We start from the raw sequence: 144179 nt of genomic DNA, 5'->3' as shown, positions 1-144179 counted from the left end.
TCTGTGTGGGCATTATACTGTATGGGGCATATGTGTGGGCATTACAGTGTATGGGGCAGCTATGGGGGCATTATACTGTGTGGGGGCAGCTATTTTGCACTATACTGTGTGGGAGGCACTATGGGGTATTATACTATGTGGCGGCAGCTATAGGGGCATTATACTGTCTGTGGGGTTTTATGTGGGCATTATACTGCAGGGAGGCACTATGGGAGCATGATACTGTGTGGACTTACACAGATGTGCATGGGCGGGATTGGGTGGGTTTAGAGGCGTGGCTTCAAAGGAAAAATATTTGCTATGCGTGCCGCATCGGTAGTCCCTCTTTACAATACTTGATAGTTGGGAGCTATGAGTGACACGTCAGATTTGAAAAACGGGGCTGCATCCTGAAGGCCACAATAGATTCGTTCCTGAAGGGGTTAAGCACCAAACTGCTTTAAAGAGGCTCTGTCACCACATTATAAGTGCCCTATCTTGTACATAATGTGATCGGCACTGTAATGTAGATTACAGCAGTGTTTTTTATTTAGAAAACCGATATTTTTTGACGGAGTTATGACCTATATTAGCTTTATGCTAATGAGTTTCTTAATGACCAACTGGGCGTGTTTTACTTTTTGACCAAGTGGGCATTGTGGAGAGAAGTGTATGACGCTGACCAATCAGCGTCATACACTTCTCCCCATTCATTTACACAGCACATAGTGATCTTGCTAGAACACTATGAGTAGCCACAAACACACACACTAACGTTGCTGAAGTGTCCTGACAGTGAATAGACCTCACCTCCAGCCAGGACGGGATGTCTATTCGGAATCCTGACACTTCGGTAACTTTGGTGTGAGATTTACAGCAAGGCAAGTGTAATCTTGCGAGATTACGCTGTAAACTGTCATTTAAAACGAGATTACGCTTGCCTTGCTGTAAATCTCACACAAACGTTAGCGAAGTGTCAGGTTTCTGAATAGACATGACGTCCTGGCTGGTAGTGATCTCTATTCACTGTCAGGACACTTGAGTAACGTTAATGTGTGTGTATGTGGCAGCACATAGTGATCTAGTAAGATCACTATGTGCAGTGTAAATGAATGGAGAGAAGTGTATGATGCTGATTGGTCACTGATTGGTCAGCATCATACACTTCTCTCCACAACGCCCACTTGGTCAAAAAGTAAAACACGCCCAGTTCTCCATTAAGAAACTCATTAGCATAAAGCTAATATAGGTCATAACGCCGTCAAAAATTATAGTTTTTCTAAATAAAAAACACTTCTGTAATGTACATTACTGCGCCGATCACATTATGTACAAGATAGGGCACTTATAATGTGGTGATAGATCCTCTTTAAGCTGCTCTCAATTTGAAAACCACGTCGACCCTTTTTAGATTGGCCAGGATTTTTGGGTGAAAAACCCTATTGATATCCAAAACGCTGAATGTTTAGGCCCTGTTCACACGGAGTTTTTTGACACGTTTTTTGACGCGGAAAACGCGTCGGAAAACGCGCCAAAAACGACCCAAAATGACTCCCATTGATTTCAATGGGAGACGGAGGCGTTTTTTTACCGCGAGTAAAAAAAACGCCTCGCGGCAAAAAGAAGGGACATGACCCTTCTTGATGCGGTTTCCGCGTCCAAAACCGCATTGAAAGCAATGGGGACACGTCAAAAAACACCTCGAACTAGTGAGGTGTTTTCTGACGAGTATATTGCCGAGAGTTTTGGAGGAGTTTCTTGCAGTCTCCTGCTGCTAGTCCAGCCCAGAAAGGGGCTGTCATTTCCTGTCTGCTCGTGGAGGCTGAAAAACATCGTGGACAGAACTCAGGGATACAGAAAACCGAAGTCCTGCATCCAAATACAAGTAAGTGCACTTGCTCCTATGTTCCATACATGCTATACATGTATGGAGCTGTGCATTTTTTTTTTTAGAATTTTTTTTTAAATTTTTTTTTCTGATTTTTTTTTTAGATTTTGTTTTTCAATTTTTTTATTTTTAATTTTTTAATTTTGTTATGCAGTTGTTCATGTATGTCATCTCTTTTTTATTTTTATTTAACATTTCAGGAACAGAAATGACGACAGCAGAGGTGTACCACCGAATGGACATTGATGTTGGGAAATTGATTCAAGAAGTAAGTATACTTTTTTTTTTTTAATGTGGGCCTGTTCACATCAGCGTGGTTTCCGCTGAGGGGTTCCGTCGGTGCTTTCAGTCAGGGGAACCCCTCAACGGAAAGGCAAGTGTGAAGTGGTGACAGATCCGTTGCTAATTGTTTCTGTTTGTCCCCGTTGTGCAAAGGGTTCTGTCGTTTCGACTGAACCAATACCGCAGTGTAGGGAATCCCATTAGCAACGGATCCATCAGCATTGAAGTCAATGATGATGCAAACAGAAAACAATGTTTTTTTTAATGTGGGCCTGTTCACATCAGCGTGGTTTCTGCTCAGGGGTTCCGTCGGTGCTTTCAGTCAGGGGAACCCCTCAACGGAAAGGCAAGTGTGAAGTAAGTTCCGTTTGCATCACCATTCATTTCAATGGTGACAGATCCGTTGACAGAAGGCTGTCAGGCTGGGTTCACACGACCATGTTACGTCTGTAATGTACGGAACGTATTTCAGCCGGAAGACCCGGACCGAAGACAGTGCAGGGAGCCGGGCTCCTAGCATCATAGTGATGTACGACGCTAGGAGTCCCTGCCTCGCTGCAGGACAACTGTCCCGTACTGTAATCATGATTACAGTACGGGACAGTAGTTCCACGCAGAGGCAGGGACTCCTAGTGTCGTACATCACTATGATGCTAGGAGCCCGGCTCCCTGCACTGTCTTCGGTCCGGGTCTTCCGGCCGAAATACGTTCCGTACATTATGGACGTAACATGGTTGTGTGAACCCAGCCTCATGCGTGTGAAAACCTCGGCAAAAACAGCCTGAAAAACCGCCTGGAAAACCGCCTCAAAAACCACGTCAAAAACCACGTCAAAAACCACATCAAACATGAAAACCTCCAGGGTCAGTTTTTACAGGAGGAATTTTCCTCCTGCAAAAAACTCCGTGTGAACAGGGCCTTAGAGGGATATATTACTATATAAAACTGGGACAGAGTTCTAGGAAGAAATCATACACAGCAGCACATCCCTATGACAAAGACACTATACAGGAATAACAGATGCAAGACATAGTAATGAGGGTTACATCAAATATACCCAGGACATCACTGACACAAGATTCAAAGCAAGGACTAGATAAAGAAGCGAGATAGAATCCCATTCATATTGGCCCAGGCTCAATAGATGTCAATGTCCCAGTGATCAAACAAGGCTTCATATACTGTAGTCCGCGGAGTTGGAAATCTAAACAGCCAGCATGTTATGTCAAGAGGGAAAGACATCAATAAACAGGAAAGGGAAAGGAACATGATTACACAGAAGAAAAGGATAGTCTCTAGTGGCTACAATATCGAGCCCTGTTCTTTCAAGGACCAGAAAAGTTTTAAAAAAAGTTGTTTAAAGAGGATCTGTCACTAGTTTAGTATTGCCCAATCTCCTAGCTAATCTAATAGGCGCTGTCACACTGATAATGCTAGTGAAAATTGCGTCCCAAAACGTTTGTTATTTCAAAAGTTATGTAAATATGTAAATGAGCCTTTATTAGACAACTGGGAGGTAACACCAGCGATTCTCCTGAGGTGGAGCTACGTCACAGCCTCTGACGCTGTCCTATCAGCATAAAGCTGCTTCACACAGTGTGACAGACTGAGGCTGGAAGGAAGGGGGATCACTTCAAACAGCCATATCTCAGGCTGTGGATCACCTAGAACAGTGGTGTCATATGAAAGAGGAGATTCTAATCTTTTATATGGCACCAGGATCACAGTTCTAACAACCGGAGATGTGAACAGTTGAAAACACAGTCGGGAATGGAAGCTGTACACTATATGATCACGCTGTGTTGCTGGGCAGGGAAGGGGGAGAAGCTGTATGACGCTGACTGGACAGCGTCATGCAGAAAACATTACACCGTCAAAACTACGGAACCCTTGCACAACGGAGGCAAACGGAAACCATTGGCACTGGATCCACCACCATTGAAATAAATGGTGAAGGAAACGGAAACCTCTGATTTGGGTTTGTGTCAGTCAGGGCTCCGTTCCGAAGGAAAGCTCCGTCGGAACGGAGCCCTGATGCAGATGTGAACGAAGCCTAAATTAGTATTATTAGAAAAATGCTCATAACTTTCCAAATAATAAACGTTTTTGAAAAAACAACATCACACTGTAATCAGCATCATAGCGCCTATTAGATTAGTTAGGAGATAGGGAATTAATAAACTAGTGACAGATCCTCTTTAAAGAGGCTCTGTCACCGGATTATAAGTGCCCTATCTCCTACATAATGTGATTGGCGCTGTAATGTAGATAACAACAGTGGTTTTTATTTTGAAAAAAGATCATTTTTGACCAAGTTATAAACAATTTTAGATTTATGCTAATTAGTTTCTTAATAGACAACTGGGCGTTTTTTACTTTTTACCAACTGGGCGTTGTGAAGAGAAGTGTATGACGCTGACCAATCAGTGACCAATCAGCGTCATACACTTCTCATTGTTCCAGCCCAGCTTCTTTCACTGCACAATCACGCTGTAACAATCACCCTGTAACAATGGGCTGGAACAATGAGAAGTGTATGACGCTGATTGGTCACTGATTGGTCAGCGTCATACACTTCTCTTCACAACGGACAGGCAGTAATACACTGCAATACAAAAGTATTGCAGTGTATTATAAATGCGATCGCAGAATCGCATATTATAGTCCCCTAGTGGGACTAGTAAAAAAGTGAAAAAAAAGTTTAATAAAGTTAATTTTAAAAAAAATGTGTAAAAAAATTAAAAACCCAGCTTTTCCCCTTACAAAATGCTTTACTATTAAAAAAACTAAATAAAGTAAAAAAGTTACACATATTTGGTATCGCCGCGTCCGTAACGACCCCGACTATAAATCTATTACATTATTTAACCCGCACGGTGAACGCCGTAAAAAATGTAATAAAAAACTATGGAAAAATTGCTGTTTTCTGTGAATACTGACTTTAAAAAAATTTGATAAAAAGTGATCAAAAAGTCGCATCTACTCCAAAATGGTACCAATAAAAACTACAAGTCTTCCCGCAAAAAAAAGCCCTCATACAACCGCATCGGCGAAAAAATAAAAACGTTACGGCTCTTTAAATATGGAGACACAAAAACAAATAATTTTGAAAAAAAAGCGTTTTTACTGTGTAAAAGTAGTAAAACATACAAAAACTATACAAATTTGGTATCGTTGCAATCATAACAACCCGCTGAATAAAGTTATTGTGTTATTTATATCACACGGTAAACGGCGTAGATTTAAGACGCGAAAAAGAGTGGCGAAATTTCATGTTTTTTTCTATTTCCCCCCAAATAAAAGTTAATGAAAGTTAATCAAAAAATAATATGTCCCCCAAAATGGTGCTATTAAAAAATACAACTTGTCCCACAAAAAACAAGACCTTATACAGCTATGTCGACTCAAAAATAAAAAGGTTATAGCTCTTGGAATGCGACGATGGAAAAACTTAAAAAATGGCTTGGTCATTAAGGTTTAAAATAGGCTGGTCATTAAGGGGTTAACATATGCACAACCTTATATTTGTTCAGAGAGACTCATTCACCAAGAGTCTAGAATGTGCCCTTAATGTAGTGTGGGTGTGCACAACCTTTTCTGGTCTGAGTGCCACATTGTCAGATTTTACCATCTCCAATACTTCAATGGGTATTCTCATCTGAGACATTAATAGCATATCGACAGTATATGACATACATTTCTGATAGATGGGGATCCACTTTTGGAAATCCCACCTAAAAGGAGAATGGGGGGTCCCCTGCTCATAACTCTCATATACTACAATGGAGATAACTGCCTTGTGTCCTCTCTTACGTTGCAGAATTACAGTGAATCCGCAGCAATTTACAGTACAATACATGTGGATGGGGTTCTTATCAAAACCTCATCTACACGTAACGGAAAAATTCTGCACGGAAATGTAAAAATTCATAGTATGTTGATCATGTTGTGGAAAGACTGCAGATTTTTACTTAAGATTTCCTTTTCAATGCATAGGGTGGAATTCACGGCAAAACCCGCAGCACATGACAGTGCATGACACAGGAATTCAAAGAACAGAGGAAAGTCAGTGGAATTCCGCCACATCTGAACGTGCCCTAAGTTTTTCCTGGGTTGCTCCTTTAAAGAGGCTCTGTCACCAGATTATAAGTGCCCTATCTCCTACATAATCTGATCGGCGCTGTAATGTAGATAACAACAGTGGTTTTTATTTTGAAAAACTATCATTTTTGAGCAAGTCATGAGCAATTTTAGATTTATGCTAATTTGTTTCTTAATGCTTAAAGGACGGGTGTCGCAAATTTTTTTTTTTATATAATATTGCTTTTAGTATGTTATTAAAATACATTTTATTTATTTGTGTGTTTTGTGTTTTACTTTTTTCTTTTTTCTAACTTTTACTTCACTATGGGGGCTGCCATTTTGTTTTTCATATCTGTATGTGTCGATTAACGACACATACAGAGATGGAATACGGCAGCTACAATGCATAGGAGTCAATGAACGGGAGCCGTTCCATTGATTCTGCTCTCTGGCTCTGTACTGCGCAGACGCAGGTCAGAGTCACACAGCAGAGCAGCTGTTTGCAGGGAGAGAGCAGGCGCCATCATGAAGACCAGCTGCACTTGCAGGTAAGATGTGTGTCTCTGTCTGTCCCACTCTCTCTCACAGACCGCCGCTCTCGTGACCCCCGACGGCCCACCCCACGCCCCCCCCCCTACGCCTCCCCCCCGCTGTTAGTGTGGTACCCAGCTTTCCCAGACCCCTGAACGATAAATCTCTCTTGTTGTGCTGAGACTGAGAGGTTCATTAGTCACATTCCCAAACAGTCTCAGCACAACTATAAAGATTTACCGTTCAGGGGTCTGGGAAAGCTGAGTGACCACCATTACCCCTCCTACTGGAGTGTGAGATTCATTAGTCACATCCCCAAACACACTCCAGTAGGAGGGGTAATGGTGGTCACCCAGCTTTCCCAGACCCCTGAACGATAAATCTCTCTAGTTGTACTGAGACTGAGAGGTTCATTAGTCACATCCCCAAACAGTCTCAGCACAACTAGAGAGATTTACCGTTCAGGGGTCTGGAAAAGCTGGGTGACCACCATTACCCCTTCTACTGGAGTGTGAGAGGTTCATTAGTCACATCCCCAAACACTCCAGTAGGAGGGGTAATGGTGGTCACCCAGCTTTCCCAGAAGCAGATATAACCAGGAAAGGGCTGGATGGACGGGCTGAGGGTGCACAGCGTTTTTGGTGATCCCCCTCTGTCATGTGATTGGACCTAGGTTACCGATTCTGATGCAGACGGGGTTCATGTGACTATAAATCTGTCCATAACAAGAGACAGTGCACTCAGGACAAGCCCTGCCCTCATGCCGTAGGTTGTGTGGTTCTGTCTGCAGTGATGGTGGTGGGTGGCTCTGACACCCGCCTCCCCCGTCGGGTCATCTCAGGTCAGAAGAGGTGTCCGGATTAGAGACACTGCGCCGCACTTGTCCTCAGGTTGTGTCTGGTATTGCAGTTCACCTCCATTGAAGTGAATAGGACAGAGCTGTAATACCACACACGACCTGAGGACAGGTGCGGCGCCATGTTTTCCTGGACGACCCCTTTAAGACTTTTCCCGTGTGTGTGTGTGTGTGGCAGAGCGGAGTGTGCACGGGCGCCGCTGATACTTCATAGCCGCTTATCAGCTGTTTTGAAGAATCAGCGGCGAGCACCCCCCCCCCACACACACACACACACACAAATCCCCCCAAACACGCAAAATCAAGTGTAATCAAGCGTTTTTTTAATGTGTTTTTTTGCATATAAAATGTGCAAAAAAACAAAACGTGTCAAATACACTGCGTGTGAACCGGTCAACTGAAAAGTCATTCACTTCACTTTCATCATTCTAAGGGCTCATTTTCACGCGCGTCGCAGGGACCTATATTAGTCTATGGGGCCATGCAGACAGGTGCGTGATATTATGTCCGCTGCGTAAAGGTCACTACATGTCCGTTCTTGTCCGTTCTTTGAGCGTTTTTCGCGCATCACGCACCCATTGAAGTCAATGGGTGCGTGAAAACCACGCATGTCACACAGAAGCACTTCCGTGGGACGCGTGTGATTCGCGCAACAGCAGTGAAAAGGATAAATGAAAACAGAAAAGCACCACGTGCTTTTCTGTTTACAAACATCCAAACGGAGTGTCATAATGATGGCGGCTGCGCGAAAAACACGCAGCCTCGCATCATATGGTGATGACACGGAGCTGTTAAGTGCCTTTTGCGCACGCAAAACACAGCGTTTTTTGCGCGCGCAAAACGCACATGCTCGTGTAAACCCGGCCTAAGGCTGGATTCACACGAGCGTGTGCTTTTTGTGCACGCAAAAAACGCAATGTTTTGCGTGCCCAATACATTAGTATTGCAGTGTATTGTACCAGTGATCCAATGATCGCTGGCTCAAGTCTCCTAAGGGGATTGATTAATAAAATGTGTAGAAGAATTATAGTTATTAGTAGTGAGAATTTTTTTTTTTTAAAGTTAAAAAAAAACACCTTTTCGCATTTTTCTTCTAAAGTAATGTAAAAGAATGAACAAAATTGGTATCGCTACGTCTGTAAAAGTCCGAACTATTACAATATACCATTATTTAATTTGCACAGTGCACACCTTAAAAAAAAATAATAATTGAAACCTCCAAAATCGCTGTTTTTTTTTTGTCACCTTCGCTCTAAAAAAAAAATGTAATACAACTTTTGAATCACTTTTTATGTACCAAAAAATGGTACCAATAAAAACTGCAGCTCCTCCCGCAAGAAATAAGCCCTCACACCACTCTATTGATGGAAAAATAAAAAAGTTATGGCTCTTGGAAAGCGGGGAGTGAAAATCTAAAATATGAAAGCAAAAAATGGATCAGTCCTGAAAGGGTTAATTCATTTCTAATGAAAAAACGTATGACCACATGTGGGGTATTTCCGTACTCGGGAGAAATTGCTTTATAAAAAATGGTTGTTTTTTTCCTCCTTTATCCCTTGTGAAAATGAGAAAATTTAACATTTTAGTGGAAAAAATGTTGATATTAATTTTCACGCCCTAATTCTAATAAACTCTGCAAAAGACCCTTGGGGTGTAAATGCTCACTATACCCCTAGAAAAATTCCTTGAAGGTTTTTCCAAAATGGGGTCACTTTTTGTGGGTTTCCACTGTTTTGGTCCCTCCAGTGCATTGCAAATGCGACATGGCACCGAAAACCATTCCAGCAAAATCATAAATCCAAATGGCGCTCCTTCCCTTCTGAGCCCTGCTGTGGGTCCAAACAGCAGTTTATTACCACATATGGGGTATTGTCGTAATCGGGAGACATTGCTTTACAAATGTTGGGGTGCATTTTCTTCGTTATTCCTTGTAAATAATAAAAATTTCAATGTTGTTTCAGAAAAAAAGTACATTTTAATTTTTACAGACTAATTCCAATATATTTAGCGAAAAACCTGTGTGGTCAAAATGCTAACTATACCCCTAGATAAATACCTTAAGGGGTCTAGTTTTCGAAATGGGGTCGTTTATGGGGAGTGTCTATCGTTCTGGCAGCTCAAAGCTTCTCCAAATGTACAGTGGGGCCTAAAACATTTTCAAGCAAAATATCCTGAAAGCCTCCGGGTGCTCCCTTCATTTGGGGCCCTGCCGTGTGTCCAAACAACGCATTAGGGCCACAATGTGGGTATTTTTGAAAACAGGAGAAAGAGGGTGATAGATTTTGGGGTGTGTTTCTTCATTTTCATGTTCGCTTTACAAAGAAATCGGTCTTCAAACTAATACTTTTATGAAAAAAGTGATTTATTATTTTTTTTTAACCTGATATGCATTAAATTTAGCAAAGAACTGTGGGGTCAAAATACTTACTATACCCCTAGATAAATACCTTAAGGGGTCTAGTTTTCGAAATGGGGTCGTTTATGGGGAGTTTCTATCGTTCTGGCAGCTCAAAGCCTCTCCAAATGTACAGTGGGGCCTAAAACATTTTCAAGCAAAATATGAGTCCTGAAAGCCTCCGGGTGCTCCCTTCCTTTTTGGCCCTGCCGTGTGTCCAGGCAGCGCATTAGGGCCACAATGTGGGTATTTTTGAAAACAGGAGAAACAGGGTGATAGATTTTGTGGTGTGTTTCTTCATTCTCATGTTCGCTTTACAAAGAAATCGGTCTTCAAACTGATACATTTATGAAAAATGTGAAAAAAAATTTTTTTCACCTGTTATGCATTAAATTTAGCAAAAAACTGTGGGGTAAAAATACTTACTATACCCCTAAATAAATACCTTATGTGGTCTAGTTTTCTAATGGGGTAGTTTATGGGGAGTTTCTATCGTTCTGGCAGCTCAAAACCTCTCCAAATGTACAGTGGGGCCTAAAACATTTTCAAGCAAAATATGAGTCCTGAAAGCCTCCGGGTGCTCCCTTCCTTTTGGGCCCTGCCGTGTGACCAGGCAGCGCATTAGGGCCACAATGTGGGTATTTTTGAAAACAGGAGAAACAGGGTGATAGATTTTGTGGTGTGTTTCTTCATTCTCATGGTTGCTTTACAAAGAAATTGGTCTTCAAACTGATACTTTTATGAAAAAAAGTGACTTTTTTTTTTTTCACCTGCTATGTATTAAATTTAGCAAAAAAACTGTGGGGTCAAAATACTTACTTTACCCCTAGGTAAATACCTTAAGGGGTCTAGTTTTCTAAATGGGGTCATTTGTGGGGGTTTTCATCACTCTGAGACCTATGAGCCCCTGAAAACCTGGCTTGGTGCAGGAAAACAAAATGTACTTCAAAATTTATAAAATTAATATTCAATTTGTAAGTCTTCTAAATTGCTGAAAATGTATTTTATTTTTTCAAAAGTGCTGCCAAAATAGAGTAAAGAGATAGAAATATATATTTAATTAAAAAAATTGTACAGTATGTATGTACATATGTCACATATTGCAGTTAAAAATAGGGAAAAGTTGTAATTTGTACAAAATTTCTTCCATTTTTCTATTTTCTTATTAATTTTCGCAAATTGTATCAGTCTACTTTTGCCACTAAAATAAAGTACAACATGTGATGAAAAAACAATGTCAGAATTAATTGGATATTCAAAACTTTCACAGAGTTATTCTCTGATAAAGTCAGACATACCAGATTTGACAAATCTGGCTGGGTCATTAAGGTACAAACATGCCCGGTCATTAAGGGGTTAAAGGCTGTATAAGGGGCAGACATGGACTTACAAGGTATCTACCTATATGTGGCATTGTTCGAGACAGTTTTGTTCCTTCTGAGGGAGAGATATTTGCATACTTTTTTCACAGGGAGCATTGCTCCAAAAACTCCCTAACAGCTGGACCTCTGCATGGAGAATTAGTACCTTTTTAGAAGCTGTTGATTTTCAACAGGTGCAGCAGACAGTGGTGAATGTCCATGTTGATGAGGAAACCAGAGTAGTCTCCCACTATACTGCACAAGTGCTAGGGTCACACTTTGTATAAAACCGGACGGATTTTGGCCCTTAGAAAAAGTTCCAGTAGTGGGCCGTAGGCACCCCAGTCCAACACTGCGTGTTGTCTTGATGTACCATTAGCACCAAATGGATATTACTTGCCATTACTTTTTCCTTATTTTCTTAAATCATTTATGAATCAGTCACGTGATATAGTTGGGTTTGCAGTGGTCCGGGCCGCTTTATTGATTTCCCGCAATGCGCCGTACAGCGGGAAGGGAGTTAACGCACAGCTCTGTACATGTTATCACAGTGCCATCACCAGTGGGAGCCGGATGTAATATACAGTCAGGTTGCTGATTCAACTAACGACCACGTCATCTAACGAGTTTAGAAAAAGGGAAGGGGATTGTGGTGTGCTGATGGGTTGCCAAGGCAGCAGGGGGCCTACCAAAGGCCCCTGTATTTGAGCCAATTAGGCCCTTCCAGAGACAGGTCCTAGTAGGCTGCCTGTCATTAAAAAACTGACAGTGTAGTAGTGCAGTGTATTATGTGAGCAATCAAAGGATCGCATCTTTAAAAAGTAAAATTAAGTATTTAGAAATATAAAAATAAAAGTAAAAAAACACGAAAATCACCTATTTGACACAGAAAAAATGAGAAAATGAGAAAAAAACATAAGAAAAACTATAAAAATTATTATGTCGTCCATAACAACCCATACTCTAAAATTATGACCTAAAAAAAAAGACAAACTGCCAGAATTGTTGTTTTTGATAATCCCACCTCCTAAAACATGAATGAAAGTGCTAAAAACAAAGTCGTATGTACCCCAAAATAGTACCAATGATAACAGGTTGTCGTGCAAAAAACAACATCTCCTTCGACGAACAAAAGCAAAACTGTTATGGGTCTTTAAATGTGGCGACACAAAAACATTTTTCTTTTTTGAAAAGTGTTTTTAATGTGCAAAAGTAGTAAAACATAAAAAATAAAATAAAACCCAAAAAACTATGGTGAAATTGAAGTCCTCCCTCAAAAAAAAGTGTACAAGGTAAAACAATTAATTATATGTACCCCAAAATGGTGCCAATGGTGCTAGCCCCCTTTTATATCCAACCCACCACCATCAATGGTAAATACAGTCTGGCCTAGGTGGAAACTATAATGTGTGAGTATATTTGTTCACTGGGCAAACTTATGTGTTTATAACGGCTTTAGCTGGGAAAGCAGTTCCACCATATTTAGATCACACAAAGATTTAAAAAATTAGTCATGTACTGCCTAAAATTGGTGCGTCAAGAGTGTATGCCAGGATCCAATTATAACGACCCAGACACAACACAGGGGCAAAGTATTGGGGTATTTAGTAGTAAGTGGTGACATGATGGACCATAATGAGAACCCCAATTTAATACAAAATAAATTGAAGAATGGACTACTGCCATCTCCCCTAATAGTGGCACCAGTAACAATAGTAACATATAGTAACAACCAGTAACATGTTATAGTATGTTGCCATGCAACAAAGCAAGATCATAACTTGATTGCCACTCTCTCTGGGTTCAACTGTTAAATAAAGCAACCTTATCACTTGATATATGGCACATCATAGTCATATGTAATAGGGAGAGAGAGGATGGCATGTCAAAGTACAGCAATCATTATAGGAAGAGAGATTAGGGGACCCTGACATATCCATTTCAAGTTTTGTCTCTCTTCCTATGGTTATTGTTTATAGTATGCTACTGCTCATAAATGCATGCACACGACCGTGCAGTATTTACGGTCAGTAAATACTGCACGGATGGACCACGGAGTGTCATCTGCATTTGTGGACCTTGCTCACAGTAATAAGTATAGGAGCACGGTCTGTAAAAGTGAAAAATAGGACATGTCCTATTTTTTGCAGCTCATTTCTACGGCCTGGACACACACCTGTAAATATACGGGAAGGTGTCCGTGGTCTATAGAAATGAATGTCAGTATTTTATCCGCAATTACGGGTCCGTAATAGTTGATAAAAACTATGGTCGCGTGCATGAGGCCTTATTGTGCAACATACAGCTGGGGTCATAAACCACATATGGCTCTCGAGAAAATGTAGTTATCCGTTCATAGATTCCTTAGATTTATAAACTAAATGTTTTCTGAGGGAAATAAAATGTTAACTTCGTTAAAGTGTAAGTAAACTTTCAACAAACTTCTGACATGTCATAGTGACATGTCAGAAGTTTTGATCGGTGGGTGACCGAGCACAGAGACCCCCACCAATCGCTAAAATGACAGAAAAGCTCGGGGAGCGCTGAGCCGCTTGGCTTTTTTCGTAAAGTTGATGTAATGGTTTACGGGCCCATAGACTTTCTATTGAGTCCGTACACCATTACATCGGCTTTCCAGAAAATGCCGATCAGAAACCAAGCGGATCAGCGCACACCCGAACGCTTCCACCGCTTTGTTTTAGCGGTCAGTGGGGGTCTCAGATCCCCACCGATCAAAACTTCTGACATGTCATACTGACATGTCAGAAGTTTGTTAAAAGTTTAGTTAACCTTTAATACTACAGTGGTTAGCATAGCATAAGACATCAATGAAAAATTGAGGAAAATTTATCTAATTTGCTTTTAGCTTTCGGAAAAGTCTCTGGAGATGCATGTTGTTAAGGATTATTTAGAATTTAGGCTGATTGCTAGTGTAGCAGAGAGTCAAATCCTTTGAGAAATGAAGCCACAGAAATATTTTACTTTCTTGTCCATGAATAATTAAAAGCTAATAACAAAATCCTGGGAGAAGCTTCATTAATAAAATGCCTAGTTTGAGAGCAGTGGCATGACTAGAGTCCTATGGGCCTCCAGGACAAAACTTGCACCTGGGCCAACAACCATCCCCCCACTTCCCCCCTCACCGCTCCCCACGATTGTTGCTAATATGTGCAGGTCCCAGTTGCATTTCGAGTCTCAAAGACAACGTAGTGTCTGTGGAACACCACCATACTGTTACTGAATAATTCAGCCACACCATGACCAGATCACATATTACCACATATGTCAGCGCTGTAAGCACGGCTATTCGTTTATGATTGACATCCATCTTTCCAGTTGACGTCAGCGCTAGCGGCTCTGAAAGCCCACACTTGCATGGGAATGGGGGATGTCAATCACAGAAAAATAGGTCATAGATGCCAACATTTGATTTTTTTTTTCAGGAACACTTAGAGTATGAGGTTTGTGGGGTTGGGGTTTATATGTTGGGTGTGGCTAATGGGGCGTGGCTTTCTTACCAGAATTTCAGAATGCAAATAAATGAACAAAAATTTCTGTACTCGTTTGGCTGACAACTATTAGGGTGGCCAGTATCTTTCTGATTATCTGGTTGTATACAGGCAAGTGATGTCTCACTTTATCACCAGGGCTAGGCGATATGAGCTGACCACTACTGGTAGCGTAAAAAGGAGCATAGTTAGTGCCACACGCAGTGACCCTTGTAGATGGTGCCTCATACGTCTCCTGTAGATAGTGTCACACACTGCTCCCTGTAGATAGTGCCACACAACCCCTTATTAGATAGTTCCACAGTGCCCTCTGTAGATAATGCCACATTGCCTTTCTGTAGATAATGCTACATTGCCCTCTGTAGATAATGCCACAGTGGCCTCTGTATATAATGCCACAGTGACCTCTGTAGATAGTACCACACACACCCCCTTGTAGATTGTACCACACACCTCCTTGTAGATAGTGGCACACACACACAGGCACTGCAGATAGCTCCACACACACACCCCTCCCTGTAGATCGCGTTATTGGGGCTCCACCCGGAGCGTACTCCCCAGCCAGAGGTTCGGCAACACTCTGGCCAAGGATTCCGCTCTGGAGCCCCTGATGTCACTGTCCATATATGAATTCCTGGACAGTAATTTGCACTGTCTCTGTAAATTCAGGAAAACCCTGTCCCACCCCCCCCCCCCCTGCAAACCACGCACTGTCCAAGCTAAAGTCTCCCTAAAAAATGTTTCCAAATGTTGCCAACTATGCAAAGGAAAACTGTAGGAGTTGTCAATAGCAACTAACCACATTGCAGAAAAATTAAGAGATGTGACCAAGCTGGTTACTATGGGTAGACCCTTCACTATGCCTTTGCACTTTTTCATTTGCATAAAAGACAGGCAGAACCAATTTTTTGCCCCTGAGAGGCACATTTGACTGCAATAGGGTTTTGTTTTGTTTTGCTTTCCTCTATATTAAATAGACGAAGGGATTCTATAGATTTTATTCTCTGGTTATTATATTTTTTACTTGTACTAGCATTCACATTTTGCTCTATCATTCATTGAAGCATTGCTCCATGCCATGTTTTTTTATATATATAAATTTGTCTATCTTTTGTAGACATGATTATGTAAAGGAATTCCCATCTGAAGAAGTGACGTCAGATCACTTTTGTTTTCCCTGCAGGAATGCCACTTTACAGGGAAAACTTTGAAGGCCCCTTATGACTGGTGAGGGTCCCTAGTGATATGCCATCACTTTATGAGGTGGGAAAGCCCCATAAAATATTTTGTTCCAGGTTACATTTATGCAAATAGCAGTGCATAATAGGTTAGAACATTATATAAATAAAGGATAATTGTAATGAAAATTACTATAAAGAGAAGATTCTAATCTATATTTTAAAAGGCTCTATTTGAAAGATAAAGCAATCTATTGCGCTGGATTGCTGATAAACTCTGTGCTAAATTGTGGTCTGTGTTTGCATAGATCCCTATGCATATGCCCCATGTGTATAGGTGAGCAAATGTAAACAAATTGCCAAAACCCTTCAACCAAAAACCCTGATCAATACTTGAGGACAAAATATTACGTAATATTAGCAATTTCAGCGATAGAGCCAGATTCATTTGTAGGAGATCTACAAAACAAATCTGCAACAAATTTGCCACATCTGAAAGAAGCCCTAGGATGAGGCATAAAAAAATGATAATGAAGAAAATTAATTGAGTAAAAGACAAATAAAGGCAATTTTGTGCACTTGAGTGTAAGAAGGAGATAACTGCACAGGAGCAGTTGCAGTGGAAGGGGACCAAGGTAATTAAAGGGAATCTGATGCCCCAAAATTGCTGACAGTGCCGTATAGGGCAGGGGGAGGGTAATGTAACGTTACCTTTTGTCTCGATTGTAAGTTGCATGACTGAGAAGATGTTTGATACCCCGGCATGGTGGTCACAAGTGCCACTCTCTGCTCTGGGGGACGGCTATAGCGGCCAATCAGGAGGCCGCTGGAGCCATCACTCAGAGCAAAGGGGGAAGGGCTGGCAACATGCAGTGAGGAGAGCAAAGAAGCACTTGCAAATCAAGTGCCCGCCTCAGTGGCACTTACGACCACAGCGTTGGGAGAGCTAAACATTGATTATTATTTTTGTCATGCAACTTGAATGGTCGAGACAAAAGGCATAGTTAAAAATGCCCTCCCCCTCCCCTATGTCGCGCTGTCAGCAGTTTTGAGGTCCCAAAAATATTTACAGATTCCCTTCATGGAATGGGTGGATTGCAGTACAAAGGATCATTTTCAAACTTAGGGTAATTCTGTTTGGAAAAAAAACGGCTTAGAGGCGATCTACTGAAATTACTGTAATGACGGGGTAGGGAGACAGACAGGTGAGCCCTAATCTACCCGCCACTCAGTCCCTGCCTACTTGCACGGCCCGTCCTAGGCGATGGCGTACAACTGGGCGACGGTCCCTACGCTCAATAAGTGCACAACAGACCAACAGACAAGGGTACACAGAAGCTAAGGGAAATGGGGCAACACCGTGAGCAACAAGAGTAGTGAACGAGCCGAGTCAAACCAGGAGTGTACGAGGTACCAAACGCAGAGCAGGAGAGTAGTCAGTAAAGCCAGGGTCAATTTGAAGCAGAGGACAATAGTACAAGCAGCAGCAGCAGAGCCAGGAAACAGACAGAATCACAGGCAAAGGAGGAGCAGGAAATGCGGGTATAAATAGACAGAGGGTGGGAGCTAGCTCTGTCTGGCCAGGCTGTGATAGGTTCTCTCACTCCTCAGCCTCCCAGCCTGAGTGGTAGCAGATCGAGACACTCTAAGGGTATGTGCACACGATAAGTGGCTTTTACGTCTGAAAAGACAGACTGTTTTCAGGAGAAAACAGCTGCGTCGTTTCAGACCAAAAAGCTCCTCCTCGCATTATGCGAGGCGTCTTTGACGCTCGTAAATCTTGAGCTGCTCTTCATTGACTTCAATGAAGAACGGCTCAAATTACGTTGCAAAGAAGTGTCCTGCATTTCTTTGCCAAGGCAGTCAATCTACGCGTCGTCGTTTGACAGCTGTCAAACGACGACGCGTAAATAACAGGTCGTCTGCACAGTACGTCGGCAAACCCATTCAAATGAATGGGCAGATGTTTGCCGACGTATTGTAGCCCTATTTTCAGACGTAAAATGAGGCATAATATGCCTCGTTTACGTCTGAAAATAGGTCGTGTGAACCCAGCCTAAGGCAGGGCACTTCTTTGCCACGTAATTTGAGCCGTTCTTCATTGAACTCAATGAAGAGCAGCTCAAGATATATGAGCATCACAGACGCCTCATATATTACGAGGAGGAGCATTTACGGCTGAAACCACAGAGCTGTTTTCTTCTGAAAACAGGCTGTCATTTCAGCCGTAAATGACAGCTAGCGTGTGAACATACCCTAACAGATCTAGGCACAGATGCAGGCTGATTAACCACGGGCGTTGACAAAGAAGCTGTGTCAGGCAAATCCATTACAATTACATTGTACAAATATATGAATGGACACTACACAAAGCTGTCTAATGATGTTTTTACACCTAGGCCTATAACCCTGACAAGTGTAGAGGAAAGACTCTGGATCAACACGATAGGATAACAGGTTGGAATTGATGGACTTGTGTCTTCTTTCAACCTTATCAACTACAGTAGGTACGGATGTATGATTCACAGCAGGGGCTAGCTACAAATCCATAATGCATAACTGTCAACAGACTTGGGCCTGTTTTATAATGAATGTATGGTAGTAGTATTATTATATAGGAACTTTGTTTATTTATAGCAGTAATTTGTGCATTGGGATGGAATTATTCGGGCACCGTGGTGATGTTATCTGTAGACAATACAGGGCATTATTTGCGGACTATATAGTGGTATTATTTTGACATGGTGATATTGTTTGAGTATTGAATGGTGGTATTGTTTTGCCACTGTATAGCAGTATTATTTGGACACTGCATGGTACTATTATTTTTTGCATTGTATGGTTCTGCTGGTGTTTATAATCTTTCAAGATTAATGTAGCGTTGTAGTTATTATCTATTATCTTATCACTCTTTTTTCTGAGCTATTCTTCCATTCCTTGCTTTCAAAAAGAATAAATGAAAAAGAAAAAGACACGGCGCCACCTTGTGCAGATCAATTGGTAAAGGTGAGACAGTGCGGCAGGAAAATTGCTCACCTGGAGACAAAGTTTTTAAGGCATGTAAGTATAAGCCACAGTGCTGCTGCCAGATCCGAGTCGGTGACCAGAAGGGACCGCTTGGGTATAGATAGTTGCAGGAGAAAAATGTGGATCATTCCAGGGGCGCTGCTGTGTGGTGGGAATAATGGGAGCGATATCCAGAGGTATTGGTAGGTTTCAATTTATTTGAACAGGTAGGCTACGCGTTTCAACGACGGACAGTCGTCTTCATCAGGCCATGTGTGAGGTTACATACAAAATGGCTTATATAGCATTTAGGCATGTGTCAAAAAACCGCCAAATCTGTAAAAGGTCAAGGTGCGATCGTGACGTCACACCCGGTTTTTTTAAAAAAACATAGCATAAAGTAACAGATACATTTAAAATTGGCAAACAGTCTAAAAAGTTAAATTTAAAATAGCAATTCGAACAGACGAACGGGCGAGAGTGAGAGACAGCAAAATACATACATAAATACATTGTTGGGTAAACTCAAAATCATATGTCATTAATAAACGAGTATAGAAACTTACAGTAGACGGTTAACATGGTGTGGTAGGATAAATGAGGTATGTGAATAAAATGGTGAGAATTGATTTGAAACTTTCTCAACACTAGTCAGTAGTGAATTCAGGTCGCTAGAGAATCCCTATCCCTATCGAGACAATCTAACCCCACACGAAAGGAGGGCTATTAAATCTTTACAAAACAATAGTAATATAGTCATTCGTCCTGCCGACAAAGGGGGAGGCATAGTGATCCAAAATAGAGACGACTATCTCGGAGAAACTATAAGGATTTTAAACGACAAGACCTTTTACTGTAAACTAACTTCGAACCCCCTTCCTACTTACACACTCAAGTACACTTCCCTGATAGAGAAAGCGTTCCAGGAGGACTTACTCACGAAGAAAGAAAAACGGTTTTTACATGTACCATTTCCAAGTATACCGTTCATTTATCATCTCCCTAAAATCCATAAAACACTCACGAACCCCCCTGGACGTCCAATCATTTCAGGTATCGGCTCACTAACCAGCAATCTTTCCCATTTCATAGATTTACACCTTCAACCCTTTGTGCTCACATTACCATCTTATCTCAAAGACTCTACTCAATTAATTAAAGACCTATTTAATCTCCAAACCGATACATCCGTTATACACTTTCTCACAGCAGACGTAACCGCTTTATACAGTAACATCCCACATACAAAAGGCATGCAGGTAACTAAACTCTTTCTATCATCTAATACCTCCATCCCAAACAATCAAGCCTCTTTTCTGACTGACTGCATTGATTTCATTCTTCATCACAACGCATTTACATTCGATCACAGTTTTTATAACCAAACCAGAGGCTGTGCAATGGGCACCAGATTCGCACCATCCTATGCGAATCTATACATGGGGGCTTTTGAAAAGGAATATATTCTCGGGGATCATGCCTTCAAAAAGAATATTCTTTTATACAGGCGTTATATAGATGACCTGTTTTTCGTTTGGTCAGGTTCAGAAATTGAAGCCTCCAATTTCATCAACTATCTAAACATCAATAGCTTCGACATTTCGTTTACACACACTTTCTCCGAAAACTCAATTAATTATCTGGATCTTACTATCAACTATGATACCACTACCGAGCTGTTCGTCACAAAAACTCATTTTAAATCTGTAGATGTAAACAGCTACATTGACTTCAAAAGTGCCCATTACCGCCCCTGGCTGACAAATGTACCCTTCGGTCAGTTTAGAAGAATACGAAAAAATTGTAGCACCAACGGAAACTTCAAATCGGAATGTAACACTTTAGAGAAAAGATTTAAAGACAAAAACTTCCCCCTCAAATTAATCAAAGAGGCAAGACGAAAAGCCTCATCGTTATTCCCACCACACAGCAGCGCCCCTGGAATGATCCACATTTTTCTCCTGCAACTTGCTTTCAAAAAGGGCAAGATGAACCCGCAATGGTTTAGGCACTAATAATTTAGGTATTATAATAGACTTAAACAAGCAAATAAAGTTATGTTCCTTATTCACTTTAGCCTAGTAGACATTGTGACCACCAAGGACTGTGATTTGCAGTTTATTATTAGGGGCCTTCAGCTATTATTGCCGGTTAGGACTCTGCATTGAAACATCAAGTATGAAATAAAAGTGGAAGTGTCTGAGTCAGAGTTGTGTAGGCGGCCGTGCATAGTTTACTGTATGCCCTTCACGCTGAACTATCCATAGGTGAGGAAAACAAGTTTAATTGGCTGTAGGTTGCCAGCAGGCTAAGACTAGTCAAAGATGCAATGCATCAGGGAATACATACAAGTGCCAATCTGTATGACAGTTTTCCTTCCACACATCCCAAACCTTTTATGTGTCCATTTTCTCGCTTCCACATCTTTTCTTTAACAATACTTTTAAATTGTGCCCCTAAAGAGGAAACGCCAAGTATCTCCTGTGACATCCGTGCTCTGTGCTAACGCGGGATGACACCATTTCATGAATACAGATTACATTTAGGGTATGTTCACACGCTAGCTGTCATTTACGGCTGAAATGACAGCCTGTTTTCAGAAGAAAACAGCTGCGTCGTTTCAGCCGTAAATGCTCCTCCTCGTAATATACGAGGCGTCTGTGACGCTCGTATATCTTGAGCTGCTCTTCATTGAGTTCAATGAAGAACGGCTCAAATTACGTGGCAAAGAAGTGCCCTGCACTTCTTTGCCGAGGCAGTCAATTTACGCGTCGTCGTTTGACAGCTGTCAAACGACGACGCGTAAATTACAGGTCATCTGCACAATACGTCGGCAAACCCATTCAAATGAATGGGCAGATGTTTGCCGACGTATTGTAGCCCTATTTTCAGGCGTAAAACGAGGCATAATACGCCTCGTTTACGCCTGAAAATAGGTCGTGTGAACCCAGCCTCATATTTGTTCCAGAGAATTCAACCACATTCTCATGTACATTGGATAAAGTGAAATAACTATTCTGTGTATGCAGTTCGCATACTGAAACACAATGAGGTAAATTTACTACTGTGTCTGCGTATAGAATGTGTGAAAAAATAAGTACGATTTTGGAGCATTTAATTTTAGACTCAATTTAAGAACAGATGTTTGCACATCGAAAAGGGGGGGTGGCCTTTTAGGGGAAGTATTCGAGAGATCATCAGCTCAACCAGGTCAGTTTTCACGAGCAGGAAAGGACAACTCCCCAATCACGGGTGGTGCACGCAGCAGAGACAATCCCCGGTCCAAGGGAAACAAATGTATACAAATTGAGGGGAAGGGGCGTGACTCAAAATGCGCCAAAGTGCCCTAACCAAAAACTAAACTAACCAAGAGTTGGTATAAGGAAAAGTGTCTAGCAAGATGTGCCAAATTTATCATACAGTGTGCCCCACTGTGATAAATTTTCTGCATCTTCTGACTGTCTGGTCTAAGTTTAAGGTGTTTAAATCTTAGTAAACAGTTTAGTAAATTTCTCTTAATGTTTGATTGGACAAATGTTTCCTTCCGCAACAAAGTGTCAACTTTGTTTTGCATGTGAGTGACTGAATTGTATATCTTAATACCAGTATTGCTGTTGGAAGTCATCTTATTCAACAGTTCACATCTTAATTTTACCCACATTTTGATACCTGTGCTAACATGTACATAAGGGTATATCTCTCACATGTCATTTTGGAGGGACAATTCCTACATTTAACTCCCTCTTCCCCCTGAAATGCGCTAAATTTGGAAATGATCAATATCATTAAACCAATATATTTCATGTCTACTTCTCAAGAAAGTCTGGTTCCTAACTACAGGGCCGCCATCAGGGGGGTATTAGGGGTACTGGTGTGAGGGGCCCGGCCAAACCTAATTGAAAGGGGGGCCCGGCAACTGCCGCGACTTGCCATTGGTAGAAAAAAACAGGCAATGGGGCCCGTTTTTTTCACCACAGAATGTCGTGAGCTGCGGGCCCCCCTCTCGTCATGGGGGCCTTCGAACCGCACACCCGCGCGACCGATCACGCGCACAAGGAAACTCCCGCACGTGCGCACACGCGAGCGTCCGCGAGCACGCACCCACGAAAGCCCACACTCGAGACCGCCCACGCGCGCACCCGCGGAAGCAAGCGCACCCGCGATCGCCAGCACGCGCACCCAAGAACGAAGCGCAGCCGCGGACACACACATGGACACAACTTACCTGGAGCCTGGCTGGAGGTGAAGGACTGGACGTCTGGACCGAAGACAACGCCTGAAGAGGACTGTAGTGGGAGCAGCTCTTCAGACACAGTGAGTAAAGTGTCTGAAAGTGCTGTTTATGTATGGCCCTGTTCACACAGAGTATTTTGCAGGCAGAAAAAAATCTGCAGTGCCCAGCACCAAAAAACGTCCAAAACCGCCTCCCATTGATTTAATCTGAAATCAATGGGAGCCAGTCGCGGAAAAAAGAAAAAGCAGCACGTCCTTTCTTGCCGCGGTTCTGCCTCTGACCTCCCATCTAAATCAATGGGAGGCAGAAAATGCATTTTTCGCAGCGTTTTTTGTCTGCTGTCCTCAATCGCCGCGGGCAAAAAACGCGGCAAGATAGTGTGGGCAGGTCAAAATCTGCCTCAAAATTCGGTGCGCGGTTCCAGGCGGTCGCCGGTGCGCGAATGCGCGGGAGTTTGCGGGTGCGCGCGATCGGTCGCACTTGCGGCGGTGTTTGACGCCCCCCATGACGACCCCCATGCTACCCAGGGCCGCCATCAGGGGGGGTATTAGGGGTACTGATGTGAGAGGCCCGGCCAAACCTAATTGAAAGGGGGGCCAGCAGCTCATGACATTCTTTTGGTGAAAAAAACGGGCCCCATTGCAGGGGCCTGTTTTTTTTCTACCAAAGGCAAGTCGCGGCAGTTTGCCGGGCCCCCCTTTCAATTAGGTTTGGCCGGGCCTCTCACATCAGTACCCCTAATACCCCCCCTGATGGCGGCCCTGGGTACCATGATATAGTGCTGGACGGAGTACCGTTAACAGGCGGTGCCACGGTAGGGGGGCCCAGAAAATTTAGCTGTAGGGGGCCCTGAAATTCCTGATGGCGGCCCTGCCTAACTACACTACCGTTCAAAAGTTTGGGGTCACCCAGACAATTTTGTGTATTCCATGAAAACTCACACTTATATTTATCAAATGAGTTGCAAAATGACTAGAAAATATAGTCAAGACATTGACAAGGTTAGAAATAATGATTTTTATTTGAAATAATAATTTTCTCCTTCAAACTTTGCTTTCGTCAAAGAATGCTCCATTTGTAGCAATTACAGCATTGCAGGCCTTTGGCATTCTAGCTGTTAATTTGCTGAGGTAATCGGGAGAAATTTCACCCCATGCTTCAAGAAGCCCCTCCCACAAGTTGGATTGGCTTGATGGGCACTTCTTGCGTACCATACGGTCAAGCTGCTCCCACAACAGCTCTATGGGGTTGAGATCTGGTGACTCCGCTGGCCAATCCATTACAGATAGAATACCAGCTGCGTGCTTCTTTCCTAAATAGTTCTTGCATAATTTGGAGGTGTGCTTTGGGTCATTGTCCTGTTGTAGGATGAAATTGTTTCCAATCAAGCGCTGTCCACAGGGTATGGCATGGCGTTGCAAAATGGAGTGATAGCCTTCCTTATTCAAAATCCCTTTTACCTTGTACAAATCTACCACTTTACCAGCACCAAAGCAACCCCAGACCATCACATTACCTCCACCATGCTTGACAGATGGCATCAGGCACTCTTCCAGCATCTTTTCAGTTGTTCTGCGTCTCACAAATGTTCTTCTGTGTGATCCAAACATCTCAAACTTCGATTCGTCTGTCCATAACACTTTTTTCCAATCTTCCTCTGTCCAATGTCTGTGTGCTTTTGCCCATATTAATCTTTTCCTTTTATTAGCCAGTCTCAGATATGGCTTTTTCTTTGCCACTCTGCCCTGAAGGCCAGCATCCCGGAGTCGCCTCTTCACTGTAGACGTTGACACTGGCGTTTTGCGGGTACTATTTAATGAAGCTGCCAGTTGAGGACCTGTGAGGCGTCTATTTCTCAAACTAGAGACTCTAATGTACTTGTCTTGTTGCTCAGCAGTGCAGTGGGGCCTCCCACTTCTCTTTCTACTCTGGTTAGAGCCTGTGTGTGCTGTCCTCTGAAGGGAGTAGTACACACCGTTGTAGGAAATCTTCCGTTTCTTGGCAATTTCTCGCATGGAATAGCCTTCATTTCTAAGAACAAGAATAGACTGTCGAGTTTCACATGAAAGCTCTCTTTTTCTAGCCATTTTGAGAGTTTAATCGAACCCACAAATGTAATGCTCCAGATTCTCAACTAGCTCAAAGGAAGGTCAGTTCTATAGCTCCTCTAAACGGCAAGACTGTTTACAGCGGTGCTAACATAATTGCACAAGGGTTTTCAAGTGTTTTCTAATTATCCATTAGCCTTCTAACACAGTTAGCAAACACAATGTACAATTAGAACACTGGAGTGATGGTTGCTGGAAATGGGCCTCTATACACCTATGTAGATATTGCATTAAAAACCAGATGTTTGCAGCTAGAATAGTAATTTAGCACATTAACAATGTATAGAGTGTATTTCTGATTAATTTAATGTTATCTTCATTGAAAAAAAATTGTGCTTTTCTTTCAAAAATAAGGACATTTCTAAGTGACTCTAAACTTTAAAATGGTAGTGTATGTATTAGCATTCAACCTGTATGGTATTTCATTATTTATTAGCATGTGTAAATAAAAGACTGCAGAAGAATATGAACCTGAATAGAAAGTAGTTCTTTCATACAATGATATAAAAATGGGGAAATCTAGTCCAAATGACCTTGTGGCATATCATAAAGTCATGTGAGAAGATCACATTGATCCACCACTGATTTCCAGAAAGAAAGGGCTCTATGTAGAGCGCTTACATGCTTTATCACTTCTAAATGGATTTCTGTTACTAGAAATGTGGCACAACATTCTAAGCAAAGGAGCATTAAAATTATCGGCAGCTGGCTTAGAATGTGCCAGGTTATCAGTAACAGAAATGCCTGAGCAGTTCCATAGGGCCCTTACTCTGAAAATTAGCGGTGGCATGAGAACCCAGACTTTGGGCCAGGACAAGCTTTCTTGGTGTCCTAGGCAGGGGATTCAGAATGTGCTCCACCACCCTTAATTCATAAAGTTTAGCATAAAGGCTGTTGCATAATTCATTTAATTGCTCACTGTCACCCCCCCCCTCCAAACCAGTTCTTAGTGTTTTTCTTTATGCCCATTTTTCTTTACCTCCACCTCCATTTTTTCCACACATGTGCAATTCTCAGGGCCAGTTTGCTTAACTGCATACTTATATTACGAACCACCTGCATCTTTAGCTCCTCTCCCTTCTGCAACCCTCACCTTTTTTTTTTAATCCATAAATTGTGCTACCCCTCAATGGCACCCCAGTTCATCAAAGTAATCTTCTTGTATGTATGCATGATAAATCAGATACTGTCATGGTCTGTGGGTATGTGGACCCACTAGGGCGCACCGCCATAACGGAGAGGCAGCTGGCCAAACAACAGAGCACCCAATCAATACAAAGTCCAGCACAAGGATACCTGAATGGTCCAGACAGTGGCAGATGCTTTAGCTTGGATGGAGGTGGGTTCAGCAGGTTGCGCCAGACGTGGCAGATGACAGCAGGTTGCGCCAGACGTGGTGGATGACAGGAGCAGCAGGACACGACTCCAATCACTAACAGGCTCAGGAACAATAACACAGCACGGGATACAGGATACAGGTAGCAGGACAAAGGACCAATGGGAACAGTGTAAACACTAAGGGACCATTTGCAAAGACTAACATGGGAATTACTAACAACGCCGAGGCAAGGAGTGAAGGGGTAGGGCCCTTCTTTTAGTCCAGGGTGATCTGGGAGTAATTAGTCAATTCTTAACATGTGTGCACGCTAGCCCTTTAAGGCCAGGGATGAGCTCGTGCACGCACCCTAGTGGTCACTGCAGGGCAGGATGGCCGCATGTGCTGGCATCCTCGGGGAGGAAGATGTCGGCAGGATGAAAGGGGTTTGTGACCGCAGCCCTTACAGATTTTCCTCTTAAGGATCACAAGCTGGTAGTGGAGTGGTAAGAAGCAAAACCATGTCAAAACTGTGTGTGTGTGTCTGTGTTTACAGCCAGCACTCTAGTTGTATGTCACAATAGTGTGTATGTTTGTATTTATAGGATAATAATGTCAAAGAAGTATGCGTATTTATATACTTTTCTCTTTTATAATAATATGCCAATAGTATCTGTATATTTCTACACTATTTTTTGATGCATTTATACCATAACAATGGTAAATGCCTATTTATAAATTGAGGTCTATTGTAATGTTGTCACAATAATATGTGTGCATATTTCTAGGTTATGTTATACTTTGGAAATGTCACGGCAGTGGCTGGCAAGGTTGTGAAAAGACTATATTCCTCTTCAGTTTCCCAGCTTTACATAGAGATGGGATCTAAGTGTCATTCAAAGTACTTTAAAGAGGCTCTGTCACCACATTATAAGTGCCCTATCTCCTACATAAGGAGATTGGCGCCATAATGTAGGTGACAGCAGTGCTTTTTATTTATAAAAACGATCTGTTTTCACCACTTTATTAGCGATTTTAGACCAAGTGGGCGTTGTACAGAGGAGTGTATGACGCTGACCAATCAGCCTCATGCACTTCTCTCCATTCATTTACACAGCGCATAGGGATCTTTTTAGATCGCTATGTGCTGTCTTATACTAACACATTATCGATACTGAAGTGTTTAGACAGTGAATAGACATTCCACGGGATGTCTATTCATAATCTCTCCACTTCGTTACTCTGTCTGTGGTAGTTACAGCAGAGGAAGTGTAATCTCGTTGTAACCTGTCATCTACAGCGTAATCTCGCGAGATTATGCTGCCTCTGCTGTAACTACCACAGAAACAGTAACGAAGTGCAGGGATTGTGAATAGACATCCCGTGGAATGTCTATTCACTGTCTAAACACTTCAGTATTGATAATGTGTTAAAGAGGCTCTGTCACCAGATTATCAAATCCCTATCTCCTATTGCATGTGATCGGCGCTGCTATGTAGATAACAGTAACCATTTGTTTTTTTTTAAAACGATAATTTTTGGCTAAGTTACGAGCAATTTTATATTTATGCAAATTAGCCTTTCTAATGGACAACTGGGCATGTTTTCTCTTATTTCCAACTGGGCGTGTATTGTGTTTTTAGCAACTGGGTGTGTTTACTTCTTTCACTGCACAATCACACTGTGATGTGGATCATGCTGGGCTGGAACAATGAGAAGTGTAGGACACTGATTAGTCACTGATTGGTCAGCGTCATACACTCCTCTGTACAACACCCAGTTGGTAAAAAGTAAAAACACGCTCAGTTGTCCATTGAGAAACTCATTACCATAAATCTAAACTAGCTCATAACTTGCTCAAAAATGATCGTTTTTCAAAATAAAAACCACTGCTGTTATCTACATTACAGCGGCAATAAGATTATGTAGGAGATAGGGCACTTATAATCTGGTGACAGAGCCTCTTTAAGACAGCACATAGCGATTTAAAAGGATCCCTATGTGCTGACTAAATGAATGGAGAGGAGTGCATGACGCTGATTGGTCATCGTCATACACTCCTCTGTACAACGCCCACTTGGTCTAAACTAAAAACACGCCCACTTGGGCATTAAGCAATTTATTAGCATAAATCTAAAATCGCTAATAAAGTGGTGAAAACAGATCCTTTTTTTAAATAAAAAGCATTACTGTCACCTACATTATAGCGCCCATCTCGTTATATAGGAGATAGGGCACTTATAATGTGGTGACAGAGCCTCTTTAATTAAACTCCTGTTTTTCTTCCTGTTATTTCAAATTTATATTCTGGGACTTGGAGCCTTTGCATCGTTCTGGGTGGGATGAAGCCTCCATTCTTAATCTAGTATTGAGATGATGTCAAAATGTTAGAGTTTTATGCATATTTATAGACTACAATTAATTGTGATGATGTCACAATAGTAGGTGTTTTTTCACCACCTGAATTGTATTGTGATTATGTCACATTAGTGTTAGTGTATGTATAAGCCGTGCTCTATTGTGGTTATGTCAATATAGTGAGTGTATGTGCAAGGCTGAGCTCTATTGTGATGAATTCCAGTGGTGGAAATAGAGGCAGACCTGGGGGTCCCACTGCTCTACCTTCAGAGCGATATCTCTTTCCCTGATTAATATTCCTTGCCTTGATCGCCTAATTAGTTTCACCCTTTTGGCTTCCTATTTAAACCTGGACCTTGCACTTCCACCTATACAGACTATTCTGTCAAGGTCTCTAGCAGATTCGGACTCCGATGGCTGAAACAATCAGGCAGCAGGGTGATAATAGCAAGAGTAGTCAAGTTACAGTCAAGGTTTGGTACACAGATAAGGGGCAACAGTTTGGAGTGTGAGGCAGACATCATTAGGAAACAATATAAGTTTGGTACACATATAAAGAAAACATTTGTAGCATGGGGATAAAAAAACGAAAAACATGCCGCCACATGGTGCAGGTCACCAAGGAAAATGATGCAGTGTGAATGGGTGAGGTGGAGTGCACTCACCTAGTAGAGTTGTGCAACTTCAGGCACAACACTGATGCAAGCAGAGGATAGAAATGTGATGAAGTTGCAGCTTGGTCCAATCCGGTCCACATTCAATGTAACCGCCATAATTGCATAATAACAAATGTTTGAAAAATAAAAAAGCTGAACCATAAACAGAGCTGCTAACATCAAAAATGAGACCAAGGTAATATTAAAGATTATAACAGCTTTATTACAGGCTAAATATGGCTACGCGTTTCAACACTGTACCAGTGTCTTCCTCAGGCCGTTAGACATTAGACGGTGTCTATGCTTGAAAAAGGTCCCAAGGTGGGACGGAAACGTTGCACTTGCCATGTTGGCACAATTAACCACTTTTTTCACCTTGATTACCGGAGTGCTGCTGGATTTACTTCTGGGATATCTACATGGTCTTTGGATCAGGACTATCAGCTGGCACCCTTTTATTGCTGAACTACTTTTGCTTGGAATCCGAGTGCTGCTGTCTCTCTCTGCTGGTATATATATATATATATATATATATGAAAAAAACCCTGACATTTTGCAGTTTTGACTTTGCTGAGAAGTGATTTCTAAAGAACAGGAGATGTCAGTTGATTGTGTGAGTCTCAGTGGCCAGTCGACAGGAGGGGAGCTATGAACATCACCTATTGTCAATGGTGGATCCTTTGTTATCTGCCTTGAGATTTAAAGGGCAACTATACTTTCAAAAAACATCCTTCATGTCATAGTGACATTGGTGGGGGTCCGAGCACTGAGACTCCCACCAATCGCTAAAACTAAGCGGCGGGAACGCTAGGATGAGCGCTGACCCGGGTTCGCCTCTGATCGGCTTTTCTTGGAAAGCCGAGCAGTTGGTGTACAGGCTCATAGACTTTCTATTGAACCCGTACACCAATTGCGTGGCTGGGGGTCTTTGAATGGTGGGGGTCTCAGTGCTCGGACCCCCACCGATCAAAAAAAAATAAAAAAATAGAACATAGAAACAGTTTAGAAAAAAAGAACCACTATCTGGTTTTAATTAGTAAAAAAATATATTGGTGATACATTCTGTTTATCGGTTGTGCTCTATTGTGATGATGTCACAATAGCGTAGGTGTGCAATTATCGGCTGAAGTCTATTGTTATGATATCACTCTAGCGCAATAAAATATCTGCATATTTGGAGGCTTTATTTTTATAAAGATGTCACAATAGAGTGTGTATTTATAAGCTGGGGCCTGCTGTGATGTTGTCATAATGAATGTGTATTTGTAGGTTGGGCTTTATTCTAATGATGTCCACATAGTGTGTGTGTGTGTGTGTGTGTGTGTGTGTGTGTGTGTGTGTGTGTGTGTGTGTGTTTATATTATATGTTTTAATGTAATGATATCACAATAGTGTGTGTATTTATTAGCTGTGGTCTATGGGGAAACTGTCACAATTGTGTGCTTGTATGTATTTAAAGCTGGTAATAGACTTGCTATTTACTTGTTTGTATGGAAATGATTTTACTTGTAATTTTTCTCCATTTTTAGGACATATGTTAGGCCTCATGCACACGACCGTAGCCATGTGCGCGGCCGTGATTTTCTGGTCGGCCGGCCACGGAGTGACAGCCGCGAGCCGTCCGCAAATTGAACATGGCCGCGGCCATTATTTTCAATGAGCCCAGACCGCAGAACACGGCCGTAATAAGACGTGCCCGTTCTCTCTGCGGTGCAGGCTTCTGGGCCATGCATGGACCGTGAAAACCACGGTCGTGTGCATGGCCCCATAGGAATGAATGGGGCCGCAATTCTCTCGTGGATTTTCGGGGGGAATTGCGGCCGCAAAAGCACGTTTGTGTGCATGAGGCCTTATTTACAGGCACTTTAAAATATGACTTACATAGGAAAGGGGTGGACATAGACTGAAACTGAGGGCCCCTGTACAAAATCAGTATGTAGGCCCCTACTGACAACGTATTTCTCTTGGAGCTAATCCAGGGAGTGATGTCTAAGGGATTCCCAGGTTTTCAGCCTTTAGCCTCCATACAGAGATTTGGACTTCACTGCTGAGAACCCCAGGTTGCTACCCTCGGAATAGTATCCGATAGAAATGGCTGACATGTGCAGAGATGGAGATTCCGATTTGTGGTAACTTGGCAGAAGATGGTAATTGTGGACTGGCAGGTAAAGGTCTGGGAATGCGGAGTACGGTCACCAGGGTTAGGCTGGTAGAAGGTCAGGGCAGTCCGAGAACGGTCGCAACTGTAGACTGGCAGAAAGTCAGGGCAGATGGCAGATAAAACGTAGTCAGGTCAATATTAGGAAATACAATACAGAAGTACTCCAATGCACAACACAAGGAACAAACAAACCAAATTGCTATGGCAAAGAGTGAAGGGGTAGGGTACCTAAAGTAGCCTGGGACAGTTGGTTGATAGAGGTGGAGCAAGGTTTAACCATTGCTGAGATGAAGCAATTAGGGTCTGCTCAAAAACCAATTGATTTAAGAGAAGCATAACTTTCAGGATCAAATGATGATTTGTGAGTGACATAAGTGGCGCACACTACTTCCCAAGCGACACGGCACAACCGTCGCAAGGAAGCGGCCTGTTAGTTTTAATTTTCCTTGCAGCGATGGATAATATTCCTGGTAGTTTAGGGTAGTTAAGAGGGTAATGGTAACATTACTTGTGCTCTATCTGACTGCAATATGAAAGGGGTTGTCTTAATGCAAAAAACCCTTTAAGGGTAACATCTCTGGCATTTTTGGCAGTGAAGGGGTTAAAAATACCACCATTGGTGAGCTCGGGCAGTGAAGGAGAAAATGGTAGCATCCTTGATGAGCTAAAACAGTGAAGGAGATGGTAACATCCTTGCTGGGCTAGGGCAGTGAAGAGGTTAATGCCAACATCTTTGGTAGGCTAGTGCAAAGTAGGGGTTATTGATAACATCACTTGTGGCTAGAGTAGTGAAGGGGTTAACTCCTTGTGCAGAGGTTAAATCCCTGTACTGAAGGTTGCAGGACCTCCATCTGTGCATGTAGACTGCTCAGTCACACAGATACCTCATCATCAGCCAATCACAAAGCAGCTCATCAATCATAGAGTCTCTGTTATTGGCTGACTGGGATGACAGTCTCTGTGTAATCTAGGAGAGACAAATAGAAAGTGGGAGAACCTTCTATCACTCTACCCGCGCTCTACATTCTGCCATCGACCTCAGATTAACATCCTCCATAATCCGAACCTCCCACTCCCGTCTCCAAGATTTTTCTCGTGCTGCACCAGTCCTCTGGAATGTGCTACCCCAGACAATCAGATTAATTCCCAATATCCACAGTTTTAAACGTGCCCTGAAAACACATCTTTTTAGACAGGCCTATAACTTTCCCTAATCTGACTCCTTTCCTTGGCCCTCCTTTTACATTAGTCATCAGAATTAGACCCCCTCATTTAGCAGTATCCCCCCGCACTCCTTGCACCCCAATGCACTTCATGTCTGTCATACACGGAGACTGGCTGGTGACCGGCTCATGCAGCTTTATGTGTACTACCCCATATGTATAAAAGATGGCTGGACCATTGTACTTAAAGGGATCCTGTCATCAACATCTTACCTGTCAAACTCGCCTGACCCCTCAATGGCCGCAGCTGTCCAGAGTGCGTTCCTGTTCTCTTCTTTCCTGAAGTCCTCCTCTGTCAGTAAATGTAGTCGTTTAAACTCTTCCCGCCTTTTATGGTAATTATTTTTCCCTCTGGGACGCAGCTTCTTAACCCCGCCCTCCGCCGGCACCTGTCCGGCCCTGACTGGCTAAGGAGCTGTCAATCAAAAAGAAGGAGGTGGAGTCCACTCTGAGATGCTGGAGGAATGAAAATCTTACTCTTTTCAGATGAAGATTTGACTCTTTTCTTCTCATTTGCATACGGCACGGGACCGCTGAAAAACGGAATACTAAAGGTACAGAGCTTACTTAGAACATATTTATAGCTTAGATGACAATGATTTTTCACCCACTTTCACCAGGTATTGCTGGCTTTATAGCTAAAATGCTGGTGACAGGTTCCCTTTAAGCACTTTTGCATTTTGTGGTCTCCCTTATTTCCTCATAGATTGTAAGCTCTTGCGAGCAGGGTCCTCACTCCTCCTGTTTAAACCGTAAATTAGTCTTGTCACTATGTAACGTCTGATGTTGTACAATGTACCCTCTAAATTGTAAAGTGCTCCAGAATATGTAGCCGCTATATAAATAAAGATTATTATTATTATTATTATTATTATTATTATTAATAATAAGCGTTGTTTTTTTCCCCCACTACTGAATCTGACAATGGCATCAGCCAAAAGTACACTCATTACTAATCGGTCATCCATTTATTGATCACTTGAAATGTCAAGTCTATAACCAGCTTAAAGGCTGCGCTTTTTTGTGACGATCTCGCATTTGTTTGTTGTGCTTTACACAGCTATTGAAAAGCATCATACTGATATATATATATACTGTATGTATGACCACCATGACTCGAGAGCTGAGAAGATGCTCCTCATTTTGTAAAAAATGACCAGTATAGAATAATATTGATTGACATTTCATAAGAATTTGTTTTATATTTTATACTCCTGGTCAAGCCCTTAAAATATATCTAACTTGATTAACCCTTTCAACATTTAACACTGCATTTATATTATAACTTGAGTTATTTTTAATAAGCATTCTTTTAAGTTGAACTGTGCTTTAATATGTACGTAAAATGTGCCCCTCATTCTGAATTATTTTCCCAACGATAAACCCTATTTAGAAGTTATTGACCTGAAAAATAAACTAGCTTGTCCCATACAAACTTTGAAACTGCATTACGATCCTGTTCTCACCATGTCTGAATAGGTCAGTATCTAATCCAGTGGCTGCAAATGAGGACTTTTCATGTGCCAAAAAGGTGACTTCACAACATCTCAATAGGGACCAAAGCTGGGAGAGAATGAGGAATAATGGTGTCAATTGGGAAACACTGAACTGTGCAATGTTCTATGAACTTGGGTCTAAAGGAGAACTCCTGATATTATGGCTGTCTCTTTACATTGTACTGAGCGCCTAACCTCTAAAGGGCATGTTTTGTTGCTTTTCAATTCCAAGCATCTAATCCAAACCCAATGAGAGTAAACTGATTTTCATTTTCAGCCGAGAAAATCCTGACATATTCTCCTTGTTGTCAAGGCTACTTGCAAGCAATGCATTTCAAAGCAACTAATACATTTTAATGTCGAATTTTCTATTTTAGGTGCCTCGTCATCTGCAAACTCCTACTCGCACAATTTTAGAGGTCACAACCGAACTGCTCAGAAATTGATGGAGGCAACCTAACCTTTGTTAGAATCAATGAATAACATGAATTCCAAGGAACAGAACTACAAACTATAGTGGGATGGAGGGGAGAAATTAAATTAGGGTTTCTACCATATTTTTAATTATGCGTTCAATACTGAAATTCAATTAAATCGTCAAAAGGGTCATAGGGTTCAACAGTATCAGCTGAATTTTGTGAAATGATTCCAAAAATTTACTAGCTGCCAACCTAAGTTCCACATACACCGGTCATATCAATAGCAGTGATGGTACATAATGTGGGAGCATATCCATTAGGCTGGGTTCACATTAGGTATTTTTTGGTTGTTTTAATTTTTTTTTATTTTTTTTTACTGCAGAGACCAGATGTAGTTGAACATGTTTTTTTACCATTGACGTTTTTGGTGTAGCCATAGAATATCTCATAATTGTCAGATAGGTGGGGCTCCAACCTATTGGGGAGAAAATGGGTCCTGTGACCCAGATGTGTCAAGCAGAATGTCTGAGAACGGGAAGAGAAAAAGTTTATTGATTATGCTTTGGGAACTATAAAGTAACCACTGACACTGACCTCATTTTGCACAATGGGTGGTGGACCCAGAGGTCCTACTGATACTCCATAGTTATAAATGGTCAGAATACCCAATTTAATGGAGATTTAAGCTTTGCTATTTTATCATTTAGGTGTGACATTTTTGGGGGTATTTAGTGACTTTTTCTCCGTTGACTTTACATGTGGTTATTCGGGTAATGGCTTTCTGTAGAAACTGTAATTTAATTCAATTAACGGAACCTCTAAATCTCAACAAACACAGAATGTTACCAGTCCCCAATTGCAGCATTGTCCTCGATGATATCATGTGTGGGAACAAGGTCAAAGGGAAATCTTATGCTGAGCTTTTCTAAACGAAGCAATCTATTAACCACTTAATGACAAGGCCTAAAAAGGCTTTAATGACCGGCTAAATGTTTTAATTTTTGCCTCTCTGCATAACTTTATTTGTTCATTGATGTGGCTGTACGAGGTCTTGTTTTATGCAGAAGAAATTTTTATTTTTTATCTGCGCAGTTTGGGCGTACAAATAAATTATGGTGTAACTTATGTCATTTTTTTGGAGGGTAGATGCATATATAAAAAAAGTGATTTTCTGCATATTTTTTGTTTCTTTTCTATAGCGTTCACATTTCACGTTAAATAACCTTTTAAACTAAATCTTAAGATACCCAATATATGTAGGTTTTTTGTTTCTATATAATGTATGGGCAATAAAATATAATTTATTCTAAATAATGACTTTTCTTAATGGATAGCTCTATTATTTAGTTTTTGTTTTTTTGTTACATCTTTTTTTAAGGGGTTGTCCAGCTGTAAGAAATTGATGGGCTATCTTCAGGATAGCCTATCCATATCTGATCGATGGGGGACCGACTCCTGGCACCACCGCCGATCAGCTGTTTTGAAGGGCCAGCCTGATGATAGGCCATTTATTTCTTATGACTGAACAACCCTTTTAATCCCATGAAGGAATAACTTTTTTGCAACTTATTTCATACTTATAATGTATTAGAATACTCCTGTATGCTAATACATTACACTGTGTCACTATGACCCAGGCTGCTGTTAGGGCACAATATGTGTTGCCCTAACAGCAGGCTTACAGACCAGACAGCTCTAGAGTCCTTTCTAGGTCTCCACGGCTGACTGCAGAGGGTACCCCTAGTCTCTGATCAAGCCTCCAGGAAACCCAGTGATCAAACTCTTGGGGCCGCAGCTATCAAGCGGTTACACTTTGATCCCAGCCATATTCATCAGTCTGCTCTATGTACAGAAACTGTTAGTAACAGCTCCTGCTTATGGCATGCGTGCTCACCGGAGTGTTCATAAGTCTTTTCTACAGCTATGCCAAAAGACGTCGCTGTAAATTCGGTACCTGCACCACCTGCCGACAGAAGAAAGTGGGCGGTCTGGAAGGGTTTATCTATACTATAAAGCGCTGAATTTGCTTGGAAATTTGCTACAGACTAGAGACTGAACCCTTTAAAGTAGTTTTCAAAACACATATAAAAGATTATTCTCATCACAGACAATGCTGACATATTGCCAGGATATGCCATGTCTTCCTGATCATTGGGGTCCAACCTATGGGACCCCAACAGATCCTGAGAATTGAGGTACCACAGTGCTGGTTTACAACTGTCCCCCTATCACTCATTTTCTCTGATCGGCAGCGCTCCCAGTTACCTGCTATTTAGGGAACTGCAGCACATCTCCAATATTAGGATTAGTCGTTCCTGGCAGTAGGACCTCCACTGATCAGAAAGTGATGGCATATTCTCAGAATAACCCTTCAATCCTTAATTCAATGTTCAGATTGCATGTTTTACAGAGAGTCAACTACGACAGTAGGGAACTCCTGCCCTGGTCCAAACAAAACTTGACCTTCCCCCAATGACTAACATCTGTCGACAGTCTTTAAGGTATCAGTCAGTTTTGACTGGTTCTCTGTCACTATTTGTGGGTATGTGGACCCACTGGGCCGTACCGCCGTAGTGGTATAGCAGCTGGCAAACAGGGTACAAAGTCAATGTCTATAGTTCGGATAAAGGTACCTGTGGCAATACAGACAGTAGCGATGGTTTAGGCTCGGATGGAACTCTGGCAAGAGGCAGACAACAGGTGCGGTGAAACACAGCGGCTGTAGCAGGCGACACAACACTACTCCAACTCTGTACAGCACAGGAACACAGAAGCACAGGATACAGGTAACAGGAAAGGGAACACTGGGAACTGGAGAACACTCAAGGGACCATTTGCAGAGACAGACACGGGTAGGTACAAACAACGCTCAGGCAATGAAGGAAGGGGCAGGGCCCTTCTTCTAGTCCAGGGTGATCTGGGAGCAATCAGCTCAATCTCACACATGGCTCTTTAAGGCAGGACTGAGCTCGGGTGCGCACACCCTAGTGGTCACTGCGGGACAGGACAGCCGCATGTGCTGGCATGAGAAGATTCCGTGGTCAGCGACCGCGGACGTTATATTCTCTTTTCAAATATTAATTTTCGTTATTTGAAGAATTGATACTGTTTGGTGTTAAGGTGCCATTAAATTGACCAAAAATGTAAGTGAATACATTTACAATGTCATTCATTTTCAATGCTTATATAACTGTTCTTTTCATTGACCTTTAGGGTATGTTCACACGCACTAATTACGGACGTACTTCGGGCGTTTTTGGCCCGAATTACGTCCGAAAAATGCGCCTCGATAGCGTTGACAAACATCTGCCCATTGAAAGCAATGGGCTGACGTTTGTCTGTTCACACGAGGCGTATATTTACGCGCCGCTGTCAAATGACGGCGCGTAAATAGACGCCCGCGTCAAAGAAGTGACCTGTCACTTCTTTGGGCGTAATTGGAGCCGTTATTCATTGACTCCAATGAAAATCAGCGCCAATTACGTCCGTAATGGACGCGGCATTCAAGCGCCTGCACATGCCGTTACGGCTGAAATTACGGGGATGTTTCCTCCTGAAAACATCCCCGTAATTTCAGCCGTTACGGACGCTGCCGTGTGAACATACCCTTACAATCATCAAAAAATATTCCTTTTGAATCAATTACAACTTTGGAGACATTCTAACCATTCTAGCTGTCAGTTTTTGAAGATATTCAGGGCCAGGTAGGGTAGTGTGGCTGTACTATAATTTGTGAAACTAAAATAACAATATTAATAAAAACACCCAACAATAAAAACAAGGCACTGCAGATATTAAATATATTTATTGTGAGTAATATTTCATTTCAATAAAATAGATTTTACATGTATTGTATAAAAGAATTAGCATTTTCAATAATTTACTATTATTTACATAAGAATGTGCTTGCCTTAGGTACACAGAGCTGAGAAAAATGTGTTTGCTTTATTTGTAATCCAGCAAATACATCTAAATCTATAACCGGTAACTCCATGCCAGCAAAGCCCTATACCAGGGGTCAGCAAACTTCGGCACTCCAGCTGTTGTGAAACTACAACTCCCAGCATGCACAGACAGCTAAAGGCTGTATTATTCCAGCCAGTCTGTCATGGTATGCTGGGAATTGTAGTTTCACAACAGCTGGAGTGCCAAAGGTTTCTGACCTCTTCCCTATACCAAACTATGAATTAAAACGTTGCACACGGACTTTCACTGGAATGTAGATGCTGTAAGTGATGCTTGTTCCCACCTCACATACATTTGCCATATTTTCAACATACTGATGTCCATAGTATCAGAATATACAGAATTAACACACAGAATCCATTTGCTTGGTCTTCACATCCCCCCAGTACACATACAAGCATGTCCCCAACAATCTAGCACATTTAGAACTTTCGAGGAACATTTTACCATATTGCTCTTCTTATGTAGCCATAAAAGTGTAATAATTGTGCTTTTGAGGCCTCAGTTATGTTCAGTGGCTGTAATATAAATGAAACAATATAAATGAATTTTGCTGGTGTCCAGATCCTTGATGTTCTTGTAAGGACTTGAAGAAAAACAAGCACTATACTTGGAAATACCTATGTTCATGCGGCATCAGGCTAGGCGAGTGTTATTATGTGGCTATTAACAACAATCAACTTTTTTTCTGCATCCTGTTCACATTAAGGCATGTTGTAAATCTGCTGTAGTTCCATTTGCTGAGATCTGTGTGCTAGTTGCTAAGAGAATTGCATTTTTAGAGTTTGTGAAAGGCCACAGGGATAGCAGCACTCAAGAGATATCACCTTCACGGTTAAGAAATCCTTGCAGCTTCTTGATAGCTTCAGTCTAAAATGTCTGTTTCAAATGGAACCAGATGGTAGTAGGACAAATTTGTAACATAAGCTATTGGATCATCAGTATCCTCAACCTCTGGGGGAAAATCTGTCCCATTTCCATATCTATAAGAAAGGAGAAGTGGAGAAGAAAATCAGATTGGAACAACAGCAGAAAATCACAATCAAAGACACAGGATCAATTATAGAGGGCGCTTGAGAGTTATGGCTTCCAAACCAGGATTTTCTGGGTACATTGCGATACTTTAGGGTGCTTTTACATGCCCAGATTTTCTCCCAGTAACAGCACGTTGATTGGTGCCCATTTACTCTATTTAAACAGAGCATTGATGGGAATGTATAAGGAAGAACAATAGTTAAAGAGGCTCTGTCACCACATTATAAGTGGTCTGTATTGTACATGATGTGATCGGCGCTGTAATGTAGATTACAGAAGTGTTTTTTTATTTAGAAAAACGATCATTTTTGACGGAGCTATGACCTATATTAGCTTTATGCTAATGAGTTTCTCAATGGGCAACTGGGCGTATTTTACTATATGACCAAGTGGGCATTGTACTGAGGAGTGTATGACGACGACCAATCAGTGGCCAATCAGCGTCATACACTTGCCTCCATTCATTTACACTGCATCGCTATGTGCAGCCACATAAACACACTATAACGTTACTGAAGTATCCTGACAATGAATATACATTAACTCCAGCCAGGACGTGATGTGTATTCAGAATCCTGACCACTTCTGTAGCGTCTCTGTGATTTACAGCACAGCAGGCGTAGTCTCGCGAGATTACGCTGTAAGCTGTCATTCACAGCGAGATCTCGCTGTGCTGTAAATCACAGAGACGCTACAGAAGTGGTCAGGATTCTGAATACACATCACGTCTTGGCTGGAGGTAATGTATATTCATTGCCATGACACTGCAGTAACGTTATAGTGTGTTTATGTGACTGCAATTAACTATATTGCTATGTGCTGTGTAAATGAATGGAGAGAAGTGTATGACGCTGATTGGCCACTGATTCGTCAGCGTCATACACTCCTCTGTACAACGCCCACTTGGTCATATAGTAAAACACGCCCAGTTGTCCATTGAGAAAGTCATTAGCATAAAGCTAATATAGGTCATAACTTCGTCAAAAATGATCGTTTTTCGAAATAAAAAACACTGTTGTTATCTACATTACAGCGCCGATCACATTATGTACAAGAAAGGGCACTTATAATGTGGTGACAGAGCCTCTTTAATATGATCGTTCGCTCTCATTTTGAATCTTGTCAGCAGTCCTTCACCGGTTTACACAGGCTGTAAAAATAAATATCCAATTAGACGACAAACAAGTGTTTGCTTGTTGTATCGCTGCCCTGTTTGCAATGGGCAATGATCGTTCGCCCGATCATTGGCCAATGCAAAAGATATTCAAAGTTACATTTCAAAGAGGTTTATTAATCCTTACACCCAACAAAGAAAAATATATATATACACCGTGTTTCAAATTATTATGCACATTGGATTTAAGTGTCATAAACATTTAATTATTAGTTTTTCAATTAAACTCATGGATGGTATTGTGTCTTAGGGCTCTTTGGATCATTGTAATCAATCTCAGACACCTGTGATAATTAGTTTGCCAGGTGTGCCCAATCAAAGGAAAACTACTTACGAAGGACGTTCCACATTATTAAGCAGGCCACAGGTTTCAAGCAATATGGGAAATAAAAAGGATCTCTCTGCTGCCGAAAAGCGTGAAATAGTGCAATACCTTGGACAAGGTATGAAAACATTGGATATTTCAAGAAAACGTAAGCGTGATCATCGTACTGTGAAAAGATTTGTGGCTGATTTAGAGCACAGACGGGTTCGTTCAGATAAAGGCATAATGAGGAAGGTTTCTGCCAGACAAATTAATAGGATTAGGAGAGCAGCTGCTAAAATGCCATTGCAAAGCAGCAAAAAGGTATTTGAAGCCGCTGGTGCCTCTGGAGTCCCGCGAACCTCAAGGTGTAGGATCCTCCAGAGGTTTGCAAGTGTGCATAAAGCTATTATTCGGCCACCCCTAAACAATGCTCACAAGCAGAAACGGTTGCAGTGGGCTCAGAAATACATGAAGACTAATTTTCAAACCGTCTTGTTTACTGATGAGTGCCGTGCAACCCTGGATGGTCCAGATGGATGGAGTAGTGGATGGTTGGTGAATGGCCACCATGTCCCAACAAGGCTGCGACATCAGCAAGGAGGTGGCGGAGTCATGTTTTGGGCTGGAATCATGGGGAGAGAGCTGGTAGGCCCCTTTAGGGTCCTTGACGGTGTGAAAATGACCTCTGCAAAGTACGTAGAGGTTATAACTGAACACTTTCTTCTGTGGTACAAAAAGAAGAACCGTGCCTTCCGTAGCAAAATTATCTTCATGCATGACAATGCACCATCTCATGCTGCAAAGAATACCTCTGTGTCATTGGCTGCTATGGGCATAAAAGGAGAGAAACTCATGGTGTGGCCCCCATGTTCCCCTGACCTCAACCATATTGAGAACCTTTGGAGCATCCTCAAGCAAAATATCTATGAGGGTGGGAGGCAGTTCACATCAAAACAGAAGCTCTGGGAGGCTATTCTGACATCCTGCAAAGATATTCAAGCAGAAACTGTCCAAATACTCACAAATTCAATGGCTGCAAGAATTGTGAAGGTGATATCAAAGAAGGGGTCCTATGTTAACATGTAACTTGGCCTGTTAAGTTTTTTTTTTATTGAAAAAGTTTTTGATTTCTGTAAATATGACCTCCTGATGCTGCAAATTCAACAAATTACCATTTTAGTTCTCTTTACAACCTTTAAAATGTTTTGATCTCTGTTGTGCATAATAATTTGAAACAGTGCATTTTGAGTTTTTTACTTCTAAAAAAAAATCTGTTATCATTAGGAGATTTGTTCAATAAAATTTGCATTATACTCCAACGGTTGATGGCTTGAAGATTATACTGACTGTCATTTGCCTCGACTATTTAGGAAAATCAGCGAAAAAAACCATTTGCATAATAATTTGGAATGCGGTGTATTTCCTGCAGTACAGAGGGGGCTATTATGGAAACACTGCCATCTGTAATGGTAGTCATTCTGATAACATTATATTATGGAATTGCTAGTGATGCCATTCCTTCATATAATCATTACACTGTCTCCAAATTAGAACCCCACTGTAAGTATAGCTTTGCTCCTATTATGCCTGTTAAAAATGTTCTGTACATGTTTGTGTAGGTAACAGTATTACTGAATAACCACGTTTTTTGCTGATTGTATCTTATATTCAGATTTTTGGGAAGATGTTTTTCACAAAAAATGAGTATATCCCATAACTGTAGACAGTGAATTTATTAAAGCGGTTGTTTCCATGAGACAACCCTTTTGGGGCACAAAAAAATCATAGAGACACCCTCTTCTAGTCAGTGACGTTCCTATATGAAAGAGCGGCTCTCACTCTGGTGGACTTGGCCCAGCCATCAATTACAATGTCGATCATGTATTTTAATCACTGGTATTAATACTACAGGGGAAATGTATGGCCATCCATAGCTTCCGAAGGCTATTCAGCCATTCGCCAAGGGAAACCTGAACTGAAGGGTTCAGCTGATCTTTGGCTTAATTTCATTCTAAAAATGTCTTTAAAACACAAAAGATCACTTTCTATCACTAACCGTAAAATAGTTACTCTGACAAGATGACTGCTTCTCCATTAATACCTATCTGTTAAAGCCGAAGAAACATAGCATCAGTGCTGAATGTTTTTTTCATATTCAAAGTTTTTTATTGGTTTTAATACAAACAGGTACAAACACAATTAGGGAAAATGTGTCCCCACAAATAAAGAGAACATGACAGATGAGGGCACAGCCCAAACATGAGGGTGAACATCACATCCTATAGAAAGTACCATAGGGGTCTAAGGGAGCATATGAGAAAGGAGCATTGCTTAAGAGAGAAAATAAAAATACCACAGTTCAGCTTCCCATGCGTCCTAAAATGCAATGGCAATAGTGGGCAAGCGCAATCACAGGAAGCCGATGACCACTTAAGACAGACACAAGAAGGGAAGGAGAAGGAGAAAAAAAATGGGAAACAAACAAGAATAAAGAAGAGACAATGGAGGGGGGGGGGGGGGGTTCATGGTGAACCTGGACTCCGATCCAGATTATCATGAGTAATTAAGAAGCAGCTATGCACCTTGCAGAAACATGAGTGGAGTAAGTAAACCACCCCAAATATGTATGTAGTCCCCGCCCCAAGGAAGTCCCATGGGAGAGGATATGCAGTGTATCTCAAGTCACCGCATTCCGGTAGGTGGAGGAAGAAAGGAACATAAGCCATGGAGATCAAGTGTCCTTGTATCTGGTAGAAGCAGCAGCAGAATGAGCCAGAAGGTGCTCCATTCGCTGCAATAAGGCAACCTCCTGGAACCACTCATCCAGCAGTGGAGGGAGCGCCGTTCGCCACCTACGGGGAATAACTGATTTGGCCGCTTGGAGGAGGTGTCTAAGTAGAGAGCGTTTGTAAATGGGTAATGGCATAGGGAACATGAATAGAAGGGCCGCCTCGGGGGAGCTAGGGACCGAGACCCCAGTGACATCTAATATAATTTGGAGACCCGCCTCCCAGAAAGTCCGTAAGGAGGGACAACTCCACCAAATATGAGACATGCTTCTCCCCGTTGCCCCACAACGCCAGCACGTGTTGGGCATAGACGGGTATCATATTATGCAGGACAGCGGGAACACGATACCACCTAGAAATAATTTTATAGCTAGTTTCCTAAGCTCGTATGGCTATCGAAGCTTTCTGGGAGAGGGAAAAACATTGTCTCCATTGCGCATCGGAGAATGTTGCGTTCAATTCTGTCTCCCACGCCCTGCAGAAGGATGGGAGATGAGGGGATCGCTGGGAGAGGAGTATTTTATAGAGCATGGAAATGGCGTGCGCAGGGGTCTGGGTGGTGACACATAAGCGCTCGAAGTCAGTAAGCGGCCGGTGAAGGTGAGCCTGTCACTTAACAACACTATAGAAATGTTTTAACTGAGCATATTCGAATATGTGACGTGGTGAAGGCGTATCAGCTGGGCAGATAGTGGCTAAGGGGAGTAGAGAGGAATCAGAGAGGACCTTAGTGATATTGGATTTGCGGGAGACCTACCCAGGAAGGAAAGACGCGCCTCCCCAGCAGGAAAGGCAGGGTTGTCAGTAACAGGGGTCAGTGGACCCAGTGGGTCAGCTAGTGAGCCCCCCACCCCAGAGCCAAGAGGGTATGGAGAACCACAAAGGAGGCGGGAGTCTGTCTATTCCCAGGCCAGGTCCATGGCAGGGTAGATAGGGTGCGAGTGCAGAGCTGTTGGGCCAGACGAACCCAAAGTTTAGAGTCATGATTATGAAAGATTTCGAGGACATGAGCATGAGTCGACGCCAGATAATAAAGCCGACAGTCCGGCAAACCAACCCCACCTGTGTCCCTGGAGCGAGTAAGAATTGTCCTACTCAGATGGGGACAACCCGTTGGCCATATGAAGCCAATAAGAGGATGGGATGGAGATAGGGATCGTCTGCAGGAGGTATAGCAACCTGGGGAGGAGTCACATTTTAATAATGTTAATACGGCCAAACCAGGAGAATTTCCTTTTATGCCAAGAGGCAAGATCTGTGCGAAATTAGGCTAGTAAAGGGGCGAAGTTATTGGCAAACAGTTGTGAGAGATCAGAGTTTATATGTGCACCCAAATATGTTATACCCTTAGCAGGCCAGGAGAAAGAGAAATTACTTTTGAGGAGTGACAGTGTCGCGGATGGGAGGGAGACATTCAAAGCCTCAGACTTGGAGAAGTTAATCTAAAAATTGGACCATGTTCCAAAACGGGACAGCTCGGACATCAACAAAGGCAGAGATATATGGGGGTTCGTGAGATAAACCAATAGGACATCAGCAAATGCCGAGCACTTATACTTTTTCCCGCCTATGAAAATACACTCAATATCCGTGCTGTTCTGAATGGAGGCCATAAGATACTCCATAACGAGGACGTACAACAGAGGGGATAAAGGGCAGCCCTGCCTGGTTCCATTATGAATAGCAAATGGCGAAGAGAGGGAGCCGTTTATTTTTAATTGGGCAGATGGGGAATGATAAAGGGCCATGACTTTACTCACAAAGGAAGGTCCGAGTCCTATATGTTGAAGAGTTTGGTGAAGGGCGGGGCAGGATATCCTGTCAAACGCCTTTTCGGCATCCAGAGACAGAATTATGAGGGGGATGTGGTGAGTCTGGGCATGATGGATAATATTAAAGGTTTTAAGGGTATTATCACGTGCCTCCTGACCAGGTACGAATCCCACCTGATCTGGATGTACTAGGTTAGGGAGATGTTTATTCAATCTGTTCGCTAACAATTTGGCATACATTTTTAGGTCAACGTTGAGCAAGGAGATGGGCGATATCTGGAGCAAAGCTGGGGGTCTTTGCCTGCCTTAGGGATAACCGTGACATGAGCCAAGGTGGAGCAGGTGGGAAACAAGACTTCAGGGGAGACAGAATTAAAGGCTTGGAGCAGAAGTGGCGCCAAACAGTCAAGCAATGTGTTCTAAAACTTGGCATTGTACCCATCCGGTCCGGGACTCTTTCCCCCCGGGGGGGCCTTGATTACTGCAAGGATCTCCGGCAAGGTAAAATCAGCTTCCATCTCCTCAGCCATCTCACTAGACAAGGGCGTGAAAGGCGAGGGGAGAGAGGCCCGATCCGGGGAGGAAGAGGCATTAGTGGGCCTAAGGTTATAAAGGCCAGAATAAAATTGGTGAAAGCAGTCCGCAATCTCTGGAGTCGTATGGACCACGTGGCCAGAGAAAGCTTTAATACTTGGTATATGGGATTGGGCCAACTGAGCCTTTAATGCTCTGGCTAACATGCGTCCGTTTTTGTTACCAAATTCATAAAACTTGCTCCGACAAACTTGGAGGGCACGCTGTTGAGCCAAGTCTAACAGACGTCGGGCCTCTTGTCGGGCACTCTGTAACTCCCGTAAGAGCGGAAGAGAAAGCGCACGCTTATGAGCCAGCTCCAGGGAGCTAATTTTTTGGAGTGCAAGTTTCAGGGAATGGGCCCTTTCTCTTATAAGGCACGCTCCATGTTTTATGAAGAACAGTGCTGAATGTTTGATCATGAATAGTAGTATCTATTATCTGAATCAGCAAAAACCATTACAAACAGTTTGCTTTCAACCTTCTCGAACATTATATGTTTTTGTTTTCTCAAATTGTGTAGACCATTGGAATTGAGATTTGGGCTCGAAATTGTAAAAAAGGATATGCGAGAGCTAGTAGGGTTCATAGACGGGCGACTAGATTCCTAGATGGGATGGGAGGTCTCTCTTACCATGAGAGTCAAGAAAAATTTAGATCTTATAAACATGTATAAATATATGTGTGGTCAATACAAAGAACTAGCACATAATCTGTTCTTTCCTAGGACTTCATGAAGGACTGGGGCAAATTAATTTTTTGTGGAAGAAATGGGTTTCAGACATGAATATAGGAAAGGGTTCTTTATAGTTAGAGTAGTTAAAATATGGAATGCCATGGCCCAAGAGGTAGTAATGGCAGATACTATGTCAGCATTTAAAAAAAAAGGCTAGATGTTTATTTACTGACAAATGGCATTGAGGGCTATAACTAATCTAGCAATGAATGACGTGTAATTGAATGAGAAAGGTTGAACTTGATGGACCGGTGTCTTTTTTTTCAACCTATGTTACTATGTAACTATTCTTGAATATGGCATTGAACCCAGCTCTTTAGAAAGGGGATTTATTTAAATTCACTAAAACGTTCCCGGGTTATTTACTATATATGTAGCTATCAAACAAATAAGTCGCTGATAGTAAGCTAGAATTGTTAAGGTGATACATGTATGGCATCAGGAATTGAAATTAATTCTTTAAAGGGGTATTACCTTGCACAAGGTGTTTTTTTTTCTTTTTAAACTCCAATCTGTTTTCCAGTGCATCTTAAAGCAATCTTGCTCTATAACACACCACCTTGAGTCAAATTGACTTTTTTCAAAGCCGTCACGGTCCTGCTCTGTTCCCTACACAGCCAATACTGAGGGGCATGTCCATCTTGGGCTGTGTGACCTGTCGAAAGGATCATTCGACTACAACAATTTAGCCGCTCTGCTGATCTGTAGATGCGTGTTCAGGTCAGGCTCAGCTCTTTGATTGGTTCATCGTAGAGCAACCTGCCGAACACATCGAAACCAATTGCAGCCAGTCAAAATAGAAAGTACATCTTTTCCTTACAGTCTGCAAACATCAGACCATGTTAATAGGTCTCAGATGCTACAATCCTCATGTCTGCAGGATGAGTGGCGCTTCTCAGGGCGTGAGACATTGCGCCTTCTTAGATATCAGCACAAAGTTTTTAAGGGCCGCTCTCAAACGTACTGCGCATGCTCGTAACTAAGGGACACAAATTAAACCGGCCAGGGGGCACTGCCAAGGTAGAATATTCTTTGCTATATTGACACAAAAGTTAAAAATAATAATATATTAGAAAGTTTGCTAACTTTTTAAGAAGAATTAATGTTACCAGAATTGCCCTTTAAATATAAATACAGTAAATTGGAAAAGTGGAAGCTGTATGATGTGAGGATAACACTCGTGCTATACACACTATATATGAATTTCCCTTCCACTTTACCCGCATAACATTATATTTACATATTTTCATCACAAGTCTCCTTTTGCATAAATTCATCTTGAAAATAAAAATAGCTGTGATCAGTCCTTCGCACTAACTTGGAAATACACAGATGTTTGTAAAAGGAAAGTCCTATTTTCTTCATTAAATTGCAACATGGAATAAATATAGAACTACTGTATGTGTTGCAGAGAATCCATGTGGGCTGTGTTAAAAATATAAGATGTCTATCATTGAGGTTGTCATGAGAACAATCTGAAGAAGAATCAGTATGACCTACTTGTCAGCCTGGAATTTAGATATGATTATTTATAACAGATCTATAAATAATACTTTGGAGCTAGATTCTTATCTAAACTCTGTTTCCCTTGAAGAGGTAAATCAGGTGTCAATGTCATGTAGAGGTATTGTTTATAAGAACTGTATCTCTATATGCAATGTGCGGTCTGTCAATTCTTGAAACCATCATGTAACGCTTTACCCTCAGCACCCGTATTTTTTTTTTTTATTGAAATCATTTTACATGAAAACGCTGCCTCTGTATTTTATTCTAATTCATAAAAAGTACTAAAAATGCTTGGTTCTGAAACCACAGCACTGACCTCTATGAAGCTGAATTTAAGAATAGCTGTGGCTATCCTGTCCCTTCTGACCATAGGATGACAACCTATGGTCTCTAAATTAGACAGACAAACTTATTTAGTCTATAGTTGGCGTAGGTACGCGGCTGCAGGAAAATGTAAATACTGTATAGAAGTTGTGTAAGTTACAAAGTGTCATTATTTGCAATCTACTGGGCTACATTTTATAAAAACACTACCGCTAAAACAAAGCTGAAGAAGCACTCGTGTGAGCGCTCAGCCGCTTAGTTTCTGTTCGGCTTTTTCTGGAAAGCCGATGTATCGGAGTACAGGCCCACAGACTTTCTATTGAGCCCGTACCCCGATACATTGATTTTCGGAAAAAGCCGAACAGGAACGAAGCAGCTGAGCGCTCACACGAGAACTTCAGCTGCTTCATTCTAGCGATTGGTGGGGGGGGTCTCAGTGCTCGGACCCCCACCAGTCAAAACTTCTGACATGTCAGAAGTTTGTCAAAAGTTTAGTTACACTTTAAAGGAGTTGTCGCCTGAGCACAATCCCTATCCACATGCCCTACTAAGGCATATAAACCTCAAAGGGGGGGGGGGGTCCCCGCTCAGCACCCCCCTATATAAGACAGAGCAAAGGTTACTGGTTTTATGCAAATGTATAAATGAAACGTTATACAACTTTCTCATATAATTTGTGTTTCAATTCCTCCTCATTTTCAAGCTATTGAAGATATTCACAGGCTGCAAACCTATACAGACCTAGTACTGCTCTCAGCTCAAAAACGTGAATGCAATTGTATCTGTATCCAGTCTAGGCAATGCTCTCTAAACTAAATACATACTACACACAAATTTCTGAAAGTTTGTTACCATGTATCAGTCTGGAATCCATGCTGTTAATGCCTCCAATTTTTTACCGAATAGTGGATGCTCAAATGCATGTCAGATTATGGCGGTATTCTCCCATAGGACAATCGTTTATAGGGTAGAATACAGCTCTTATGGGTCCGTAATAAGGAGCTATATGCCACTGTATAGGGCCTATATAGCATTGTTATGTGCATCTAACACCTAAAAGTAAAACTGATTGTAGGGGACCTCCTAAGGAAAATGTGTCATACCGTGACACTGCAGCTTCTATTCTTGTCATACGACCATATCTGATGCTTGTCCAATGTGATGCATTTATTAGTCCCTAAACGGCAAATTCCTTTCTTCTCTTGAACAATAATAGAATAAATCTATCTAAATTCCTAAAACCTACTCTATAAGTATTTGAGGGCAGCACAATAACCATTTCTCTGCAATCTGTTGAAAACCAGTTTGACATTTACTGCTGAAGCTTACTAAGATATTTCTAAGCACGTCCGCAGATGAAGAGCTTGGGATCAAAGAAAAAATCGGAACAAAGCTGAGGTTGCCTGGTGCAGATAAGATTCGATTCTAATATTCCACCATGTCAAATTGTGAAGATCTCCTCTTCGGCACTTCCGAAAGCTTTTTATGGATTTATTTCATTATGCTGAATTATATTTGCCCTTTAATAGGTCTGCTGTCCGTTATTCTGAATTTGCCCTTTATTTCTATACTACCGTACCTATTGGAAGTTTTGTGCTATATAAACATACAAGGCATAGAGTAGGTCCTAAAATGAATATTTGCCCAGAGGTAATATTTTGGGGGCCATTTGTCCTCTTTTTATGCCTAATAGACTAATATTTCAGCTGTACATAACTCTATTTGTGCTGTATTTTCCCTTGTTTCTGGATGTAAAGAGCAATGCTTCATGATAAAGGGGTTGTAATGCCTAGGAAACATCAATAGTGCATTTTTTGTAACACCTCTTTATTCCTTTTCTGTTGCGAATAAATGACTCATTCAACACTATATATGAGACACTCTCCTGTTTTCTGCCAACAACTGCTCACACTTCTGCACTAGCTTCTGAGTGAGCAGCAATGTGAATACAACTACGAAGAGACATATGACAATTCACTTTATGGGCTGAGTAAGTCATTATGTCATTCAGGATAACCCCTGTCTAATAAGCTCTATTGGGCCATATAGATGTTATACAGTCTAGAGATCAACACTGCAGGATAATAGGGCGAGCCACAAAGTGCCAATGGTCAGCAATGGACAAAATACTGGAGAACTTATGAGACATTTCGACCTTTTGCAAACCATTTTTTTTTTTGTAAGGATAGGAACTTCTACACACTGGCGTAGCTATAGGGGTCGCAGTGGTCGCAATTGCGACCGGGCCCCGAAGCCAGGGGGGCCCACGGCCCCCCACACCACATCAATAAAAAGTTACTATAGTAACTCGGGCCGCGGGCCCCTGTTACTATAGTAACATACTTTACTTACCTTCCTGGTTCCGGATCGCAGCGGAGGTCCTGACGTCAAGCGCTGTGCGCAGCGCATGACGTCACCACGCTATGCGCCGCGCACAGCATCGAGACGACAGAACTCCCGCCGCGGCCGAAGAGGAAGTTAAGGTTAGCCATGACTGGCGGGGTCCGACTCCCGGGACCCGCCAATCAGCTGTTTTGAAGGGGCCGCAGCACTCGTACGAGAGCTGCTCCCCTTCATTCCTGTCACTTCATTCCGGTCACACTGTGAATCCGTGTCGGCGATTCACAGTGTGAGCGAGTAGTGAAATTAAGGGGAAGCAGCTCTCGTACGAGTGCTGCGGCCCCTTCAAAACAGCTGATTTGCGGGTCCCGGGAGACACATCAGCTATTGATGGCCTATCCTGAGGATAGGCCATCAATGTTCAGGGACTGCACAACCCCTAAGCCTACGATGTAGCAGGCTTAGGGGGCCCATGAGACCGGATCACAGATTGTGTGATCCTGTCTGCTGGGCCCTGAATCTAAGCCAATCACATGGTAGGCTTAGATACATGGCCCATGCGTGATCCTGTCTCCTGGGCCCTGTATCTAAGCCAATCACATGGTAGGCTTAGATACATGGCCCATGCGTGATCCTGTCTGCTGGGCCCTGTATCTAAGCCAATCACATGGTAGGCTTAGATACATGGCCCATGCGTGATCCTGTCTGCTGGGCCCTGTATCTAAGCCAATCACATGGTAGGCTTAGATACATGGCCCATGTGTGATCCTGTCTGATGGGCCCTGTATATAAGCCAATCACATGGTAGGCTTAGATACATGGCCCATGTGTGATCCTGTCTGCTGGGCCCTGTATCTAAGCCTACCACACTGTAGGTTTAGATACAGGGCCCCAGCACACAGTAATCTTATACTGTATAAGATTACTGTCTGCTGGACCCTGTATCTAAGCCTACGTTGTGGTAGGCTTAGATACAGGGTCCCACAGACAGTATCACACATGGGCCCTGTATCTAAGCCTAACAAATGTGTTACTAATCATTTTTTGTGTGTTTTCTTACAGGTTCGGTCGTTGGACTACGTCGGATTCCAGGACTACTTCGGACGACGGCTTTTTTTAAATTAATAAAATGGTTAATGAGGGCTGTGTGGGTTTTTTTTTATTTCAATAAAATATTTTTTCTATGTCTTTGTGTTTTTTTTTAAACTATATTACTACCGCCTTAGTAATGGCCGCCGGCTGATTGACAGCGTCCATTGCTAAGGCGGGGCTTAGTGTTAGCCGGTGCAGAGGCGAACACTAACCCCCTTTATTACCCCAGTACCCACCGCCACCAGGGGTGCTGGGAAGAGCTGGGTACGATCCAGTACCTGACCATCTGTAGTGATGGTTGGGCACTAGGGCGGCCGCAGGCTGGTATTATCAGGAGGGGAAAGGCCAAAAACAGTGGCCCTTCCTACCCTGGTAATGCTAGGCTGCTGCTGTTGCTTTATTGTATCTGGCTGGTTATGAAAAATGGGGGGGACCCCACGTCATTTAAAAAAAAATAATAATAATTGGAAAGAACGATGTGGGGTCCCCCCCATTTTTCATAACCAGCCAGATACAATAAAGCAGGAGCAGCCTAGCATCACCAGGGTAGGAAGGGCCACTGTTTTTGGCCTTTCCCCTCCTGATAATACATACCAGCCTGCCACCACCCCAGTGGCCGACCGTCACTACAGATGGTCAGGTACTGGATCGTACCCAGCTCTTCCCAGTACTCCTTGTGGCGGTGGGTACCGGGGTAATAATGGGGGTTAGTGTTAGCCTCTGCACCGGCTAACATTAAGCCTCGCCTTAGTAATGGAGGTTGTCAATCAGCTAGCGGCCATTACTAAGGCGGTGATAATAAAGTTTAAAAAGATACAAGCACATAGAAAAAATGTTTTATTGAAATAAAAAAACACAACCCTCATTAACCATTTTATTGAGAATAAAAAAAACGCTGTCATTGAAGTCCTCGTATCCGAAGTCCAACAACCGAACCTGTAAAAAAACACAAACACACAAAAATAATCAGTAACACATAAAGAAGCAAAATGATTATTCTTACCTATCCTGGGTCCAGCGCTGGAGACGCAATGTCAGCGAGCTGGGCCCTGTATCTAATCCAATCATGTGTGATACTGTCTGCTGGGCCACTGTATCTAATCCTATCATGTGTGATACTGTCTGCTGAGCCCTGTATCTAATCCAATCATGTGTGATACTGTCTGATGAGCTGTGTATCTAATCCAATCATGTGTGATACTGTCTGCTGGGCCACTGTATCTAATCGTATCTTGTGTGATACTGTCTACTGGGCCCTATATCTAATCCGATCATGTGTGATACTGTCTGCTGAGCCACTGTATCTAATCGTATCTTGTGTGATACTGTCTGCTGGGCCCTATATCTAATCCGATCATGTGTGATACTGCCTTCTGAGCCACTGTATCTAATCCTATCATGTGTGGTACTGTCTGCTGAGCCACTGTATCTAATCCTATCATGTGTGATACTGTCTGCTGAGCCGCTGTATCTAATCCTATCATGTGTGATACTGTCTGCTGAGTCATTGTATCTAATCCTATCATGTGTGGTACTGTCTGCTGAGCCACTGTATCTAATCCTATTATGTGTGATACTGTCTGCTGGGCCACTGTATCTAATCCTATCATGTGTGATACTGTCTGCTGAGCCACTGTATCTAATACTATCATGTGTGATACTGTCTGCTGAGCCACTGTATCTAATCCTATCATGTGTGATACTGTCTGCTCAGCAACTGTATCTAATCCTATCATGTGTGATACTGTCTGCTGATCCGCTGTATCTAATCCTATCATGTGTGATACTGTCTGCTGAGCCACTGTATCTAATCCTATCCATAGTTTATAGGGTCGTAGTGCTATAGATATGCTATGCTGTTTCCTATACACACATTTTTTTGGGGCGGACACATATGTATTGGGGCTATTTCCCTGACATTTTAAGCCCTGAGGGTATGTTCACACGGCAGCGTCCGTTACGGCTGTAATTATGATGCTGTTTACAGGAGAAAACAGCACCGTAATTTCAGCCGTAATGGCATGTGCAGGCGTCTTTCGCTGCGTCCATTACGGACGTAATTGGAGCTGTTTTTCTATGGAGTCCATGGAAAACGGCTCCATTTACATCTGAAGAAGTGACAGGCACTTCTTTGACGCGGGCATCTTTTTTACGCGCCGCCTTTTGACAGCGGCGCGTAAAAAAAATTTACCGTCGGCACAGAACATTGTAAGACCCATTCAAATGAATGGGCAGATGTTTGCCAACGCTTTTGAGCCGCATTGTCGGACGTAATTCAATGCTAAAACGCCCGAATTACGTCCGTAAATAGGGTGTGTGAACCCAGCCTTAGTGACGCCCCCGGCTGCTAGTGCTGCATTGTTGGGTCACTTAGGAGACCCAGCGATGCAGCTGAAGGCTGCGGACCGTCAGCCATGAGAAGTTTGCGCGGGGGGGGGGGGGGGGGCCAGTAAGAATTTTTGCATCGGGGCCCATGAGCCTTTAGCTACGCCCCTGCTTCTACACATGAAGCTAGCACATGAAATCATGCAGTTTCAGAATGAGAACATGCAAGGCAAGCAGGATAAACAAGAGGAACAGGGAAGTTTGTAAATCATGAGATATCTGTGTGCTGAGAGAGGTTTCAGGGAGACATTGTGTAGCACACAGTTCGCTGTTTGTGATTTACAAAAATAATTCAAAAGCAAAATACAAATTTCCCCATCTGGTATAGCAGTTTGTCACTCGGAATACTGGTGGGGGGCCGACTGCCTGGACACCTGCGGTCCATCTTTGGAGTAAGCACAGATGTAGCAGCTGCTAAGCGGCCGATCACCGAGCCGGCATGCGGTTTCAATACAGATTGGTAAGGTGCACCAATTTGCTGTCAAGCTGCATGTCAACTCAGTGCTTTGCCGCACTGCATCTGCGCCCGGGTCGCCCAGCAGTCACTACATGTGTCCGTACCCCTGAAGACTTTCTCTGCAGTGATGCTCTTCGCCACCTTCTGAGCAGGGAACTGCAGTACAGTTTCAAGAAGCACACCCACAAAATGTTTAATCTCTGGCCCGTTGGAAAGGCACAAAATAAAAGTTGTAAGATTTATTTGGTCATATTAAAACAAAGAAGTTAAAACCAAAAATCCTGAGACCACGCTTACGCGTTTCAGACCAGTAAGGTCCTTAATCATACCTTCACCACAATTTACATAATGTGCCTCTCTAATGGGCCAGAGAATAAAACATTTGTGGGAGTGCTTCTTTAAGTGACTTGAATGGAGCTATGTTGCAGTTCTCCGTTTATTCTAATATCATAATATGAATATCCTCTTAACAATTCCATGAAATATCAACTACAATTACAACATCACAGCTGCAAAATAAGTGGGAAAAAAAATGTGTTGTTTTATGGAATCATGACTCTCATGACATTTCAATCCGATGTTATAGAGATGGAACAAAAAACATAGTTTCAGAAAAAAATTCCCTCAAGTATTCAAGTGCCAAAATATGTAATGGGGCAGTGTATTGCAGACCTATTAGCACCCACTGTAGCTACGTGATCAAATGTTTTCATTTTGCACTTTAGACAAGTAAACACATTCTTTCCAGATCCACCCCTGATTTTTTTTTTCTCTGCACCGGTAACACAACTCAAGTTCAGAAATGCCCAGTATGATGTCAAGGAGTCAAATAACATTCAGAGAATATCCTGAGTGTATCAAGGGGCTGACCTGTTGTTGATCCAGCGCCACTGGCACAGGGTATTGCCATGCCTCTTGCTGTGAGTGGCACATCACCCTGCTCCGTAGTATCATTACCTAGCACAGTGCTGAGAGTAATTACACCAATCAGTTGTACATTGTAATCAGCCAGCCAGCAGGTGTGAGGAATAATATTAATGTAGTTATGTTCTATTTCACAGCTTGGAATGATGAGAGATCTTATGAAGAGTGGTACCAGACACAAATCACTTACAGCGAGTGTGTCTAGCTTCTATGATAATCTTTCCCTGTCTGCCACATAACGTTACTCATCTAATGTTGGGTTCATACCAGATAGTCTTGGCTAGGAATCCGATACCTGACCTCCGTCATTTCGTCCTTTAAAGTACAACACATACAGCTATTGACTGTGCATGCAATACTGAACTTTATATATGGACATATCATGGACTGAGTGTGTTAAATCAGATTAGATACAAATTAACCACATGATGTAGACTGTAAATACAGATACTTATCCCAAGAGTATGGGTAGGTGTCTACACGATGATACAATAATGATGATGGTTTTCCCGGTGGATCCTGGAGTAAAATGATCTTATTATGAAACATACGGGCGATAGCTACCTATGACATATGTATAAGATGGTCATTACCAGACATTTTCTTTCCATGACGAATAAAATTAGGGAAAAAAATTGATTGGTAATGACCTTGTTCCCTTTAAGGCCTAATTCACACATTGCAGATTTGGTCAGTATTTTGCATCAGTGTTTGAAGCCGAAATCAGTAGTGGATGCAAAAAAGAAAAGAAGTATAAACTTTTCTATTATATTTCCCCAGTGTTTAGGATTTACTGGTGGTTTTGGCTTCAAAGTACTAATGCAAAATACAGACCAAATCTGCAATGTGTGAATGAAGCAGTAGTCAGTGCTGCAGATACATGGACAGCTTAAACAGCCCTTAAATGCAAGGACCTTACACACAGCATAATTAGGGAAAGCTAGAAACTATTTAATATACTTTAAGGTCACCTTCACACTCACATTTTGTCAGCATTTTAAAACACATTTATTTCAAGCATTTTTAATGCTTTTTGTATATACGTTTTTGGTGACCTTTTCATTTTGTGAGGCTTTGTACATGTGTCTTTTCTGGCGTTTTTGAAAAACTATAGAGAAAGCCAGAAAAACACCATACCTACAGGAAGGGCCTGTTCACATCAGCGCTTGTCTTCCATTTGGGCTTTTCATTCATCTGTTCCATCAGAGGAAAAGAAAGACAAACGGAAAGTATATTTTCCGTTTGCAATACCATTGATTTCAATGGTATTTTTTGGTTTCAGTTTGCGTCTGTTCCGCTAGTTTCCATTTGTTTCACAGAAACAATAGCGCAGCATACTACGCTATTGTTTCAGTAAAAAAAAGGAAACGGACGCAAACTGAAACCAAAAAATACCATTGAAATCAATGGTATTGCAAACGGAAAAGATACTTTCCGTTTGACTTTCTGTTCATCTGACGGAACAGATGGATAGAAAGCCCAAATGGAAGGCAAGCGCTGATGTGAACAGGCCCGAGGGCCCGAAGATGATTTCTGAATAAAATGCTACTGACCCTAAAGACGCAACAAAAATGTCACAAACTAAAACATAGTGTATGCAGGCTTTCTTATATTTTACTATGGACTTTAAAGTAACATCTGGCTGCAGTATTTTTGGGCAATAAAAAAAAAAAAAAAACCTGCAAAAAGACTACCGAAAATGAGAATAAACACTATGTGTAAATTCAGGTAATGAATAGACACTCTTCCTATGATGTGAAATGAGTGGGACTGCCAAGGTAAGGTCACTGCTTAGAACTTGAACTTATGATCTAGTAAAAGATACCATGGCCAGAAGACAAAGATAAAAATAAGTTTTACCGCTATAAACAGTATACAGCATACTCACAAATGATCTGTTGAGTCTACATCCAAGTCGGGATCTTTGACATGTGGAAGACTGTGGTCGATGACTATTGTCTCTGTGTTTGCTAAACAAAACCCATTGGAACGCATGATTTCTGAAACAAAATTAAAAAAAAAAAAATTTGGTATAACTTAAAGGGTTATACCATGAATCATTTTTATACCAAAAGTCCTGAAATTCTGTTAATAGCTATTTCAATGTAATTTGAAGTGTTTCTAGCATAAAATATATATATTTTTTTATATTATTCCATGTGTCATACTTGGTGCTGCTGGTAAAGGGACTCTGAACAGAATAAGTCTCCTTTCCCCTCTGGCAACTCACATTACAGTCCCTTCTTACTTCTCCCTATAGAAGGCATCTTCTCAGCTATACTGCCATGCTACTGCAGAGGCTCTGCTCCTTCCCTGACAAGCAGGGCAGAAAGCTATTTCTATTGGCTGCTCTGCAGTGAACAGAGGATCACTATGCAAAGACCTGGCTGGGGGGAGGGTGACTGAGCATAAGTATATAGGATGAAGACTAATCGCAGCACCGGAGAATAAAAGTGAAGTGCAATATAATGGGTGCAAGCCTCAAAGGAACCTGATCTAGAGTCCCATGAATGGAAATGAATGAATTGGAACATAAGTGTATCGCTGACTGCCAGCCCTCCATGCACATTAGTATACACTTTGAACACCAGGTGACGCCATACTATGTAAGCAAATGCCTTAAAATTTCACTGGATCATTTTTTAACAGCATCTAAATGGCAAACAATACTAAGTCAACAGAAATTTGCAGCAATACGTAGGAACATTTTTACCACCTAATATTATTAGAGGGTGCTATAGTTCATCCACCTGCAGACTGTATACTGGTCTCATCCACAAGACATCAAATTATACCCAGAGACAGATTACTGTAGACTTGGAAGCCAGTAAGACCACTGCATCAGCCAGATAGATTTTTTTTTTAGTAGCATTTTTAGTAGCCAGGCATTAATAACCTTCATAGATATCAATAGCTAACTACCTAAAAAGTTAGCCCCCATTAGCAAATTTCTAGGTGCATTGGCTACATGGCTTCTAGGATATGGCCAGCCGTGAACTAAATATGAATTAATAAAAATAAAAAATTATATATATATATATATATATATATATATATATATATATATATATATATATATCTAATACATACTTTTGAATGCTGGAGAACTTCCCCTTAAAGTATCGTAAAAAAATCAGACGTTCTTTTTCTAGTTGGATTCTTATTTATAACAAACACAAGGAAGCCTTTTTCCGGTTACCTCTGTGTTGGAAAATAGGAGTCATTTTAAAGTACTCAGACACAAAGCAATTTCTACATAAGTATATCTACAAGATTGCTAGATCGTCAGAATAAATTAAATAGCTATGCCGTAAGAGCTCAGGCAGGTTTATTAAAAGATTGCAAATATGCATCCGTTCCAAAATCAAGCAGATCACATGAGGGAAAATTCTGTTTTATAATAAAAAAAGAATGAAAGCAAACTCCACGTCAATTTAGGGGACAAAAGTGCTAAATAAACCCTAAGGGTATGTTCACACGGCAGCATCCGTTACGGTTGAAATTACGGTGCTGTTTTCAAAAGAAAACAGCACCGTAATTTCAACCGTAATGGCATGTGCAAGCGTCTTTTGCTGCGTCCATTACGGACGTAATTGGAGCTGGTTTTCCATGGAGTCCATGTAAAACGGCTCCAATTACGTCTGAAGAAGCGACAGGCACTTCTTTGACGCGGGCGTCTTTTTTACGCGCTGCCTTTTAACAGCGGCGCGTAAAAAAAAATGACCGTTGGAACAGATCATCATAAGACCCATTCAAATGAATGGGCAGATGTTTGCCAACGCTTTTGAGCCGCATTTTCGGACGTAATTCGGGGCTAAAACGCCCGAATTACGTCCGTAAATAGTGTATGTGAACCCAGCCTAAGAATTTAAAGGGGAAAAAAGACCATGGGCACTCCTTCCCAATTTCATATGTATATGTCCTGTGTACACTGTACTGTACATTAAACTCATCTGGTTTATAGCAAATGTCATATCAGGATGGAAAGAGTAGTAATGACACCTAGCTATGTTTCGGACTAGAAGACGCAGTTTTTAGCAAGAATAAATCTTGCTAAAAAATCCCTGCGTCTTATAGTCGGCAGTCAAGGGACCCAGCAGCGCCGGGGCCCCTGACCGCTCTTTACTTAACCCCTTCCCGACCCGTGATGTGCCGGCACATCATGGAGCGGGGATGAGATGATGTATGGAGCGGGATCACGCGCTGAGCCCGCTCCATACGCTGCAGATGTCAGCTGTGTTTTACAGCTGACATGCTGCTCTAACGGCCAGGAACAGCAATTGTGCGGTTCCTGCCAATTTAACTAGTTAAATGCCGCGGTCAATAGCGACCATGGCATTTATAGTGGTTTTCCCATGAAGGATATTTATGACATATCCACAGGATATGTCATAAATGTCAGATGCGGGTCCCACCTCTGGGACCCGCACCTATCTCTAGAACGGGGCCCCCTAAACCCTGTTCTAGCTTTCTGTGCTCTCCCGGCCACTTGGTTACATGTGGAGTTACTGGAACAGCGATTTCCAAAATAAAGGTGTCACAGTGCTGTATAGAGCCCACAAACATTTTTGTAACTGCTAACAGAACTCAGTTACTAGAAATCTGACCCAACATTCTAAGTAAAATCCCCATTGATTGGTCTGGTACTTTGTTTAGAATGTTGTGTCAGATATTTCCAGTAATGGAAATGCCTGAGCTGTGCCAAGGGGTTTTGGGAACTTGGAAGTGGTCTGAGCTAATAGACATCATCAATCTTCTGCCTTTGTCTATGAAATGTTAGAATATAACTTTTGGTCAGATTTTAACTGTGGTGAATTTTTGGTAAAAATTTGCATGGAATTCAGGGCATGCTGTGCATGATGACTTTTTCTGCGACCTCTGGTCTTTATGTGAAATAAGTGGAGGATATTTAAAATACAACCCTCCACAGTTTCTGTCACTCTTTTCTCTGTATACCATTCCCTATACTGTATGTCAAGTAGAATCTGCAACTGCTGGCATCTGGTATATTAACAAGGAAAAAAACTACAGTTTAGTAAGCACAATCTTTGGACAATGTTGGGCAATAAAAAAAAAAATTCCATCTTAAAAAAAAAAAAAGTCAGCAGCAACTGTCATGTTGTTAAAATTCTACTTAATAATTTGTTAGTTGTATATATTACTACCCTTGAAAGTGTGACAACATTGACGTCATTGCAGGATCCTTAGGAGCAACGTTTTAAGACACTTGAATATTAATCTGCCTAGTTATGCAGCTTTAAGGAAGCTAAAGAGCCTTTTCACATCAGTGTTCGGGTTCCGTTCATCGATTCTGTTCAACCTTTCTATCAGAGGAACCGATGACCGGAAACTATCGCTTCCACTTGCATTGATTTCAATAATAATGCTTCCGTTTCAGTGTGTTTCCGTTACGTAAAGTTTCCACATAAATAATAGCGTAGTCAACTATGCTATTGTTTCCGTGAAAAAACCTGTAACTTTACAGAACGAAATCAAACTGGAACGGAAAACCATTGAAAAGATTGATTACTTACCAGTAATCGGTTTTTCATGAACCTATGACAGCACCCCTAGAGGGACATCCCATTCGCTGGACAGGAAGCCTGATTATAGAAAAAAGGACACACCTATCCACACACCCAGTCTTAGGCCCTATGCACACGACCGTAAAAATCGTCTGTAATTGCGGACCATAATTATGGTCCACAATTACGGACCTATTCACTTCTATTGTCCACGGACAACTTTCCGTTTATTTACGGGAAAGTGTCCGGGCCGTAGAAAGATGGGACATGTCCTATCTTTCGCTTTTTATGGACCGTGCTCCCATACTTTGTATGGGCCAAAAATGTGGGTGGCTGTTTGCGGCCATCGGCGGCCGGCCGTGCTCGTAATCACGGGTCGTGATTGCGAGCACAGCCATGTGAATGGCGTCTAAAGGAAGAACTCAGGATAAGAATTAGTTTATATATATCAAAATGTATTTATTTATTTTTGCGCCATCTAAGTGAAACTACCTCACACTGTCAACATATACAGTATTTACAAAAAATAAAATAAAAAAAAAGATCCATCTGGATCTCAATCTCTGGACGATCCCTCCAATTATGGAAAATATATATACACAAAAAAGGGGGCGTGCTGTCATAGGTTTATGAAAAACCGATTAACGGTAAGTAATCAATCTTTTACCTCACCTATGACCGCACCCCTGGAGATGTACAGTAGAAGTCAAATAATTTTAGGGTGGGACTACAAATTGTAGGACTTTCCTACCAAAGGCTAGATCAGAGACTGTATGCAGCTGTAAGCAATAACGCTTAAAGAGGCTCTGTCACCAGATTTTGCAACCCCTATCTATTATTGCAGCAGATCGGCGCTGCAATGTAGATAAGAGTAACGTTTTTTTTTTTAATGATACTTCTCTTCACAACGCCCAGCTAGTAAAAGAAGTAAAAACGCCCAGATGTACGCACATAATACACGCCCAGTTGTACTTTTACTTTAAACACGCCCAGTTGTACTTTAGAAAGCCTCATTTGCATAAATATAAAAATGGTCATAACTTGGCCAAAAATGCTCGTTTTTTAAAAAAAAAAAACGTTACTCTTATCTACATTGCAGCGCCGATCTGCTGCAATAGGAGATAGGGGTTGCAAAATCTGGTGACAGAGCCTCTTTAAGGAAGGTGTGAGGGGAACTCCATGTAGCAGCCTTGCATATCTGATCTAGGGATGCCTCTACCTCTCTCAGCCCACGTGAAATGAGGTCTGGAGGCTGGATGTTTTGATTAACATAAGATAAATGTATGACTTGTCCATTAATCCATCTAGCTATTGTAGGTCTACTGGCTGCCGAACCCTTGTTAGGACCCTGGAATTGAATAAACAGATTTTCAGAAGATCTCCAATCTTTGGTGGCCCCTAGGTATTGAACCAGGCATCTTCTTACATCCAGGCAGTTAAACTGTCACTTCTTAGGGGAGTTACAGAAGGAAGGGAGAATAATCTATTAATCTTGATTGAATGGAGAGACTACTCTGGGAAGGAAAACTGGTAAAGTTTTCATGATAACTCTATCTTCTAATAGCAGATAAATGGAGGAAAGTCAGAGAGGGCCTGTATCTCACTCTACGGGCCGTATTAATAGCTAATAGAAACTTCATCTTGAGTGCCAGCATCTTAATATTTATGGTATTTTGGGGTTCAAAAGGCGAAGTTGTCATAGGAGTGAGAACAGTGTTTAAATCCCACGGAGGGACTGAAGACCTGATCTGGAGTTTGAGCCTATAGGAGGATGCCAGGAATCTCCTGACCCAGGGGTGTTTAGAAAACCTAAAGTAAAAAAAGTACTCAGGGCAGAGATCTGAACCTTTGAGGTGTTTGGCTTGAGGTTTTTATTCAGTCCTGTCTGGAGAAAATCTAAAATTGAAGGGATATCTGATTTAACTAGAGGATCTATCTCAATACCCATATATTTAATCAATGTTCTCCAGACTCTTAAATATATATCTTAGGTAACCTGTTTCCTGCTGGCTAGAAGAGTAAAAATGACTGACTCGGAGAACCCTCTTTGCCTAAGAATTACCCTTTCAGTTTCCAGACTGTCAGATGGAGTTTTGATATTTCTGGGTGCATTACTGGGCTTGGGGATTGTGAAATGCCAAAGGGGACAACTCTATACTGGAGGTGGAATAGGGAGTTATTAAGGGTCACTGTGACCCATAGATATTTTTGGTGAGACTTGCATAATGGGACGTGATAATATGCATCTTCCAGATCTAATGCCATCACACAGTCCTTGAAGAGAAGATTTATAGTCGAGGGAATACTCTCCATGCTATTTTTTTTGTAGACGAAGAATGTATTAAATTTTTTAGATTTATGATAACCCTGTATTTCCCTTCAGGTTAACGTTCTAAAAAGAGAATAGAAGCCTTTCCCTATCTCTAGACTTGGAACTGGAATCAGAACCCCCCTTTTTATAAGGGAAAACATTTCTGACTCTAAGGCTACCTGCTTTTCTGGGGGAAGGTACTTGAATTCTAGAACATAATCCCCAGGATCCACTGATTCGCAGAGATCTCTTCCCAATTTTGGTAAAACAGGGATAGACAACACCCCCACCACGCTTCTTCTGGTGTCACTTATTGGTGATATTTATTTTTATGAGTCATTCTGAGGCCTGAATAGGAAGCCTTTGTTCTTCCTAGGAATCTTTGAGGCCTTGAAATCCTGTCCCCTTGGATTAGGTTTTTTATTGAACCTTCTAGGACGAAATGATTTGGTTTGTTTCCCTTGAGTAGGGAACCCCTTTTTTCTATCAGAGGCATTTCCTAATAAATTGTCTAGCGGGGTTCTTGCCACACAAGTAGCTGCACTACCTGGCTTAAAAGCACCTGTAGATGCTTCCTAAGTTATTTTTAGATAGTAATCTGCCTTCCTATCTATGGGGTCAGAAAGGGAACCTAGATGCCCAAAAGGTAAAACCTTCTTCCTTGAACTTTTTCCAACTGGAGCGTCAAGTTTAGGGGTACTACTCCAAACTATACAGACCTCCTCCTGAAAAGGATATTTCCTCTTTAGAAACTTGGGGATACAATTCTTTCTATCAGGGGTTCTTCCACTCCCTTTAAATGAGACTTGCTACAGTTTTATGAATAGGAAAAGTTCTTTGCTTTCTAAGTCCTAAACCCTCAAACATTGTGTCAAGGACTGTACAGGGTTCCTTGGGGTCATCAATATTCATTGCTGCTCTTACAGTTTTAAGGAGCTGATCCGCATCCTCAGCTAAAAACAGATTTTGACCCCCCCCCCCTCCCATCCTCATCGGTGGCATCATCTGAAGAGCTCAGCTCTCCTACTTCTTCTAACTGAAAACTATCTTCGCCAGAAGAATCGGATAAATTCCTCCGACCGGAAGAGGTAGAAGGTAGATCTTTATTTTTCCTTAGGGACTTTAGGGAATTCCTAACTTTGTCCCTTACGATATCTTTTATGCTAGATGCCAGGCTTGTAGATACTTCAGTAATAATTTTATCTAAACAATTATGACATAGTCTTTTATCGTAGGAAGATGATAATTTCTTGTTTCCACCAGTACATTCTTTATTGCGGGTTTTATCCAATTTCTTCCTGGGGTCCCCTCTGGCCTAAACATAGCATACAAGAAAAGGAATAATATTAGCCAAAAGGTTCCTTGTCTTGCCATATGTAAGACCTGCTGCAATCTTTAAGAACCGGACTGGAAGATCTTGTGGCAACCGAGAGGTCAGTGCGTCCTGCACCTTCTCCTGGTGTTTCCATCATGGAAGGAAGTGGCGGACAAAGTAGCTCCATGTTTTTTAGGCCTAAATAGGCCTTGGATTGGCTGGGGAGGGCCTCTGGCTCGGACGCTGCAAGCCCCTCCTGCCCGCTAGGGCCACCGGAACCACCAATTCCTGGGATGTAGGGCACGTCACCCTGCCAAAAGTGACGCGCCACAGCAAAGTCATCACAGAGTGAGCCTGAAGCTGCCGAACGCCGAGTCATGCGTTCCAGCTCAGACAAAAAGATAATGAGGACCCCGGGTAGTTGGCGGGCGCAATATACAACTAACAACAGAATGCCTACAGGCAAGAATACCCAATTTCCCAACTACCCTAAAAGATAAAGTAAATTCTTTATTGTGCTACGTATAGCAAAACAGACAGACCACATGTAAGTGTATTAAAATTGTCACTGCTGAAGCAGTAGAGAACTGATGCTAGTGTAGCAGTATGGTAACAACCGGCATAGGAACCGTTATTTCTGATAGTTAATTGATTAAATTGTCTAAGTTGTCTAACAGTAGGTCCGGCCTAGCACAGGAATTAGAATAAAAGAAGCCCCCCCGACATGTTTCGCTACTAGGTAGCGTCCTCAGGGGTACACGGGGCTAATGGTGGCGCGGCAAAAAAGTTCTTCCTGTTATGGACATTTCCAATGATGTACATAGGGGGCGTGTCAGGACAAGCGTCCAGTCAGTATAGGCGAAAGTCGGCCGGCCAGCAGAAGAAACAGATTGGTAAATAACAGGAGAGGTAAGGTAGGCCAATGGAGGATGGGGGAGAGCGCATGCGCACAAGTGATAAATGAGGACATAGTGTAAAATGTCAGCGTATAGTCGCTGGAGATATGAAAACCAGCGGAGAATGATGACGCATGCGCAGATGCATAGTGAAGAGACTTATACTGGTTATCGCGGATAACGAAGATCCAGGAATCAGCGACTTAGTAGAGAAACAGTCAGTTCCTGCAAGGTGCCAAGGGTAAGTATTGGAGAATATTAGTATCGTTTATAGAAAACACGCAACAGAAACCCATATGGGAGGAATACATATCATATATGTCGGCATGCAAATAAGGCACTCAACCAGGGGGCATGATTGTATACATCCTACATAGAGGTACCAGTAATAAGGGAGATAATGTTAAAAATAAGATGGCCAATCGTTCAGCTTGATTAAAAGCCGGAATATACAGTATATGGAAGAGACAGGGAGCCGCCATATCTGTGTGGTCATAAGTCATGAAATTAGTTTATGGTGTAAGAGAAACTACCACAACAATAGTGGTGTATATATTACATTTTTGAATCATGAATAATTATTTAAGATGGTACATGGAGCAGGTTCGGAGTTAAATCCACAAAGTAGCCTGTGTTCTCCATCATAAGAATGGACATAGAGTACACAACAGCAATGAAATAGAGATTGGGATCAAAGAAACGCACTAAAGGTAAACCCCTCATTAAGACCCCGGGGTGGTCATGGTGTTCAAACGCTGAATCCACCGTGCCTCCTCTTGCAGGAGTCTACGGTCTAAATTACCAGCCCTAGGGCCCAGCTTAATTTGGGTGACACCCCAAAATTTAAGCAATCGAGGGTTGCCCCCATGAAAATTATGAGTATGTCTTGATAAAGTGGTATCTTCATTATGGTTGATGGTACTGAGGTGTTTGGAAATTCTCCTTCTCAGTTCCTGAACGGTCTTACCAACATATAGCGTAGGACAGGGGCATCTCACAATATGCGTTCCAGCTCCACCCCGGGAACCGAGCATGACCCAGGGAGACCGCTCCCACTCCAGAGGAGATCTCACTCCGTGAGATCGAAAACCACCTCCAACTAGGGAAGTGGTGACGGGGGGAGAGGGCGTAACCACCCTCAGACTTAAGGTTGCTCCCAATTAGACTTAGACCTTAGGAGCACCCCTAGGGGGAATAGGTAGGAACCTGCTAGGAGGTCTGCAACCCAGAGAGAAGTGACTTTTCCAACAGGACAATGCCATCCGGAGGACAGGAAACCTGACTGGATATATGGAGAGGTATGTTCTTTTTTATATCAGGCTATCTGTCTAACTAATGGGATGTCTCTCCAGCAGTAATGTCATAGCTGAAGGGGTAAATCAATGGTAATGCAAACGGAAGCGATACTTTCCGTTCGGCTTTCCGTTCATCGGTTCCTCTGATAGAAAGGTTGAACGGAACAGATGAATGGAACCCGACTGCTGATGTGAACAGGCTTTGCTATGGAATACTGAGAAAGTCAGTTGACAATCCCTGTGGATGATGTAATGCCAATAATATTGGTTGTCAACCAGCATTCCAACATGCCACAGGGAGAAGTAGAAACGACATATTGTCCCTAAAAGCTAAGAACGCTACAGAGTCTATTGTCAGACTTATTGGCACGAACAATCATCACACGTCTATGAGATCCTTCGACGACACTGAGAGATTCTAAGAGCGGTTGGAGACTGGCAGTGACATATAGAGGAGGACGTAGTTTAAGGGACCGACTTATACAGTCATTATACTAGACTTCTAGCCAATGACTCCAGGCTTACCCGCAGTATAATGGGGAATTAGAAATGTGGGTTCATGACAGCTACCAAGACCATAACCAGCTTAGTCACCGGTCAGACAAACTATCTTAAGAATCCAATCAACTGCAAGTAAGGGGGTGGTGTATTAATGCCAATGTGAGTGCCTATGTGATTACATAGGCAAAACGTTCAGGGAATTCCGATAGCGGGTTTCTGAGCATTTGGTTGACATTGAGAATAGACGTGACACCACTGAGAGAGACATGTACAGTACCATTCAGGAAACACTCAATATATATGTTTTACTTCTAATGAATTGGCAAGATCCTCACCCAGGAGGTGATTGGAATAAGAAATGATTACAAAAGAATTACAGTGGATATAAATCTTACGGCCCCAATTAATCTTTGTCCTTTAGTTGCTACCTGTAAATTCTGAACCTAGTGTACGTCAATTTTTTTTAAAAATCTGGCCATTTATTGCACTCCTTTCCTAACTTAAATGTTTCTTATGGGCATGCACATTATGCAGGCCCCCTAAAATTGGCATGAGGTTGAGCCTTGTGACAGGTTGCTGCATGGGGTCAACAATTTTGGGACGATTACTCTGCTTTAGGTAGGAAATAGCATTTTGAGTGAATTCTAGGGCTTATTAGGACTTTGAATCCTCATATCTCCTATCCCCCCAGTTTATTTATGATACTCTCTGTCACGGGGTTTGTTAGGTTAATACATGATCAACAGAGCCAGTAAAGACAGGGCAACTCCAACAGGGTTTATTGTATCCAATGCTTACAGAACAAATAGCCTTCCACGCAGGGACAGCACACAGTCCACAAAATCAGGTAATCACAGGAAACTCCTCAGAGTACCGGCCTAAGCTTCAGCTCTCATTAAAGTCTACATCCAGGAGATCTCCATCCTCCCCAGGACAAGCCCTTATATACCCCTCAGGGGGAGGAACATCTTGGCAGTTTCTAGTCACCATCATTTGTTATAATGACTTTAGTTTGTATTTCTACTGTCTGTATGTGCGTTGTGTGTCTTTTGTACTATAATGTGTATTGCCCAACTATTGTCTGCCACAGCCATCTGCTTGGTTTGCTGGTCTGCACTCTAGCTGAGTGATGGTGGTGCCTCCTGATGATCCCCTGTGGAGACTGGACAATGAGGACACTTTATGTCTTGTGGCTGCACCTCTGACTCATCTGATTGTCCATACGCTGGAGACACGACATGTGGTACCTGATTACAGAATCATTCCCCTCTGCTGAGGGCTCACAATAATCCACACATAATACACCATCACACTCTCAGAACCTAATTTGCCTATTATTGAGACAATATTATTAGCAACTTGATAGAGGAGGGCAACATATATTTATAATAGTTTGATTTGAGGTGGAATTGCTAGCTAAAGCACATACCTCTTAAGGTGGTGAGAGGGTAGGTGTCCCTATTTTTTTACAGTCCGAGTTCTAAAGTATTATAGCTCACAATGATCAAGTGACAAATCCTATGTAACCGTTTTAATTGTTTTCAAACATATCTCTGCTTAAACTGTCATAAAATGTTCCCTAGACACCTTGGCGGAATCTTTGAGATGTAGCCGTGACATCAGGATATCAAGACAGATCTTTACATTATTAATATTATTTTCACTTGGCAGAGATAAGATTGAACGAACCTGTAGTGCCATCTAGTGTTGAAGTTAAACAGCACAGTCCCTAAGGTACAGAAGACAATTAAACACCAATTCTTTAGAATAGTCAGGGCCTTATAGACAAAATAAGAGCTTGAGTTGGATCTTTTTTTATTTTATTTTGCCTCTCCAAATTTTCGGCTGACATAACTGTTTAATTTTTTCACTGCCATGGCCGTATGAGCCATTGTTTTATGCGGGGGGGGGGGGGGGGGGGGGATTGTAGTTTTTTTAGGCACCAATTGAGGTTACATATACATTAGTGCATTTTTTCTATAATTTTTTTTGCTGAGCAGATACAAGTATTGTCATTGGAATAATTTGTAAAAAATTGCTGGTGTGCCTAGGTATTGCTGTTACATACAAATTATGGCACTACCTAGCGTTCTTTAAATTCCCTTCTCAGAATGTATTCCCACCTAATTTATTCGGTGCACACATGCCAGTAGTTCAGTCCCATCACCTGGATCCTCTTGTACACAGGCAGCAGAGTGATTCCTTATATTGTGCTTGCCAGCCATTAAGAAGCATCTTCTTCTCACCAGCACTGAACATATTCTGAGAGGTAATCAAAAGAACACCAGGGGGCGCCATAACAAGTGTGTAACAGAAATAGAATTTATTTTTATTTTTTTAAATCATTCCAATTAAAAAAATTCTGTTTTGCGCAATCTAACAGGGAAATTTAATATTTGATTGTGAGACAACGCCTTTAACGGATTACTGTTTCACTTCTTTATTTTATTTATTAATTTATAATCTATACTTATTTCTGTTTGCTATTACATTATGCTCTGTGTCTTTCTAGGTCTCCGGGGCTGACTTTCAAGTGACTTATTCTACAGTTCCAACTTCTATGGGAGTTACAGAAACAGGGTAGCTCATTGAGCTCGGCTGTTTCCGTACCTCTCGACCACCTAACCAGGAAGTGGCTGGGAGGCAGCGGTAGCCGAGTTTGCTAGAACGTGGTTTAGGGGGCACCGTTCTAGAGATATGTGTGGGACCCACATCTATAGGACTTTTATGGCATATCCCGTGGACATGCCATAATTGTCCAAGATGGGACACTGCCCCTAGTGGGTAACACAATCTAAAATAACATATTAGTATTTTTCCGAGTATGTGAAGAAAACCAAGCAAAGGCAAAAATCAAAAGTACTAACCATTGAGCCACCATGCGGAATAATAACTGCATGGGTAAGCTCACACTACTTTTGGGAAATTCTTCCAACGTATACGTGGATGTGTCCATAAACGATCATTAAAGGGATATTCCCAACTTACACATTTATGGCATATTAACAGGATATGGCATAAATGTCTGATAGATCTGGGACACGCACCTAAATCGAGAACAGGGATCATCCGACCCTCGTTTCGCCTGGTAGGGGTGTCAGAATTTCAGACGCATGTGAAAGGGTGACATGGTGGCTGCATCTATAAAGTGGCAATGGGTTTATAATCCGGGGCTGCTTTTTCAGCTACTCATGGTGCATATTGTTTAGAATGGCTTTTTTTAAAAAATTAGAAATTAAAAGCCAATTTCTAATTTTTTTTAAATTTAACTTTTCTCTAAAATCAGGTTTTGTACAAATACAGTTAAAGGGGTTATCTGGGACTTTTCAAAACATTTCCTAGGGTAGGTAATGGTATAAAAGAATAAACTATCAGACACCCCCCTGAAATGCCCCCCTGCTCCAGTGCAGCGGCTCCAGTCCCTGTTGCCCCAGAAGCTCCTGTAGCGGTCATGTGCCGTTCACTACTGAGGTCAGTGATTGGCTACAGCGGCACATGTGGTTTTAAAGGAGTTTTCCCATCTTGGACAATTATGGCATATCCACAGGACATGCCATAAAAGTCCGATAGATTCGGGTCCCACCTCTGGGACTCCCAGCTATCTCTAGAACGGGGCCCCCTAAACCCCGATGTAGCTTAATTGGCTCTTACTGTCTACCGGCCACTTCCTGGTTAGGTGTTTGGGAGTTCCGGAAACAGCCGAGCTCACTGAGCTACGTTGTTTCCGTAACCACCATAGAGGTGAATGGGAGTTCTGGAAACAGCGTAGCACGGTTAGCTACGTTGTTTCCGTAGCTACCGAGTTCTGGAAACAACGTAGCTCGCCGTGCTACGCTGTTTCAATAAATCCCATGCACTTCTATGGGAGTTACAGAAACAGCGTAGCTCAGCGAGCACTCGGTTGTTTCCGTAACTTCCGACCACCTAACCAGGAACTGGCCAGGAGGCGGGGAAGCCGAGTAAGCTAGAACGGGGTTTAGGCGGGCCCTGTTCTAGAAGTTGGGACCCGCATCTATCAGACTTTTATGGCATCCTGTGGATATGCCATATATATCCAAGATGGGAAAACCCCTTTAAGAAGTAAAAATCAGATTATTTTTTTGAGTAAAAAAATTCCTGTTTATAAACTTCCAGTTTATTTGTAGACTCAACATTGTATGGTTGCTCACCAGAGATTTTTATTGGGCTTTGGAAGCTTGGCTGTATCTTGTGAATATTATCATTCTTCAACACCTGGTCCAGTGGAGATCTCTCAAAGAAAGTGAGGACAACCTCTGACCTGGAATACTGAAAGAGAATGAAGACAAGAGCTTAATAACATAAAGGAAAAGACAACTTGGAATAGTAAACCTTGTATTGAAGGAATATTTTCAACCATCTGCTACATATTACTGTACAATTTTTGCCAAGTTGTACATACTTATAAAATACATACATTTTATGAGTACAAGAGCAGTTCAGGACAAACCGAGCACAAGTCTCCCCAAGAAAATTAATTTCTAGTAGCATAAGCTACCTATCTCCTGAGATTTCATCAGGGTTTTATAAGATTGTTCACCTCAATATTGATTATAATGACTATGTGGCACATATAATTCGGCTGCTAGAGTCAATAAGGGAAATATATGTACGGCTTTACGCTAGTTTTCTGACGCATGCCATATTTACCACATGTGACTAATCTATTAAATTAAATGAATCTTGCAGCACTCACCAACGCTTCAGTAGATAACAGCTTTATTCCAAAATAGGTTGCAGATAAAAACACATCCTACGGCCGTTTCACGTGTAAGTCACGCTCAGTCAAGTCCCTAGCGTTCATCTAAACCCTGCCCCCTTATATACCAACTATACAACTTTAATCATGCACAATGCAAAAAAAAAAACAACCAAATAAACAGTATAAATGTTACCTTTTCTAAAGGGCAATGTTTACACAGTATTTTAGTATAATTTAGCAGAAAAAAATAATCTATATAGATTAAAAACATCTATTATGTCAGGAAAGCTGTTAGATCATTATCATTAGACCCAGCGGACCCAACGCTTCCATCTTTAAAATCAACTCTTTTCGAAGCAAAATATTGTGTCTATCCCCACCTGCGGCAGGTTGTTGGACACTTAACAGAACTGCAAACCGCATTTCTTTAGGATTACTATTGTGATGTTCCTGCATATGTTGGAAATTTTGACACCATATCCTTATTGACACTCGTAAATGCATGTGACAATACTGATGTGGTTAATTTAACAGATGTTGTTCTGTATCTCGCTACTGTCAAAAGTTTTACACTTTTCTATGCAGATTAGGAAGAAAAAGCTGCTCCTCTGAACGGGCGCTCAGGTGTGGATTGTACTGATATCTTCACAAAATCGTCAGGGTGTATTTTCAACGATTTTATTATTAAAAAAGAACAATATAAAATTTGATTGCTGCAACGCGTTTCAACCACGCACTGTGGTCTTCATCAGGCATATAAATTTGGTTACAATACATCATCTTATATACTTGTATCATATGCTTCACTTCCAGGTTAAACTGGCAAGGTGAAGGTTCATCATGGGTGTTTCAGCACAGGTGTGTGTATGTTTTTTCCTCAGACTGATTTTCTCTTAATTGCTATTTCTCCTCTTTTCTACCTTTTAACCAACTATTTTCTGCCAAATGGTAGATATTCTTAGCTTTAGTGTAAAAGAGGATTGATTTTTTGTATACATATATATATATATATATATATATACACACACATATATATATATATATATATACACATGTCCACATGCAGGTGACCGTATATTTCAAAGAAATCATCATCGTCCGCGTATTCTCGCCGCTGACAGACAGTGTGAGTACTCTTAGTTTCTTTGATAATTGTGTTTATTCTTTTTGATAGTTTTGATGCTATCCTTTATTCTAACTAAGATAATTGTATTACTGGTAAAAAATGCTTCTAGTTTCATTGCTGTTCGTTTGAATCTAATTGTCGGGAGCCAGGCGCTCCTGTTTTTTATGTATATATATATATATTTAATTTTAAGAAGAGAAATATTCCCATTATTATTTATTCTTTGTAGGTGTATCACACTCAATCTTATCCTATCATTTTTAATACAGATGTCATTGTATTTTAATAGATCGTTCAAACTACACTTGATCAATTTTTTCATTGAGTCCGTTTGGGCTCAAGGTCCCAAATTTAAATATCCAGAAGGACTCCCATATGATACAAGTATATAAGATGATGTATTGTAACCAAATTTATATGCCTGATGAAGACCACAGTGCGTGGTTGAAACGCGTTGCAGCAATCAAATTTTATATTGTTCTTTTTTAATAATAAAATCGTTGAAAATACACCCTGACGATTTTGTGAAGATATCAGTACAATCCACACCTGAGCGCCCGTTCAGAGGAGCAGCTTTTTCTTCCTAATCTGCATTACTTCAAAACCGCAAGGAGAGGAGTTCCTGACACGAATTCACCCCATGCGGTTATGGCTCCAGAGGCAAGCACAGTGTGATCAAGCGTGTACAAGCTACAAAGTTAAGTTGTGCTGGCGACATTGCACAACTCACCAAGGTGAGCTCCATTCATTAAGTTACTCAATATCTTACAAATACCAGAACGATATCACCTTAGAGGAGCGCCGTTTTTTTTCTCTTTTTTTTTTCTCTTTTTTATCCCCCCTTTTTATCTTAAGAACACTTTTCTATGCACACTGACAATGACAATATAGTATATAGTTTGCAAACTCCCCATTTGAACTTTTCACATCTATACCTACGATACATAGATGATGTGTTTATTGTCTGGTCAGAGTCATCAGATGAATTTGCAGAATTTGTCAATTATTTAAATCAAAATGATAATAGCAAATTTGGAGGGTATGAAATCAAATTTTTTTATATGATGTTTAAAGTCAAAGAAAACCAAATAAATCTGAAGGCTACCAAAAACCGACAGCAAAAAATGCCCTAATAAGATATGAAGGTTATCATCATGTTAAAGGTATGGAAGTTACCATCCATTAAAAAATCATTACCATATGGTCAGTTCTTGAGTTAAAGTAGGATCAATAGTGATGATACAACCAATCTGTCACAATGTGTGGGTATGTGGACCCACTGGGCCGTACCGCCGTAGCGGGATAGCAGTTGGCCAAACAGTGTACCAAGTCAATGTCTATATAGTCCAAGCACGAGGGTACCTGTAGCAGTTCAGACAGTAGTAACGGCTAGACTCAGATGGGACCTTGGCAGCAGACACCAGGCATGGTGTAAACAACAGACATGACCGATGGCACAACACGACTCCAACTTTCTAAGGCAGAGGAACAACGGTAGCACGAGATACCGGATACAGGTAGCAGGTACGGGAACACTGGGAACTTGATAACACTAAGGGACCATTTGCAAGGCTAACACGGGTAAACACAACAACCCTCAGGAAATGAGTGAAAGGGTAGAGCCCTTTTTATAGTCCAGGGTGATCATGGGTAAATTGCTGATTATTTCCATAGGCCGGGAACGGTGCGGGTGCACCATACGGGAAACAGCAGAACGGAGCGGAAGTGAGCACTGGCATCTCCTGGGGAGGAGATGCGGGCCAGCGCTCACAGATCTATGGCTGCGGCCGTCGGGGGCTGAGTAGTCCCGATGTTCTGCGGCCGTGGACGCTACCCACCATGAACAGGCCGAAGAACTCTACACCCAGTTATACATGAGAGGTTATCCTAAAAAGACAGTGAGAGAGGCCTTAAATAAAAAAAGATAGTCAGAACAACAAGCCCTTCATTTACAGGGGTAGAAAAAAATAAAAATAAATGTTTAATTATCTAATTTTGTCACACCCCAATAAGAAAATGCCATTCATTCTGCAATTAGAAGTAAATTGATCGAAAGCGTTCCTTTACAAACAGAAATAGATATCAGAAAACCGATAGTATATTGCAGGCGACTGAACAATGTTAGGGGTTTATTGTACACAAACGTTTTACCACACAACCTTTCTCAAATCATTGAGAGGCGATTACAGATGAGGGAAATTAAATTTTTGCAATTACTTGAACCGCACAAGGTACCTGAATCTAGAAGGATTGTGTGTTAATAGTATGTGACTTTATTACTAGTAAAACCAACTTTGTGGTCTATGTTTTTACTTGCTCCTTTTGTTGCCATTACATCGAAAAAACGATTAGATCGATTTTTAAGAGATTCAGAGGGCACATCTACACATTGCTGACTGGGGAGGGCTCACCAAGATTTGATTCAAAATATGTGGGAACATCACAATAGTAATCCAATCGATATGCTTTCATGACATAATAAATGTTTTAAAGCTTTATAGACTTTGACTTTATGCTGAATCATTAAAATACTGTTTGAACCTTGTCCTTAACTTTTTGCTGACGCTTGACGTCTATGCTCGTCATGAATGGCTGGACATAATGAAGAACATAGACGTCATACTGATTGCGATCAGGAGCGGTACAGCGGCTGTAATACACAGCTGCAGCCCATCTCTCATGTCGGAGATTAGAGAAAACTCTGATCTCCACCGTTAACACCTGGAATGTCGTGATCAAAGCTGATCGCTGCACTCAAAGGAAAATGAGAAGAGGGGACCCCTCTTTGATCGCATCACATGGAATCCCTGTCTATTTAAGGACCCTAGGGCTGTCTGACCATATTTCTTGTTGTTAGGGCATACTTAGGTATGTCCTAACAACTGCCTGTTTACAATCAGTACACAGGCTAATTTAGTGGCATGTAGATATATGCCAGTACATTAAAGTTAAAGAAAAATCCTCCTATGGGATTAAAAAAAAGTAAATGTATTTTTTTTAAATAGTAGTGATAAATTAAAAAAAATAGACATCCGGTTCCGGCGCTGACATGTGAGGAGGGAGAAAGGAGCTCTCCAGATCTACGGGACATAAAAATCGACTAAGATATCCAGCTAACACGTGGAAAAACGTTACAAAGGTCAGCACTGACCTAGCAAGCTGCACCCGACACATACGGGAGAAACCGGAGAGATCAGACACCTCCCACGCTTATCGGCAGATTTTAGCGCAGGAAACAGGGAGCGGAGCCGGCCAGAAAACACGGGACCAAGACAAGTTATAATCCGCACAGCACCAGATCGGCAGGGCACAGAAACCTGACTGAAGCAGGTAGCAGGTACCGAGGTCTTCCCATACTTACCGCTAACGCGGTCGGGTTAGTTTTGGCGCCAAATACCGGAGCGAGATAGAGGAGGTGAAGAGGCGCCATCTTGCCGCGGCTCACAGCCCTAAACAACGCGCTGTCTGAGCCACAGACAGGTTGGGCACAGCTGGCGTTAACCCCGACACATATAACAGGCAAGAGGTCCCGATAAAGACAGCTTTATAGACGGTGTTATACAGATTGCAAAAGCGGTTGGACCGTCTTTGAAGACAGACGCCTGTAACAGGACATTGTGAGTGAGGGAGCGCCATTTTGCTACAACGCGCTCAGACCACGTGTTGACAACAGCACATTCGCCAGCGGCACGCATAGCCTGTCATAGTCGGTAATCGATCCAAGAAACAGGGGCCGCGCAACGGGTGCAAACAAAAATGCCACCGGTCACCAGAAAAGACAAGCAGGCAGCAAGTAGGCCATCCTCAGACCAGGAAGAGACAATGTCAGATGAGGAAGGTGGGGAGGAGACCTCGAGTTCAATGAAAATTGATTACAGAAAACTGGCCATGGAGGTAGCCAAGCGTATAACACCCGACATACAAGACAAACTGGCCAATACTATATCAACCTCACTGAAGGCACTGCAAAGCGAGGTATCACAACAGGGTATACGTCTAGATGAAGTAGAGCAAAGAATATCCCTGTTAGAAGATGAAGCAGCAGACACGCATGGCGCACTTCAGGAGCTATTGGCCGAAAAACAAAAGATGTTATCCAAAATAGATGACCTGGAGAACAGATCGAGACGGAACAACGTGCGAATAGTGGAAATACCAGAATCAGTACCAGCCACGCAACTAAAGCACATCTGTGAATATGATCTGCCAAAGATGCTGAATATGGAGGGGCCATGTAAAGTTGAAAGAGCGCATAGAGTGGGTCCAGACAGACAGACTCTGCCGCAACACCAAGGCGCACTAAAGAGAGCGCGACAAGTCATAGTACGCTATCTTGATTATGCTGACAAGGAAGCGCTGCTGCACATGTACAAAACCAGACGGGGCCCGACGAAATTAAACGGCATCACAGTCATATTATTTAGTGATTACTCCGCGGAAGTTTCAAAGAAACTAAAGCTATTCAGCAGAATCTGCACAGCGTTCCACAAGCGGGGACTTAAGTTCCAATTGCTATACCCAGCGATTTTAAAGGTAACAACTCCAAGTGGCACCCTACAAGTTTATACAGACCACCAGGAAGCGGAGGCAGTGTACAAAGATTTATTCAGGGAAACAGTGTCTACAGCAGCAGATGGAGATTTCTCGGGAGGAAGCGCGCAGCAGAACGTGACGCATCCGAAGGGACAGCCACCCAAGGAAAAGAGACTGCCACAGACTCCACGACACGGCTAGTGTACACCCAGAATCAACTGCCAGTCGACTCCTCGGCAGACGAGAGTCGTGAGTACCACCGTCGAGTGAAATTGGAACTTATTCATGTATTCAAGTGTCTAATAGTTGACATATGCAACAAAGGAAGTTACTTGGTGATGACATTGGGGCCTAGTTTAAAACAGTTTAGAACAAGAAAGATAAGCACAAATACATTGATAGCTGAGATATTGTTAAACCATGTTAAATGTGTTATGCTGACGAGATATTATCTGTAGGTAGAGGAGAGTAAGTCACATGGCAGAAAAAAGAGAAGTCTTGAGGAAATATGAGAGGGAAAATGGGGGCTCTCCGAGGGAGTCGGGGAGAGTTAATGTGTTCTCACAGAGTGGGGATCAATGGTTGATTGGTAGTCGTATTAGCCCTAGTTCAAGGGGGCTGAGCCGCACAGACATTAGATTCCCAATTTATTCCTTATTAATACACAACATCCTATATATGATGCAGAAGCATAGCCAGTCTCCGCTAACGAATAACTTAATTTCTCTTTATGAGAGTAGTGACATGGAATGTTAAGGGACTACTGTCCCCACACAAAAGGTCAATGGTCCTGCGTCACCTTGGCAAACTGAAGGCTGACCTGGCTTTGCTTCAAGAAACTCACCTGGAAGAAAAAGATTTTTTTAGAATGCGTAAACTTTGGGTGGGAAATGTTTATGGTTCCCCAGCTATTCAAAAAAAAAAATGGAGTGATAATTTTAATAAGCAAAAATCTTGCCTCCACTTTACACTCAAAATATGTGGACACAGAGGGACGATTAATGCACATCCTGCTAGACACACAATGGGGGGAAGTTAGTATATATAATGTATATGCGCCCAATACAAATAACCGCACTTACTTTCAGAACCTCCAGATTACACTCCTAGCTGACACATGTGCAATGAAGCTGGTAGGGGGAGACTTTAACTCGGTACAATATGCAGATGAAGATAGGAAGAGAGATACACAGGCACCGACACTGGCTACAGATGGCATATTGCCTGAATTCTCACAAACCACACAACTAACTGATAGCTGGAGATACAGCCATCCGGATGACAGGGAATACACTTATTTCTCACCATATCACAAATCCTGGTCGAGATTAGACTACATTTATTTAAGCCAACACATGTTACAACGAGTAGAACAGGTAGACATCACAGACATGATCATATCTGATTATGCGCCAGTACGGTTGGTGTTGGCGGATACACACCCCAGGGGGGAGTTTACTCAGTGGAGATTTCCGGCAAATTTAGCAGAAGATGAAGATTTTCAAGCACGAATAAAGGGATGGTGGTTAGAATATGCTATAGACAATGCAGAACATGCGGCTGATCAGGCCCTGTACTGGGAGACGGCTAAGGCGGTCTTGAGAGGAAGGCTCATATCGTACGTAACGTTTAAGAAAAAACAGATCCAACAAAAATACAGAGAGTGCAGTGATAACCTTAGAACAGCTTATTCTTCTTTCCTTGCTGACCCGTCGACAGATAAAAAACACAAATGGGTGGATGCGAGGAAACACTTCGAGTCATGGTTGGATAAAAGGGAGAAGTTTGGGAGATCACTCTATGAGGCCAAACTTTTTCGTTTTGGCAACAAGGCAGGAAAACTGTTGGCGGGTTTGGCTAGGGGATTTCGGCCACCTACACATATAACCAAACTAAGAGATCACAAGGGCTGTGTACAAACGGAACCCAAAAAGATGAATGACATTTTTCAGGCTTTCTATCAGCAGCTGTACGAGACCACATTGGTACCGGGCGATGTGCGGGGTGACCGATTTCTGGCAGATATCACCTTACCTACCTTAGACCAGGGGCAATTAGAAGACTTGAACGCACGAATAACACTGGTAGAGTTACAGATAGCCATAAAGTCATTAGCAAATGGGAAGACGCCGGGACCTGATGGTTACCCGGCAGAATTCTATAAAATACTACAGGAACAAATAACGCCGACGTTATTAGCATATTTTAATTCTCTATTGGAGGGTGGGAACATTCCTGATGCAGCAAATACAGCATACATCAAGGTGCTACCAAAAAATGGGAAAGATCTGTCACTACCGAGCTCATACAGACCCATATCCTTAATAAATCAGGATATCAAGATATTGTCCAAGATCATGGCAAATAGGCTTGCCCAAATAATGCCTCGTCTGGTGGGGCCGTCGCAGGTGGGTTTCATTAAAGGTAGATCGGCAGTTACAAATATTAGAAAAGTATTAGGAGTTATGGATGGGGTGGCAGCACAGCCAAAGTCATTCAGCCAATCGGCACTTGTGTTGCTGGATGCTAAAAAGGCGTTTGACAATGTTGAGTGGCAGTGGCTGGGCATGGTCTTGGATAAATTTAACATACAAGGGGCATTTAGAAATTACATAAAAACGTTATACAAGAACCCCACGGCGGCTGTATACACGCCAGGAATCAAGTCAAAGACGTTTAAGCTACATAAGGGAACGAGGCAGGGGTGCCCACTATCACCACTCTTATTTGACCTAGCATTGGAACCCCTGATACAGATCCTGGAACAGGGGCGGATATTTAATGGGATTAGAGTTGGTGAGGTTGAGGTTAAGGCGGCAGTCTTTGCAGATGATATCCTGCTGTTTCTCTCTCAACCGTCTAGGCATCTCCCTAGGGTTTTTGAGGTGATCCATAACTATGGGCTATTCGCGGGTCTCAAAATTAACCCCCTCAAGAGCGAACTCTTAGGTTTGACACAGCATAATCATACAGCGGATGAGAGGTTACAGCAATTAGGCATAAAAATTGCAAAATCACAAATAACATATTTGGGGATACGGATCGGGAAAACCCCGGGAACCTTATATCATCTGAATTATGAACCCATCTTCCACAAAATAAGGCTGGAACTTGAAAGATGGAGGACATTGCCGCTCTCTATGTTCGGTAGATGCCATCTGGTCAAGATGATCTCCTTCGCTAGATTATTGTACCCAATGCAAACACTGCCGGTACTATTGAAGCATAAGGATGTCAAAAATTTTAATTCCACTATAACGAAATTTATATGGTTATATAAACGGCCAAGGATATCGCTAACGAAGTTGCAGGGGTTTTACTGGCAGGGGGGGGTGAACATTCCGCATTTAAGGGGATACAATATAGCCAGTCTATTCCGACATGTGTTAGACTGGATACACAAAACTAATCATTACTCCAACCAGGAACTAGAGTCAGCACTAGCAGGTAAATACGACCTTCAAGCATTATTGCACACAAAACTTAAGCACCTCCCGTGCCATGTTAAATCCTCAGTCATATTACGAGACACAATTATGTGCTGCAAGGAAGTGAGGAAAAAGCAGGGCCTATCTTTTCAGTTGTCTAAATACTTACCATTATGGTCACATATACAGTTCCCAGCGGGCATGACAAGTAGTTTATTTAAGACATGGAAGCAAAGGGGGATAGCCACAGTAAAGCAGATACTGCACACAACGGAACCGAGGCTAAAGACGCTGCCAGAGCTAGTGAACGAATTTGGGATCCAGCCAACACACTTTTTACAATACATGCAGGTTAAAACTTTCTGTGCTAGGGAGGTAGGAAACTTGGAAAGGGAGATAGTAGATAATCCTTTTGATGCACTGGTAGAAGAATCACATAGGAAGTCATTGTCGGTACTATATCGGGCAATAAAGGATATTTACATAAAAATAGACCCAAAACAACAATACCCTTATTGGAGACGTGTTTTTCAAACAACAGATGTAAACGATCAAATACTAGAGGCATGGAAAGCAGTGAGAAAACATGTAGTTAATGAGGTGTGGAGGGAGACACAGTTTAGACTAATGCATGCAGCCATTTATGCTTTTAACATACCGCCAAATGATAGCAACCCAGACCGATTGCATGCATGCCCGAAGTGTGCTCAGCCACATACAGATCTGCATCATGGAATTTGGTCATGCCCGAATACACAAGGATATTGGTCATTAGTGCTGGCATTTATGGCGAAATTAGGGGATAAACCTATGCCGCTAAACCCCATACTTCTTTTGTTCCACTCCAGAGCATCAATGGAAGTGGAAGAAGAGGGAACGGTAACGCACATATCTCCGCTAGCACATATAATAATACTCATTGCAAAAAGATGTATACTGAAAAACTGGCTGGAACCCATTGCACCGACATTAGAACAACTCATACAGCAATTGAAAACATGTCTATATTCAGATAGGACAGATGCCCTAATACACAAAGAGCGGAAAACGGCTAGTTTTTTCAGGAAATGGAAACCGTTCTTGGAACAGATGTCAGAACTAGATATTGAGATGGTAATGGCGGGATTTCAACAAACAAAATGGTATCTTACAGAAGATCTGAAGGGATCCTTAGGGAAATTGAAAATCAAACCACCAAGAAAGTAGATGGAAATAGAGAGAGTAAGGGTATGCATATGCAGGGAAAGGAAATAAGGATAAGGCATAAATAAGACTACCAAGGTCATTGGTTTAAATGGTTAAAAGGTTTATTGTTTAAGTTGAAGATCGCAATGTAATGAAAGATCAACATATCTGCTTCTGATGTTATTAACAAATATACTGGTATGAACAACTATGTATGTATTTACTTTTGTCAAGATGTGGGCAATGCCATACCTTGTCCCTTGTAATGACACAGAAAGAAAAAAATGTTGCAAGTAAAATTTTAATAAAAAAATGTTTTGGAAAAAAAAAAAAAAAATCAAGAAAAAAAATACACACAAATGCAGATTTTTTACAATAAATAAACGTTATAAAATATAAGTCCCAAAACATAAAATAATATACACATATTTAGTATCGCTACGAACATAACAACCTGCACAACAAATTTATAGCGTCATTTATGATGATCATTGTATGGTGTAAAAAGAAAAAAATACTGCAGCGGAACTGCTTTTTTTGCCAAAATAAAAATGTATATTAATGTAAATGTACCAAAAAATGGCGAATATATAAAGTATAACTCGTCCTGCAAAAAATAGTCTCATACAGCTATGTCGAACAAAAAAAAAAAAGTTATAAACGCGGGGATGAAAAGAGGAAAATATATATAAAAAAAATCTGTCTTCAAGGCCAAAGTTGCCTGAGTCCTTAAGGGGTTAAGAAAGGTAAAATATATACTATTTTGTATTGTGCATGATTAAAGTTGCATAGTTTATATATAAAGGGGCGGGGTTTAGATGAACGTTAGGGTCTTGACAAAGCGTGACCTACACGTAATATGGCCACATGGTGTTTTATCTGCGTCCTGTCATTGCGGATGGAATAAAGATGTTATGTAGTGAAGTGTTTGTGAGTGTCATCGGAGTCATTTCTTTGAAATTATCTTGCTGGAACTTATTTCTGTTTCCACTGAGAACTGCCTTTTCACTAGTAAAAGTTCACCCGTATAAGCGTTTCAGAAGGTTTGAGTGGGTCCTGTTGTACTACAGAGACTGGGCAGTGCCGATCTTTATTCTTTAATTTAGTTGCATCTTACTCCTTTGGGCTTCAGATTAAGGCCCCATGCACACGACCGTAAAAACTCCCGTAATTACGGGCCCATAGACTTCTATTGGCCACGGGTACCTCCCCGTATGCTTACGGGAAGGTGCCCGTGCCATTGAAAAAGATAGAACATGTCCTATTTCAGGCCGTAATTACAGCACGGGCAGCCCATAGAAGTCTATGGGTCTCCCCTAATTACGGGTGACTACGTGTGTGCACCCGTAATTACGGGAGCGTTGCTAGGTGACCTCAGTAAATAGTCACTGTCCAGGGTGCTGAAAGAGTTAAACGATCGGCAGTAACTGTTTCAGCACCCTGGACAGTGGCTACCGATCAGAATATAGGTAAAGCGGCAAAAAAAAAAGGACGTTCATACTTACCCAGAACGCCCTGCTTCTTCCTCCAGTCCGGCCTCCTGGGATGACGTTACAGCCCATGTGTCCGCTGCAGCCAATCACTGGCTGCAGCGGTCACATGGACTGCCGCGTCATCCAGGGAGGTCGGACTGGATGTCAAGAGAGGGACGCGTCACCAAGACAACGGCCGGGTAAGTATGAATTTCTTTTACTTTTATTACGGAAAGGGCTGTCCCTTCTCTCTGTCCTGCACTGATAGAGAGAAGGGCTGCCGATTAGTGCAGTGCAATTTTGCAGCCAAAAACGTGCCCTGTAAATACGGGTGGAATACGGGTGATACCGGACCCGTATTTACGGGCACGGGTCCGTAAATACTGGTGCAATACGGGTCGAATACGTGTGACCACGGACCCGTATTTACGCCAGTATTTACAGGTGGACAAAAATACGGTCGTGTGCATGAGGCCTAAGGCCTCATGCACACGACCGTATTTTTTCCCACCCGTAAATACTGGCGTAAATACGGGTCCGGTGTCACACGTATTCCACCCGTTTTGCACCAGTATTTACGAACCCGTGCCCGTAAATATGGGTCCGGTGTCACCCGTATTCCACCCGTATTTACGGGCACGTTTTTGGCGGCAAAATAGCACTGCACTAATCGGCAGCCCCTTCTCTCTATCAGTGCAGGATAGAGAGAAGGGACAGCCCTTTCTGTAATAAAAGTTAAAGAAATTCATACTTACCCGGCCGTTGTCTTGGTGACGCGTCCCTCTCTTCACATCCAGCCCGACATCCCTGGATGACGCGGCAGTCCATGTGACCGCTGCAGCCTGTGATTGACCTGTGATTGGCTGCAGCGGTCACATGGCCTGAAACGTCATCCAGGACGTCGGGCCGGATGTCGAGAGGGACGCGTCACCAAGGCAACGGGCGGGAGACCGGACTGGAGGAAGCAGGAAGTTGTCGGTAAGTATGAAAGTCTTTTATTTTTATTTTTTACAGGTTTATACTGATCGGTAGTCACTGTCCAGGGTGCTGAAAGAGTTACTGCCGATCAGTTAACTCTTTCAGCTCCCTGGACAGTGACTATTTACTGACGTCGCTTAGCAACGCTGCCGTAATGACGGGTGCACACATGTAGCCACCCGTTATTACAAGAGCTCCATAGACTTCTATGGACTGTCCGTGCCGTTATTACGGCCTGAAATAGGACATGTTCTATCTTTTTCAACGGCACGGGCACCTTCCCGTGAGAAAACGGGAAGGCACCCGTCGCCAATAGAAGTCTATGAGCCCGTTATTACGGGTCGTGATTACGACCCGTAATAACGGGCGTTTTTACGGTCGTGTGCATGAGGCCTTCGACTGGCGTTTTATACAGGCATTAATAAATCTGCCCTAACGGGATTTATTTGTCAAAACTGCGTATAGCAACCAATCAGAGATCAGCTTTTACTTTAACCCCTTCCCCCTGCATGCATTCTGGGCCTTAAAGAGGCTCTGTGGCCTACATTGTACGTGCTGTAATGTAGCAATGTTTTTTATTTAGAAAAAAAGATCATTTTTGACGGAGTTATGACCTATATTAGCTTTATGCTAATGAGTTTCTTAATGAACAACTGGGCGTGTTTTACTTTTTGGCCAAGTGGGCGTTGTACAGAGGAGTGTATGACGCTGACCAATCAGTGACCAATCAACGTCATACACTTCTCCCCATTCATTTACACAGCACATAGGGATATAGCTACATCACTATGTGTATCCACATAAACACACTATAACGTTACTGCAGTGTCCTTACAGTGAATATACATTACCTCCAGCCGGGACGTGATGTTTATTCAGAATTCTGGCACTTCGCAAACACAATCTCGACACTACAGCACAGCAAGCATAATCTCGTTTAAAAAGACAGTTTACAGTAGACAGTTTTGCTATGCTGTAGTGTCGGGATTGTGTTAGCGAAGTGTCAGGATGAACAAGGGGTCTAGTTTCCAAAATGGGGTCACTTTTGGGGGGTTTCCACGGTTTTGGCACCACAAGACCTCTTCAAACCGGACATGGTGCCTAATAAAAAGGAGGCCTCAAAAGCCACTAGGTGCTCCTTTGCTTCGGAGGCCGGTGCTTCAGTCCATTACCGTACCAGGGCCACATGTGGGATATTTCTCAAAACTGCAGTATCTGGGCAATAAGTATTGAGTTGCGTTTCTCTGGTAAAACCTTTTGTGTTATAGAAAAAAAATGGTATAAAAAGGATTTTCTGACAAAAAAAAATAAATGTAAATTTCACCTCTACATTGCTCTAAATTCCAGTGAAACACCTATGGGGCCCTCAAAGCAACGTCAGAACTGAACTGGAACCGAAAAAATAAATAAATTAGGCAATACTTCGCTTCTTACATTATACTGATAATGAGCCGTGCCCACCCTGAGATGACCCCAGTTTTGACCGCTTGTATAAACAGAGACCCCTATTAGACCGTTTCAGTGCCCGGTTTTCCCAAGCATTCACCCCCGAGAATTGTATTTCTATTGATGAGTCCTTGGTACATTTTAAAGGGAGGCTTCAATTCCGCCAGTACCTGCCTTTCCTTCTGAGCCCTCCCATGGGCCCAAACGGCAGTTTATCATCACAAATGGGGTATTGCCACACTCAGGACAAATTGGGCAACAAAATGGGGTATTTTGTTCCCTGTGAAAAGAAGAAATTTTGATAAAAAAATTACATCTTATTGGAAAAAATGTCATTTATTTCATTTCACAGCCCAATTCAAATATGTGCTGTGAAAAAACTGTGTGGTCAAAATGGTAACAACAACCATAAATGAATTCCTTGAGGGGTGTAGTTTCCAAAATGGGGTCACTTCTGGTGGGTTTCCATTGCTTTGATACCTCTGGGGCTCTGCAAATGCTACATGGCACCCGAAAACCAATCCAGCAAAATCTGGACTCCAAAGAACAAATAGCGCTCCTTTCCTTCTGAGCCCTCCCGTGGACCCAAACGGCAGTTTATCACCACAAATGGGGTATTGCTGCACTCAGGACAAATTGGGCAACAAAATGGAGTATTTTATTTCTTGTGAAAATAAGAAATTTTGAGCTAAAACTACATATTATTGGAAAAAATTATTATTTTTTTAATTCCCAGCCCCATTCAAATAAGTTCTGTGAAGAAACTATGGGGTCTAAATGGTCACATTACCCATAAATTAATTCCTTGAGGGGTGTACTTTCCAAAATGGGGTCACTTCTGGTGGGTTTTCATTGCTTTGATACCTCTGGGGCTCTGCAAATGCGACATGGCACCCAAAAACCAATCCAGCAAAATCTGCACTCCAAAGAACACACAGCGCACCTTCCCTTCTGAGGCTTCCCATGGGCCCAAACGGCAGTTTATCTCCGCAAATTGGGTATTGCTGAATTCAGGAGGAATTGGGCAACAAAATGGGGTATTTTGTTCCCTGTGAAAATAAGACATTCTGATGAAAAATGACATTTTATTGGAAAAAATTTTTTAAATTTCACAGCCCAATTCAAATACGTGCCGTGTAAAAACTGTGGGGTCAAAATGGTAACAACAACCATAAATTAATTCCTTGACGGGTGTAGTTTCCGAAATGGGGTCACTTTTGGGGGATTCCTACTGTTTTGGCACCTCAACACCTCTTCAAACCTGGCATGCTGCCTAAAATATATTCTAATAAAAAAAGAGGCCTCAAAATGCACTAGGTGCTTCTTTGCTTCTGGGGCTTGTGTTTTAGTCCACGAGCGCAGTAGAGCCACATGTGGGACATTTCTAAAAACTGCAGAATCTTGACAATACATATTTAGTAGTGTTTCTCTGGTAAAATCTTCTGTGTTACAGAAAAAAAATTAATACAATTGAAATTCAGCAAGAAAAATTAAATTTGCAAATTTCACCTCCACTTTGCTTTAATTCCTGTGAAATGCCTAAAGGGTTAAATAAACTTTCTAAATGCTGTTTTGAATACTTTGAGGGGTCTAGTTTTCAAAATTGGGGGTTTTATGGGGGTTTCTAATACACAGGCCCCTCAAAGCCACTTTGGAACCGAACAGGTACCTTAAAAAAAAAGGCTTTTGAAATTTTCTTAAAAATATGAGAAATTGCTGTTTATGTTCTAAGCCTTGTAACGTCCAAGAAAAATAAAAGAATGTTCAAAAAACTATGCCAATCTAAAGTAGACATATGGGAAATGTGAACTAGTAACTATTTTGGGTGGTATAACCATCTGTTTTACAAGCAGATGCATTTAAATTCTGAAAAATGCTATCTTTTATAAATTTTCTCAAAATGTTGCCATTTTTCACCAATAAACACTGAATATATCGTCCAAATTTTACCACTAACATGAAGCCCAATGTCTCACGAGAAAACAATCTCAGAATCACTTGGATAGGTTTAAGCATTCCGACGTTATTACCACATAAAGTGAAATATGTCAGATTTGAAAAATGGGCTCTGAGCCTTAAGGCCCAAACTAGGCTGCGTCCTTAAGGGGTTAAGGAGGGTGTCATGTTTTTTTTTTTATTATTATTATATTGCTTTAAATATAATGTAAACAAAAATTGTATTTATTTGTGTTGTCACTTTCTACTTTTTAATGTATTCATACTTTTACTTCTCTATGGGGGCTGCCATTTTTTTTTCATCTCTGTATGTGTCGGATGGAATACGGCAGCTACAGGGCATAGGGCACAATGAACGGCAGCCGTTCATTGTTTCTGCTATCTGGCTCTGTACTGCGTAGACGCAGGTCAGAGTCACACAGCAGAGAAGCCGGTTTGTAGGGAGATAGCAGGCGCCATTATGAAGACCAGCTGCACTGCAGGTAAGGTGTGTGTCTCTGTCTGTCCCTCTCTCACAGACCCCCGACGGGCCCCCCCACCTAGCGGGCCCCCCACCCGACGGGCCGCCCCCCCCTCCTGTCGCTAGATGTAACAGGGGTGAGTGTGTGTGTCTGTATCTGTGTAGTAGAGCTGAGTGTGTGTGTATGTATGTATGTATGTAGCAGTGCTGAGTGTGAGATGTATTCTCAGTGTGGACGGTGTGTGGAGCTAAGCTTGTCAGTTGTAGTACAGCTGAGTGTGTGTGTCTGTGTAGTAGAGCTGAGTGTGTGTGTGTGTGTGTCTGTGTAGTAGAGCTGAGTGTGTGTGTGTGTGTGTGTATGTATGTATGTAGCTAGCAGTGCTGAGTGTGAGATATATTCTCAGTGTGGACGGTGTGCGGAGCCAAGCTTGTCAGATGTAGTAGAGCTGAGTGTGTGTGTCTGTGTAGTAGAGCTGAGTGTGTGTGTGTCTGTGTAGTAGAGCTGAGTGTGTGCGTATGTATGTATGTATGTAGCAGTGCTGAGTGTGAGATGTGTTCTCAGTGTGGACGGTGTGCGGAGCTAAGCTTGTCAGATGTAGTAGAGCTGAGTGTGTGTGCGTCTGTGTAGTAGAGCCGAGTGTGTGTGTATGTACGTAGCAGTGCTGAGTGTGAGATGTATTGTCAGTGTGGACGGTGTGTGGAATGTGATCGGGTGAGGAGGTGAGGTATCCGTCAGCAGGAGGTCGGGGAGGAGACTGTCAGTAGCAGATGGTTATTCCTATCACAGAGTGGTGTGACAGTCTCCTCTACTGCGGAGGAGACTGTCAGCAAGATTGTATGGGGACGATGGAGGAGACTGTCAGCAAGATTGTATGGGGACGCTGGAGGAGACTGTCAGCAGTATTGGGTGGTGATGCTGGAGGAGACTGTCAGCAAGATTGTATGGTGATGCATCCCCACTCAATCTTGCTGACAGTCTCCTCCATCATCACCACCCAATCTTGCCGACAGTCTCCTCCAGCATCACCATACAATCCTGCTGACAGGCTCCCCCAACATCACCATACAATCCTGCTGACAGTCTCCTCCAGCATCACCACCCAATACTGCTGACAGTCTCCTCCAGCGTCACCATACAATCCTGCTGACAGTGATGCTGGAGGAGACTGTCAGCAGGATTGTATGGTGACACTGGAGGAGACTGTCAGCAGGATGGAGGGATAAAGACATTTAGCAGGAGAGGCATGTGAAATGCGCAAAAAAAAAGGGGTTAAATACACGCCGTGTGAACCTGTCAACTGAAAAGTCATTCACTTTACTTCCATTATTCTAAGGGTATGTTCACACGCAGTGTGTTCAGCTGTTTTTCGGGCAGTAGACTTCCCAAAAAATGGCTGAAAAATCGGAAGCAGAACGCCTCCAAACATCTGCCCAATGGGAAATACGGCGTTCTGTTCCGACGGGGCGTTTTTTTACGCGGCCATTTTCCAAAAACGGCACGTAAAAAGACGCCTGCCAAAAAGAAGTGCATGTCATTTCTTGGGACGTTTTTGGAGCAGTTTTTCATTGACTCTATAGAAAAACAGCTCCAAAAACATCCGTAAAAAACACAGCCAAAAACGCGAGTTTGATTAAAAAATGGCTGAAAATCAGGAGCTGTTTTCCCTTTGTTTAGTAAGTGTGTGAACATACCCTTAGCCTTTTGGTGTGTCCTATAGCTTCTGCAAGCTGCATTTCAACAATCACGCCCAAAATGGCTGCCGGACACTGCTTAGCAACTTGAAGACACCTTTTCCTGGCTTGTAGGAGGGGGGTGAGATTCCCTCCCACATTTACGGCAGCTGTGAGTCAGGTTGCTTTGCCTTATTCGCCTTGCTGTAATTCTCGGTGGCCAACATAGGAAAACATTTCAAATTATTATTTAATTTTTAATACTTTCCACCATGTGGAAGAAAAATAAAATTCAGCAAAAAACATAAAAAAAATATAATAGAAATAAGTAACATACGTAAAAAAAAAAGTTTAATTCGCGACACATTCCCTTTAAATTCAAGAAGTTCATCACGTGCGAAAGCGAATGATTCCCCCTTTGCCAGGCACGTTGAGAGAAGTTGTGGTGGCAATCCTTTGTGGTTTCTGCGAACTGTCACACAGGCCCCTGTTTTGTCAGTGTGAAGGCTTTTGAAAGGTGGCATGCTAGAATAAAAATTGTCAGTGTACACTCTGTAGCCTTTTTGAAAGAACGGCTGTATAAGGTCATAGACTATTTTTCCACTGGCACCAACGTTTGGTGGGCATCCTGGGGGATTTATGTCTCTGCCCTCATATATATTGAAGCCGCATGTGTAACTGGTCTTACTCTCACATATTTTATATAGCTTCACGCCATATCTCGCTCTCTTTGAAGGTATGTACTGCCTAAATCACAATCGCCCCTTAAAATTTACAAGGGATTCATCCACACTCAAGTTCACGTCAGGAGTGTAGGATTTTAGAAATTAATCTTTTAGCAAAGTAACCAAGGGCCACAGCTTGTGAAGGTGATCGTGCCCAGGATCACTTCTTGGCAGGCTTTCTAAATTGTTACTAAAATGCAGGAAACGGATTATACTCATACTTGTTCCGGGACATTATTGACGAAAAAACTGGGGTTACATGAATAGGACTTGCTGCCCAGTAAGAACGGGTGGACGTTTTTTTTACAATGCCCATATTCAGAATGAGTCCTAAATTTTTTTTTATCTCGCGGACATTGGTAGGAACCCAGACCCTTGCATAACCACATGCAGGCTTTTCCGCCAAAAACTGCCTCGCATAAAGGTTCGTCTGGTCCACAATTAATTGTAAAAGCTCATCCGTAAAAAAAATGGTGTGGGGCAAAATTCGTGGTGTCCCTTTTTATGTCTGGACTTGACATAAATTGGGGCACCTGAGGGATAAAGTTTGCTGCAGGATCCCAAAAAATTGGCAGTACTATAGGATTGCTAGTTCCCGCATGTGCGCCTGTGGCTCTGGCAACAGCGGCATCTTCCATAGAGGGAGTTGTTACTGAAGCATCCGAAGCAGTACTGGTAGTGTCATAACATATTTCCGCTTCTGAAGCGGTTCCTGTGTCACTGCCTGAATCAGGGCACAAAATAGCATAAGCTTGCTCTGCGCTGTAAAGTTTGCGCGCCATTCTAATACGTATCCTCTAATAACAGTTTTTTTAACAAAATTTTTTTATTACTTTTCTATTATTATTATTATTTTTAATTTTTTTTTAATGAAATTTACTAGAAAAATGGAAATAAATACTAACTAAAAAAACAGGGGGGGTGTTTATTACAATGTAATGTAATGTATTTTTTGTGTTTTTCAGGATGGATTCACACGAGCGTATGGCTTTTGATCACACATAAAAACGCGGCGTTTTGCCTGCGCAAAAGGCACTTGACAGCTCCGTGTGGCAGCATCATATGATGCGTGGCTGCGTGGTTTTCGCGCAGCCGCCATCATTGTGACACTCCATTTGGATGTTTGTAAATAGTTTTCTGTTTTCATTCTGTTTTCATTCATCCTTTTGACAGCTGTTGCGCGAATCACGCTGTTCGCACGGAAGTGCTTCCGTGTGACATGCGTGGTTTTCACGCACCCATTGACTTCAATGGGTGCGTGATGCGCGAAAAATGCTCAAAGAACGGACATGTCGTGACTTTTACGCAGCGGACCAACGCTGCGTAAAAATCACGCACATATCTGCACGGCCCCATAGACTAATATAGGTCCGTGCGACGCGCGTGAAAATCACGCGCGTTGCACGGACATATATCCTGTTCGTCTGATTAAGCCCTCACTGTAACTGTTTGTATCTATTCTCTCCATAGGCCTCTGTCTCTCCTCTCAAAAAACCACAACTGAGAGAAGAGGCGGAGAGCAGAGGAGAGAGCCCGCTGTTTACATTCAGCGGGTGGTGATCGCTGTGATGGGATGTTCACAGCGATCACCTCCTCCTATCAGAGGGTCCCCTAACGTTGTCTCCAAGCCCCAAGCTGTCACCTAACAGCTGAGGTTTGGAGACATCCGCTCTGCTTGCAGCGCAATCTCGTTCTAAAGCGCCACCGTGAAAAGGCGGCGCTCTAGAATAAAGCCCACTAATGACCTCCGTGAATAGGCGGTCATTAAGGGGTTAAACTACTTTGTGATTAGTTGATATAAATAACAAGGCTTTTTCTGTTATGCCGTGTTCACATGAAGGATCCTTCCTGATTTGGCTGAGATTCTGCGTCACAAATCCGAGGCTGACCTTTGGATTTTTGATTTAACAGTTTTGCGTGCGGATTAGCCCCACTCGGTTTTCAATTCTGTTTGCTGAAAATTCTGCCACGGTTATCCAATAAAAACAATGGGAGGCTTTTTAGTAAAGGAATTCACGCGAATTCCGATGCTGAGAATGCATGGAAATAAGCCTGTATTTTCTGCCGGGTCAACAAGGCCTTAGACAGTTTTGATAAATAAGGCCCAATAACAAATATTCATGTCTGTAAAATCTGTCCATGATTGTTACTGATTGATAGAAAGTGTCACATCTATCAGAAAATGTTGTTGAGTCAATGAGCACCAAAGAGAGAATCCCTGTATTATGCTCTGTCCCCTTAGGTCCCCACTAGACATAACACTTTTGACCGGAGTGTTTCTTTAAGGCTAATGAAGTATAGCTAGGAAATGAGATGCACAACATGAGATCAGTCAGCTACTATTTACTTTAACGGGGGGGGGGGGGGGGGGGGGGGGGAATAACCACTGATCACAATAGATGGACTTTGTTCATAACAGGGGAGGAGAATATAGGTTGTGTACTGAGACAGGTATTGTTTTTGTTCATTATTTTGGCATTCTGAACTGTCAGATTTGATGGAAATAGCGCTGCATGCTTGCATACTCTTCTGTCCAAGTGACAGACACTGCAAGGGAAAGTCAGACTCCAATATAAGTCAATAATATCAGATACTGGTGGTATCCATTGTATGATGGCTCCAGCCCTGCATCATGGTTTCCACTATAAACGGTAAAATACGATCCAGATGTTAACAGAGCCTAAGACAACCTAAGACAATACCCTGTTACTCGGGGAAACCACTAGAGATATGCTATAGAGAGAATCTCTCCTTCTGGATGACTTGACTCGTCTGTGGCCCGTTGCAGGAGAAATGAACAATGACTGGCTGCTGTCCAAACTGAACAACCCTTGTAAGTGCTTAATATACACTACCGTTCAAAAGTTTGGGGTCACCCAGACAATTTTGTGTTTTCCATGAAAACTCACACTTATATTTATCAAAGGAGTTGCAAAATGACTAGAAAATAGTCAAGACATTGACAAGGTTAGAAATAATGATTTTTATTTGAAATAATAATTTTCTCCTTCAAACTTTGCTTTCGTCAAAGAATGCTCCATTTGCAGCAATTACAGCATTGCAGACCTTTGGCATTCCAGCTGTTAATTTGCTGAGGTAATCGGGAGAAATTTCACCCCATGCTTCCAGAAGGCCCTCCCACAAGTTGGATTGGCTTGATGGGCACTTCTTGCGTACCATACGGTCAAGCTGCTCCCACAACAGCTCTATGGGGTTGAGATCTGGTGACTGCGCTGGCCACTCCATTACAGATAGAATACCAGCTGCCTGCTTCTCCCCTAAATAGTTCTTGCATAATTTGGAGGTGTGCTTTGGGTCATTGTCCTGTTGTAGGATGAAATTGGCTCCAATCAAGCACTGTCCACAGGGTATGGCATGGAGTTGCAAAATGGAGTGATAGCCTTCCTTATTCAAAATCCCTTTTACCTTGTACAAATCTCCCACTTTACCAGCACCAAAGCAACCCCAGACCATCACATTACCTCCACCATGCTTGACAGATGACGTCAGGCACTCTTCCAGCATCTTTTCAGTTGTTCTGCGTCTCACAAATGTTCTGCTGTGTGATCCAAACACCTTAAACTTCAATTCGTCTGTCCATAACACTTTTTTCCAATCTTCCTCTGTCCAATGTCTGTGTGCTTTTGCCCATATTAATCTTTTCCTTTTATTAGCCAGTCTCAGATATGGCTTTTTCTTTGCCACTCTGCCCTGAAGGCCAGCATCCCGGAGTCGCCTCTTCACTGTAGACGTTGACACTGGCGTTTTGCGGGTACTATTTAATGAAGCTGCCAGTTGAGGACCTGTGAGGCGTCTATTTCTAAAATTAGAGACTCTAATGTACTTGTCTTGTTGTTCAGTTGTGCAGCGGGGCCTCCCCCTTCTCTTTCTGCTCTGGTTAGAGCCTGTTTGTGCTGTCCTCTGAAGGGAGTAGTACACACCGTTGTAGGAAATCTTCAGTTTCTTGGCAATTTCTCGCATGGAATAGCCTTCATTTCTAAGAACAAGAATAAACTGTCGAGTTTCACATGAAAGCTCTCTTTTTCTAGCCATTTGGAGAGTTTAATCGAACCCACAAATGTCATGCTCCAGATTCTCAACTAGCTCAAAGGAAGGTCAGTTTTATAGCTCCTCTAAACAGCAAAACTGTTTACAGCGGTGCTAACATAATTTCACAAGGGTTTTCAAGTGTTTTCTAATCATCCATTAGCCTTCTAACACAGTTAGCAAACACAATGTACCATTAGAACACTGGAGTGATGGTTGCTGGAAATGGGCCTCTATACACCTATGTAGATATTGCATTCAAAACCAGACGTTTGCAGCTAGAATAGTCATTTAGCACAATAACAATGTATAGAGTGTATTTCTGATTAATTTAATGTTAACTTCATTGAAAAAAAACTGTGCTTTTCTTTCAAAAATAAGGAAATTTCTAAGTGACCCTAAACTTTTGAACGGTAGTGTACATAAAAGCAGATTAGGGAGTGGTAGTAAAACTCCACTATCTAGGTAGATACAGACAGCAAACAGATGGAACAGGTGACTTGCTGATTGTTCACCTCTACATGCCCTGCACATGCATTTTAGCGGCATCTGTAAATTCTATGCAACTCAAAACCTACCTGTTTTAGAAAGAATAGGGTGAGTTGGGGCAGCGCAACCAGAGCAGCTGTTTCCCACTCACAGCTAGTTCAAAATCCTAATAGTGTACTTAAGGGTATGTGCACACACACTAATTACGTCCGTAATTGACGGACGTATTTCGGCCGCAAGTAGTGGACCGAACTCAGTGCAGGGAGCCGGGCTCCTAGCATCATACATATGTACGATGCTAGGAGTCCCTGCCTCTCCGTGGAACTACTGTCCCGTACTGAAAACATGATTACAGTACGGGACAGTTGTCCTGCAGAGAGGCAGGGACTCCTAGCATCGTATATAAGTATGATGCTAGGAGCCCGGCTCCCTGCACTGAGTTCGGTCCGGGACTAGCAGCCGAAATACGTCCGTCAATTACTGACGTAATTAGTGTGTGTGCACATACCCTAAGTGTAACCAAACTTTTAAAAAACTTTTGACATATCATAGTAACATGTCAGAAGTTTTGATCGGTGGGAGTCCAAGCACTGAGACCCCCACCGATCGCTAGAACAAAGCAAAGCATCAGATGCTGAGCGCTGTGCCACTTTGTTTCTCATCTGCTTTCCTCGGAAAGCCGAGCGAGTGGTGTACGGGCTCAATAGCCGAGCGAGTGGTGTACGGGCTCAATAGAAAGTCTATGAGTCCGTACAACGCTCGCTTGGCTTTACAAAGACAGTCAATCAGAGAAACGAAGCGCCACAGAGCTCACCCAAACTCTTCTGCAGCTTTGTTTTAGCGATCGGTGAGGGTCTTAGTGCTCGGACCCCCACTGATTAAACCTTCTGAAATGTCACTATAACATGTCAAAAGTTACGTCATCGTGGAAGGTTACTTCCCGCACGAGGACGTATAGTTACTGAGTCGTTCCCTGTCGGTGACAGGGTGCACCGGGAATCGGGAGGTCAGCTGTCGGAGAATACGGCAAGCTGTCCTTTGCCGCTGACTTCGGCAATGAACCCCTTAAATGCACCGATCGATTGCGATCACCGCGTTTTAGGGTTTTGTAGCACATCGGCAGCCCCTACGATGAAATCGTGGGTTTGCCAATGGTTGGCATGGCAACCAGAGGCCAAACAATGGCCTCCGGGTCTGCCATGTTCGGAAGCCTATGAGGACCAGCCTCCAGAAGTCACTGAGTCGTTCCTGATGCACACTGTCGGTGACAGTGTGAACCGGTAACCAGGAGGTCAGCTGTCCCCGACAGCTGACACTCCACTGTTGCCGATCAGCGGTTCATTGCCGCTGATTTCGGCAATTAACCCCTTAAATGCGCCAATCGATTACGATCGCCGCATTTAGGGGGTTTGTAGCACATCAGTAGCCCACATGCAATCGTGGGGGTTGCCGATGGTTGTTGTGGCAACCGGAGGTCAGACAACGGCGTCCGGGTCTGCCATGTACGGAAGCCTATGAGGACCAGCCTCTGACTGGTCCTCATAGGCTTACTGTCAGAGTGACGTCACATCACAATGACAGTTAGAATACATTACATCCGTAGGTAGTGTAATGTATTCTAAAAGTGATCAGTGTTGCAGGTCAAACTAAAAAAGTGTGACATGTAAAAAAAAGTTAATAAAAATGTTTTAGAAAAGTGTAAAAATAAAAGTTATAAGTTAAAAAAAGCAAACACTGCCTTTTTTCCTATAATAAGTTTTTTATTATAGGAAAAAAAGAAAACGTTAAAAAAAGTACACATATTTGGTATTACCGCGTTCATAACTACACAAACTATAAAACTATAATGTTATTTTTTTCCGCACGGTGAACACCGCAAAAAAACTAAAATAAAAAACAATGGCAGAATCGCTATTTTTTTGGTCACCACCCCTCACAAAATCTAGAATAAAAAGTGATCAAAAAGTCACATTTATTGTGCAAACGCTGCAAAACATAAAAAAACCTATATATATATGGTATCGCTGTAATCGTACCGACCCGCAGAATAAAGTAAAATGTAATTTATAGCGCACAGGTGAACACCGTAACAAATATAGAATTTAAAATGCCAAAATCGATGTTTTTTGGTCACCTTACCTCTAAAAATAAATGCAATAAAAAGTGATCAAAAAGCTGTATGTCCCAAAAAATAGTACCAATAAAAACTACAGCTCGTCCCGCCAAAAATAAGCCCTCACACCGCTCAATCAACTAAAACATAAAAAAAAGTTCTGCCTCTCAGAATATGGTGATAGAAAACAATAACTTTTTTTAACAAATAGTTTTTTCTTTGTAAAAGTGGTAAAATATATTAAAAAAAAATATATAAATTTGGTATCACCGTAATCGTATTGAGCGGCGGAATGAAGTTGACTTGTCGTTTTTACTGCACGGTGAAAGCCGTAAAAACAAAACCCCAAAAAACAATGGAAAAATCAAAGTTTTTTCCAATTTCAGTCCACAAAGAATTTTATTTTCAGTTTCCCAGTACATTATATGGTACTTTATGGTGTCAATAGAAACTACAGATCCTTCTGCAAAAAAAAGCCCTCACACCACTCTATTGACGGAAAAATAGGCGGGAAATGAAAAACAAAAATGAAAAAGCAAAAATAGGATCAGTCCTGAAAGCGTTAATTAATTTCCAATGAAAAAAACATTTATGACTACATGTTGGGTATTGCCATAATCTGGAGAAATTGCTTTACATATATTGTGGTGATTTGTCTCCTTTATCCCTTGTGAAAATGAAAAAATGCAACATTTCAGTGGTCAAAAATGTTGATATTAATTTTTATGGCCTAATTCCACTAAATTCTGCAAAACACCTGTGGGGTCAAAATGCTAACTATACCCCTATAAAAATTCCAAAATTGGGTCACTTTGGGGGGGGGGGGTTCCACTGTTTTGGTCCCTCCAGTGAGTTGCAGACACGACACGGCACTGAAACCCATTCCAGCAAAATCTGCGCTCCAATTGACACTCCTTCCCTTCTGTGCCCTGCCGTGGGTCCAAACAGAAGTTGCCGTAATCGGGAGAAGATGCTTTACAAATTTTGGGGTGATTTTTATTCTTTATCCCTTGTAAAAATTACGTCTCAGTTTTTTCAGAAAAAAAAGTAGATTTTCATTTTGGCAAAAAACCTGTGGGGTCAAAATGCTAACTATACCCCTAAATAAATTCCTTGAGGGGTGTAGTTTCCAAAATGGGGTCACTTTTGCGGGGTTTCTACTGTTCTGGCACCACCAGACCTCTTCAAACCTGACATGGTGCCTAAAATAAATTCTAAAAAAAATCCACTAGGTGTTCCTTTTCTTCTGAAGCCTGTGTTTCAGTTCATTAGCATACTAGGGCCACATGTGGGATATTTCTAAAAACTGCAGAATCTGGGCAATAAATATTGAGTTGCGTTACAAATGATGCAAACATAAAGTAGACAAATGGACAAAATGCTAATGTTTGCTAATATTCTCTACATTTTGGTGTTTTTCACAAATAAATATTGAATTTATCTACCACATTTTTTCACTAACATAAAGTACAAAATGTCACAAGAAAACAATCTATGAATCACTTGAATAGGTAAAAGCATTCCCAAGTTATTACTACAAAAAAGAACACGTCAGATTTTAAGAAATCGTCTGTGTCCTAAAGGGGTTAAGGAGAAGAACTTGGACCTGCGCAGGTAAGAGATTTTTCATCTAAAATATTTCCAAAAATTGGTGGATTTTTAAGAGCTCGACCCAAGAAGTAGATCTTATTTTGTATAACCCAACTCACAGAAAGCCAACCAGCCAGGCAACCATTGTGCCTAGATATTTGCTGATAGCATCTACATTTTGGGGATATTGCTATTTATGGAAGTTCTTATTGTCTGGCTGCTAGAAAAAAATCAAACTGGCATCTGCAGTGGTCAAACGGACTATTAAACTGTAAAGTAATTTGTACACCGCTGTTATATTGCAGCTATTGACTATATCTTTTATTTTACAATATTTGTCCTATTTCATCACTAGTTTTCAGTTAAAGAAGAGTGAAAATCCATAGTTAACCTTTAACCAAGCCTGTAGACACAATCTAAAGATAGACTGGACATTGGCCTTTATATTTGCCTTACATATTCCAGAGTTCACTAATGCTATAAGATTTGTTGTTGTTTTTTTACACGTTATAATTACATTTCATGTTAGCACTTCCTTGGTATTGAGTATTTCAGGCATACGTACTTTACAAGGCATGTTTATAACAGTCTTCAACAGTTTCTCCACTTCATTGAGTCTTGCTTCTATTTCATGAGAATCTTTAATAGTGATGAGCCCTAAAAAACAGTAATCATACTATGATTAGGATATGAGTACCATATTACCAAAACTAAAACGCAAAATAAAAATGTGTTATTTATGCATTATGAAATCATAATTATCAAGTCAAGTATTCCCATTTATACACACAAATATTTCTGCCAGAATGAAAAATATTTAAAATGGAAGAGATTTTATGCGAGAACTATGTAAAAACGATTTTTTGTTTTCTTTCATGTACACTAAAAAGACATTTATATAACCTTTGTCAATTTTTATTGGGAATGCTTTACAGGCATAAACTCTACAACATACCAAAAAACAAAAACATTCAGTCCAAGTTTTTTGGGAATGAAAGTACTGGATTTTAAAGATAGACCAAATAAATTCTCAGATTATGTGTAAAACATGGAGTCTTGGACCAATATCGATTTTGGAGTTTTTTTTTTTGCCCTCATATTCCCTATGCTATAATCATTAATAAAGGAATCACAATGAAAACCGCTAGTTAGGCATTTTAAATACATCTTCTCATATCAACTAGTTTGAGATCATTTCAGTAGAACATAAATGAAAATTAATATTTATCCAAAATGAGCACCCCAGGCTCTTACTGTGTACTGACTTCACCCTTCAAGGATTTTACAAAGACCCGGGTTGAAATCATTACTAATAGTGTCTGTCAGTATTGTTTCATGTCTTTTAGTCCCATAAATTCAAGGAAATAATGATATTCCCTCACTATAGGGATTGATTTCAGCAAGATATCCTCCACAAAATATTCAAAAAAGAATCACTGGCGTAGGACTGGAGTTTAGTTAAAATAGAACTTTTACTGTAGAATTATTATTTTTTTTAAATTGTGTACAAACACATATGCAAAGACATAACAGTTCTGCATTCACTGCAATGTAAGTAAATGGAGAGATAATAATATGGTAAAAATGGACCCCAGACACATCTCTTTTAGTGATTTCAAACAACATTTTATATAAGCTGGATATTTAACAGCCAACAATTGTACCAAATTGGCACTTGTTCATATGCTCTAGTTTGGTGGACTCGGCGGGTCCATGCATTTTTAATAATTGGCCATTCATTTGAGTGGCTGGCATGTAACACTACATTTTCTCTGCAGTGGCTCCTGCCGGGGAAATGTATAGCCAGATGCACAGCTTACCGTCCGGCTGGCTTCCATGAGACAATCCCTTTAAAGAGGCTCTGTCACCAGATTTTCAAACCCCTATCTCGTATTGCAGCAGATCGGCGCTGCAATGTAGATAACAGTAAAGTTTTTTGTTTTTTTTAAAAACGAGCATTTTTAGCCAAGTTATGACCATTTTTATATTTATGCAAATGAGCCTTTCTTAAGTTCAACTGGGCGTGTTTAAAGTTATGCACAAGTGGGCGTGTATTATGTGTGTACATCTGGGCGTTTTTACTTGTTTTACTAGCTGGACGTTGTGAATAGAAGTGTATGATGCTGACGAATCAGCATCATCCACTTCTCTTCGTTACCACCCAGCTTCTGGCAGTGCACAGACACACAGCGTGTTCTCGAGAGATCACGCTGTGACGTCACTTCCTGCCCCAGGTCCTGCATCGTGTCGGACGAGTGAGGACACATCGGCACCAGGCGACAGAGGCTACAGTTGATTCTGCAACAGCATCGGCGTTTGCATGTAAGTCGATGAAGCCTTTGTCGCCTGGTGCCGATGTGTCCTCGCTCGTCCGACACGATGCAGGACCTGGGGCAGGAAGTGACGTCACAGCGTGATCTCTCGAGAACACGCTGTGTGTCTGTGCACTGCCAGAAGCTGGGTGGTAACGAAGAGAAGTGGATGATGCTGATTCGTCAGCATCATACACTTCCATTCACAACGCCCAGCTAGTAAAACAAGTAAACACGCCCAGATGTACGCACATAATACACGCCCACTTGTACTTAACTTTAAACACGCCCAGTTGTACATAAGAATGGCTCATTTGCATAAATATAAAAATGGTCATAACTGTATGAGACTTTTTTTTTTGCGGTACGGGTTGTACTTTATGAAGGTGCCATTTTTTGGTCCATTTACATTATTGTTTCGTTTATACAAATTTTTATTTAGGCAAAAATGCTGAAAAAAAACAGTTTTTCTTTCTCTTTTTGACAGCATAAACCGATCATCATAAATGACAGTATAAATTTGTTGTGCAGGTTATTACAATCGCAGAAATACCAAATATGTGTATATTATTTTATGTATTGGGACTTCTATTTTAATAATGTTTATTTATGGTAAAAAAAATTGCATTTGTTATTTTTTTTTTACAGATTTGTTTCAATTTAGCATTACTTTTTTAAATTAATTAAACTTTTTTTTTTTTTTAAACTTTAATGTACTGGCATATATCTACATGCCAGTACATTAGCCTTTGTAATGATTGTACACAGGCAGTTGTTAGGGTATATGTAACGGCAGGGGGTAGGGAGACGGACAAGTGAGCCCTAATCTACCCGCCACTCTGTCCCTGCCTACTTGCAACGACCCGCCCTAGGCGACGGGGTACAACTGGGCGGCGGTCCCTGCGCTCAGTAAGTGCACGACAAACACGACAAACATACAAGGAACACAAGCAAGGAAAAGGGGCCGTTGCCCACGGCAACACCGTGAGCAACCAGAGTGGTGAACGAGCCGAGTCAAGCCAGGAGTGTGCGAGGTACAAAACGAAAAGCAGAAGAGTAGTCGGTAAGCCAGGGTCGGTATGGAGCAGGATCAAAAATAGCAGGAGCTGTAGCTGGGCCAGGAACCACAAGGAAGGAAACCAAAGCAATAACAAGCACCGAGGGACAGGAAGTGCAGGCTTAAATAGACCGAGGGCGGGAGCTAGCTGAGTCTGGCCAGGTTACGATAGGCTCTCCCACTCCTAAGCCTGCCAGCCTGAATGGTGGAAGCAGGAGTCAGTCTCAGGGAAGTATTCTCAGGTGCTGACTGATTAGTTCTGGGAGTTAACCCCGCAGTGCCTGGCAGATCCTTTACAGTATATCTAAGCATGCCCTAACAACAGGAAATATGGTCAGACAGCCCTGAGGTCCTTCAAAGGACATATAAGGCATAGCCCTTGATCTTGCCACAGGAATTTCACGGCATTTAAGGGGATAACAGCGGAGATCATAGGTTGCAGCTGTGTATTACAGCCATTGCCCTGCTCCTGATCTCGTGGGCACACTTGCTTTGCCCGCGCGATCAGCGTGATGTGATGCGGCAGGCTCTGAAGACAGAGAACATGGCAGGCGCTTTGCAGTGCTCCCGCCATGTTCTCTGTCTTCAGGACCGGTGGCACCGCTCATTAGTGCAGTGCCAACTGCATCATATCATGCTAGTGACTAAATTCATGTATTACAATACTAAGCTGTGCGGCTGCACAGCTTAGTATCGAAATACATGAATTCACGGTATTAAAGCATTTGAGGGTGCACAGCATAAAAATAGTACAGATATTTCGATGCATCGTGCAACGCTACTCCACTCCTGGCATTAGCTGTGTTATCACTAAGAACATTTATCACCTATCCACAGGGTAGTGTCTGGTGCGCAGAACAGATTATACAAGCCTGTTCACACAAGTGACCCCCATTCCCTGTGTTAAACAAGACTGAACTAAACATTTCCACAGCATATAAAACATTATTTTGGGCAATCGCAAATCAGCCGTGCTAAAAGCAAGTTTTTCCCCCAGTCATTTTCTCATTATACAACTATTTATACATTGATTTCTTGTGAAACATCCCACTCTCCTTTTGTGTAAGAGTAGATGAGTACATGTAAATTATTCAGTAGCTTGGAAGTAACTTATAAAGCAGGTTTAATTATCATACGTTTGGCAATAGCCAAGACCTGCGGCTTTATTCAATCATGCATGGGCCTGCTGAAAGGAATACAAAAACAACTTCACTGACACTATAGTATATCTGCATTTTCATTGACAGAAAGTATATCATGCTACAAAAAAATGTCATTACATAAAAATGTTTTGGTTATATGATGGGATTTGAGAAAAGAAATAACATGATACAATGCAAATATTGCATAATCCATGAGGGGTATAGATATGAACAGACATGAATAGGAATTTGTATACACGAAGGCCTTATACACAAGACTCTATTGGTGTGCATCCGTCTGTCACATGGACTCACCGATCCATAACAATTCCCCGGTATTGGTGAATCCACTAATCCGGACTGTAAAATTACTTGTGCAGAGTTTTTGCGGTCCGGATTTGCGACCCCCACACCATTTTGTGTAAATCACGGTCGTGTGCATGGGGCCATAGAAAAAAATGGGTCCGCAATTTATCTGCAAAAATGTGGATAAATTGCGGCCAAAAAACTGAAGTCAGAAAGAGAAGATCCAGAACGTTATGGCATATAGAAAACAATGTCAGAATCAACTTAATTTCCTATGATGCACCTTTACTATTAGGGCTTGTCCACACGTAGCGGAATTGCTGCGTATTTTCCATCCGGAATTGCATACGGAAAAAATGCAGAATACAGTAGCAGCAAAGTGGGTGAGATTTAACAAATCTCATCCACACGCTGCGTAAAATTTCCGACCAGAAATTGACCTGCGGTGCGTATTTTTCATACCGCAGCATGTCGATTCCTGTTGCGGAAAGTGGACTGAATTGCTGCGTTTTTCAGAGGAGATATCACCATCTCCCAGCATTGAGAAAAACGCCGCAAATTCCGCACCATTTTCTGCAGTAAAAACCGCAGGAAATTGTGCCGTTTTTCCGCAGAGGAAATCCAGCTAGTTTCTGCGGAATTGCTGCAGAAATGTTCAGACATTTTCGGAAAGCAATTCCGTTACGTGTGGTCAAGCCCTTATAGTCTTCAAATATTTCATACCTACCAGCTTGACAAGAACTCCATAGGGTTTATCCACCCTGTTACTTACTGTGTAGAGCCCCACAAAATATAGTAAGCAGCAATAACACCCGTCATATAAGTTGCTAAAGTTGCGCAAAACGGAATAAGACCTAATTCACACGAACGTGTCCGTTTTTGCACGCATAAGAAACGTCAGCAAAAAAACCAGAAGGTGTTTTTCTTTTTCTCACCAATTCCTTAGCAACTGTTGCGTGAATCCGTGTGCTGTCCGTGATTTTCACGCACCCATTGACTTCAATGGGTGCGTGATGTGCAAAAAACGCACAAGAATAAGACATGTAGGCTGGGTTCACACGTGGCGGAATTTCACTTAAATTCCGCTGCGGACACTCCGCAGCGTTAATCCGCAGCGGAGCCGTTTCTGCATTGACTTCCACTTCTATTTAGAAGTGTTCGTTTAGACGATGCGTAACATTCCGCTGCGGAGCATAGGCTGCGGAGCGGAATTTGGTGTCCGCAGCATGCTCTGTCTGTTGCGGAGCAGTGGCGGACTCATGGCGGAATTTCTCCATTGACTTCAATGGAGATTCTAAGTTCCGCAATGAAGTCCGCAGCTGTCATGCACATGTTATGTGTGCTGCGGATACGTCTTGCTTTTTTGCCATGACATTTCTTCATTCTGGCTGGACCTATGTATTTCTAGGTCTACAGCCAGACTGAGGAAGTCAATGGGGCTCCCGTAATGACGGGAGCGTTGCTAGGAGACGTCTGTAAATAGTCACTGTCCAGGGTGCTGAAAGAGTTAAGCGATCGGCAGTAACTGTTTCTGCACCCTGGATAGTGACTACCGATCCCAATATACAGCAACCTGTCAAAAAATATAAGTTCATACTTACCGAGAACTCCCTGCTTCTGTCTCCAGTCCGGCCTCCCAGGATGACGTTTCAGTCTAAGTGACGGCTGCAGCCAATCACAGGCCAAGCACAGGCTGCAGCGGTCACATGGACTGGCGCGTCATCCAGGGAGGTCGGGCTGGATGCCGAAAGAGGGACGCGTCACCAAGACAACGGCCGGTAAGTATGAAATTCGTTTACTTTCACTAGGGAAAGTGCTGTCCCTTCTCTCTATCCTGCACTGAATAGGGAGAAGGGAAGCACTTTTCCCGCAGTCCGCAGCAGCTAGTCCGCATCAATTTACTGCACATTTTGTGCAGATCCGCAGCAGAATCTGCAACGCAGATTCTGTGCGGCATTGATGCGGACAGTTGCGGAGGAAATCCGCCACGTGTGGTCATGCCCGTAGTGAGTTTCACTCAGCGGACACACGCTGCATGAAAAACACTGAATGTCTGAATGGCCCCATTGAATTGCATAGGTCCGTGTGACGTCCGTTGTTTTAACTCGCGTAACACGGACGTGAAATACGCTCGTGTGAATAAGGCCTTCAATGGACGATAGGTGCGTGAGAAACGCACCAATATAGGACATGCAGTGAGTTTCAGGCAACGGATACACGCTGTGTGAATGGCCCCATTGAAATCAATGGGCCAGTGTGCTGTGAATGATTTTCACGCACAGCACACGGACAAGTTTTACGCTCGTCTGAATGAGCCCTTAGCGGAGAGATCCCCTTTAATATAATATACGTCTTTCAGTTTTACATTGAGGCATACAATTGACATTTGAGACATAAAGAAATACAAATGCAGTAAAAGGAGACTGCTGATAACCATTACTTGTCTGTACATCTTCTATTATTACTATTGACATACTCAAGCCTATCTCCGTTTGCTACACAATGTGGTAGATCAACAAATAAAACATTGTAAGAAAGTGAAAAAAATAAAAGTATCCCTCACAATGTTGTAAAACGGCTCTGTCACCTCAATATACTGCGCTAGGTAAGCCCCTTTGCAACCAGAGGTATCACTTGCAGCATCTACCGCAGATAAGTGGAAAAAACATGCTGAGAAAGCGAGTGTGGGGGTGTGCGAGCGTGTTTTGTACTAAAGTGTGTTTTGTGATTTTAGATTAAGTGACTTTAGATTCAGGGAGATTAAAAGGGAATTACTGGCGTCTAGTCACTGTTTGTCTCCATTTACTTGTATAAATGCCATCCCCATTAGTAACAATGCTGTCCAGTGTGCGTCTTGTGCAATGTTTGCAGTCCTTGAACAGCAGTTTGAGGGTGCACACTGTATGTTCTTTGCACGTTTGGAAGCCCAGATCCTTGATCTAAATGAGAAACTTGTAAGACTGAGATCCATTGATAAGATGGAAAGGAGTGTTCTAATCACTGATGAGGCGGAGGATGGTAGCATAAAGGTTTTGGCTGATGAGGCCGCTAGATGGGTGACAGTTAGAAAGTGAGGTAGAGGGAAGAGAGTCAGGGTGGCTAGTCCTGATCTGGCACACTTCAACAAATTTGCCAAGTTGGCGAATGAGGAGGAGGTTAGTTCAGGGATAGCGCTGCTTTGCAAGACACTTCCTCTGACAACCAGGGGAATGTCTGCTCCAATAAAAAGGGGGATAGGAGACCCCAAACAGGTGCTGACAGTGGGGAATTCAATTATTAGGGGAACAGTGTGTTTTCTTTCTGGTGCTCGAGATCGCAGAACGGGTTGATTGTTTACCGGGAGGGGCTGGTGGGGACTCAGGTGTCATGGTGCACATTGGTACTAATGACAAAGGTAGAGGTAGGTGGAAGGTCCATAAAAATGATTTCAGGGACTTTGGCCGTAAGCTTGGGGCAGGGGACTCCAGAGAGGCAGCCAGAGATCAGGGAGCAAAAGAAGTGGCTCAAGAACTGGTGTAGAAAGGAGGGGTTTGGGTTCTTGAAGAATTGGGCCAACTTTTTGTTGGCTACAGGTTCTTCAGTAGGGATGGGCTGCACCTGAATGCACAGAAGATGGCTAGAAGGTTGGAGAAGTGTTTAAACTAGGGAACATGTAGAGGGCAAGATAGTGTACATAGAGAACTGGAAATTATTAAATAAAACTTAAGGATAAGTCTAAATTAAAAAATTACCAAAAATCTCTCATTTGTATGCTAACCAACACTAGAAGCCTGACAAATAAAATTGATGAAGTGGAATTAATAATCTCAGAGTAAAAGAATGACATAGTGGGGATAACTGAGACATGGCGGGATGATAGCTATGACTGGGTGGTTAACTTACAGCGTTACAGTCTACTCAGAAAGAATTGTAAAAATTGTAAAGGTGGAGAGGTTTGCCTTTATGTAAAGTCTTACCTAAAGCCCACACTACGGGACGATATATGTGAGTGAAAGACTCATGTGCAGTCTCTATGGGTAGAAATACATGGAAAAAAACATAATAACATACTGTTAGAAGTTTGCCTAAAGCCATCAAATATAACAGAATCCAAGGAAAATCTTCAGGTAAGGAAAATAGATGAGGCAGCAAATCACAATGAGGTTGTTATTATGGGGGATTTTAACTACCCAGATGTAAATTGGGAAACAGAAAACGATTTCCATTATTACATCTACAGTTTCAGTCGGTAAGCAAAGATAATAAAATTTCCAAACTGGTGCAGGAACCAACTAGGGGGAGAGCACTTTTGGACTCTTGGAACATTAGCCAATAGACCTGGCAGAATAACAGAGGTGTCGGTTGGATGGCACCTAGTAAATAGTGACCATAGAATAAGAAGGGCCTGCTCACATCAGCGCTGCTTTCCATTGAGGGGGTTCCGTCTGAGCTTTCTGTCGGGGGGAACCCCTCAATGGAAAGGCAGGAGGAATCCAGTCGACTGCGCTATTGATTGCGTCAAAAACAACGGAACCCTGCCACAACGGTGACAAATGGAAACCATTAGCAACGTTTCCGTCACCATTGAGATCAATGGTGATGCAAATGGAAGCTAATGTTTCCGCTTGCCTTTCCGTTGAGGGGTTCCCCTGACGGAAAGCTCAGACGGAACCCCTCATCGGAAAGCAACGCTGATGTGAACACAGCCTAAACTTTCACTTGTCTTTCAAAAGAATGTTTGTCAAGGAGTTATAAAAACACTGAACTTCCGAAGGGCAAACTTTGATCAACTTAGAAATGCCCTTAACTTCATTGACTGGGACAGTATCCTCAAAGAAAAGAGTACAGATACTAAGTGGGATCATTTTTAAAGGCATATTCAATTTTTATTGTAAGCGGTATATACCTTATGGGAATAAAAGGGTTGGGAACAGGAGAGAACCAATGTGGATAAATAAAAATGTACAGGGTTAATAAATTATAAAAATAAAGGATTTAAACTGCTAAAATAGTAAGACAGTGAAAAGGCTCTAAAAAAAACTATATGGAAAAATAAAATATGTAAAAAACAGATAAAGACAGCAAAGCTGTGGACAGACAGACTCATTGCCAAAGAGAGTAAAACTAAGGGCCTGTTGACATTATCGTTTGGGTTCCACTCATCGGTTCCATTCAACCTTTCTATCAGAGGAACCGATGAACGGAAAGCCTAACGGAAACTATAGCTTCCGTTTGCATTACCATTGATCTCAATGGTAATGCTTTAGTTTCAGTTGGTTTCAGTTTTTTTCCATTCCGTAATGTTTCCGTTTTTTTCCTCCAGAAACAATAAGAAACTCACCGCCCCTCTTGGCAGTGATTAACAGGCTGCTATGTATGTGAGGCGAGAGGTGAAACTTAGGGGTGTGCTCTCCTCGTGAATAGATTGGACTCATGACTATTTGTTGCCAAAAGCCTAAAGGGGGTTTTACACTGGCCAATTATCGTGCAGACGAGCGTTCGTATAATGCTTGTTGCCGAACAGGGCAGCGATCAGCAAATGAACGAGCAAACGCTCGACCATCTTTTGATCGTATCATTTAAAAAAAGATAAATATTATCATTGTCGGCAGCACATCTGCCTGTGTAAACAGGGAGATGTACTGCCAACATGATGATACTGTATGGGGACGAGCGATCGGAGTAATGACCACGCGTCCCTATCCATAGCTCCGTGTGACAGGAGCAAATGACTGCCGATCAACGATGTCTCGTTGATCGGCGTTCGCTGCACCGGCCGATTTTCGGCCGGTGTAAAAAGCCATTAAGTGAAGCTACCTTACTTTCGTATCTTGACTATCGTAATCTTCCTAATGGTCTTCTCAAGTTTCAACTGTAACCTGCAGAGACCTACCACAACCCCTAGCAATATGCCATCACTTTATGAGATGGGAAAATCCCTTTATTAGATTTTATTGCTCCAGAAAGTGTCAGTGTGGTTCCCACTGGATATTACTGTATTCCACTGTATGTTACCATAGTGAAGCACAGTATTCTATCAGCATGCCACATTTTTAGGACCTCTGTGTGCCCTTGTATGAAACGGAAATACAGTAGGGCTCTAAGAATTATTTTCGTGTATATTCTGGATCCATTAGTTAAATCTCCCAAAAACTCTTGCGTGCACAAGGCGTTAATTTGCTACTACATTTCCGTTCATTCCTTGATCTTCTGTGGCTCACAAATATTGTATTGTGTTCTCCATTTTGGCTATTTATGTATCTATATCTACATTGTTTATAGTGCCCGAAGAAATTTCTTGCACATATTGAACCATTAACCATAAATATATCCCACAAAAACATCTGTTTGGGTGGATTGGAATAAATAGCTCTGAAAAAAACTTAGGAAAGTTGAAGTTAGGAGTAAAGAGCATCCCCAGGCAAGCTGCAGGGTGCAAACAGAGGATCTCTGTCAGTAGCTGGCAACTTAGTGGAACTTCCTTGCCAAGTATACAAGATCTCTTTCATGGCGATAGAGAAGGGACAACACAAATTAGTAACGTGACGTTAAAAAGAAACTGAGACAAACAACCAAATCTGTAGCCCAAAACAACAGGGAGAAATGTGCAAGAAGGGCTTTTTGGGCATAGGAATAAGTGAGCTGAATGTAATTACTAGAAATCTGCATGGATTACATGTAAGTAAATGAAGACCATGGGAAACATTTCTGTTGTTGAAGAATTGTGGAGCTTTGTAGGTCATTTTAGTCGATCAAAACTTTAGAAACCCCCCAAACTATAAAACTACACAGGTAAAAATGGTAGCTCAAAGATATAGATCAAACGCTCAGGACCTTATGTATATGGATAAATAAGCTGGATCCTTTCAAGGTAAAAAATATACCCCGGATATTAGGACTGGTAGGGATTCTCAAAAGGACTTATTCACACAATGTGGTCGAACCGCGATTTATTGCTGGGATTACTGCATAATCATGCAGTTTTGCCGTGATTTAGTGGTAATCGCGGTAATAAATCATGATTTGACCACATTGTGTGAATAGACCCCCAACATGGCTAACAACATGCCAATAATTATCCAATGGACTAGTGAAGTATCAGGCCACCAAAAGGAGAAGTCATCCAGCGACAGCAGGTGGCGGAAGAATACAGAGAAGGTAATGCAGCTAGCCTGCACTACAGTATAATTCTAAGGACAGTCTTTGGGACAACACAGCCTATTGGAGAGTAGAAAACCAGAAATAGATTTACAGGGGCAGCAGATATTTTGCTTTTATTACAGATTGGGTAGCATTTATGACATTTGAGGGACCTAGTTATCAACAACAAATTTCAAAGGAACTTTTAAACCTTCTTTTGCAGAAATTCCTTTCATAATTGTATTGTATGCATTTTATTAAATAAAACATATTTACAACTGGTTTTAATGAAAGATTATGGACTTCTGCTGCTTGTATGTCTTACAATCTGATACAAGCTGCTGGATGCCGTTCAGTGTCCAGTCCGACAGACCAGCTTACTGTCAGCTTATCTCTAGCCTCTCTCTCTGCTCTCCTGAACACCCAAATGCTCCAAAAGAAGAAACGGCAAAATGTGCGCTGGGCACGCAAACGCCATTCCGAGCCGGTATGCTTCCTATTAGTGTCTAGCCTGTGACTACCAGGGAAAGTACACTTGTTTTTACCAATGTGTGACTTCATACAGTCGCCCCCCCCCCTAACATGTGTAATACCATGTCACTGTTTGTATCATGAATATATGGCTACTTCACATACATAATTTAGCTGAACAGGCGATAGCTCTCTTGTGAGTGACATTTTATGAAATTCTGATATTTTCCAATAAAGATAATACAACTGAAATCTGAAATTTGGATTAGCCTGTGTAACTTTTGTAGGTGATATGTAAATTTGGTTGGTGCAACAGCATAAATGTGATGCCCATTTTTTCTAGTTTTATCCATATGTTCGCTTCTGTGTTGGAGGCTCTATTTGGAGCCTCCTTCGCATACCTCATCAAATTTGACAAGAAAAATTTGACCCTGTTAGTGATTATCATATGTCTTTCGGAGATATGGTGTATGCTATTCTAATCTACCCAATTTCTTATCTACCTGACGCAAGGTAAGGGTCCTATTACACGGGCCAATATGGGCCGTGTAAACGAGCGCCGATCAACAAGAAAGCTCGTTGATCGGCGCTCGTTTGCTCCTTTTACAAGGAGCAACGCTCGTCCCCATAAATTTTCATCATGTCGGCAACACGTCTCCCTGTTTAAACAGGCAGATGTGCTGCTGACGACAATAATATTTAATGTTACATAAACGATACGACCAGCCGGTGAATGAGCGTTTGCTCGTTCATCGGCTGATCGTTGCCCTGTTTACACAGGGCACTGACCAGGAACGAGTGTTTATATGAACCCTCATTTACCCAATAATTGGCTCGTCTAAAAGGGCCTTAAGGCCCTTCACACTGGCATCATGCCTTCAGTTATTACAGGAGCCATGATGAATCTGTTGCGTAATGGATCCTGACAGTTTCCCATTGACTTATAATCACGTATTTTAGACTTCTGAACCCCAATGCCAGTGTGAACAAAGTCTAAGCAAATGACAGAAAACTGACGGAATGGATCTTAACGCCAGTTTAAACATAGCCTAAGCCAGTGTTAATAAATGCACTTGTATAACTATTTGAGTACCATATCCCAAATGATACAATTTTATAGTACATAAAGGATTACTATCCCACTGTTACGCAGTAAAAGTGGGGTTGTCTTCATAGGTTTACTTAAGAACATACGTAGCTGGCCGTCCAGGTTTGGATGTGACAGGGAGTACTGCTGCTATTATACACTTGCATTCTTATTAGGTAGGCCATTTATAATAATGCTGCGGATTATATTCAAATAAATGCATTACACTGCACTCTGAAATCCAGGCCTTTATTAGCGGATTTTTAATGCGTTGTTCAATTTTGTAAGCGTATTTGAAGCATATTTTGAGGCGTCGATGGGAAAACCTTCAAAGGGAAAAATGTGGTTGTAAAACACTTCAAGAAGTGACATGTCAATTTTCATTAAAGCTTCTATTTACGAAGTGTTTTTTAGTTCAGTTGCGTAAAAATAGGCCTCTTATAAACTACAAAGTGTATTTCCCATTGTAATCAATGGGAAGCTGTTCGCAGGTATTTCGGAGCACAATACGAGTGTTTAACGCTCCAAAATACAGGTTGAAATTATGCCGAGTAAACATAGCCTTGGCACATACGCGGGAGCTTTCCTGACATACACAGGGAACATACGTGATGTGAAGGAGGCCTTATATTTTATTCGGTATTACTCTATACTTTGAGCTTTGCTATATATTTATTTGGAAACAGTAGGTAAACCTGACTAAAAAGTCATAGAGATAAATATCCACATGATGTAACTAGTATGTAACAATATATAAGTGGTTTTGTCTCTCAGAAAAACACTTCTAGAAATGTATTTATATGTGTGTGTAGATAAATTGTGGAAGGTTTATTTGATCAGGACTTTTGGATAGTGGAAGTTGAATGCATTTTAGGGGCACTTTCATATTCACAGCATGGACAACTGAGGTACAGTACACAGGTACAATGCCAATTTTTGCCGTTAATATTTGGATTTGTGAGGCTGAGGGCCATTGTGTTTAATTCCTATTTCCTTTTATTTTGCCGGTGTGATATGTCTCCAGAAAACGTCAGGGAAACTGACTAGGCAGGCAGAACATTTGATACCAACTATACTGAGGACTGCTCGGTTTTGTTGCTTGGAAAACAGGAAGCGATATGTTAAACAAGTCAGTCCTTGAAATAGGAAGGGTAAGAAAGAACACATCTGTGAGTAATGAAGCGGTGCCAACTGTCAGCACCTATAATACTCATGTACCTCAATTATTTCACTTTATGTCTGTCACAAGTGGGGCAGTTTAGATAGGGCTCCTGCACACGACCGTGTGTGCCATCTGAGTCCCGTGAAAGATTAGAAAATGTTCTATCTTTCCACAGATCGGAGAGTTGGGTCCATTTTCATAGAGCCGATTCACACACTGAAGTGAATGGGTCCATGAAAACTATCCAGTGCCACTCGGATGAAGTGAAAAACGGCCTGAGTGGCACTCGGTCGTGTGCAAGAGGCTTTACTGTCCCATCAGGAGCATGATAATGGTGGCATCACTAGTGCAAGATACATGTGCAGTAAAGACAGACGTGCACCATGCGTGAGAAAAGCCCCTCAGGCTGTATCCTTCTCTGATAGCAGAGAGCAATTTTTGCCCAAATACACTTTCTTTCCTTGTCAGTTGAAGGGGGTAGCCTTTTCATGTTTGCCTTGGGCAGCAAAACAGCAAGAAAATCCCCTGGGTAAAGATGCCAGGCACTGGGACTGCAGCACCGGGGAACAATGACCCAATTCTGAACCCTCAAAAGCTAACGATCCATGTTTTCCTCTTTAACCCTCCGTAGTTATTGCTTTTTTTAGTAGGAAAAAGAAATTCACTGGTGATCGTCTTTGTATTCTCCATGTCAGTTCAGCAGGGACAGCTAAATTACTACAGCACTTCAGAGTAGGAACCCTTCAAATAAGACTAAGGCCCCATGCACACGAACGTGCTTTTGCGGCCGCAATTCCCCCGAAAATCCACGGGAGAATTGCGGCCCCATTCATTTCTATGGGGCCATGCACACGACCGTAGTTTCCACGGTCCGTGCATGGCCCAGGAGCCTGGACCACAGAAAGAACGGACATGTCTAATTACAGCCGTGTTCTGCGGTCCAGGAAATAATGCACGCGGTCATATACACGGCCCGCAATTTGTGAGCGGCTCGCGGGTGTCACGCCGCGGCAGGCCGACCCGAAAATCACGGCCAGGCACATGGCTATGGTCGTGTGCATGAGGCCTAAGGCCTGGATCACACACACCGTTTTGATGCAGTTTTTGGTTTTAGCTAAAGCCAGAAGTGGATCCAAAAGGAAGGAAAAGTATAAAGAAAATGTGTTTTTAAAGTGCTATAGAGACACCAGAAAAAAAATTACATACCTCAAATGAAAAAAAATGCTACAAACCAAAATGCTGTGTATATAGGCTTTCTTATATTTTACTATAGATAGACTCTAAAGTAACATCTGTCCACACTGTTTTTGGGCAAAAAAAAAAAAAAGAGAAAAACACTACTAAAACCAAAAAGTAACTAAAAATTCAATGCTGTGTGTGAATTCAGCCTAATACAGATCCACATTACGGACATATTACGGATGATATTGTATCAGTATGCTATTACAGATTCATAATAATGATGGAATATGGATTTTCACATTTTCAGTACAAGATTATGCACCAAATTGCATACATGACATATAATAGCATAACTAATAAGATATTATTTAGAATCTGTGACTATGATGCTTTTCGTCCAGCAGCGTTGAAACTTCTCCCAGTCTTCCACCCCCAGCTGTAAGGACTCTTGTTTCCTCATTATGTGGGGGAAGGGAAGTGACAGTCAATGTGGCTGTCAATTTTTTAGGCTCGGCAGCCATTACATTTCTTGACTGCAGCGTATACCTACCTTGTTGTTCACATCATGCAGCATTTATGTTACAGGCGTAAATATCCGTGTTACTGTTACGGAATTTGTTAACCACTAGTATATAAGAGACTGGGTACAAAAATAAAGATTTGGACCCCAAATCAGACTAATACATATAAATATCAGGAAAACCATCTGATCGGCCATTAATGTGCCCATCATAACAAAGTATATTCCTGATTTTCTTCACCTCCTTTCCCATTGTAACAGAAATGTTATGTTATATTATGTTATGCCTTCATACTGCTGACTACCTACCCTTCCTGTTCAATGACAAAGATAACCCGGGTATTGTACGTCTGAAGATCTCTAGCTATACAAGCAATACTTATTTTAGGATCAGATCCCAGAGGCTCACATTGGGGTAACAGACTAGTAGCGAGAATGAGAAGTGACCATTTAGGATGAAGAATTCTAGGAATGACATAAAGTAGTTATATCATTGTGGAATACAAAGTTTAGCAACTTTCTAATAAACTTTGTGTCTCAGGCCCTCACCCTTTCTAAGATCTCTGCTTGCTATCAGAATTCTTGCTCAGATCCAGAGGATGAAAACGTTACATACCTAATACTTCGCACAGCTGAGGGTTTGCTACAATCGTATCCCGCCTGGCAGATACCCTACAATGATACCTTGTAGTAGAGATCTGTGTTACTTATGTATTTAGTATTTAGGATACAATTGTAGTAGCTGCTAGTAGCATTAGGGCTATACTGGATGTAAACAGGAATACTCCAATTCACTGACTGCAAACAGTTATATTGCAAATGGTGAGGAATAGAAAACACAAAGTATATTAGAGAAAGTAAAACTGAACCACCCCCCCCCCCCATCGAGCAGCGACTACCCATGTATTGTGAAACTACAAGTTCCATCATAGCCTGGCATAAGAGAACTTGTATCCACACATTCTAGGCCATAAGACTGGTATAGGTGGTATAGTTGGCACAATGGCCTCTTAAAGTGACAGTGACCAACCTTCCAGAAGAGATGACTGTGACAGCTCTCCCCGGTCTTCTGGGAAGGATTCCAGCAGCCTCTTAAAGAGCCGCCCCAGGTCCGAGTAACTCCTATGGAGATAGAGTATATTCCTATCCGACCACTCAGTCCGGATCTCGAAAAACTCCTCCTCGTCCCCTTTCCGATTTATGATGAGTCTCCTAATGCCGTTCACCCAGCAATCCTTCACAAACATGTTCACCAGGGAGGTGCCCTCAAACACAGCCGATGCCATCCTCAGCCCGCTGCGCACCCTGACACCCACATCCCAACAGCAGGGCACAACGTGGCAGGCGCTCCCTGAGTACCACTGGCTGATGTGCCCAGATGTCACTAACCAGGGCTTATCAGATGCTGCGGTAACTAGACCCGAGCGCTGTGTTCCCGGATCAGTTGCGCATAGAACATAGAAGCTCCTGTTGCCTTGACTCTCCAGCAAGTCTGAGAACTTCCCTAGTACATCCCGGCAGAAGCGATGTGCGGGGGTACCGTCCTCCGTGTACCGCTATGTCCCGCCATTCCCGCTCAGAGTGACGGGGAGAAGCCTCGGCTGGGATGCCGGGTGCTGATGTCAGGGCAGGGGCGATGGCAGGCTACGTGTCCGCTGCAACTTCTCGTCTCCCACCCCCCGGCTGTGTGGTGCTTACTGAGCGCACTCCCTCCCGCCCTCAGTGCGCAGCGCTGCCAGGAAGACTGAGGTAAATATGTATCCGCTATGGAGAGGGGCTGCGTGCACTATGCGAGGAATGCTGATCACTCCACACTGAGGTCAGGCTCCTCTCCGGGATGTCACATGCCAGGCTATGAGGAGGCACAGGATCCCTCGCACAGTGCCGCCCTCTGCACGCTGCCCACATCCACAGCCTGATGTATGGTGAGACCTGGGCATGAGATACTGCTCTAAACTTCCTCTACAAACAGCGCTCATCTTCACAACATTATCCCCAGTCATATACCATGCAAATACAGTACGTATAAAAACTCATGGACAGCCTCCATTCACAGCAGCCCCATGTAATACAGAACATATCACAGCAGCCCCATGTAATACAGAACATATCACACAGCACCATGTTATATGTGTCTTCCCCCCATCAATGCATTTCCTTGAAATGTTTACCATTTTACAGTTTTTATATAATCGACATTAAAGGTGAGTAAATACATTGCATTATTGGACTGGTCCTGAGTTACCGACTGTATTATATTCAAGAGCTGCATTCATAATATTGCTATTGGAAACAGTCAACAAGCTTGCCTCACACACCCTACATCCTATATTGTAGCAGGACAGTTAGTTTCTCTCCCAAGAATATGAATCACCAGAACAAGCTCTGGTCAGATTTTGAGCTTGCAAGGCGTAATAAGGATTTCAGCTCTGAAGCATGCAGAATTGTAAATGTCGTTCTGGGCTACAAAACAGGCTATTACAGGATTAGTACACGACAGGTAATGCAATGAATTTACAAAGTCAATTAAAGGCTATGTGAACCTTTGAAAACTTTTTTTTTTTAAAACTGTATCATAGTATATTAAACAACTTTGTAATTGTTTTTATTTAAAAAAAAAATTGACTTTTTAAGATACAGCGTCTATGTAACCTGGATACATAGGAGCTGTATCTTGCACTTAAACCCGAATCCGTCAGGTCAACGTGACTGACGGCTTCGGTGACAGCAGATAAACGCAGGTAGTTCCGCAGGGTTTTTTTATGCATTTTTAGGTGCATTTTTTACATTTTGATGTGGAAATAAGTACGGATCTTATTCTGTGGATTTTGGTGTGATTTTTTTCTAAACATGTCCGATCCAATCCTGAGACGGAAACGTAAGATAAATTGACATTCTGCGGATCTTAAAATACACACTGCATCTGGCCTTTTCGATCACATCTGAGTTCATAAACTTAGATGTGATCGATATCAGGTGGATCCTGCGTGACCTGTCGGATTCAGGTTTGAGCGCAAGATACAGCTTCTATGTATGCAGGATACATAGAAACTGTGTCTCAAAACGTATAAAATAAATAAATAAAAAACATTTACAAAGTTGTTCAAAATATGATGACAGATTGTTTTTTGTTTTTTTTAAAAGGTGTTCAAAGGTTTACATAACCCTTAACTGTGTGTGCGTGTGTGTGTGTGTGTGTGTGTGTGTGTGTGTGTGTGTGTGTGTGTGTATGTGTGTGTGTGTATATTCATTCTATATGTAAACTTAAAAATGTTTTTAAAAGGTGGATATATGCTATCACGAAACATCAATGTGAACTCACTGATAAAATGCAGTTTTTCACGTCCGAGGTGCATCCGTGCTCAGCGCTGCAGGACGCGATTTCACGCATCCCCCATAGATAAGAGTCTATGGAGGGATGCGTGATGCGCAAAAAGAACGGACATGTCCTATTTTCGCATGGATCCTTCACACGGTCCGTTGAAACAACGGCTGTGTGAACGGCCACATTCAATTACATAGGTTCGTGGGACGGCCGCTGTTTCAACGGCCGTCCCACGGACGTTTAACACGTTCGTGTAAACAAGGCCTTAAAGTGAAACTCCATCCTACATTTGTTATGCCTGTCACTAATATATTTGTATTCTTGGTGCATCCTCTGTTTGTGCCAGGATATTTCCATATACTATACACCTACATCTGCAATCAATATGGTTGGTGTAGAAAATGTGCACCCCAGGTGTTCTGCAGCTATGGTTTATGTCCATGAGTGAACCGACAGAGCCACTTTACGGCCTCAGGGAGCACACAGGAGGTGAACATCTGGAAGCTCTTTTCCCTTTTCCTTTTAATGATGGATAGGTGCCAGAAACCATACAAGTAGGTCAAGCATGAAGAAAATGGGGCACATTTAAACCTCAGAAAACAAATTGTAAAATAGGAAAACACATTTATATTACATTGATATCACCTGTAGATCTGGGTTCTCCTAACCAGGGGCGTAACTATGAAAAACTGTACCCCATAGCAAACTTTTGACTGGGCCCCCCTCCCCTCGGTGCCACAAACAGCACCCCTTGTAGATAGTGCCCCCTGTAGATAGTGCTCCCTGTAGATAGTGCCCCCTGTAGATAGTGCCCCCTGTAGATAGTGCTCCCTGTGGATAGTGCTCCCTGTAGATTGTGCTACACAGCCCCCTTATGGACAGTGCTATACAGCCCTCCCTTTACACAGTGAAGTACAGCCCCCCTGTAGACAGTGTCACATCCCACTTGTAGATAGTGCCATATAGCCCCCCTGTAGATAGCGCCATACAGCTCCCTCTGTAGATAGCATCATACAGTCCCCCTGTAGATAGCACCATACCCCCTGTAGATAGCACCATACAGCCCCCCTATAGATATCGCCATACAGCCCCCCTGTAGATAGCGCCATACAGTCCCCCTGTAGATAGCGCCATACAGCCCCCCTGTAGATAGCGACATATAGCCCTCCTGTAGAAGCACCATACAGCCCCCCTGTAGATAGCGTCATACAGTCCCCTGTAGATAGTGTTATACAGCCCCCTGTAGATAGCACCATACAAACCCCTTGTAGATAGCGTCATACAGCCCCCTGTAGATAGCGCCATACGTCACCCCCTGTAAATTGCGCCATACGTCACCCCCTGTAGATAGCGCCATACAGCTCCCCCTGTAGATAGAGCTATACAGCCCCCTGTAGATAGCGCCATAGCGAACACCCCCTCCTGTACATAGTGCCATATAGCGACCCCCCCTCCTGTACATAGCACCATATATCGACCTCCAAACAAATAAAACAAAAAAAGTCATACTTACCTAGGCCCCGTTCCCGCTGCGAACGGAGCGAATCAACGCCGATGGGATCCTTGTGTAGGCCGGCGTGATACAGTGACATCATCACGCCTGCCTGCGCAGGGATCCAGTGCCTGCGCCTGATAGGCTGCAGGTCGAACATGGCCTGTAGCCTAGTAAATGGCAGCGTAGAGAGCTACCTCCCTAATCTGCCATAGTGTTGAATAGTATCTGCGTCCTAAGCACGCAGATACTTTTGAATGTGGCGTCGCTACCGCTATAGCAGCCACATAGGCTGCTAGAGGCGCCACCGGCCATTGGGGTGCCGTGATGGTGGGCGACACGGGCCCCCTCATGCTGCGGGTCCCGTTGCAGCCGCTATCGCTGCTACAGCAGTAGTTATGCAACTGCTCCTAACTATGATATGGGCAAGTTACAGTCAGATCACATGATGACTTGTGCGAAAGAACATCAAGCCTATGAACCTACTTCTCATGTGCTGCTAACTACTGCAGAATCATAAACATATATCAAGCAGGCAATTGTTCAATGTCGAGGCTGGGTGCTTCCTACTCATATTATGTCACCCACCCCCATAGTAACTCACAGTAACCAATAGAAACTTCAATTTATAGCCACACTTTGCTGAAAGAAGGGAGTCATAAACTATCAAAAATTCAGTTACAAAGATAAATCAATTTTATTATATATCCTTAAAATTTTTATCACAGACATAATCAATTTTAAAGAAGAATCCTAAAAAAAACACACAGGGTCTAGGCAGACCAAAAAGATAGACCAAACAGCACAGTGCATGTATTGATGTATGTGCATGGTATTATTGCAATCACAAAGACAATACAAAGAGATCCCAAAATAATGCAGTTAAATAACAGTGCATTGTTTGGCATATGAGTGGAAATCACAGTGGAAACGCTCTTTACCTAGAAGGAGGACCACAAACAAATGAATATATATGTGAATATTTAGGATAGTGTAAGCATTCTACAAATCATAAATAGGCATCTTACCCAAATTTGTCATTTGGTCCAACCTCCCTATGTAGCACGCGAATGCACGTTTTTCGTAGACAGTTTTTTCAAGGGGTACTGATTACATATTCAAACCCATTTTAAATAGAAGGAAACATGGGTCATGTGATGTTTAATCAGCCAGTAGCATCACCGGTCAACAGCACATGCGCGGGATTACATGAGATGTTATGAGCGCACCGCCTCCGGCTATCAAGTGTAACAGCACCTTCCCCTGGGTCTGAGACGTTTCACGAGAAACCAGAGTATCAGCAGAACACATACTGAAGCCAGGACGGAACAAAATAAAAAATAATATACAATACTATGTATACTTATTCCCATCAAATCCACTACAAATCCATAATTATGCACTAAAACTTGAAAAAGCAAAAAGAGGAGAAAAGATCACAGGTACAAACTGATAAAAAGCAGAAGACAAGAATCTTCATCATATGTAGTTAGTGGAGCCTTGCATAGGCAATAAAAATCTACGGTGAGTATTGAACTCGTAAACTCCTCAACATTGAAATTGCAATAGCAAGAAGGGCAAGCAGTAAGGTTATGCAAATTGAGGAAGTATCACGTGTTCCTAAGATCTGCACATGACCAAATCTTTAAGCACCTAGCACCAAACTGTGGCATGTGGGAGACATAAAAGCCAGATTGAAAGCAAAGTTTTTTAGCCACATGAAACCTCAAAAAGCATCAAGTGGTGTGGGATGATTGTGCGATGCCCCCTGTTCATCGACGTGCCAGTTATTGCCACTTGTCGCAAACTGACAAGGACGGAACCCTTGAACTGAGAGACCTTGGTTTATCACTCCGTCAGATCGCTACGCGCATAGGTCGAGATGTCAGCACTGTTCAAAGTTGCATGTCCCAGAGGCTGGGAACAACAATGAACGGTAATGACAGCAAAAGGTGCGCGGAGGTGAACCTCTGCACTGGCGGATCGTCTGATTGGAAGAACGCCGAAATCGCCGGGTTCGTCTGACATTCATCTAATGTGTATGGCCAGCTTTACTCTCAGACTGGATACAGTTATAGCATGCACTTAGTTGTGAAAATCCCGTAAGTATTATAGCATCTTTCTAAGGGCCTGTTCACATCACCGTTCGCTTTCCGTTCCGGGTTTCCGTCGGAGGTTTCCGTCGGGTGAACCCTGCAACGGAAAGTGAAAGTGAAACCACAGCTTCCGTTTCAGTCACCATTGATATCAATGGTGACTGAAACGGAAGCTGTGGTTTCACTTTCCGTTGCGGGGTTCACCCGACGGAAACCTCAGACGGAACCCCGGAACGGAAAGCGAACGGTGATGTGAACAGGCCCTAATTGATTGCCATCAGGTAATTACAGGACTATGGGGAGATAAGCAGAAATATGGTGACATCGGGAGGTTTTAGTATGAATATCGTTTTACAAAGATAACAAGTTCTAAGTTATTTTGTGAGTGGAACTACAATCATTTCTAAGATGTGCTTATAACTTCAGGCGTTCTCGATTAACATGTTTTTCAGCTAAAACAAGAAACCCATCCTGTATGAGGAAGAGTTTTATTATGATTGCCTATAGGTCATTTTGACAGTTCAGGAAAAGAACATGGCAGAGAGATCACAGTGACGCACACATATCAGCTTCACTGCGAGTAGTGCAACAGACTGCAAATAAAAAAAGAAATCATCTTGTACAACGGCGTTATACCATTTGTAACAAAGCTTATGAGACACTAAAGTTTAGAATATTTATTGTTACATTTACTCACTTCATTACCCTTTTAAAGGGGTTGTATCATGAAGACATCCCCTTTTAATTGTTGAACTGACTAACTTCTAGAATACCCAAAGAAAAATAATAGTACATTAAATTTTTTAGATCAAAATATAACATTACCTTTCATGTGACGAATGTATGTCTAGTCCCAACAGCTTTATTATATTTCTCAAAAACAATAGCCTCAGTACATTCCATATTTTTCATGAGGGGGGCCTATTATGCCTACATATTAGGAACAGTGACTTGACAAGGAGTTCAAAGGTCACAAAGTTTGATGGTGTCCAGATGGACACGCGTGTCATAGCGTGACAGTCCTGATTTATAACACATGTACTGAATACACAGTAGTTGCTTGTCTTCGCTGTAATTAATGTATAACACTCTCTTCCCTGTATACGGTAGAACAGAAGATTTATCCCATAACAGCACAGGAAGCTTTCCTTCCTGCGCTGAAATTCTTGATTTTCCCTTTTCTCATGGAACCATTGTATTGTAATTAGTGCCTGACGATTACAAAAGCACAAGTATTCCGTATTGCAGAGTACAGTCTGCTTTTCCCAGGATTATTATACATCTTGTTTCTGTGGAAGAGCTAGGATATGTCTGGAATGCTACTCAGAACACGGAATACTTACAGCGTAGAAAAGTGTGCATATGGGTGTGGACTATGTTATTATTGTTAGGCTTTCCAAGGAGACTGGTCGTCATTCTTATGGCATTCTTTGCCAAGAGGGATTTGTTACAGTCCTAGACAGATGTAACGTAAATGTTAACTATTATGTCTTTCATTTTTAAAGGCCCAACAAGCTTATTATTAGGGTATGTGCACACACACTAATTACGTCCGTAATTGACGGATGTATTTCGGCCGCAAGTCCCGGACCGAACACACTGCAGGGAGCCGTGCTCCGAGCATCATACTGTAATCATGTTTTCAGTACGGGACAGTTGTCCTGCAGCGAGGCAGGGACTCCTAGCATCGTACATAAGTATGATGCTAGGAGCCCGGCTCCCTGCACTGTGTTCGGTCCGGTACTTGCGGCCGAAATACGTCCGTCAATTACGGACGTAATTAGTGTGTGTGCACATACCCAAACAGTCTTCTACTGCCTTATTAACTTTTATAGTAGCACTAGTTTTTCCGTTCTTCTGTTCCATCATAGCCATTGCATCATGGACACTAACAGCGCCAAATGGAATGCTATGATGTAAATGGGATCCGTTGGGTTTCCATGAGGGTGTCGGTCATTTTACCAGAAGAAATAGCCGAGAATTCTACGTTATTTTATTTTTTTCATTTTTCTCCAGATTTGCGACAGAGGCCCCTAACGGAGCCTCTTTTGCAGATGTGAACAGAGACTTACATGACAGACAATGTTACTGATTTTATTACAGTGCATCATAAATACTTTTGAATAATTTATTGTTTTATTTACCAATATTTGTCTGAAGCCCGCAGGAGTAGGATGTGACTAATTTATTAGGAGGCGCACACCTCTTAATAAATTGGTCGGATCTTCAGCTGTCCGTGCAGCAGAAAGTGAAAACTCATAGCTGGCGTAGATTTTCACTATAGATTACACCAGTTTCCGACTTAAATTATAGTGAATATGTCAGGCTGCCGTGGCTACGCCCCCTTACACTTAGGCCGGATTCAGGCGAGCGTGTGCGTTTTGCGCACGCAAAAACCGCTTCGTTTTGCGTGCGCAAAAGGCACTTGACAGCTCCGTGTGCCCTGTTCATATGGATGCGCGGCTGCGTGCTTTTCGCGCAGCCGCCATATTTATGACACTCCGTTTGGATGTTTGTAAACAGAAAAGCACGTGGTGCTTTTGTTTACATTCATTATTTTAATTATTTTACTGTTATTGCGCGAATAACGCTTGTCCCACGGAAGTGCTTCCGTGGGGCATGCGTGATTTTCACGCACCCATTGACTTCAATGGGTGCGTGATGCGCGAAAAACGCCTAAGTATAGAACATGTCGTGAGTTTTACGCAGCGGACTAACGCCGCGCAAAAAACACGGACTGTCTGCACTGCCCCGTAGACTTGTATTGGTCCGCGCGAGCCGCGTGAAAACCACGCGGGCTGCACGGACGCAAATCATGTTCGTCTGAATCCGGCCTAAGCGCCACTGTTTTTAAAACTATAATTTGCAGCCATTGTTAAATTCCCCCTTTTACTTTTTATTTGTTTGAGTATTACAGTGCAATTCATTCCAATGGGCACACTGTCCAATCAGTAAAGCGCCACAGCCCCTTTATTAGGATGTGCCAAAAGACAGGTAAAGGACCATACTTTTTAAATAAATAGGAACTTATGGGATTCCTTATCTTTGGCTTCTTGAGAGAAGAAAAGTAAAAGAGGCCAACTTTTAATAGAAAAGTCCTACAATCCGAAGAAGCTTGATATTATAAGTGCAACAAAAAAACGAATTCCATTATATCTAATTTTGGGTATTCTGCTATGTCTGGCAAGGAAATGAATGATTCCTCACTGTTAACAAAGTGATTCCTCACTGTCTGCTAAAAAAAAGAAACAAAAGATTGTTTGGGCATTCAGTTGCTTAGAAAGGAGGATGTGGTGATATTTGACTGTGTAGTCAGCAATGTATTTCTGTCGATGCGTCATATTGTTCTACTCTAATATTTTCAGTCACATGTTCACCCACTAATTATTTGTCAGTGTTGAATACTGTTGCAAATGCATATCCCCTCTTTAGAACACTTCCTAAGCTGGAATAGGACTACTCATATAATTTTTTTGTGTACTAATGTTAATTCATAAACTTGAACATTTTGAAATAAAGTACAAAATATGAGGGAAAAATATTAAATTGGGTTAAAAACTGGCAGAGGGTAGCTATTAATGGAAATACTTAAGTTGGATACAGTTACCAGTAGGGTAACACAGGGATTAGTATTGGGTCATCTTCTTAATATGTTTATTAATAACCTTGTAGAGAGCTAAAATTTCAATATTCGCAGATGATACTAAGGCAAGGTTTACATCAGCGTTGGAGGCCTCATTGGGAGCGTCTGTCGCACATCCGAAAAAAAAAAATGCCATACAACATAGCACAGCATGTTGCACTTTTTTGTCTGGCAAAAAGACAGTTCCCAGACAAATGAGTTAATGAGTTCTGTCGGTCGACGTTGAGGTCTGCCATGCGATGGATCCAGCACTTCCTTTTTTTTCTATTGTTCTGCTTTATGAAGGAGAAGAACAATGGAAGAAATCATTGCAGATGTGAACCTAGCCTAAGCTCTGTAAAATAATCAGCACAAAAGTGGCTGATATAATATTACGGAGGAATTTGGGGAAGCTGGATGTGTGTACAGAGAAATGTCAAATTAATTAATGAGGATATATATAAGATTATGCACTTTGGCTAAGAAAACTAATTTTACAATTATGTATTAAATAGTAAAACTCTAGATAAAACTGTCACTGAAAGGGACTTAGGGATATTGGTGGACAGTAAATTAACCAGTGCCAGACAGCTGCTGCCAAAGCAAATACAATTAGGGGTTTCTTATAACGAGACATAGATGCACATGAAAAGAACATTGTTTTGCCTCTATACAAATCACTACAGACCACACATGGAATATTGTGTACAATTTTAGGCACCTGTGTATAGACTGAGTTGGAGTTTCACCAGGGTACTGAGACCAAGGTAATTAAAGGGGTTGTCCCACTGTTAAATAGTATATTCATTGTATAAATCATAAAAAATTAACTAGTGTAAACTCTTGTAGCCCACACAGTAATAGTGATAATCTCAGCGCCTCCAAACAGTAATAGTACCCCATTGCCTTCACAGTGATAATGTCCACATTAGTGCCACCTACACAGTAATAATGTTCCTGTTGTGCTCCCACATGTTAATATGGCCCACCATTGTGCCCCATACAATGTAATAATGTCCTCTTTGTGCCTCCTTTGGCATTATTACCCAATAATAATAATGCCCACCTCTCTGCACACCGTGTTTTAAATTGACTGAATGGGACAGTGTTGTTGGTACAATATTTCAGCATTTGAGGCCCCACTTTTTATTTTGCCCAGGGCCACACTTTGTCTAAAACCAACCCTGGAGCTATCTAATGATCTTTTTTTGTACCTAGACTTGTAACCATGGCAAAGGGCATCCACTGCATCTAAAGGAGAGACAGTTTCACCATCCTCATAGTCAGTTAGGAATTCTCCCCCTAATATAAGGGAATTGGCAACTGCCTCATAAAGGGTCTTTGCTTTCCTCAGGCACAACACTGTAGAATTTTAGGCTGAATTTGATGGACCTGTGTCCTCTTTTAACCTTATCAACTGTGTAACTAAAAATTCACTCACCTTGCCAGTGTTTTTTTTCCTGCCCTCTTTTCAGGTGCCCACAGTGCCCCCTAATAGAGCAAGCCATTGTGTTCCCATAACACTGATAGTCATTTGGATTGTAAGCTCTTATAGGCAGGGATTTCTCTCCTTTTGTATTGTTTTATGTTCATTTATTTAGGTTGTTTTTTTTTCGTTTTATTTGTTAGTTACTTCCCCAATTATAAGTAATGTCGCAGAATATGTTGACTCTTTATAAATAAAGATTATTATTATATTTGTATTATTATGAGCCAACTGTCTCCCCAACAATCCTACCATACTACCCTAGTGACAGATACAGTTTCCCATGACGGTGATAGCCACAGTAAAAAGACTCTGTGACAGCATCCATTTAGGCAAATTATTAGTGTTAATTAAAACATCCCAAAGTACAGGATGTTTTTGCCTAAATGGATGCTGTCACCAAGTCTTTTTACTATATAAGAAGGTCTGAAACTGGATTTTTGGACACAGAACTTTGCATCCAGCTCTTTTCGGTGTGAAGTTCCTTTTGTTGAGTTCTGTGGCATTTTTGCACTAAGTGATAGCTACAGTGTCCCAATAAGTGCCAGACACAGTACCAGTATCCTGGTAAGTACCAGCTAAACTGCCCACCAAAAGAAATGGCCACCACATTACATACACGAGTGCCAGCCAGTATGCCCATAACAAAGTTTCACCCACAAGTGCCAGCCAGTGTCCCCAATAAAGTAAACTTACCACTTTTATGCCACCATGTTGGTCTCTTCTCAGATGTGCAGTGACTTGAAGCTCATAAAGCTTTGGGTACATTGAGCCAGTCACAGACATCTTTACTTCGCTCAAATTAGTGCAAAAAGATTGGTGTAAGGGCATTACTGTACTACCCAAATAGGCCTGGAGAGTTAAAGGACTTGTTCTCTTTTTACAATCCCTTTTTTATTTTTAGGAGAGCTCCCTTAGGCCCCATGCACACGACCGTAAAAAAAATCTCCGTAATTGTGGACCGTAATACGGTATGCAATTACGGACCCATTCAGTTCTTTTGGCCGCGGACACCTTTCCGTAAGGCTGCGGATAGGTGTCCGTGCCGTATAACTGTACCGCAAAAACAGAACATGTTCTATCTTTTACGTTTTACAGGCCGCGCTCCCATACTTTGACGGGCCGTCGGCGGCCGTCCGTGCCCGCGGGCCGTGATTACGGGCACGGCCGTGTGCATGAGGCCTTAAAATGAGGGTCTCTTGCTGCTGGAACACCCAGCGTTCAGCTGTAGTCTGCAGAACCTGGCAGCGCCACTGCATGGAGAATTAAAAATTATATTCTATCCATTGAAATCTGTGGACTGAACATGAAGTGCACTCATGTAGGCACTCTCTGCTCTGTAACGAATAGGGGACCCCATATATTAACTCAGAATACCATAAAAGTTTTTAAACTAAACCTGGGAAATTGCAGTAACATTTCTGTTTTTGCTAAGTTATAAATTACCATATCTCACTAATAAACAACTGTCTATATGATTTTTCATTGGAAATTCCCTGTTTCTAAAGATAGAGTATGACATGTATAGGTAGAATAGAAGAGATTTGTAAGAAGGGTCACCACAATTGTCTCGTCGTGCATGTAGTCCTTCACATTTGGAGAGCACAGAGGAGGGCTTGCAGACTTTCAAGGGTAATCAATGTGGATAAAAAAAGGAGTAGCATCGATGGTATGATTAAGAACAACCTCATTCGAAATGCGCTACAGTCAGACAACCTACCTGCGCTCTGTTTACTTCCTCTTTTTTAATGAGTTGCCAGTAAAAGTTATATTTTTACAAGGATGTGCTGGAGAAAACTCCTTTTTTAATTATTTTACCCATATGGACATATATAAGCATCTGTAACAAAGCCAGAAAATAGCGACAAATAATAATTAAAGAGGCTCTGTCACACATTATAAGTGCCCTATCTGGTACATAATGTGATCGGCGCTGCAATGTAGATTACAGCAGTGTTATGACCTATATTAGCTTTATGCTAATGACTTTATTAATGGACAACTGGGCGTGTTTTACATTTTGACCAAGTGGGCGTTGTGGAGAGAAGTGTATGATGCTGACCAATCAGTGACCAATCAGCATCATACACTTCTCTCCATTCATTTACACAGCACATAGTGTTCTAGCTAGATCACTATGTGCAGTCACTTACTCACATATTAACGTTACTTAAAGGGAATGTGTTGCCAGCAAAACATGTTTATTTTTTTTTTAGTTAAACAGTTAGTGTATAGGTGATTAAACATTGTTCTAATTTTTTATTTTTTTTTCACGAGTCAGGAAATATTATAAATTGGATTCAATTTATAATATTTCCCAGCACTGGTCACTAGATGGAGCCATTCCCAAAATTGCAGCATTGCATGTGGTAAAGCAACCACATTGCTTTATGCTGCAAAATTGGGTAAAAATCCCTCGCTCTAGTGAGCTCTCAGAATCCCCCCCCCACCTTTATCCTAGCTAGTGCCGAGAGAAACGAGGGCTTTGAACGGTCTAACCTCCTACACTGTGTGTCGCCATTTTTTGAGCTAACACACAGTGTAGAAGGTTAACATACAGTAGTAAACACACTGAAACACGAACATACATAGAAATAACTTACCTGCTCCAGTCGCCGCCGCTCCCTCCGGTCCATCCGCTCCGTCTGCTGCCGCTGCTCCATGTGCACAAGTCCGGAAGCCGCGACCGGAAGTAGTAATCTTACTGTCCGGCCGCGACTTCCGGTCCACAGTAAAATGGCACCGGATGGCGCGCATTTCAAATTGAACTGTGTGGGAGCGGCGCACACGAAAGTTGATGGAACGGGCCCCGTTCGCAGTCCCTATGGGACTGGAGCTGCCGTATTCCATGTCTGTATGTGTCGTTAATCGACACATACAGAAATGGAAAAAAAAATGGCAGCCCCCATAGGGAAGAAAAAGTGTAAAAATAAAAAAAAGTAACACACAAACACACAAATTAATCCAAACGTTTTTAATAAAGCACTAACATCTTTAACATATTAAAAAAAAAATTGTGGTGACACTGTTCCTTTAAGTGTCCTGACAGTGAATAGAGATCACTACCAGCCCGGACTGGTCAAAAAGTAAAACACGCCCAGTTGGCCATTAATAAAGTCATTAGCATAAAGTTAATATAGGCCATAACTCCGTCAAAAATTATCGTTTTTCTAAATAAAAAACACTGCTGTAATCTACATTACAGCGCCGATCTCATTATGTAGAAGATAGGGCACTTATAATGTGGTGACAGAGCCTGTTTAACAGTATAAGAAAAACTCTTCCATTCTAGCACCGTGATCCATACTTGCACCTTGAATTATTTTTACATTACAATCAAAAAGCTCATCTACCCTGGAGAACTGGTGTGTTCCATTTAGAGACAGTTCTTGACTTTAACATCTGCTTATTGACAGAATAATCAATCTTACGGCTCTTGATGTCTGTGTGTTCAGTCAGTTTACATGACCACACCAATGAATGATTAATGAACTTGATACAGAAAAAGTATACAGCAGATTGGCAGTACGCTTACAATGGCTGCATTCAGCAATTTTATACAATTTAACCCCAGCTGAGCTGGCAACTTTTGGTGACACCATGACACCCAGAACTTTAACCGCAACCTCAAGATATCTAGAGCTATTTATTTTTATCAACGTGAAAGAGTTCCTCACGCTGTATCCCCCTGGTTACTGTGAATGAACTCACATACCCCAGTATAATGGGTAATAGGGGTCCTTTCCAATTCACGCAAAAACGGAACAATGCTCATGATCTATTGAACATCCCTATGCTCCCCCCAGTACTCCCAACCCTTCTTTCCCCTCTTCCTCTGATTTTGTTATGGACTGCACATTATAATAATTTATAAGGAAGGCATTAACTTTGTGCATGTCACGATTTAGGGGTATGTGGACACACTAAACCACTCCGCCATAGCGGAGTGGCAGCTGGCCAAATAACAGTCTATATAAAGTCTATGCAAAGTCCTTAGCAAAAGGGAAGGAGTAGGATCCAGCGCTAAGTCAAGTTTAAAATGGATTTTCTGTTCCAAGTTTAATGGCATGGATGTTAAAAGGAAGTCCAGTTGTAGATAGTCCTGGGTTGGTAAGAAGTGAAGGTATTGTCCTCGGGGCCTACGCGTTTCGGACGACTGCCGCGTCCTTAAACTTGGCTGTGGTGGTTTTGAATAGCGCGCGCTGTCAGATTTTGTACTGAGTCAGTAGGGTCAGCTGATTACTTTCTGCGTGTCATAGTTTGAAGCGTGTTGGAACGCAAGCCGGAAGTGGATGTCCGGTCCTGTGTTGTGATCAATAGAGCTTACGAGTAAGTATTGATCTTGTTAAAAGGCTATTCTTTACCTAAATTAAGTATTTTTATAGGTGCATTGGTGCATATTTAAAACCTATAAGTATTAGATTAAATTGATGTATTTGAATATGTTTTGACGTTTCAGTTTATTCTTTAGGGGTATCAGACAACGACGATGGCCGTCCCGGCCAATCACCCGAGCCTAGTGTGTCTCCCAAGAAACATCATGAACGTTCGGTTAAAGGTAAGTACAGAAATAATATACGTTGATAATACATTAAATTTTGATTTTATATCCTGTATTTGTGAAAACTGTAAATATTTCGAAAAGAACTCTTATTGAACTATCACAGTATGAAAGAAATATTGGGACTAGAATTGTGACGGCTGCGGATATTTTAGAGTAAATATGCCAGATGACTATCGCGGTGTTTTTGTAGGGCAGCGCACTATAATGGAGAACGAGGATCTTGTGGGGAAAGTGCGGATAGGACACAACTGAAACTATATGGGGGTTCGGAAACATATATTGAGACGAACGAGACTGGGTGGTGTGTGAATTAAAATGTGTGCATGGCAAACAGCAAATATTATGCATGCAACACTGGATACATTTGTATACCTTGGATGATTTTGTGTTATGTGGTTGGTCATTTTGAATTGATATGTATATCATGCATAAATCCTGCGCTTTACTCGTGTATGGCTGGTATTGCTAATGTGACATTAATATAGATACATTAATTCCTTTCTTAGGTTTAAGCCTTTTGGAAATCTTGTGTTTAATCTATAGATCCAATAGGCTTCACGGAGATGGGTTTTGTGTTTTATGTCACCTCCCCTTTTGCATGGTTGGATCTTTTCGATAGCATAACACCTAAACGATTTGGTTGATCTGTTATGTTGAGAGATGAAATGTTTAGATGCATTTGATGTGTTCAGAATATTTTCGTTTCTCACGTAGCTAAGATGTTCCAGGATTCTTATTTTAAATTTCCGGTTGGTGCAGCCTACGTATTTTAATTTACATTCTATGCACTCAATAATGTAAATGACTGATTCAGAATTGCAGTTAATATAGTTTTGTATATTAAACTTGTCAGTGTATGTGGAATCACTGAAAGTTTTGGTTATCTGGACGTATGAGCAAGCTTTACAGGGATGATGGCCACACTTGTAGAAACCTATGGTTTCTAACCATGTTGTATTTATTTTCTCATTAGCAGTAAATAAAGATGGAGACAGAACATTGCCCAGAGAGGAGGCTTTCCTTGCCACTATTTTGCAACCCCCAGCCAGCACCGTGCGCAAAGTGTCGTCCTCCATGAGGATAGGTAAGTAGTTGGTTATTAATTTTTTGATTTGCGTAAACTGGTTGCTTTGTTGTAAAATTAACGTGGGTTGGTTGTCGGTAAATTGGGTGTTCTGTGGTATGCCTCCTCTTTTGTTATGGTGACTCAAGAGTTGGGCTCTGGATTTTTTGGTCATGATGTTGCTGGCTCGGTTAAGTGACCATTGGGGATAGCCTCTCTCATGGAGTCTTGTTTTAATTAATTCTTGTTCTATCTCATATTGACTCTGGGAAGTGCAGTTCCTTTTGGCACGGTGCATTTCACCCACTGGTATGGCTTTGATGGTATGCCTGGTATGGTTGCTATTTGCATGTAATATATTGTTTGTAGATGTAGGTTTACGATACATTTTGGTTGAAATAGTTTGACCATTCACACCTATTAACTCCAGATCAAGGAAAATAATGTTGGTGGCATCGGAATGATGAGTAAATTTAAGATTACAATCATTGTTGTTAAGAGTTTCCACGAACTTAGGGATCATATCAATGTCTCCTTTCCAAATAATCAATATGTCATCGATATATCTACCGTACCATTCAACATGGTGGCTATATGTGTTTTCGGTAGAGAAAATGTGATATTGTTCCCACCATGCCATAACCAAGTTTGCTACTGAGGGGGAGAATTTTGCCCCCATAGACACACCTCTGAGTTGCAAATAATATTTTGTGTCGAATTGAAAGTAATTATTGGTTAAAAGAAACATGAGTACGTCCAGTATGTATAATTGGAATTTTTTGTCATATGTACTGTGTTTAGTCAAATGATAATTGAGAGCGGCATAAGCTATGTGGTGTGGAATTGATGTATATAGAGCAGAAAATCCATTTTAAACTTGACTTAGCGCTGGATCCTACTCCTTCCCTTTTGCTTATCCACCGTGTGTCGACACGAGGATCCGAGTGCCATCCACAACACACTGGAGTGTGTTAGGTGAGCTGGAGGTCTCCTCCCCAGTTTCTATTGTATTGCAATTTCGTCTTACCATACCTCTCGAGCTCCCTTCATACTAGTGTCTCCAGGAGGAACACTAGCAAGTCCATATATATGTTCAACATGCAAGTCCTGTCATAAGCAAGTTTGTAATAAGTGAGGCTAAGACATCATTAACTACTCTGATACAAGTGGCCACAACTGATCAACAAACTAATACCGTCTATTATTAGTACATATACATTGTTTCTAATGAGCTGGTTGATGCAATTGACCTATATTTGATTTTAACCCACTTGCACTTTGCACGTTGCACATTTTCCTTGGTCAGCACTATTCCAAGTGCCATTGTATATCCAAACTATGACGCATGATATTCAATCCACTCGTATAGAACTGGCCGAAAAAGTATTTGGCAACCATGACGACCACACAGAAAACAACCAAGACATGGAGGATTTATTTCATAAACTTGAAAAATACTTAGCTCAACAAGCAAAAATCTGGTGGGATCTCACCACACTCAAAAATTATATTACAAAGAATATGATCCCTAGAGGGTTACGACTCCGAAAAATGCCTAGCTTTGTCTATACAGAGGATTTTCTCAAAGAATGGAATGAGACTTTATCTATTTGTTCTATTAGTCTAATGAAATTGATTACGAAACAGGAAGAACTCAAATTAAAAGAATTAGACACCAACATCTTGGACATAAAGAAATCATTAGAAAGTTTCTCCAACTCACCTTCATTCACTCTTCTCCAAACTAGGATGTCATCTGCTACCGACAAGCTGGATCATGCTATTGCAGATATAAAGAAAAATAAATTTCAAAGGGACATCAAGGACTACACAAACAACGAAGTTTATAATTGGAGCTCAAAAACAAGAAACTACAATAGACCAAGACCTATTCTCAAAAGAAGAAACCAGCCCTACAAACAATACAGGGACTTACCTAACAGAGTAAGTTTCAGCTCCACTGAACCAGACTCTGCTGATGGCATATCAGAAGACGAGAATATTCGAACACATCTCCATACTAGTTACAGACCAGAAAACATCTTATTTCAGTCAAAAAACGGGGAAGGAGGGGCGGTAGAAAGCACAAGTCGAACAAATCTAGAACAAAACCGCCGCCTCCGTTCAAGGAAATTTCAGCAGCATTAACTACTAATGTCACCAATCTTTCATCTACACCCCTCACTACAGAACAAAATGAAGTTTTGTCCCTAGGCCTCAATTTTGCCCCCAAAAAGAATTTCAATCTGTTTAACACAATACTTGATATCAACAAGTTCATCCGAAACTTGACTGTTAAAAAGCATTTTTTTCGCAAAGAAGAAACAACACTAGGAGTTACTGAGACAGTGACACCAGCTTTAACTGCAGCTGAAGAAAACACCAACACAATGTCACCAGAGACAGTTTCCCAGCTGTCCAAATTTTCATTTGAAGAGCTCACAACCTTAGTAAGCCTTGATCATTTGCGAAGTGAAACTCCAAACCAAACAGTGACCACAGCTTCTAATTTCAAAACATCAAATTCTAAATTGTATCCAATAAGTTCACGTACTGAGTCAATGGACCGATTCCAAATGGTTATGGAAAAAGAACTCCATCAGCTTGCTGACAGCCTTAAAGGCCAATGTCCAACAAAAAATATGTCAAAAAAACTTACTGAAGCAACAAAATCGTTACAAGAAAATAAACAACTAATCATAAAAATGTCGGACAAAGGGGGCAATGTCACAGTCATGAACAAAAAGGACTACCAACAATCTATCATAGACTTGTTATCGGATGAAACAACATACAAGAAACTGGACAAAAACCCTGTAGAAATAATTAAACATTCAATGAAGAGATTACTTGAAGATGGCCACCAAGGAGGCTTCATTAGCCAAAAACAAGTGGACTTTATTTACATTGACCAACCAATCACTCCAATTATTCACGCACTCCCTAAGATTCATAAACAGATATTCCCTCCTCCGATGAGACCGATTGTATCCGGCATTGGATCAATCCTTGAGAGATTATCAGAATGGCTGGATACATTGTTACAACCATTAGCACAAGTAACACCCGGTTTCCTTAGAGATACTAAACATGTCCTAAACTTGTTACACAACAAAGTTTGGGATAAAAAATATAGTTGGCTTACATGTGACGTCGTGGCTCTATATACATCAATTCCACACCACATAGCTTATGCCGCTCTCAATTATCATTTGACTAAACACAGTACATATGACAAAAAATTCCAATTATACATACTGGACGTACTCATGTTTCTTTTAACCAATAATTACTTTCAATTCGACACAAAATATTATTTGCAACTCAGAGGTGTGTCTATGGGGGCAAAATTCTCCCCCTCAGTAGCAAACTTGGTTATGGCATGGTGGGAACAATATCACATTTTCTCTACCGAAAACACATATAGCCACCATGTTGAATGGTACGGTAGATATATCGATGACATATTGATTATTTGGAAAGGAGACATTGATATGATCCCTAAGTTCGTGGAAACTCTTAACAACAATGATTGTAATCTTAAATTTACTCATCATTCCGATGCCACCAACATTATTTTCCTTGATCTGGAGTTAATAGGTGTGAATGGTCAAACTATTTCAACCAAAATGTATCGTAAACCTACATCTACAAACAATATATTACATGCAAATAGCAACCATACCAGGCATACCATCAAAGCCATACCAGTGGGTGAAATGCACCGTGCCAAAAGGAACTGCACTTCCCAGAGTCAATATGAGATAGAACAAGAATTAATTAAAACAAGACTCCATGAGAGAGGCTATCCCCAATGGTCACTTAACCGAGCCAGCAACATCATGACCGAAAAATCCAGAGCCCAACTCTTGAGTCACCATAACAAAAGAGGAGGCATACCACAGAACACCCAATTTACCGACAACCAACCCACGTTAATTTTACAACAAAGCAACCAGTTTACGCAAATCAAAAAATTAATAACCAACTACTTACCTATCCTCATGGAGGACGACACTTTGCGCACGGTGCTGGCTGGGGGTTGCAAAATAGTGGCAAGGAAAGCCTCCTCTCTGGGCAATGTTCTGTCTCCATCTTTATTTACTGCTAATGAGAAAATAAATACAACATGGTTAGAAACCATAGGTTTCTACAAGTGTGGCCATCATCCCTGTAAAGCTTGCTCATACGTCCAGATAACCAAAACTTTCAGTGATTCCACATACACTGACAAGTTTAATATACAAAACTATATTAACTGCAATTCTGAATCAGTCATTTACATTATTGAGTGCATAGAATGTAAATTAAAATACGTAGGCTGCACCAACCGGAAATTTAAAATAAGAATCCTGGAACATCTTAGCTACGTGAGAAACGAAAATATTCTGAACACATCAAATGCATCTAAACATTTCATCTCTCAACATAACAGATCAACCAAATCGTTTAGGTGTTATGCTATCGAAAAGATCCAACCATGCAAAAGGGGAGGTGACATAAAACACAAAACCCATCTCCGTGAAGCCTATTGGATCTATAGATTAAACACAAGATTTCCAAAAGGCTTAAACCTAAGAAAGGAATTAATGTATCTATATTAATGTCACATTAGCAATACCAGCCATACACGAGTAAAGCGCAGGATTTATGCATGATATACATATCAATTCAAAATGACCAACCACATAACACAAAATCATCCAAGGTATACAAATGTATCCAGTGTTGCATGCATAATATTTGCTGTTTGCCATGCACACATTTTAATTCACACACCACCCAGTCTCGTTCGTCTCAATATATGTTTCCGAACCCCCATATAGTTTCAGTTGTGTCCTATCCGCACTTTCCCCACAAGATCCTCGTTCTCCATTATAGTGCGCTGCCCTACAAAAACACTGCGATAGTCATCTGGCATATTTACTCTAAAATATCCGCAGCCGTCACAATTCTAGTCCCAATATTTCTTTCATACTGTGATAGTTCAATAAGAGTTCTTTTCGAAATATTTACAGTTTTCACAAATACAGGATATAAAATCTAAATTTAATGTATTATCAACGTATATTATTTCTGTACTTACCTTTAACCGAACGTTCATGATGTTTCTTGGGAGACACACTAGGCTCGGGTGATTGGCCGGGACGGCCATCGTCGTTGTCTGATACCCCTAAAGAATAAACTGAAACGTCAAAACATATTCAAATACATCAATTTAATCTAATACTTATAGGTTTTAAATATGCACCAATGCACCTATAAAAATACTTAATCTAGGTAAAGAATAGCCTTTTAACAAGATCAATAGTTACTCGTAAGCTCTATTGATCACAACACAGGACCGGACATCCACTTCCGGCTTGCGTTCCAACACGCTTCAAACTATGACACGCAGAAAGTAATCAGCTGACCCTACTGACTCAGTACAAAATCTGACAGCGCGCGCTATTCAAAACCACCACAGCCAAGTTTAAGGACGCAGCAGTCGTCCGAAACGCGTAGGCCCCGAGGACAATACCTTCACTTCTTACCAACCCAGGACTATCTACAACTGGACTTCCTTTTAACATCCATGCCATTAAACTTGGAACAGAAAATCCATTTTAAACTTGACTTAGCGCTGGATCCTACTCCTTCCCTTTTGCTTATCCACCGTGTGTCGACACGAGGATCCGAGTGCCATCCACAACACACTGGAGTGTGTTAGGTGAGCTGGAGGTCTCCTCCCCAGTTTCCAAAGTCCTTAGCACAAGAGTACCAGTAAGAGTCCAGACAGTAGCAGAGACTTAGACACGGATGGAGATTGACGTGGCAGATGAAGGCAGACGTGGCGGATGATACCAGACGGCAGACCTGGCAGATGACAGCAGATGTGACTGATGATACACACGTCTCCAACTAATGGCTTAGGTACAGGAAACAACACAGCAACAGGAAGCAGGATATGGGAACCCTGGGAGCAAGATACAACTTAGGGACCGTTTGCAATTCGAACATGGCCAGACAAACAACGCTCAAGCAAGGAGTAGAAGGGCGGAGCCTGGGTGATCTGGGGATTGGTTAGCAAACTTTTAGTAGCATGGGCGCAGCTTAGCACAAGGGATAGCCGCGCGAGCTGGCGTCTCCGAGGAGGGAGACGCTGGCAGGAGGCCAGGAGTCTGCAGTCGCAGCCATCCGACGGTAGAGGGCGGCGGCCGTCCGCGGCCACAGCCGTTACAGTGCACTATGTTGTGTCATTCAGTTATGATTCACATTGCACTCATACTGGCTATGAATTCTTTCTTGTTTACTTGTTAGATCAACAAACTAGTCATTTATACATTTAAATAGTTTCCAATACTATACTAGTTTCCAATACTGAGTTGTGCTCAGCCAGTTTTGTTGTGAATCAAAACAGCTTCCAAGTATGGATACCATTAACACCACCCTATGTATAAAGTTTATTAGAACCTAGGATATTTAGGCTATGTTCACACGGAGTATTTTGGGGGAGGAATATCTGCCTCAAAATTCCATTTGGAACTTTGAGGCAGATATTCCTCTCCCTGCACGCCGATTTTCGCGGCAATTATCGTGCCGTTTTTCGCCCGCGGCCATTGAGCGCCGCGGGCATAAAACAGCGAGAAATACGCTTTCTCCTGCCTCCCATTGAAGTCAATGGGAGGTCGGAGGCGGAAGCGCCCGAAGATAGGGCATGTCGCTTTTTCCCGCGAGGCAGTTTTACTGCTCGCGGGAAAAAGACGCCGACGCCTCCCATTGAAATCAATGGGAGGCGTTCTCGGGCCGTTTCTGCCGAGTTTTGCGACGCGGTTTCCGCGTCAAAAAACTCGGCAAAATACCCCGTGTGAACATAGCCTTAAAAGCAAATTCCTAATATTTGGTAAAAACTGCAGCCCCAAAGTTAAACAATAATTTTATAAAGGTGATGAATAACTATAGTTCCATCTATGCTCAAAATGCAACCAACCAATCTAAGTTTATCCATAAACCTATTGGGAATCTATCATCAGAAAATTATCGTATGTGATGGTGGTGTTTCTTGTTTTAATTTTCCATGGCACTATCTACATTTAAAAAAAAATAAAAATCTGAAGTCTTCCAGTTTTCACACTGGCAGTTGAGCACTCATAATAGGCTAACACTTCCTGTCACTTTTCAGCTTGTGCGGTGGACACATGAGGAAGGGTCAGCATTCATCTTAATATCATCAGAGGGCAGAATTATAATTAAGGTTAACACCTTTATTATAAAACTGGAGTCAGATAACACACGTTGAAAAAGCAAAAAGGAGACCCCCTAGTGGCTGGCAGGGATAATTAAACAATGAAGAGAAATGTGCCTAGGCACAGAGTCCCAATTTCCCAGCCACCAGTCAATTAGTCGATAAGTGTCAGTAAATGCAGTTAAAATATAACTTTTATTAATGTATCAAACAGACAAACAACCCTGAAGAGTTAAAATTGTATCAAGAGACGGCCAGTATGTAACGCAGGAGTCAGTGTGCGTGCACCCAGTGCAACGCTGGACGCAGTGAGAGAGACTGATTCGGCAGCTGCAGACTGCCGTACATAGGAACAGTTCCCCACGAATTGAGGCAATAACTGGACCATCAGTGATATATTAAAATGGCGATAGCCCCCCCGACATGTTTCGCTGCAGAAGCATCGTCCTCAGGGGATAACACGGGGCTAATGAGCTCATTGGGACTCTGTGCCTAGATAACACACGTTAACACCATTGACAACAGGTAATAGAGACAGTTTAGTTTCCCCTCCTTTCACAGTAACCCCTGCACATGTCCTAGAGCATGCCCACGACACTCTCCCATATAAGTGAAATAAATGCTTTCTGACATGGTTTACTTGTATCCAGGTGCCGGCCGTGAAACATACATATAACCATGTATAGAAAATAAAAAATGGCCCACAATTATTAATGCTGTCTAATAGTTATACAGCATAAACTTAGACCAGGCAGGCACAAATGCATCAAATTTATCACAGTGGTGCATGCTCCATGAATATTTTGGTGCATCTTGCATGATCTGTTAGATAGATTCCTCTTATACCCTTTTTGCTTTGGCATATTTTGAACCAGAATTTAGTGCCATTTTTTTGGCGCATTTTTGGTGCACATTGGCGCATTTTAAGCCATTGCGTCTTTCTAGCAAGCCACACCTATTCCCGCTAAGTCACTCCCCCTTTTTAAAAACATTTTTAAAAAGTGTCTAGTGAGATGAAAACATATATAAATAGTGCTAAACTTTGCCAATTTGCGCCAGAATTTGACGCATTTTTCGACTCTTTCTAGACCCAGATTCAGTAGCCCCAATATGTTTCAGTGTATGTTTTTAATTAGAAAAACAATGAAATATTCCCTTTACCTCTACAATACAATATCAATATTGTTTAATATCAATGTCATAACTGACCACATTTGTAATGGTTTTTTAACAGTGAGACAGTTACAGACAAGAAGACCGCATTCACATTTTTAAAGGTAAAATTAGTGTGGCTTGCCTCTTCTTCTTGAAAAATTAGTTTATTAAATTATGCAAAACTTTTATAGATCCCACATTTTGTTTGCAGCAATCTCAACAAGAACCATGGCAGTGGAAGCAAGATATTCTACTCATTTTAATAAAACGTAATTTTATGGGAGGACATTAGAAAAAGATGCTTCTAGATTAAAAATTGTATGTAGACCAATGAATATGATAGAATAGTGTAATTTGAGCACTCTCTATTCTCTGCCCTACCTCTACTGTTTGGTCACCCTGTACTGTAGTTATCAGAATTCCAAAAATGATTTATATGTCTACGCAACAAAGTAGATCAGGAGCGGACATACCATGTGTGCAACCGGTGAAGCCTTGTATGGGCCCTGCAGGCAAGGTGCCCCCTACTACCTTAAAAATAAATTAACTGGTTCAGGATGGGGCTATTTTGAGCCTTCAGGACCAGACACCGTTTAGCCATTTTTAGCACGCATTACTTAAAAGGCTATAACTGTTTTATTTCCTGGGCTAGCGACCTGATTTTTTAAACGTTTTTTTTTTCGTGGACAATGCAGGTTTCTTTTTTATAATTTTTATACACATTCTTTTTTGCTATTTTAGAATTTCTAGGCTTAATGTTTGAAAATAATAGTAAAAAAAATATGCTTGTTTACATTTCAGCTAATTTTTTCTGGTAATAATATAATTTTACCCTAAAATAGACCTTTAATTTGTGATCGTCATTGTCTACCGTAAATTTTGGTATATTACATGTCTATTTTAGGGTAATTAGGTTGGGCTAGCGTTACGACAATGATTGGCGGGGGAACATTTATTTTGTGTGTATTTATTATTAGTTTTTTGCACTTTATTTTACTTTTATTTTTTATTATTATGGTCTGTCCCTCAAAGGTCAGAAAAGATCTTTGGGAAACTTGATTTATTTTTTTTCTTCTTCTTTTACACATTATTTTTCCACTGTACCTGGGGCTGCACAGCAGCCACAGTTACAGGGAAAATCAGCCCTCTTAGGGCGGGTTCACACATAGCGGAATTTCACTTAAATTCCGCTGCGGACACTCCGCAGCGTTAATCCGCAGCGGAGCCGTTTCTCCATTGACTTTCACTTTAATTTAGCAGTGTTCGTTTACACGATGCGTACAATTCCGCTGCGGAGCATAGGCTGCGGAGCGGAATTTGGTGTCCGCAGCATGCTCTGTCTGTTGCGGAGCAGTGGCGGACTGGTTGCGGACTCATGGCGGAATTTCTCCATTGACTTCAATGGAGAGTCAAAATTCCGCAATGAAGTCCGCAGATCTTATGTGTGCTGCGGAGCGTATTGTTTTTACTACCATGACATTTCTTCATTCTGGCTGGACCTATGTATTTCTAGGTCTACAGCCAGACTGAGGAAGTCAATGGGGCTCCCGTAATGACGGGAGCGTTGCTAGGAGACGTCTGTAAATAGTCACT

At 41.9% G+C, this 144179-nt stretch overlaps 1 protein-coding gene across 1 annotated transcript; it reads right to left on the bottom strand.

The window, feature by feature from the left end:
* Positions 1-39468: 39468 nt before the first annotated feature.
* Positions 39469-118387, bottom strand: PXDC1 (PX domain containing 1). The gene is made up of 5 exons (XM_075828467.1): positions 117589-118387; positions 100766-100857; positions 72431-72548; positions 58307-58418; positions 39469-39987 (listed from the first exon to the last, which is right to left on the bottom strand). Exons 1-5 carry the CDS (start codon positions 117842-117844, stop codon positions 39870-39872), a joined length of 696 nt encoding a protein of 231 aa, XP_075684582.1. The 5' UTR covers positions 117845-118387; the 3' UTR covers positions 39469-39869.
* Between the last annotated feature and the right edge of the window lie 25792 nt (positions 118388-144179).

This window comes from Rhinoderma darwinii, chromosome 5 (genome assembly GCF_050947455.1).
Source record: "Rhinoderma darwinii isolate aRhiDar2 chromosome 5, aRhiDar2.hap1, whole genome shotgun sequence".
Taxonomy (NCBI): Eukaryota; Metazoa; Chordata; class Amphibia; order Anura; family Rhinodermatidae; genus Rhinoderma; species Rhinoderma darwinii.
The sequence above is the reverse complement of the archived record's forward strand: the minus strand, read 5'-3'. Positions and strand labels throughout refer to the sequence as shown.

Bases quoted from the DNA above. Each gene is read 5' to 3' on its own strand.
- PXDC1 (XM_075828467.1), bottom strand. From the start codon at position 117,844: ATGGCATCGGCTGTGTTTGAGGGCACCTCCCTGGTGAACATGTTTGTG. The intron at 58,419-72,430 runs GTGAGCAACCAT...ATTTTGTTTCAG, and splicing joins AAGCCCAATAAAAATCTCTG to AAATCATGCGTTCCAATGGG. The intron at 39,988-58,306 runs GTGAGTATGCTG...CCTTTCTTATAG, and splicing joins GTAGACTCAACAGATCATTT to ATATGGAAATGGGACAGATT.